The sequence below is a fragment of the Gavia stellata genome, chromosome 8 (assembly GCF_030936135.1).
Source record: "Gavia stellata isolate bGavSte3 chromosome 8, bGavSte3.hap2, whole genome shotgun sequence".
Classification (NCBI taxonomy): domain Eukaryota; kingdom Metazoa; phylum Chordata; class Aves; order Gaviiformes; family Gaviidae; genus Gavia; species Gavia stellata.
The window spans coordinates 43,476,614-43,618,089 of NC_082601.1; the positions used below are offsets into that span (position 1 = coordinate 43,476,614).

Consider the following 141,476-nt stretch of genomic DNA (forward strand, 5'->3'; position numbering starts at 1 on the left):
CTCCGTTTCTCCGCCTTACCGGGAAGGCTCTCCTGTAGGTGCAGCAGCCCGCATGCCCACCGGCGGATGCAGCCTTTATCCCCTGTGCAGCACCACTGTCTGGGATTGTGCCTCCAGGCCATGCGCCGCAAACTGCTGATCCACGAGCAGGTGGAGGAATGAGGTGTGGTGCCTGCCTCTCCCAAAGGGAACCACAGCGGCTGCCATGGATTTCAATGCCTAGCCATCTTTGAAGATGCTCGGTACTCACTAAGCTAATTGAGACGAAGTATTCTCAGGCAGGCAAGAACTAAGTATCATTTGTACCTGGAGTTTTTGCTTGGGAGGGTGGAGAACACCGTCAGGAACCAAGTAGTCAGGAGTGGTCCCATCAGATAGAAGCAGCTAGGCTGGGCTCCAGCACCTGCAGGGGAATTAGACAGCACCAGCAGGCAACATGCTTGTTTTGATCCTGGTGTGAATATGCATTTGGCAAATAAAGACTTAAAACTGGGAACCTGCAAGTTTCATGCCATCCTGCTGCCTGGGATGATCACGCAATGACGCTATCTGAGCAGCAGCTATGTAAAGAATGCTGCCCTCTTATCAGGGTCAAAAGGGTCAGAGCAAATTAAGCGCTTCTTACTGAGTGACTGCAAGGGGATATAATTTCCCTTTCTCAGGAAAGCTCTCTAGCATGAGCTCCTTTCTCTAGCACGACACAATTATCTCCAACCCACGACACGAAAACTGGAGCAAAACACTATCCTGGGTGGCCAAGGCTTTGCTCATCACTGCAGCGAGACTGAGACATGGCACCTCCTCACCAGTGCAGCAGAGACAAACTGGGACCACAGAGCTGTCCCTTTCTGGCAGGGAAACCTAGACCCTAGCTCCCTTCAGCTCCAAGGAAAGCATCAAAGAACACAACTTTGAATGCCTATCCCATCTTTCAACCAGTGTTTTATAAAACACTCGTTTCGCAAATGAGCTAAGCAGAGCCATGGGAAGCAACACTCTCAGATAGGCTCAGTTTTGACCAAACACAGATGGGAGCTCCCAGGGCCACGCACCTCCAAGAAGCTTGCCCAGGATCACATGCAAGTCAAGAGAAGGCCAGGAACATATGGAAGATTCAATCCTTTTCATCGACCTTTGGACCTCCCTTTCCTCCAAGACCTCCTTGAATGCAGATGGCTTTTGAGGTTCTCCATAAATGCTCAGCTTACACTACACCTGAGCAGGCACATTGCTGGAGAGCAGCCTGACAAGTTACGGTGTGCCATCCCACCTCCCCGCTGCTCTGGTTGCTTCCATTAACTTTTGCCCAAATGATTCATTTTGCCCAATCTTTTGTAAACAGCATCCAAAGCCAACTGGAATTTGTTGTGCACCTAAATTACACTTGCTCAGCAAGCTCTTCCACAGAAGGGATTCATTTCAATCTTTGCCTGTGGTGGGGGCACAGCAATGCGTGCCCTCTCTTTCACTGCAGCAGCTCTTTCCTTTCACACAACTGAAGCAGCATGGTTAACATCCAAACCTCACCGCTATTAAAACATGAAAGTTACATGTTGAAGGAGGAAGGGGAAAAAGAAACTCACTGGATCTCTTAATCGTAGCCCTGGGCCAAATGTCACTGCTGAAGAGCACAAGGTGGGTAGGGGCAAGTGAGGAGTCAATACCTCAAGCTGAAGAGCAAAGCGTGAGGAGCCTCAGACACATGCAGGTACCTTCAGCAGAGAGGCTGACCTTGTCACACCCCAGACAGCTTCAGCTGTCCCCCAGCTGACGAGGAAGCTATTAATGGATACACTGGGAAAGCACAAACACTCACCAGTCAACCACAGCAAAGGCCAGGGATGGGGAATGGTTAAGAGACCAAATCTGAAATGTGGTAAGCCAGGTTTTTAGAGTGGGACAGCTGTTGGTATGAAATCACAGGCTCCTGAGGCTGAGAGGCAATCTTCACAACCTCATCTGAGGCTGCAGCATGCTAAGCATTCATTTTGGTGGCAGGACCCATTCCCACCTCATCTTTCTTTTCCCCCCTCTTACACAACCAAAAAGTGAACCCAAGGGGGAGTTAGTTGCTGGACTACTGGACTGACCGACTGCAGACATCAGGAAAGCCGGTGGTCCTGCCCATAAGATGTGGCTGATGGCTGTAAGTGAAACACTGCCATTTCCAGTGAATCTGTAAAGCAGGCAGAATCAAGCCTGGGACACGACAGGCAAAAGGCAAACTTCCCCACGCATTAACATAGGCAATGGGAACTCTGGATAAGAGGAGAGACCGCAGATATCGCATGTGCACCTACGCAGAAGCATGGAGAGGACTTGAGCCATTTTATCTTTTCCAGTCTAATAAAGAACTGGAGACAGATTCATCCAACTGGCACAGCAGAGTCTTCAAAAGCCAAAATCTTTACAGCTGGTTTGCTAAGAGATGTTTTTTGAGGTGTTGGGAGTGGGAAGGAGGGAAGAGAAAAACACAGCTAACGCTCCTTCCTACAGCAAGGGGAGAGAAAGTCATTTCTTTCACAGATTTAGTTTATAAACAGTTTTACTTTTAAAGCAGAGTTAAAACCTGGAGAAAAAGAAAAGTATGCTAAACCTGTATTCTGTCATGCCACACTGCTTGCCTCACAAGCCAACACTGCTTTTCCTGACTGGAATTAAAGTCCTTTACATCCAAAGCTCAGCCCAGCTCTCAGTGTGCTGCTGGAGCAGGCAGGGAAGGCTCTTACAAATGCTCTACACCCCACTGTGCCCTGCTACTGCAAAGTTACACACAACAGCTTCACCAGCGCTACACACAGCACAAAAGGCCTTTCTAGGAGATCCAACATCAGGTTGCATGCACATTGCCAAGTGAGTTACAACACCTGGAGAAAACAGCGATACTGAGATGGAGGACACCTGTAAAAACAGATCTGGACTACTCCAAAGGGAACCTGAAGCCACAGCAGATGTTCTTTTCATCTCCACACTCATTACTCACTGCTGCAAGATGGTACCCCAGACAGGTAAAGAAAAGCTAACGCTAATTGCTCAGGATCTCATTGCACAGGAGAAGACAACAGTGGCTCAGGCTGCAGGTCCTCAGGCACGAGAGCGCTAAGATACACCTTCCTGGGAGAGTCATGGGATAAGGAATCACATGGCTGAGCTGCAACACACGCAGGTCCAATGCCCCGATAACCAGCCTCTGGAAGGTGGAAACGCACAAAGATCTTGCAACAGTTCAAAAAAATGCACAGCCTCCCAGGACTGACTACACCGGTTCTGCTGCGTTTCACATGAGTCCAAGGCACAGAGCCGGCCTCGCGCCTCAGCGCTTGCTTGTCATTGTGAAGCCACCAGCTGCATTAGTGCAGAGCAGCACAGCAGCACCAAAGCAGAGTCAGTCCTTTTGTGACTAGAGATGAAACTCTTAAAACCATAAAACATGGAAACAAAGAGCTAAGAGATCAGTGAGAAGAGCCACATTTCTATCCCGCTGCTCATGTATTTCAGTATCTAACCAGGCCCCGAAGGCTCTTTTTAAAGGAGTCTTTTCATACTAGTTTTGATACGGGAAGGGGCATGGGCAAGACTTGGCTGCTTAACTCAAAGGCACTGCCCTGAATACTGGAATGCCTGGCAGCACTTTTACCCGGTGATTGAAGTAGTTAGCCCCTTGCTGGAAATGCAGAATTACTGCAGACTAAATCTGGACAGCATTGCTTGAACCAATGCCAAGGTGCCTCATTTGTGTGACTAACTAATACCAAATGAATCATTTCTTTAAAAAAGAACTCCAACTTGGACTTTCAGAGACTTGCAAAAATAATAATTACGTTTGTCTTTTATACCCAAACATTTTGATCTATAGTGCCCATTCAAAGGAAGAAGCCATGAGTACAACTGCTGGCAATTATTTTTTTCATACTTCTAAGCACAGATATTTTGCTGTTGAAATTGAGATCAACACTTATTTCCTTCTCTCAATGAACATTTTTATGCTTGCCTGCTTTGATGCTGATGTCCAGTAAGAGGCTTTCAGAACATGATGCAAGCACGGTTTTTTTTAGCATGTGCACTCCTCTAATGAAACTAATAAAACATCATGCATGACAGAGCAAGAAATTAGCTTTATGAGAGCCAGGAGGATACAGGTTTAATTTCTCTTGATTCAGCAAAACAACAATAATCCTGTGTAATAATATGCCACAGTCTTGATGAAGAAAAAGTTCAGCATTGATCTTAAGTCTGCCTCTGTAATACCCAATCACTTTGCTATCACACATTGACTATCAAACAACCAAAGACAAAGCACCCTGAATTCATCAGGGAAGAACAAACCAGAACAAAGTGATTTCCCTTCTAGGAGTCTATTCTCTTATGCTGTAGCTAGATGATGATTTAACCAGCATTTTCTTCATGCCACACAATTGATGGGGAGCAGGCACGCTGAACTCGGCTTCTTCTTCACTCAAGTTCTGCGGTCCATCACCATTAGGGCTCTGAAGGGAGGCAGATCTCATTTCAGCCAGATCCACTTGTCACCAACATCAGCATTGTAGCCTTGCCTAAAATTGCGACCAGGAAGCTAGAGAAAGCAGAAAGTTCAGTCAGAAACATTTCTCTTTTCACTCTTGACAGAAATTCTTTACCAAGTGCCTCGTGGTATCTGCAACATGAAATATTTTTTTTACAACATAATGATTAGCACTCATAGAAAAATCAGTCCCTCTGAAAAATTTGAGCTGTGCAACTGCACGGGGGGGCTGCAAAAAACATTATGCCATAGTATATATAAAAACTAGGCCAATATGTCAACAGCACAACAGCATATTCCACCTGGATTCATCCAAATCTCCTCCCCTACACACGCTTGCTCCCAGTTTTAGTAAGCGATGACCCCTCTAATCACAGCATGTAGTAGAGGAATTGAATCAGTCAGTAGACTCTCATGCCAAAATAGGCACACATTATTAAATACATGAAATATTTCATGCATGAAATACTGAGTTAATTACCACATTAAATTAAACCATTCAAATGAAATTGCATATTTAGCCTTCAAGAGCTGAACTTAACTTCATTAAAGCAAAAGCAGTATCTGCCTGTCTTCATAAGCAGAGCCAGAAACCACTACTTGCTGGAAAAACTGAAGTTTCTCGAACCCCATACCCAAATTTCACCAGTACCCTGGGACCTAAGCAACAGCCTTCACATTCTGCCTCTGAACCTCGCTGACCTTTCAGGCTGCAACTCTTCTGCGCAGACCCTTAATGCTGCTAGGAGCAGCCTCCGTCTAGGCAGCTCGGACACGCAGCTTAGCCTGACTGACCTTTCTGTACCTGTGGTTCCCAAACCAGGGCTTGGGGAACCACGATGCTGCTGCTGCACGAAGTCACTGCTCTGCACAGTTCGTTGCACATCACCATATGCGAGGCAGCAGAGGGCTGGGGTCCGCAGCGGGAAGCCTTTCCTTCTGACAGCATCTCAAGAGTTTGGGCTGGTTGTACAGGTCACAAGAGCATCACGCAAGGAGCGGTTCAAGTCTAGTGAACCAAGAAACGCATTGTAGGGGGAAAGGCTGGATGGACTGGAGCGCTGGAAGGGGGACATCAGGTGTAGAAGGAAAGCTGGAGGTTCTGCACCCTCACCAGGGAGGGAAAGCAAATTGTCACAGCGATGAGAGCAAATGGAGGTGAAGTGCAGTAGCCTATACAGAGTCTTGGCATTTGGGATTTCAAGGAGTTGTGTCTAGACCTAGAGCTAAGAATCTGTTAGCTCCGAGTTCATGAAAGGATGCAGAAGACTGAAGCACACAACCCCCTTCCTGGCAGTCCATCTAGCCAGCCCAGATGTCCCACAAGCAAAACCTCACACAAGGGATCAGGAGGAAGATAACCTGCACAGTCGTGCGTCGGGATGCAAAGCCAAGCCTGGCCCGCTCAGCCTGCTGCCGTGTGCAGCCACATCGCAAAAGCACTCAGGCAGCATGACAGACACAAAAATTCAGTGGCCAAGCTATTCTACTTTCAGCTTTAAAGATTTGGTAAAAGAGGCTGTTTAAGTAGCAGCCATTTTAAGTGATTACAGACAGAGCACAGAGAGCTACAAGAGAAAGCCTGCCAGTATGATTAAAATAGCAAACTCCCCTTGCACAGCGTACGTGCTCTCTCTGCAGGCGAGGAAAGCTCTCCTCCAGGCCAAGCAGGCTGCGTCGGGTCAGCAAAAGCACGCTTATGCGACAGAAGACTCACCACAAGTATGCCAACAACGCTGTCATCAAAATTGTCTTCTACCAACTCACTTTGCAGAAGCAACACAAGTTTTTAGTGCAGTTTCAGCCTGAATAAACATAAATCAGGCTCTGTACCCACTAGATAACTAAGCCATGGGAACAAAACCTCCTGCGACAGGATCAGTGCATAAAGTAGCTACTTTGGCAATTACTCTGAACTGAGTGATCCCTCGGCGGAAACAGATGTAGATACATTTCAACCTTTGAGTCTCAGGTGTTAAAGCAGTCCCCATTGGGAAGTACTGACCATGACCTGAAATGCCAGAGATGGTTAGGTCCTAGCTCCAAAAGCAGAGTCTATCTCCAGAACCTCTCTTCCTATCTCCAGGAATGAAAAAGAGACAGAACACAGCGTTCACCTTCGAGATACAATAGTGGAATCAAGAAGCAAACCACCATGAAAAAAGCAAATGAGTTTTGTGAGAAAGTCTGAAGCAAGCAAAGATGCTATAATAAAATCCTTCCTTTAAAAATAAGCTCTCCACTGGCAGCCTTTACAAAAAATAAAGCACAGATCATCTGCTCATCTCCACACAAATGCTGGTTTCACACAAGACCCCTGACCTGTTCTGATGATTTTTCCTTTCAAGAGAAAACTGTAAGAGTATCCTGTTTGAGAGCGCTGCCCTGGCAGAGAGAAGCGAGACCCAGTCTTGATGAAATCTATACTCAGGCCACAAAAACAGCTATTTAATCCAGGATGAAGCCTGTTGTTTTGAGGAAGGGGGGGGGGTCTCTTTCTTTATTTGAAGGTCAAAAATAAGACACTTTTCCCTAAAACATCAAGATAACAGAAGACTTCACGGTCCTTTGTGAGACATCCCTCACCCTGCCTTGTCACAAGCCATTACAAGCCATTCTTGATCCGTTTTCCTAAGGTTTTTCATTTAAAGTTGTCTTTAATGTCTTGTCTAAATATCAGAAGAAACCATGCAGTCCTGTTAAAGAGTTACTCCTGCTGAGCAAAGAGGAGATGCAAGATGAAAATAAATGATTACTATCTCTGCCCCGCAAATTTACAGTGGTGAGCTAGGGAGGACATCAGACCTGCTGTGACCAGCCTGTATCTATTAATTCTAGCACAAAAACAGCTCTCCCTGGTCCTCTCCAGGCAGCACATAATTGGCCCTTTGATACTTCAAGAGATCCCAGATAACTAGATTATTAAAGCAACAGGAGCTCTCTGGGAAAATATGGGAGTCTACAGTTTCGTTTCTGGGTAAATCTGCCCTCTTTAAAAGATACAATATCAATCCCAACAGAATTCAAATTCATTGTCCAAAACAAATTCCCCATGTGCCTTTGGTTAAAGACATGCAATACATCAAAGCGAATTTTATAATAAGTATTCATCCATACTCCATCGTTCACAGTGGGCCTTGGCAAAAGCAGTTGAGTTTTGGGATATGTTACAGCCAGGCTTTCAAAATAGCCAAAAAAAAAAAATGGGAAGAGAAAGGCACAGTAAACAAATCCCGTATTACATAGCAAGCAGAATGATGTGAATATGTTCTGCGCACTCTCTACATCAGGTAGAAGTAACACAGATGACTTCCCAAGAACGGGCCCTTCAAAGTTTGCTTTTTACAGCCGTGTCCATAGTAAAAGCGCTGCACAACTAGAAACAAGGTAGGTCTGTCCCAGCAGAGCAGAGGAAGCAGGTGGTATTTTAGCACTTATCGAGCATTTGGAAAAATACTGGAACAGGAGCCATTCCTGTTCTTGTGGTCTTCTGCCTCTCCTCCTGCCAGAACAAGTGTCTGCTCAACGTCACGAGGAACCTGGATTAAAACAGCCAAATGAAAATTGTTGCAGCAACGTCGCACCGCGCGGCTGAATGGAGTGAACAGCATGATGCCAACAAGAAGAGGTCCTACAGTACCCACCCTCTCGTCTCTCTGCTGCACAGAGCAAGCCAGCTCTGCAGCTTTGCTGGATCATTCCACAAACTCAATCAAGCCCCTCACCCAGTGAGAAGCTACTCACTCCTTCTGGCTAGTTTTCAGTTAGTTTTCAGTGACTCTGCAAGCTCCGTCAGCTAAACACATACCAGACCACAGCAAAGAAGAGTGGTGGGAACAGCAGGGAAGATCTGGGGATGCGGGGCAGATGGTAGGATGTGCTTTTTTTGGGGACAACAAATGGTTAAGTTGGTGCTCCAGACTGCACCCAGCTGAAGTTCCCAGCCTGTTCTGCCCACGGCTGCTTAGCCAGCACAAGGGCAGGGATGGGAACAAGCGGCCAGCCCCGGGGCTGCTGGTATTGCAGCCAGAAGAGGTAAACCGTCCAGCCTAGAAAAGAGATGATGGAAGAGAGATAGGGCAAAGCTCTGCATAACTTACCAGTAGCTGGGAGAACACAGAGAGGGACTGAATATTCACTGTCTCTTCCAGTCAAGACACAGGTGCTGTCAAATGAAGCCAATGGCTTGAAGGACTTCTTGCTGAAGGATACTGCTGACACTAAATTTAGAGGGTCTCTATGGAAAACCAGGCAAGTACTTGGAAGTGACTTGCATTTCCCATGAGACTTGTGCATTATGAGTAAGTTTCCCAATCAGAACTCTAATGAAAATCAGCAAGTGGCTGGCACATTCACAGGACCACTCCATGCTTGTTACCTTCAAATCACACTTGAGTAAGACCAAAGAAAAAGCGTGACTTAATGGCCACATTAAAAATAGTAGGGCATCCTATTACGCATGATTAATTATTAACAACACATTTCCACATGCAAGTAAGAGGAGCAGCATACAGGGTCAAATAAATCCCTTCAAACTCTCTTAGGTCCTTCACTGACATCACCCCAAAGAGACCGACAGAGCTGCCAACAGGTTTGTCCAGCACCAAGAGGCAGAGAAACCAGTTGACCATCGCACCAAAGCTGAAGCATCTTTCCCACAAAAAGTAAGGAAAGCCGTGTTGTTATCCCAGCAACCATCTAGACACAGGCTTTGCAACACAAGAATTAAGTCTCTGCCCTCAAAAGCCTACAACTGAAGCAGCACTGAACAAGCAAACGGGAACAGAGATCCTACTAGACAAGCCCAACAGCTCACACGCATCCCTGCAGCTTGAGGTAAACATGAGCTCCTGCAAGGTCACTGCCAAGTAACAGATTTTTCCACTCCGTGGAAATGGATGAGACAGAGAATCAAGCCTTGGTCTGCTACATTACACTGTGCAGAAATTAAAAGTTGGCAGCAAGGACTATCTCAAGAAGTATGCGATAAAATCCACCACACAGACCATGAAACTAATGAAATGAGTTGTACCCAAAGGCAGAGCCAGCTCAAAAGAATGAAACTGCTCAACTTTAAAAGAACATCAGTAAAAAGATGAAAACAAGATCATCTCATCAGTTAAATTAAGAACTCTGCCACAGAAGTGTCTGTCAAAACTATAAACATGATGAAAAGCCCTGTAAAGTGGTATAGGCTGCAGACTAGCAACAAACAGCTTCAGCCAGCTGTTTGCTATACACCGCGGCCGCATTTCATAGCTCCTCAAAATAATTTCAAACCAGGTACAGGTAGAGCTCTGGAGAGTTTTAACAATCTGAAAAGGTCTACATCCATCAGTTTAGAGTCTGTCTTGTTTTCCAACATTTCAGGAGCAAAAAGAATTACCATTTTTTCCCTTCTATTCCTGTGCTGTTTTCTACTAATGGCTGGGCTTCACAGCTAAAATAGATCTATAAATAGTGTGTTTTGAGCAGCACGATCAAAGAGCACTTAAAAACAGAGTTATTACTCCGCAAGCATGGGCTCATTCATCAATATCCAAACCTTTTCATTTAGTGGCTGTTTATAACAAGCATAATAATAGCACCTTCCATCACTGCTGTTAGTGAAGACTACTGCTTTTTCCAGTAGAAATCCTGACTGCCTAAAGTTTATTGTCAGCGCGGGTTGTTGGCGCACAGCTAAAATTTGAGAGAACCTAGGAACACGTAGCTTGATCTTTTGGCTGTATTCTGGAAGTGTTTGGTTCCTATGTTCCAGAGCAACAGATAAAAGAAGAGAGGGGGATGTAATGCCCCCCAAACACACATTCAAGGTGTATATGGTTTGGTTTCCAAAGGATTGGCACAGAAGTTTGTTTACAGCTCGACTCCTGCCATTCTTTAATCAAACAAAATTCTTAAGGCTGTTAACATTCATCATAGCCCAAGTAACAAGAATACTCAAAAGCTTTACTGAATTGAGGTTAAAACAATTCCAATTTGCTGGAATTGTTCAATGACTGTTGTCCTACCCTTCATTCACTCATTAAAAAGACAGACAAGACAGTAAAAATATTTTGGAAAGAGAAGTGTCCATAAGGAGGACACAGCATATTTCTTTAAAGCCAAAGTATTTTTTATTTCAGACAACATAACTGAGTTTAAGCAGGAATCTGATTTTGTGAAAATTCATGTGACTTGCAACTTGAATAACTACAAACACTATAAACAATCAATATGTATCTCTAGCCTTACTTTTGCGGGACAGCCAAAAAGAAATAAGCAACAGAGTATGGCTGAATATTTTGTTGCAGCTTTTTCCCCACAGTGGCTACTTGCCCTAGTGACTGTTCTCCATAGTGGCAGAATAATAGCCACTTTGGTTTTTCTCAGTGAATTTGTTAGAAATGCCAGTTATCCACTACAGAATGCAAACCTACCGCAGGAAAAAGCCAACTAACTACATCCAAGTCGCATAAAGTGTAATACTAACCATAGACTTGTTTTTCTAACTGGACAGGTAAAATGCAAAAAGGTTCTTACAATAGCTTTCCTTGTTACATTACTCAAAGTAGCAGCAGGTCTCAGCAATGCCAATTCTACATTAAAAAGCCCAAAGGCACTTACCAGCAGAAAAATGCTGTCAGAAAACAAGTTAAAAACACACTAATGCCATCCCAACCAAAACTGTACCACCACACCTGCACAGTTAAACTCCCCAAACTGACACGATTTCACAGTTTAAGACCCACAGAGATGTTACCCCTGAGAAGCTGGAGCAAAGCAGGGAGCGCGAGAAATAAATCCAAGTATCCTTCTTACAGATTTGCCGAAACCTTTTCCTGATCTAGAGCATGATTTTCAATATAAGATACCACAATGAAACTATCCTCTGAGGGTTGGATTTTTTTTAATTACAGTTTCCTAGGAGATACAGAAGAGTGGAGTGGGAGCAGTTCACCTGCAACTTTTCTCCACTTTGCTTAATCAATAACAAAAGATCTTTCTTCCAAGCTATTTTCCTCGGGGGTTTATTTTTTTTTTTATTTAATAGATGTCTACCCTGGCAATCACATTCCTACATGGGTTAAGAGGTGTTTGGGAGAGGGAGGAGGTGCTCCTACATAAAAAAAGTGTTTTCTTTCATAGGGCTCAGTGGCAGACTGTCAGGTTTGAAATGGATTATTTTAATGCCAGGGGGATTTTACTGTCTTTTTGATTTACGTAGGTACCCAGTGCCTGGGACAGCATGGTCTCTCATCTGAAACAAAACAGATGCAACTACCAAGACCAAGATTTGAGGTCTCACAGGTTCCTTCCCCCTCCATATCTGGGACAGATATCCCTGCCAACTGCCCATGATATTTTTCAAGGGAAGCAGGGTAGAGAAGCTACACGTTTCTAAAGCAGAAGAGGGGCTGCTGTCATGCTCCCTCTGTATGTACAAGACTGGTGAGAGCAGAGGAGGAGTGGGAAGGTGGAAAGAAAAGGAAACCACATGTCCATTCCCACCCCTTTCCAGGTACCCTTCAGGAACAACTTTGTCATTCCTAGGTTTTAGTTGTTCTTCAGGTTCTTCTGGTCTAACCGATATTTAGCCAGGCAACATCTTGTTACTTTAGAAACTAACTTGTTACTTTTTGCAGAGAGAAAACAGGAAAAACCCCCACTTAAATTAAGCCTTTCCTAATTTATTGTGTGTCTGTTTTCATTCCTTCCTGGATTCAAGAGCAGACAGGGCTGGGCATTACAGCTGTCAAACACCTCCATTAAAATAAGAATTAGGAAGGGAGACCTTGATGCTAAAAAAATGAAAACTTCATCAAGCCAAAAAAAAAATGGCAGGAGAGAGAAAACAGAAGATTGTCAAAGGCAGCCACTATGGTAACAATCACAATCATGGAGAACAAGATATCCTAACCCCCTACTTCTGCAAAGGCAAGAGTACCATGAAAGACAATTCATGGCTTAGCTAAGGCTTATTGCAGCAGTTGTACTTTATATGTATAAGTAGAATTGGTCAAACGGTTTGGTGTTTTTTTTTTTTTTAGAAACCTGTAGCTTTTCTTGTAACCCAAAATCTGCAGCCAAAGGCCAAGACATTGAGGACCCCTCCACGCAGCATCACCACATTAAATCTCAATGCGTCATTTTGACACAAACACTCCCTGTTGTTGATCCAGACTCTGGCTGCCTGAAAGCTCAAGTATTTCTTTTGCAGTTTGGGGTATTTTAAATAGGAGATTTGTGTGTAAGCCAGAAGTGCTCTGCACTCTCAGAGGAGATGGGAAAGCGAAAGGACTTCCTCACCCCCTCCGTTTGCCAGCAGCCGTCTTCAGCCCCTTGCAACCACAGGTGCCAAGAGGCATCAGGGCTGCACTTCACATGCAACATGGGCCACATCAAACCTGGAGAAAGTCTTCCCTTAGCGTTCTCCCTTTTAGGCTAGTTATGATCTTCGCATTATAAACGCATGCTCTTACCATACTCTTATTTTTGGGTTGTGAGAATGAGAGCTGACTAATGTTTCAGGCTCACCTTCCCATCGCTCAAAAGCTCACAGCTATTTCCCTGCAACTACCTAAATAACTGGAGGCATGGCAGACATTGCACACTTCAGGATTTCCCCTCCTATGGTTGCATCCTTATGAAAAAGAAGGCAATAAAAAGCCTGGGGAAAAAGTGGGGGACTCTCCTCCCCTCCAACCTGTTGCCTCTTCTCCACTTGCTGCTATGCAAGACTGCAGGGGACTGCCAGCCACACGCTCCCAGGTCCTGGGGCAGAAGGGAGGAGGATGAGGAGCAGGATACAAAGATGCAGCTTGACAAGGCAGCTGAGCTGGTGCAGCTCCTGCAGAAAGGTAGCCATCCTACCCCAGCCACACGCTGCTGCTACTTTCCTTCCACAGTTCTGGTATTCACCTAACCCCAGCAACCCGTTCAGTTTGGCAATCTGGCATAAGACTAGTCCAGGAATAAAGAAATAAATCCCTGCTAGGTTAGGAAGCTGAAGGGACTTGCCAGAAACACAGTTATGGGAGCCACATTGCACCTTGTAGCTAGGTCTTTGACTAGCTCAAGCTTTTGTTGCCTCAAGGTCAGCATCCCTGTATTCCCAAAGCAGTCTTCCACCAACAGAGAAGGGTGGGAAAAAGAAAATGAGAACCTTCTCTTACCTTTCAGTGGCATATTTATTTGCTTTCTTGATGAGTTAAATGTTAGGCAGAAAAATCTGAGCCACTCATTTTGTCCCTGCTTAATATAGAGCTGCACTGACAAGGATGGACAAAGCAGAATCAACGCTACTGCTGAGTAAGCCTCTGCTTTCCTCACATGGTGAATATGGCACACGTGCAAAGTTTCTCACCGCAGAAAAGGACATCACACAAATAGATGGTTTGAAGGAGGACAATGAGAACCATCGAGTAATGGTGCCAAGAGATGGAGGTTGAAGTGTGCCAGGATCAGCAAACAGCCAGTGCATGGTGGGGAAAAGCAGTAAGAGGGTAAAGAAAGGAAGGGAAGGATGTGGCTCACCATTTCAATGCAAGAGCAAAAGGACACTTCAGATTGAAAGATGACAACTAAAACTGATCTAAGAAAGCCGTACACACAAGCACACGCGCTCACTGGAGCTGGCAGTCATATTGGGATAGGAAGCACCTTTGAAGACAGTTCAAGAGCATGGAATAAATTCTTCAAAGAATTCATCACACGCTGTCTGCTTCAAGGGTAGGGTACACATCCCTGACCTCCTTTTTTCTAATTGTGTAAGTTAGGCTAACAAAAGATACAACATTTTGATATGGGATTGCCTTAGTAGAAAAGGAACTTCTAGGTGCCTAGGCCTGTCTTGTCTGAAGAAGAATCTGTGTGCCCAAGCATTTGTTCGTTTTCTTTAATATACATACAGGCACATATATGTAAAAAATTCCAGCAAACTATAAAGAGGATAGGATACTCCTCCCACAGCATATTCTTACCCCCCTGGAGAAAGGATGGGGGAAAAAAACCCCAAACAAATCCTAGAGCACAAGATGCAAGCCACAGTTTTAGCCACATACGAGTGAAAAGAGCCCTTTTCTCCTTCGTGATTTCTTAGACTTGTGTTTAAAGACATCGGGGCAAGGCGTTGGGACAAAAGAGAGGAGCTGGGTTACATGAACCAGGGTCAGGGCGAGTGGGCTAGCACAAATGCTTTCTGCTAGGGCTGATGACACAAGAAAGGAGACTAGGTTTTAACCATTTCGCCTTCACCTGTTCTCATGAAGGAATTCTCCACTCTAACACCTGGAGTGAACACCAGCAAGCACTGGCCTCCAGGCTCTGGTACACCTTGTGATAAGCAAGCCTACTAATTTTTTTTGTATTTTTAAGCACAAAGTTTGTATAAATGAAATACTGATCATTTCCTTATGAACTGCAGTGAAGGGAGAGGTGGCAAAGACTATTTTAAACTTCTCCAGCTTTGTTTTCAGGGGTAAAGACGTAGGTGATGACTTGAATATGAATCTCAGACAGCTGCACTTTTATGTATACAGAAGAGAGCATGCACGTAAAAGAAGCCTTTTTTCACCACCCCTAGGAGATTTAACAGGACTTGCCAACAGCATTCGGGAGTGTGAAGTACATAAGTACATTATTTAAGTACACTGATTCCATTAAACAGAACCATTTGTTTTCGTCTTCTCTGCAAACACATCTGCCTAAGTGCTCCAGCTTCACAGGGCGCACATGGAGTTTGGAGCACTACCCATGGGGATTGTGCGCGGTTGGAAGAAAGCAGAGAGATACAGCAGTTGTTGAAAAAAAAAAAGTAGTCAAGTCTTTACTAGTCTGACAGTTCCTAAAATAATGTTGCTTCACTTAAGAATGAACATGCTTATCTCTGATCTACAGAACCTGACTAAAAGGTTACTTTTCCCTTGCCAGAAAAGCATCTTTAGAAGTTTATGAATGCCTGAACAGAACGTCTGAACCCTGCCAGATGACTTTATGGTAAGAGAAGGAGGCAGAAAGCCACCTCCTCACATGTGAAAAGAATGCTTACAGAAGAAATGTAGAGGATATACATAAAAAAGCGAGTTTCTAGTATTTAGAGCTGTATGTGGCTACCTCATTATTTTGGAAAGGCACACATACTAAAATCTTGGACTCTGAAGAGTGTTTCCTCCTCCTCCTTCTCAGTTGCTTCTGACTAATGAATATTTTGAACAAAAACCAGCTTCTGCCTGGCATTTGCAAATCCCTGAAAACCACTGTTATTAGGCAGCATGAATTGTGTGCATGCAACTCTGAAAAGCACAGCAGTTAGCTGCCTATTGGTACGATCAAGGATTTACAACTAGTTATAGGATTGCCGAGGAAAAAAATCCCCTATGCAAATCATTGTATTTATGTGGTAAACATCATTACACTAACTTTAAAAGCACGTATTTCCCACAAGGAAAAGTTAAAGTTCTGTAATTATACCATAATTAAGTCTTTACTTACAAGCCATGTGAGCCTAAAAACTTTATCGGTCTTCAAATCCAAAAGCGGTAGCACAGCTGTAACCATCTCTGCATAGACACGGGCAAGGCAAGGGTTTACGATTCCCTCTCCTTAGACCCAGCAACCTTGTAGCCAAGATTTGTAGGTCTAGAAGTTCATCTGCTTTTTTTGCCTGTGCTGGTTGGTCTCCTGCTGTACTACCTCTGAATATAAGCCTTGCCTTACGAAGAAATTCACGCCTTCATTTGCTAAACAAAGTTGGAGGGGAAAACGCAGATCTTCAAAGTTTCAACACGAAGAATTGAATTCTTACAACATAAAACAGCAGGTGGGGCTGGCTTTGCGCTTCCTCTTCCAGTAGCTTATGGGAAGTAGGAAAACTCAGCATCTTTTGCATAGTGCACCACCCCTATAGACCTCCCCCACCCCTGAAGGATTACAAGTGTCTAAGCATTCAGAAGAGAGAAAAAAAGTAACTAGTATTGCCTGAATTTAACAGAATGCTTCATGAAATGTACAACTCCTCCTTATTCCAAAGGACGTTATTGCTTTCCACAGTACTTTCCTGAATCAGGGCCCAGAAGCATGCCTGCAGAAGGGAGATTGTATTTTGGCAATGGTTTTTTGCACTGACAGTGCCTAGCTTCTGCTGTCAACTAACTGGCATCGAGCAGAGCAATCCAAGAGCCCAGCTTTCCTTCCCAGGTATTTATATTCCTACTCCTAAGCATCCCTTTGCTACATCTGCAAGGCAAGTCACAATTTTTCCTGGAAGCCAGCTATTTGATGAGCCAGGGCATGCTCAGTTTCTTGCCAGCACAAAAAGGAATGTGCTGTTGTACAGTTAGAGAAAAAAAGGCTTTCAGAAGTATTACCCCCTGGTTCTCAGCACGCAGCACTGAGGTCACATCTAGCTGTGTGTCAGGCAGCCTCAATAATTCCCAGCTCCACTCCAAAGTGACATTTCAGCCAAAAAGCCCTATCATCTTCGGGAAGAAAGGCACCGTCAGTTACAGATGGATGTTGCATGCTGGCGACAAGTCATGCAGCAGATCCTTCTGAAATATGTGCTGCACACGCACAGACGTCTCTTGGAGTGAAGGACTCCAAAAATCCTTAGTCTGAGCTTGAAGTTTTGGACTTAAAAATGTAAGTGATACCAAGAAGCACAAAATTCTGATAGCAATTTCTCAAATGGACCAGGCAGTTTTCAAACCCATTAGAGAATCTCAAGGAGTACCGAGATGCTTTCTTCTGCTTTAACCCTTAGCTTTAGCCCCTTTTACAAGCTGGAAAGACTACATCCCAAATGAGGTAGAACAGCATGAACCCAGGAGCCTCTCCACTACACAGCTGAGGAGGAACAAATTATGTTGAATATTCACAGGGACTTCTGAATTGACTATTCCAGAAGAAAACATTGGTAGACCAGAGTTTCCAAACAAGTCCACAAACCTGTATCTTACATTTTAATTTCAGTAAGAGACTGTATACTAACAGGACCAGAAAAATGATAGTGTTTTGACTATGAAAATCATGGTTTAAAACAATTTACAGAGTCCTTCCTTCGTCTTCAGTGATTGCTTGGAAAAAAACACACAGTGGCAGAGAAGATTTCAACCCAACTTGAAAAATACATCACCTGTAACTTCAGTTTGACTAATCAGTATTATTTGTCATCAGTTCTACAATTTCTCTAATGAGAATTTACAATACCTGGGCCTTAGGAAAACACTGCATGGTGCGAGAGGACCCCATGCCAGCTAAATAACAATAAGCAATAGGGCAAAGTGCTAAATCAATTGGAAGCCGTTGTCTCCAGAACCAGAAAGGCAAGCAGCTAATTAAAACATTGTGTGGGAGCCTGCATGAGGTGTAAGAGAGCGCTGGGCCACAACAGGCTTTGGATGTGTGCCCGTGTACAGAAAGACACTATTTAAAGCAACAACAGTTTTGAGAAGCAATGTAACATTCATACCTCCTCAGCCTATTCCAGAAAAAACACCCCCTTCCCTCAGCATTTTATAAGCGGTCGTCTTTAGAGAAGTCACCATGGGTTTCCAATTTTCTTGTTTTACTCAAAGGATTATTTTAGATTTCAGAGGTCAGAGACTAATCGGGGCAGGAGAAACAAAAACAAATGAAAACCACTTATCCTTTAGTCCACATCTAAAGATCAAAAAAGAAAATCGGCTTACGAAACAAACCATTTGCTTCATTATAACTCTTGTGGGGAAGCTAGACTTCAAAAAAGGTGGGGATCTGGGCAAAATCCAGAACTTACTCTTAGAAATGTGGATCCCTGTGCATGAGATTGACACCCAGGCCAGGCACAGGACACTTATGAACGTGCTTACACCTTGGCAGGGACAGTTGCCTGGCTATCATACAACTGCTCCCCTTCCAGTATTACTTACCGATCGATACTCATAATAGATTTTATCGTATTCATTGCCTCCAATTGTGATTTCTGGAATGAAGCGAGGGATGGCTGCAGGATCCAGCACTCCGTCTTTGTCCTGAACACTGAGGGGAAAGAAAGAAGGAAAAGAAAAAGGAGCAGTTAGTCCATGTCCTGCCCCAAAGACAGCAACATCAATTCTGATTTTGACCAAATATTAAAGAACTACTTTTGTATTAAATAATACTTCCACAGGTTTTGGCTATTTTCTGGTTATGATGAACACATTGCCCTTTCCCTCCCGCAGCTACTGTGTATATTCCCCTCGCCCTTGCCTCCAGTTTGCTCCTGCTCCCACTTCTCCCTGCTTCTCCATTCCCTCCCCAGGTTTCTCCTTCCTGGAGATGCTCTGTCATTCCTAGGAGCCTTCTCCATAAGGGACCTCTAGCTTTTTGCTTTCCTATATAAGCAAGGTAAAACCAGTGGTTTTATTGAATCCCACACGCTATCTTGCTAAACCAACTTCATTTAATTGCCTCCTGTTCAATTAGTTTTCACAAATGAACCCTCACAAGGATTAAAGCAAGGTGGTGCTCTTCCCCAAGTTTCCATCCTAAATGGATCCACACTGAGGCAATCACAGGGTTTGGAAGCAGACAGTGCCTCTAGCATCCCGCCTGGGAGTAATCGGGCAGAGCTTGCTGCAGCAGCTGTAACGACAGATATTAGGATCCACCAAAAATCTAGCTGCATGGTGCCAGCACTTTCAAATACCCCAAATTTAAAATGTCTGAGAAACTGCTAGAAAGCCACCTTCTGCATACTAGTATTATACATAGACCAACAGTGCCACCTATACTTATTTGGGGAAAAATACATCCACTTGCAGTCAACAGTGACCAAATTCTAAATTCAACACCTGAAACTCTGCAAATTGTGTTGTTTTCAGTGAATTGCATTTCTTTACCAATATTTACATACACATACAGCAGATGCCCTGAGCAAAGCAAAGTTAATCTTTAAGCAGTTAATCTTTCTCCCTACATCACAAATTTCGCGACCTTACCTCACAGCACTGAACGGTTTCAACAAGTAAACTAGTCCGCTAACGTATCCTGACATGCACACTGTAAATTATGCTGCTACAGACAAATTAGTAAGGAAATATAATAATCTAGTAAAAGTTGAGATGGAAGAAGGTAAGGATAAATGCCCTTTTACAAGACCAGGATGAACACCTAAGATGCTTCCTATAAACTACTCCATTATCTATCTTCACATATATTAAATGTATATTTCACATGCTGGAAGCCAGGAAAATGAGCCCTCCTTTGCCTCCTTACCAACGCAGCAAGAGCTCTTTTCATGACATGCTAGCACCGGCCCTCCTGTGGGCCACTCCCAGCCTTCCCACTCCAGGACAGCTTGGAATAACCAAGCTGGGATGGAAAAGCTTGCCCAAAACGGTGATCTGATGATGCAACTGGTTTTATTTCTGAATCCCAGCATACTTCAGGAAGAGCACCTCTGCGCCTCCTAAGTCTCCTCTCTTGGGGTTCTGCCAAGAAGGAATCAGCTCTAATACCGACTGCTAATTAACCTTGAACTAAAATAAACAGACCCCAGCAGAAAGCAGCCCTTCAGGTACCAGCTTTTCATTCCTTAAGTACAGTCCATCCTGCAACCACACTTGTCATTAGTACTGACGCTACGAGCTTTAATCTGCATTTTCATTGTGCAGAGAGCAGAGACAGCAAGCTAAGAATTTTGATTTGAACAGGACCACGTGCAGGCAACGTTTAAAGACCTTGCTGAGCTCAGGCTTAGCAGCACAAGCTGTGGAAGAGCCACTCATCTATCAGTGAATAAACACCTCCGTCCCTTCTTCTCACAGAAATTGGAGAGTCCACTCTCTGCCAAGTAGCAGCAGATGTTCTGGACCTTACAAGTCTGTAGGAGAAAGATGATAAAATTTGCCCGGGCATACGTGAAGTATAACTTGACACACATAAACTGAGTCCAGTAGTCAACTGGTCTGCAGTTAATCCATTCCTTCATGAATCTCAGCCAAATGGCTATTGTAGAGGACAATTCCCCGGCACAATTTATTTTAGTTAGTGGCCAAGATGGAAAACCTGCTGCTCTTAAAACTTCTTTGCTCTCACAACCACTTCCTCCAAAGAAACCACCGCGCAACAAAAAAAATGCAAAACTAATGCTACCAAAGATGGCTTCCCCAGCTTCAGCTCTGCAACTTAAGAAATAACTTTTGAATAATAACTAAAAGCACCACCCAAAGACACCTGCCACAACAATGTCTTTAACCACAAAACCACATTCGCTTGCCAGAACTAATTCACTGCTCAGCAGGAAGCATTTAAAGGCACTTTTTATGTTTCCTTAGTTTTCTCTCTCTCTGCCCCAGCACAAAATTATCACTATTTATTATTTTCTGGGACTTAACCATATTTTCTTGAAGCAGCTCTCATCATGCAGTAGCATAGCTTCCCAGAGCGTGCTTTACCTGCCCGTAAGATTACGTGACACTTCAAACTTAACTGAGAGCATGTAAGTGACTGCATGGGCCTGATACTGCAAGAACATTAGATTTTAGCTCACCATCGTTGCAACCGTCCATAACCCTACCAGCTAGAGCTCTTCCCATTACTGCACAGGAATTACACTCGTATGTTACAGCAATGGGTAGCTCAACTCTTCTCCCAAAGCACCTATTACACACCCACTTCACGTAGTATGTCCAGTATGACATGCACAAGCAGGTACTGAGGAATTAGGACTGACACATTCCTGCATTCAGAGGACACATTCAGAGGAGGAAGTCCTGTTTCCCTTACAGGCAGCTTACAACAAGGACACAAAAATTTTTACAAGGAACCTGCAGAAACCTGATGACACACACGTATTTCAAGCTGTCCTGAAGTTAGTGCAGCTCTTACATCAGCTGGATATAGTTTCTAGAATTTCTGTTCCCAGGACCTTAGCTTTTTTTCCCCACCTCTGTATAAAACAAAGTCCCAAGACTGCCTACCACAATGAAGATTAGGAAGTCTTGTGAACATATTTGCTAAAGGTGCAAGGTAGGGTAAAGAAAGTAGACTGGAAAAAAAATAAACCAGTCAACTGAACAAAAACCCCAGTTTGGAGAGCCTGAGCCATGGTTTCTCAACAACTGATGCTGGCACAGTCACAAGAACTGAACTGACAATATACAGTATTAGAAAACTACACTTCCTACCTAAAAACATTCACTGGTCTAAGAGGCTTAAAGCCAGCAACACAACAGCATATCAAGTTAAATTGTGTGCTTATACATGAAAGTAACTTGAGAAATAGCAGGTGGATCCCACTGGAAAACTGAAGGTTTTCTGGCACACCTTGAAACCAGCTTCTCACCAACCAGTTACTGTGTTTCAGGTTTGAATCTGAGCAAGTGGGTGGCATTCATTCCTCTGCTATTCACACCCTTATTACCTCGGCCAGGGCTGCTCAACGCCTGCTGCGGTCGGCTTCCCTGCCTCCTGTGGGTAGGGTACAACACGTGCGAGCGAGCCAGCGAGCGTGTGATACGCTCACGATTTTGCCCATGGTTGCGAGAGCAGGGGAAAGGAGAAATGCTCCTGACTCATGCCACGGGCACATAGAGTTGGGTGTGAGAGATGGTTCCTGCATCCAGCTCTTACCATACTGACCTCTTCTGCTCCTGCGCTCACTCAGCAGGCACACAGGACAGCCGCAGGCTGTGTGTCCCCCATGTGTCTTTCCTTGCCTGTCATTTCTTCCTTGCCCATTCTCTCCAAAACTTGGCAAAGGCAGGGCAATGACATACAGACCTCCTTCTGCCAAAGAGACTCAGACTCCACCGTTGGGTTAGGCAGAACAAGTACGCCACGCCCAAGGTGAACCATGGCCACTCCTTTGGTGAATAGCAAACACTCACAATGAATGCCAAGAAAAAAAAAGCTTTCCAAGAAAAGCAGGTCTGCAAAAGAAGGTGACAAGGTACAACAATAGCTCTTCATATCCGTAAAGAGCCGCTGCAAAGAGGAAATTACAAAGAACTGTTTCAATTGAAGCAAGAGAGAAGTAAGGTGCAAAAGGAAGCAGTTTTTAATAGTGCCAGAAGTTTTACAATGAATGGTTGACAAGATTTTTGGAGTCTCCATGACAAAAAGTTTCAAAACCAAGTCCAATACACCTCTTGCAAGCACTTCTAGTCCTGCTATTTGAAATCAGACAAGACAGACATTCAAACATGGATAGTTCTTCCCTTTGCTAAGCATGCTCGATTACACCGTGAAACAGAGGTGAAGGGTCGCTCTCCCTCATTCACTCCCATGCTTCCTCATTGCAACGGTTCATTTAACCGGAGAAAAAGATACGGAAAGGAAATAGGAGCCAAGCTTTGGGGTTAGCAATGGCTCCAAGAAGCTAAACAAACGTTGAGAGAACTTAGGAATTAGCAGCTACCTCGCATACAAGGTCCTTCAGTAACAACCTCAAAATGTATGTCTGATGTGCTGCAAAATACAATACTGGAGGATTTAATACACAGGGTTTGTGGCACACTAATAGTTATTAATGAACAAAATTGAACAGATGAGACTGGCAAACTGTTTCACAGCTAAATTGTTTCCAAATGGAAAGAGATCCCTTTTCATCACGATAAAACAAATGCCAACACCTAATTTTTTTAAATAAAATTAGTGGTGGCCTAAAAAAGCTGAAAATTTACCCATACAAAATATGTTCTGCTATAGCAAATTCTGAAGGAGCTGCAGGGATGTAACAGATAACTGCGGATTTGTCTGATGAAACAAGTCAAATGCAGTAAGCTCCCCCACCAGCTTGTAAAGTAACACCAGGGATGTTACACAAACTACAGCTCTCCTTTCCAAAACATTGTTTTTATTTTGCAATGCATGTAGACAGTCACACGATTTCACTGGGAAGGGCACAGATAAAAACATGCTTGAGAGAGTGCAGTGGCAACACAAGAACTCCTTGAGACATTTCAAAAAGCCAGCAGAGTGGTTTCTGTTGGACACAGCGCTTGGAAAGGAAGGGAAGATGTGGAGAGCATCCTCTGGGACATCCCTCCAGCTTACATACACACAAATACATGTTTTTAACCTTTTACCAAGACATGCTTCAGTCCCACAACTGCACTACTCTCTATTAGGGCAAGGGAGAGAGTACTCTAGGGCAAGGCGGGGAGATAAAAGGTATCATTATGCAACTGATTTTATATGGGTGCGGCTCACTGGTTTGATTAGCTTACTTATTTACATTACCAAAATAGTCAGAGGCCCTGCTGGGGTTCCTGTGCATTAGACCCTACATGTATGAAATGGAAAAGTTATCTTCACCCCTGCCCATTGATCCCCTTCCCCCAGACGTGCTGGTACAAGCTGAAGGTGGAAGAGGTGAAACTGCCAACAGCCAAGCCAGCAGAAGAGCAGGATTACGACCACAACACCCTGCCTCCCGGTCAGAGCGTGCTGCCCCTCTGACAGCATCGGAACTGAAATAGCCCAAGTCAGAATGAGCGGGCTGTGCAAGATGCTGGGAGGTCAGAGAAGGAAGCAATTGCAGATGGAAAGCCAGCCAAATACCTGCTGCAGCCTTCCAGAAACACCCAGGAGAGGGCAGCATGTGCCAGCATATAGAATAGGCAGTCCACCAGGAACGTGCTAAAAAAACTCTTCCCAAAAGGAAGAATTTACATAGGCATGGGACACCTGCAGCTCTGCGGAAGGCTGGGTGCCACAAGCTCTTTTCTACTTGGGCATCAGAAAAAGTGAGGAAAGCATCAGCTTTAACGTTCACCAAGTAGCACCTGAGTTCGGCATTTGACGCTCCAGGACACAACCAACACTGAAGACGTGCAGCAGACTCCCTGCGGTGTTTGTTCGGTCCTTACAAATCTGGTCCCGTGTCTGGCACTGGGCTGACATGTTTTCATGAGTCTGACAGGAGACTCATGTCTGTCCTGCACTTCTGGAGTTAACATGAGAAAAGATTATGTCCAAACCTACACATTTTCATTAAAAAGGTGCTCTCTTCCCTACCCAAATTGCCCTAACATATTGCCCACTATTTCCTGGTTAGCTGAACGAGGTGTGGGCACAAAATTAGCACAGAATCTGCCATTACGCATTTGATCAATGCCCTAATAACCCAGCACCAAATGAATACTCAAAGCAAACACCGAGCACATTCATCATCTTTCTGAATACAAACGTGATCTTGACAACGCTATTCTGAAAGCAAGGGGAAACAGCAAAGCTCAAACCATAAGAACATTTAAATTAGCAGCTTGTTGCATTGTAAGATCTTAAAACAACCACATGCTGCCAACAGAAGAAATAATTTCTTATTACCTACAATGACAAGAACCTTGTACAGGAGACCCTCTCACCCTCCCCCAGGGTTCAATGAAAAATTGAGTCCTTAACAATGCAATTTATTCCCTTCTTCAGCTGCAAAGTACAATTTTCATACAATATCTTAATACACTGCTCTTTAAGTGTATGCTTTCCTTTAACTTCCTCCTACACTCCGCAGTTAATAATACTTTTTTAATACACATACTAGTGTGAAGCTATGGGAAAACAAGAAAGTTAACTGTATTTTCTCTTTCAAGGAAATCTGACTGGTAGTTTTGTGGGGTCTAAGTCATCAGATGCTATCCTTTAATTACTACATGAAGAAACCTCTTCTTAACTACTTAAAGGCCACCCAAATCTTAACTTGTTTTTTTTAGACACCACGCAACACTGCTCTTCTGTGATCTATCTGCACCCCTTGATAGAAGCGCCATAGAAAAGGAACATTATTTCTGATTTTAGAAGGCAACTAAAAGGCAAAGAATACCAGAAGCCTGCAAAAAACCCAGTTCAACTTACTACTCTGATGCCTGTCACAATAAAGACAAAAATTCAAAGGCAGATACTTGATTTTTAAAAAATCCCTGTGTTTCTATTAACCTGTGAGATAACCTGAAATTAATGATGAGACTATAATTCTTAAATTCTGTTTTAAAAATGCAGTAACTATACTGCACTTACTACCTGCACATTCAGTCTAAAGGTGAAGTTCTAGCAAAATGGGAAGCTTGTCTCACTTCAGTGCAAGGTTATCCCTATTAATAGTCTTGCAAGTGTGGATATATTCTTTCTACGGTGTTATGCAGAGAACATTTTGTTCATCAACATGACTTCAGAGTGGCACTCCTGGTGCTTCACCTGTAACATGTACAAAAGTGTAGGTCTGATCTCACTTTACATACATGTCAACGGTTTGGTTCACATCTTTTGGAGTTTGCAGGGCTACCTCTTCCCAGCATTAAACTGGGAACACATGCAGCCCCACCACTAGCACTCCACAGCTGAACTGAAGGACAGATGATCATGGAGTACTTGCAAAGAAATATTATAATCAAATTTGATTCTATTCCAGCAAGGCACTTTGCACTATGAGTTTGATCTCTTCACATCCAACTAGAGAGACAAGGATCTTTAGCAAAAAAACAACAAAAAACCAGGCTTAAACTGCTGTACTTTACAATCCCTCTTGTTATTATGGAGAATGAACAACAGAACTGCAATATTTCATCTTGTGAATTAGGATTAAAGCCTCTATTTAGGATTTACTGAGAGTCAGGGGAAAGGAGGAAAAAATTACTTATTGAGCAGTCACCCAAATTTGCTTGATTCCTTTTCCCCCCCTATACACTATTCAGCCAGCTTCTTGACTGTTGGAAAAATATTTAAAAGCAGACAGCAGAAATTAGTCTAATTTTAGAAAAAAGAATCTAAACACAGCCAATCTAAACAGCACCACATATAAAACTTGCCACAAGGTTGCTCTGTCAACAAGCTTTGTTGAAGGATGTCATGCTGCCAGGGCAGCAGAGAAACCACCACGCCAACTGCATAAATCCTCTCTTTTAAAATGAAATGTTTTTTATGATCACCCAGGAACAGAAGTGCTCACAAAAAAATACATTTCCAAAGTAAGAGCCACAGGTCACAGCACTTAGGAAACGCCTGGAGAGTTCTTGTGCTTCATTAATAGCATGGAATCCATTCATCTGGAGTCTCTTGCCTGATCAATTATTAGCAGCAGCGAAACACCACACTGTATTACAGTGCCAAGCACCAATATTACAAAAGCCTGCTATCACTGCTGACTTCTGGCAAAAAAAAACAAGTCAGAGTGAAAATATAAACATACCTTTAAAAAGTCAAGGCTTTAACCATTTTCCCTGAGATCTGATGCTAAGTAATGTTCAGTTAGTGGAAGACATCGTACTTACTAAAGTCTCAAATGATGGAAAGAAACATCATCCTGCTCCAGCCACGGCCCCTTGTCAAACTTCAGGTACTCAATGTCTTCAATTACCTGGAATCAAAAGATCAAAATCACACTAAGAGGTGGTCTGATCAGAACATCCAAAAAAAAAAAAATCAATGAACACGCCCACAAAATCAATGAAATAAAATATATTATTAAACAAATCACCCAGGAAAAAGGCTTCACTGCTAAACCTGTATTAACAATGCAAGTGTTTAGAGCTAACATATCATCTCCCAGTCGTATTTCTGGAGGTCGTGGCCCTGCTATAAGCACTGGGCAGACACGTAGGGGCCAGCTCTAAAGTTCCTGGTGCTTTCAGCCTTGGCAAGCAGAGGGTGGCAGGGAATAAATCGGCTGAGAGGTGCCTTGTTTCCAAATTCTTCCCTGATCTAAAACACCCTTCCTCAACTTGCCATTGGGGCTGAAAGGAAGGAAAGAAGGTACAACCCCACCTCTAAGGTAGAATGAAGAGGAAATGGAAATAAGTCTAAATTTAACCCCTTTTTGTTGCAAACAAAAACATTCATGCTACATAGGAAGCCTTTTTTTTTTTTCCAAAAAGGCTCAGTGGCACACTGAGACAGGTTGAGGAGCAGCTGCCTCTCGGTGTTGCTGTGCATGGTTCACTTCACAGAAACCGAGGCGTATTTCAGGCTGGAAAACTCAAACACACTTGAAGTAGCCATACTGACGGAAGTCCAAAGGCTCACGATTTCATCGGTCATCAAGACTTACCCATGCACGCATGCACCCTGAGCAGAAAGGAAAGGTAAAACTCACAGCTCAGCACCCACAACCATTCAAACAAGTAACACCAGCTCAGCAAATCATTCCTTCGACATCCCCAAACTTATCAATCCCATATTTGAGCTTCATTTACAGTGTGGTTCCATCAGAAAACAGATCTTTGCTGGTCCACTGGGTAATTGCTTAACACGAGCCTGAGGTTATCACACACGACTGACTAGATCTGAAGGAAACCTAAACTAGTGTCAGGAGGATACATTTAAGGTGCGTGATGAGTGGAGATAGTACCTTGAAGCAGCTTGGGAAGGAGTGGATTTGTACAGCTCCAAACACCACTTTTCAGAGGCCTTTTTCCAGAAGGAAAGGATAAAGCTATGAGGTCAGGACTGAAACCCTGATGGCACACTGTCGATCCATTGACAACAAGTAAACAGATGCCAGTAATAAAGTGATAGAATAATAAATGAAAAATGCTTTATTTTTTACTGTACAGTAAATCCTCTATAATTATTCCCTGCAATCACAAACACTAAATTCCATCTTTTGCCACTTAAAAGGCAATAAAAAAGTGCTATTACAAAGTAGTTTCAAATATAAAGGTCCACTCTATTACCAATATTATGCTTTTATGCTAAGAAATAATGGCTGAGAGATATGACCGCATGACCGTTTTCCTTGAGGCATTTATATTTTTTAAAGACTAATTTTGCTGATAAAGATTTAAAAAATACAGGCGACATGACATCACCAAAGTGTATTTAAAACTTCAAGCAAGTTTAGATGCTCTTTAACCATTCTTGATCTCTTACAAAGAGACAAAGTCGGCAAGCCAGATACTGTACCTGAGAGCATAGGAAACCTACTTTTCACATACAGAAAAAAGCCAATGACAAATCTACCTGTTGATGGAAAAATGTTCCAGTCCTCAAAAAACACTATGTAAAACCACACCACAGACATTTAGAAGACTTTTCAAAATTGTCTTTAGAAACTGCTTCTTCCTACCAAACTGTTGTAACATAAATCCCCAAGATAAGCATTCAAAGATGTAAAGAAGAAAGATGTACGGTAAGTTAGTTCAAATATCCATTATTTATTTTAATTATGTAATTTAAAAGCTGAACCTTCCATCATACTTCCCATTAGCTATGCAAAAGCAAGTACTTCTCTACTCCACAGCAAAGCTTTGGAAACTCCCTGCTATGGCTGATGACAGGACTAATAATAGAGTTGCTAACAATAGGGCTCAGAATATGTTGCAGGAAAAAAAGAAATCTGTATCCAAATTAGTTTTGCACATTCTTATTATCACATCAGAAGAGATCTCTCCCAGCAGCTCGCTGACAATGGTATCAGCCTCCCAACCAAGCTAGAAGAGCAGCTTCTTAATTTAAGGAATGCCCTGGCACCCCCTGGGAATTAGCAGCAAATGAATGACTTAAACCTGATCACAGCACAACTTGTAATAATGGCCAGGAGAGATCAGGTCTTAATATATTGCAGAGTACGGTAGGATTTAGAAAAAACTGTTTCAATAATGAGACCCCTTTCCATAATCTTTGCAACTAAGCCAATATGAACAGCTTAGAATTTCTAAGTGATCGGGTGAGTGCTGCTGTTGGAAGCGCTGGAGGGTGGCAGGCAGAAGGTGATACTGTTCTTATTCACACCGTTTATGGGGACAAAACCACCAAACCCCGACAGGTTGCTCCATCAGTTGAATTCTCCCCAAACTCCTTCCTCACAAGTTGTTTCTTTAGGCAAGAGATGGACACAAGGAGCAAGGCAGGCTATAGAGTTCAGACCACAGCTTGCAGGAAGGAGCTCAGCCCACATACAGCACCTACAACTGAAAAATCCCTGCAGGCTGGCTCTGGAGCCTTTCAATTCTGCACTGGCAAAGGACACGGCACCAAGCTGGTCTATCAGCAGCCTCCCATCTTCATCTTCTCCTGTCTGCGCAAGCTGGTGACACTGAATAAAACTAATGCATAAATACAAAAAGCTATCCACAAGCGCAGAGGAATTGAAGCAATTTTGGTTAAGTTTTTAAGTTATTTCGTCTCTACCCCACCCCTTTTTTAATATCCAGGGCTTTAAGAACTTTTTTTTAACAAACATATTAGTTAACTTTTTATTCCCAGTTTTATCCTCATCTAAAAGCAGTCTGAAACACCCGAATGAAGCTCATTTCAGCACTTACTACTCCTTTAGCCACTAGAACCAATGTTAATTACAATATGAAACCCTGACTGATCTTTTTAAAACACACACAACTTAGAAATTACTTTTGTTTCTGAAGTATTTCTGCTATGAGCAAATCAAAAGCCATTAAACTCTAAGGTCATAAAAAAAAATAAGCCTCCAAATCACATAGCAAACAATCTGTAGACTGAAGTTAGCTAACAGTTAAATATTGCTATCTACCAACAGGATACACCTGTGTAAACAAACACCCCACAAGCCAAAACCGTATCTCTCCTGCCAACCCTTATTTCCAATTTTCAACTATTTCATTCCAAAGATAAACTGAATCTGAACAGAAGGGAAAAAACCAACTTTATTCTTTGAAGTGGAAAGAGTATGGAGCTCTATAGCTAACATCTCGCAATGAAAATGATACCATCTTGTACTTAGACTTCAAAATAATAATCTTTCCTCTACTCCAGATTTGTCCAACCAAATTAAGAACTACATCAGTGCATACTGATGACCCTGTGTACAGGGATACGAGAAGGTAGCTGAGCTTGGTAGACTCTCTACTTGACCAATAAGAGCTTTAGACTGACTTTAAACCCTGATTAAAATAAAATCTCTAGCAATAGGTTTTACTACAAAAAAATCTAGGGAGGAATCAACCACTTCAAGACATGCTCAGAGAGAAGGAAGGGGAGAAAACAAGCAAATAACCCCTCCATCCCAACTTTCTCTTGTTTCTTCTACCAAGCATCTGTGGGTACCTTCTTGAAACAAAGTTCTCAAATCTTGTTATCCTTTCTTTTATGATATCCTGAAAAACTAACTATAATTGCTCAATATTCTCATCCACACCCTGGCCTCATTTTTTTGTTCATTTCAGCTTCCTCCCATTTCATTATTTTTGTCTCTCAAACAAAATAATCTAAAAACATGACAAAGAACGTATTATTCTTGGGATGCTGATCCTTCTTGCCACAGAGGATGCTTCTCACTGCAAAGCAGAATCCTCGCTGTGGCTGCAGGTGTGTGAACTTTGACCAGGAGTGCCTACTTATCTAGCACACAAGCAAGGGCACCCCTACCCTGCTAGCATTAAAACAGTATTTTCTTCTCACGTGCGTAAAAAAATAATGAGGCTGTGCTCTCGTTTTTCACAGGGGTATGCACAAGACTGAAACCTCAAAGATTCAAGAGCTCTTTGGAAACAGTAATTTCAGGACTAAGACAAGATGTGAAGGTTTACCCTCTTCAGTTATTTTTTCCCTTCCTGAAAACGACACAGAAGGAATTCATGTCAATTGTCAGCTGGTAAAGGTCACGGGTAGCTATCTGCATAAATACAGTTCATCTCAGAACAAAGGGAAAGGCCTTTGGTTGTTTTTTTTTTTTTGATGCTTCTAAAAACACCTAATTTTCAGAGATTTTAGAAATCTTGCACTACTCCAAATGCAAGCAGTTGCCTCGAAGTGTGACTTCACAGCGAACTTCTATTTATCTGGTGTCACACTGAAGCCGCCAGCCCTTTTTGTGGGTATAAATTCAAACTGCCTCACAAATTTACTAATGAAGAATTATAACCTTTATTATAATTCTAATAAATATTACAATAAGAATTATAATCAAGTGCATGAGTGTCCAGAAATCCAGACACGACAGGGCAGGACCCAAGATGTAGCATACAACCACGTTCTCATAAAGGGAACTAAAAGGCCTAGAAACACACTGCAACACAGCTAACGGGGGTTAAATTTTTAGGACCAGGAAAGTCCTTGCCAATATTTTCTGCTTCATAAAGCTTTTGCATGGGAACACGAAGATATTAGGTGCAGACTATTGTCATGCACAACGTCAACTAAAATCTACATTTCGTTCCAAAGTCAGGCTTAAAAGAGGAGAGTTTACTGCAGACTTCAGCTGAAACGGATTCATCACCAACTGCAACAGCAGGAACCAAGCTCAAAGATCCAGGAGATTTTCCAGCTCCAAGCTCTCAGCAACCACTAGTTCGGAAAAAACCTCCCCCAGTTTTATGGCTGATGATGACGTTACATGGTGTGGAATGTCAGTCTGGTCAGGTGTCCCGGCTGTGTCCCCTCCCAAACCTCTGCACATCCCCAGCCTAATCACAGGGGACAGAGTGAGAGACAGACTTGACGCCCTGCAAGCACTGCTCAGCAATAGCTAAAACACTGGTGCGTTATCAGTGCTGTTTTGGTCAGATCTAAAGCACAGGACCCTATGGGCTCTTGCAAAGAAAATTAACTTGATCCCAGTCAAACCCAGTACATCAGCAAGTGAGTGCCTCCTGCAACACTTAGAAATGTTCAAATATGCTTTTCATTGTTGGTGTTTTGTTTTGTTTTTTTAAGAACTTCACAAAGTAAGCAGTCAGAAATCTCCCTTGCTATGAATGCCAAGGTTGGTCTTACAGATCTTTAGTTAAGCACTGACTTGGAGGCTTAGTTAGGAAAGGCTCTAAGACATGTCCATGTCAAGATGAAAGTACCCTCACAAAGCTACACGCAAATCTCTGCAGTAGGATGGCCTGCTACCTGCTGAATGTCATACGTAGTGCAGGTGGGTGGACACTCACTCCAAGAAGGACACTGAGGTGCTGGAGCACGTCCAGAGAAGGGCAACGAAGCTGGTGAGGGGTCTGGAGCACAAGTCTGATGAGGAGTGGCTGAGGGAACTGGGGTTGTTCAGTCTGGAGAAGAGGAGGCTGAGGGGAGACCTCATCGCTCTCTACAATTACCTGAAAGGGGGTTGCAGAGAGGTGGGTGCTGGTCTCTTCTCCCAAGTGACAGGACCAGAGGAAATGGCCTCAAGTTGCACCAGGGGAGGTTCAGGATGGATATTAGGAAAAATTTCTTCACGGAGAGAGCTTTGAAACACTGGAACAGGCTGCCCAGGGAAATGGTGGAGTCACCATCACTGGAGGTGTTCAAGGAATGTGTGGACGAGGCATTGTGGGACATGGTTTAGTGGGCATGGTGGGGTTGGGTTGGTGGTTGGACTTGATGATCTTACAGGTCTTTTCCAACCTTAGTGATTCTGTGACACGTGCTGGTATATTGAAACAAACATTGTTTTCCTTTTGCATGTAAGTTGGGAAAGCTTGTTACACGTTCCTAAACATCTGCCCTTCACCAAACTACTAAGTTTTCCATCTCAGAGTAATCACCCTGCCATTTCTCTCTTCCCAGGTCATTTAGGAATTAATTGCATACTGCTGTGCAAAGGTCTGGACCTGCTTCCTAAAGCAAAAAGCAATATAACCAGCCTCACATTTCTTTTCCCCTCTAACAGAGGAAAGGAGACCATTAAATGGACTCTAGAAGGATAATCAGAGTTTTCAAACAAGAAACACAGAGGATGAGAACATTAAAATCAGCAAGACATATCTGAAAAGGTATGTTTAGTGCAGCTGAGATCCTTACTGCTACCACAGAATTCAAGTGAGCTTTGAGGGATTCACCATGTAACTGTCATCCCTAGACCTGAAATGGGCCCACTACAAATCTGTCCAGGATTACAAAAGGCTGTTGCTCTTTCCGGCAGGGGACAGCAGCTACAGAGAGAAGTTAACAATGGGGAAGCAAAAGGCTTCTGCTATCCCACTAGTAACCCTCCATGAGCAAGAATGTTTGCTGAAATAAGGCAAATATATTACACCTACTCCAAAAAAATAACACAGTGGAGTAGGAGGAAGCAGTGATCTCATGTTAACCCAGTCACATAGTAAGAGATGGTTTATTTCTAGCAATGAGAAGGCAATTTATCTGGCTTGGTCCAGGGCTAATGAGTCTGGCAAAACCAGTTGGAGAAAAAACTGCAGTTTGGATACCATGTGCTAGCTCATACAGATGAATAGCCCAGGGTTACAAAGTCTGTAACAGCTCTAGTTATCCAGCTGTTTGCTATAATCAAATCATGACTAGCTTTTAGAAAACAACAGCTATTTTATCACAGAGGAACCTGTGCACCAACCCAGATCATGAGAAGCTGCACAACAGCAAAAGCCAAGAGAGACAGACCTTACACTGGCAGACAGTCTCAGCTGAATGCTGGGGGTGACTTACCTCTCGGTTTATGCCATTAGTTCCCAAACTAAGCTATGCAGAGCCTTTCCCATTCCCACCAGCCACTTCAAACAGGGATGCTGACTGAACAGCCAAACACTGCACAGCGCAGCAGGGACTCAGGAAATGCTGTTTCCACCTCCCTCACAGGATTTGCTTGGAAAAACAAACCAAATTCAGAAATACCTGCCATAAGTTACATCAGACAAGACACTAAAAAATTATTAGAGATAATCATGTGGTCTATAAGGCTTTGCTTGCTCAGATAGCCCAGTATCTTGGCAAAAGGGATGGGGGGGTGGGATTTCCACTCTCCTGACAAAGTGACCTTCACTCATCCAAATATTCTAGTACAGACCCAGCCCAGATCACTGCCATAGCAACAAACACTAAATGCATTAAAGCAGTTAACTAAGTTTGTTATCTAGGACAATGTGTTCTCTTTACATTTCAGTCTTGGAAGTCAAAAAAAAAAAATCAATATATGCAGCAAACTCTTACCTTCTCCACATCCTCTGCCTCAGTTGCTGTGTACTGCAGAACTTCACTGGTCTCACTGCAAAGAGAAAAAGAGGAAAAGATTGAACTCCCCTGATACAACTGTTCTACCCATCTTCTCCCCCCGCTCCAAAATGAAACAGAAGTGAAGTTCAAAGGCACAAATGCAGAACCAGAACCATTACAATTTTTTAGCATACTTAGGAATTCTTGCAACAAATTTTTTGTCAGACCTGTAAGTTGTTTCTTTCCTGGTGCAAAATTGTTTTTGAAGGGCAAATGGCCTGTGGTATCTACACAGTTTCAGCTAAAAAAAATGAAAAAACTACCTATGAATTTGTTTCCATTTGACTAATGTGGATACTTGCCCTAATTACAATTGCCCGAACTATTTGAAGCCAAGTGAAATTTTCAGCGAGCCTAACCCAAAACTTCCATAGACCTTTCATTTTAGAACAAGCACATTAATACCTGTGGGTAATTTTTAACAGAAGAATATATTCATTCATCATTATTTACTGAGCTAACTGAACCAATACAACACAGGCAGCAGGATCTATAAGTAGAAAATCATTTAAAAAAGGTAATAACTTCCTGGTTACAAGATTGTTTTCCTACAGCAGCCTTCATAGAAAAGCCACTTGCAGAGCAGGGCCATGACAGGAGGTCCTACATAAACCTGTTTCACTGCTACATACGCACAGCCACCCTCTGTAACAGTTGTTCCCAAACTTGTTCCAGCTGCCCTGGAAGACCTTTCCTTCAGCTAACAAAAGCTTAAGAGAAAATAAAATGGATTCCCAACGTGCACGGTATATCAAACAACACACAGCAAAGCTGAAGAGCATGGAGAAGAATTTGCAGGCTTTTTGCTTAGCACAACCACTTCCAAGTTTAATCAGGATTAGGGCTGGCAATCTAAGTTGCTCTAAGTAGTCACATTATCAAAATAACTTATAACTGCAGCAGTCCAAACTAGTTCCTGGTCTGCATTAACACTGGTTGGTCAAAACAGCTCTGGGAAAAAAGTTCATTTATAAAACGCCTTTTATTCCTACGAACCGCCAAGCCAAGAGTTTGTTCTCAACTTGAGAACAAAGCAGGAAGCCTCACATGACTCTTCAGTCACAAAGAGAGAATAAACGGCCTCCTTTCAAAGGGAGCATACTCAGATCTTCAATATCAACTGTCAGTAATGAATGGGCGAGGTCAGACTTAACCAGAGTCTTATATGGCAATTGCATTAACAGTGCAGCTCAAATCACTTGATACTCTGCAGATTATTAGGGTTTTCATCAAGAGAGGACAGCTGCTCAGTATTGGATATGAAAGGGAACATTAGCAATCTTAGGGCTTTGGTCCAGTAAAAGAAAAATCAAACAAAAAACAAAAGCTGTCTGTTCAAAATCACGAGGTAGTACCTGCCACAGCACCAAGCTCACAAATCACTATCAAAAGAAACATTAGAAGACATTCATAAACACGTCAGACTAGAAAGGAAGCACCAATTTTAAGACAGCCAAATATCCACCATAAAACACACCACTTCAAGCAGGATCAAGTTGCTCCAATTAAATGGAACAAGGTAGCAGGAATTTTGCTAAGTAACAAACTAGACTATTTTCCCGCTGCATTTCAAGAAAAGCAAGAGAACAAGCAAACATAAGCTTGAATATGGAAAGCATGCAGGAGTTTGTTCAACAGTCTATAATAACTCTTTCTAGCCTGTTTGAACCAGCTTTTGGTCATCCTCAAGAGTTAGGGAACCAAATATTTCTTAGTCTGCCTAGAGACTAACAGCCAGGAATGAATATAGTTGACTGCACCCTCACTCTGCAAGCCAGCAGACAGTTAAAGACAGTTGAAGCTTCTGTGTGTTTATCCAATATACAAGCCATCAGTGAGGTCCAGAGATGCACAAAGCTGAAGCTTCACACATTCACAATTCCCCCACATCAAGGGGACAGAGACTTCCTTCTTCAGACCCGAGCACAAAGATTGATCTGACAAGCTATTGTGAGCCCATCCGCTGATGAGGATGCCAACCGGAGGGTGTTTGCTTAACAAGTGTACTGACCATGTACAGACAAAGGGGAAAGAGTTGAAATCACAGCAGGACCAGGTCTAGGATTTAGCTTCGCTACACACCACAGTATATTTCTGGGGCTTGATTTGATCCAAAGAACAAGCAGCATTTTTCTCCTCACCAGTAAATTCAAAACAGTTCTGCCCTCAGGGGGATGACAGTCCCAAGGCTTCCCACCCTCCCTCTCCATCCTTAGCCCCCATCATTCCCTTCTGACAGCCGCGAGCTGGCCGCTAACCTGGGGGAGATGCACTGGACCACACATCACACCAACAGCTTCTGCCCTGTATGAATGACAAGCTCAATATGAAGTTATTCAGTTCAGTTGCTGACAACGCAATTACACTGATTTACCCTGGGAGATGGAGCAAGAACGCAAGGAGAAACAGGCAGGCTACAATATACATTTAAGTCAAAGTAGATCTTCAGGTAACTCAATAGTTCGCTTCATGCACACACCAAACCCTGCACGATTAGAGATCGTTTTGATGTAAAGTAGGCCTGGCTCTGTGACCTTTAATAGTTTCCATTCCAGAAAGCTATTTGTTCATGAGGGACCAAGACTGCTTACGGTCACGTGCTTTTAGATTTTTAGGACAATTTGATTTCTGATAGAGGTCTTTTATAGGAATTGGGATAGCTGGCAAACTAATAATAGTCTCATCTCAAGTTTACAGTGCACACATTCTTGCTTCCCAGCTAGAGAAAGCCAGGGGAGCCCAGAGAAGAGCACCTTGAGTCTCTCAGAGCAAGTAGCAGTGCAGTCTTTATTTACCAGCACCAACAAGTCCATCAAATCCTTTTCGAATGTGGAAGGCTATCAGGTGTACGCCTCATGAGGTGGAGAGACAGAACTAGAAAAGGGCACAGTCCCTTACCTGAAAGGTTTTCTCTTCTCTCTCCATACCACTATCAAGAAACTAGCCAAAACTATGACAACTGAAAGGAGTTTCTAGGAGAGAAAAAATCCAAACTCTCCAAAAAGGCCTGAGAAAAACTTACATTGCATCACACTCTCCTCAGGTCATGCAAGCACAAACACGCTGCTATAGCTACGGCATTTTGGACGTCACTCCAAGAAAGCACTCCAACCATTGTTGCAAGCTAACAGAAAAGAGAAGCAAAGGTGTCGATGCCAACCACATACAGAATACTGTCAGAAAGGGAGACAGAATTTGTTTTTGCAGAGCAAACACAGACCAGATTCCTGTCTTTGCTCCTGAAGTGCTCTTTTAACTAAGAACAAGCTTATGCTTCCCTGTATCTGACTCCATGACAGCAAAGTTGCAATGCCCCAAGACAGCAGGATGAAAAAACCTACTGCAAATCAGGGCTTAGCAACATATTAGGTAGGTCAATTAATGAAATTCAATTAATTTGCTATCACACAACACTTCCCCCACTCTGAATCTGTTAAGAGTCAAAAAAACATTGCTTTATAAAGCTCACACCTAGAAAGACTTCATTTTTAATCTTCCAATATTCTAACAACGGCATCAGGCTTCTCAGATGCCAGAGGTAACTACACACAAGTATACATAGCTGTTATGCCACGGATGCAATACCCCATCATTAGGATATAATATTGTACCACGTAGCACAAGGAGGACTTCTCATGTGAGACTTTATTTGCTTAAATTGGCAGAGATTTTAGGATTTGCACACGCTTTTACTCGAAGGCTCAATAGACAAAACAGTTTTATTTGCTAACCTGATCTCTGGTAAGAAGGTTTTCTTGTAAGCGTCCTCAATGTTCTGGAGATACAAAGGAGACACCTTTTTCTCATATGGCTAAAAACAAATAGAAAACAATGTTGTGAAATGAGTTTTCTTTCTTTTCCCACCAGTACAAATTCCAGCCTAAGCAGAAGGTGCTATTACATGATCTGCCAAGAGCTCACTCTTGTATTAGCAGTCAAAGATCCAAGTGAACCAACATGCACATTAATGAAAGTTTTGAGAATTAAGACATTTGGAGTGCTTACAACTTCTTACGTGGCATTAAATATCTAAACTACCCTAAAGAACAAGTCACTCTGCCTTAATCGCTGCTTTGCCCTGTACTATTACATCCATGGTTTTAATGATTAGCCATATGAGTAAGATTCTTCTGATACACTAGTGAACCTAGAAAGAAAGGGAAAGGCAGGTTAAACAGAAGATGTAAAAGCAAAAAACTTTCTTCCAATTTATTTCAGTTTGTTACAGAAATCACCTCATTTTCCCTGAGTTCGTGTAAACTAAGATCCCCATACATCAACAGCCTCAAAAAGATTAGTTTTCCAAGGACTGATCAATCCTAGCTACCTGCACATTCAAGGAAGTTTATATATAATCATTCAGAAAATAGAAGATTGCCTGAGTCTTTCAACGAGAGGGCCAACATGTATCCATTGCCACAGTTTCAGGCAAGCGGATGGTTGACCATCCACTCCAAAATCGTTCTTTGAAATTTCATGCTGTTAAACAGCTCATCTACCACACAGTGTACTTTAATGCCCCATCTGTAAAATGCCAGGAATTTCTCTAATCTACCATGTGTTCCTTCAGTTCAATCCTAAAATTAGATTACATTTCTTGCTTCCAATGCTCAATCAAGATGCCCATTATGTCAGAAAGTTCTATGTCTCTGCTTGGTGGGCCCACTGGAGGGCTTTTCTTTTTCTGGTGCCCTGCAACAATAGCGCGCTGAATACCAATGAAACACTCCATCTGCCAAGACGGTGGAATTCCCAAAGATACCATCCCCAAACAAGCACTAGTGTTCAGCAGTGCCACAGCCCCAAGGAAGTTATAAGTTACACCAGCAATTTCTGCTGGAAGGTCTCAAAAATGCCACCGACCTTTATGCTCACAATGGCAAAAAACTCACAGGTTCCCACAATACATTAAGAAGCTTCTAATTCTGTCACTGAAGTTGCTAAAACAAAAAAAGCTGTGGTTTTCCTATACAAAAGGATCTTGTTCATTAAAGTGCAGAGGCACATTCAGTCATGGCCTAATCTGCTGGAGGGCAGAAGGGGAGAGTCATTCGACCAGCAGACTAAGCAACTCAGGCCACGCAGATCACGAAGCAGTAAGGGCAGCCTTCCATTTACAGCTTTGAAGTCACTTCCCTTTGGCAATCATCAGTCTCCCTCTTAAATGAGCAGAAAAACGCAAAATGAAATGCTACTAGGTCACCCTAGCACACTAACATACACACACATGCTTCAAGAGAAGCAGGCATTGGCAAGCGTTTGAGAGATGTGAGAATTTTTTAGTAATAGACCAAAGTTTTCTTTGAATCTATCAGCCTTTCCACAGTTAAATACTTCACTTGACTACAATTTCCCTTAGTCTTTGAACAAGGTACAACGTAAACATCATTTAATCCTCATAACACATCTGAGAACAGTTACAAGCACATGTCCAAATATCACAGAAGGGGAAAGAAAAAACCCAAACCAAAAGCCTTATTTAGATCAGTCATTATACAAAGTACCCTACAGCTTCTCTGATCCAAGACTATTTCAGAAACCCAGTAATCCAATATGCTGATATAACGAGAGAGGTAATTTGAAGACAATGCTACAGAACTAAGATAATTTTCCTTTTCTTTTTAACTTAGTCTCCATCCAATACCATGACTTAAAAAAAGACACCTTGGAGAGAAACTATGCCACCCTCACAGGGTTTTGAGAGCAAAAGTGAGAATGTCCCACAACTGTCAAAGATCAACAATAGGTAAGAGTTACATATCATCACCTCAGACTAGATTGAAGTTGCACTAGTGACAAGAAGCATCTGTATTTCTTATCGACTTTATACCAGAGTAGCTAGAAAGCACCCTGGATTTTATACCTCATGGAATACCTATACAAAATTTGTTTTAAGTTTAAAGTTGGTGGTTTCACTGTGTTAACACAAAAGCGCCCAGCAGTAATTTTCTTACATTTCAGAAAGTTAACTGAACTTGCTGATCACAAGTGACCCACACATTAACGTCAACACAGGTCTGAAACAGCAGTCAGCTGGGGAAGCTGGAGAAGGGGACAGTCAGTTGGGGTTTCTGGCACTCAGGAAGAACAGATAATCTTAGAGCATGCTGCAAGAAGCATATTACCTGGACATGACTCCTGAAACAGCAGCTACAAAGGCTGGTTTTTAAGGGCAGATGATTTTTACAGAGCTTCTCATTACAGAAATGACAGCATACTGATGCAGTCAAAATTGATTTGTTGCTTTTTTTTTTTAGAGCAAGCATACCAGAACACCCACACAGTCGTCACCAACACAGGGTTCTTACACCTAAGAGGATGAGGAGCTTTTCAGAAGCAGGATTTTGCAGCAAACCCCACAGGACTGACGCGTAAGGGCACGATTACAACAGACATTAACAGACAGTAATAGTGGCAAGAGACAAAATTACTTCGCCTTTCTCTTGAATCCTCTTCTGCACCTCTGGGACGGGTACATCAATATAAATGACCAAGTGAGGCGGCAGGAATTCACAAATGCTGATCTCTTTGATCTCCTTGTAGTGATCAAGGCCTGTATAAAAAAAACAAACACACCAGAGAGCTAAAGGCAGACCCACTGAACACATACACATGTTGCAAACGAGGACAAGTGCAGTAAGAACAGCATTACAATTGTAACCTTCCAGGTAATGAATCCACAACCATTTCTTGAGTGTTTTTTCCTGCATTTGCTAAACTCGTTCTATCTGCAAATAAAACACAACCCCCACCTTTGTATTTGTAGTCTCCTCTTCTTGGCTGATACAGCAAGTTTAGGGTAGGCTTTTCCTCAAATAGGATTCGGGAAGTTTTTAGAATAAACACTCTTCCAGAAACAGAAAGTGAAAACACAATCAAATCAAGAAGCTACAAGCACTGAGATATAGGAATCTAACATCAGTTATATCACTGGGGATTTATTTCTGACTTAAGTTTAAAGAAACCTAGGTTTTTCCTCCATCATTTCAAGACAGCCTCTCAAAATACCAGGGAGGGATTGCAACACTTAGGTCACCTGAGGTGACCACTGGCTGGGGCTGCCTTCTGCCACAGCCTCACACACAAAATAAATGGCCCCATCCTACTCCAAAGATTATAGTGTGGCAAAGGTGGTAATGGAAAAAAGTCACACGCTTCAAGAAGACTTTATTTCCCACCGTGGGAGGAAACCCAAGAATCAGGCAGGCATTTGCCTTGCCCTCCAATGCATACACAAAATCATGCTGGGGTAAAGCAAATATTGAGGAGGTCACCAACCCAGGAGCGTCCCTCTTCACCTGTATTGGAGGCATACTCTACACTACTGTTACTCGATAGCTCTGTGCTCTATGTGAGCAACAGCCGATCTTCTCTCTAAAACCACAACAACCAGACTCCACTTTGGAGGACAGGACTGGAGGACGTAACCTTCGCGTACAGAAAAATATATCTGAGAAGAGTTGGTTGGTTCTGTGCAACTGGGTTCTTCTACCACATCAATAACCTAAAGCATTTCTGGGGTAATAGTTGGTGATTAGGAAGCCACACAGGTTCAGAGGAAGCATCTATTCAACACTTAAGTGGCATGAATAGCACAGGCTCCATTAAACCTAGCTCAAGTGCAAGCTTTCCTCAATAAGGCTCACCAGCTTAGCTAGAAACTTAGTGCCAGGCTTTCAAATTCAAACAGTTGGTGAAAAATTTAAAGCCCACTGTGCTTGGCACCACAGTACGCAGCAGTCAGCAGTACCTCTAATCAAGATGTTTCCTGTTTAGGAATTTCAGTACAATCCATTACTTGCTGGAATTTTATATTAAATATAAATTGCAGGATGCTGGGCTTTGCTTGTCTCACCAATGCAGAGCAGTACAACACAGTTCATTATAACCAGCTCTCAAACTCATTCAGCAAGAAATTGCAACTTACAGTGGGTGTTAAAAAACAAATATACACCTCCTAAATCTAAACCAAATCGAACAAGACAGCAGAAACACGAGGCAGTCAGGGAAAAAATTACCTTCACCTCAGGAGTAGCCAAAATGCCAGATTTGCTAAGAACAGGCAGAAACAAGAATTTCAATAGCAATTTACTAAGGGGTCAGCTGATGGCTGGGATTTACAACTATTTTCTCCAGACTTTCAAACTTCTGTGCAGCTGTAAGTTTGCATGTTTTGGCTGTGGCTGGTCTCCTACACATGACATAACTGCTCCATTCCTAGCCAAGGCTTGGAGACTCCACACATCTGCCCGCAAGGCACCAACACAATAACACTGTGCTGCTCAGGAGCTCAGCGCCCATAATCCCAAACCACAGAATCACTCAGGTTGGAAGGAACATCCACAGATCAGCTGGTTCAACCACTCTGCTCAGAGCAGGATCAGCTAGAGCAGGTGGCTCAGGACTGTGTCCCACAGTGTTCTCAGTATCTCCAGGATAGACATCCCACAACCTTCCCAGGCAATCTGCTCCAGGGTTTGACAGCCTTCACAGTAGAAAATGGTTTGTTTTTTTCTTTTACAAAAGGAACTTCTTGTGTTTCAACTGGTGTGCTTTGCCTTTTGTCCTCACTAGGTACCACTAAGGAAAGACTGGTTCCATCCAGCACTCCTCCCCATCAAGTATTTATACACATAAATACCATCAAGTATTTATACACATCCCCCTGAGCCTTCTCTTCTCCAGGCCAAAAAAACCCAACTCTCTCAGCTTCTCCTCATGCATTGGATGCTCTAGTTTCTTAGCGGCCTTCATGGCCCTGTGCTAGACTCACTGCAGTAAGTTCACATCTCTTTTTCAACTGGTAGCCCAGAACTGGGCACAGTACTCCAGATTTAGTGATCACCTCCCTTGACCTGCTGACAACCATCATCTTCACACAGCATCCTGGTGGCATCCTTTGCTGCAAGGGCACATTGCTGGCTCACATTCAATTTGGTGTTCATCAGGATCCTCAGGTCCTCCTCCGTGTAACTTTCTAGACAGTTGGCTCCCAGCGAATACGAATGCCTGCAGTTATTCCTTTGCAGGTGCAGGACTGTGCATTCCCTTTTGCGGAACTTCATGAGGTTACCATCTAACTATTTCTATGGCCTGTCCAGGTTCCTCTGAATAGCACCAAAAACATACGGTGTGTCAACCACGCCCCTCTCAATTGTGCATCATCTGCAGATCTGCTGAGCCTACACTCTGTCCTGTCATCCATGTTTTAAACCCACTTTAAACCTGGTTCAGCCCCAGTATCCTCCCCTGGGATATACCACTAGTTATTGGCCTCCAGCTGGACTTTCAACTGCTGAGCACAACCCTTTGAGCCCAGCAGTTCAGCCACTTTTCAATCCACTGCCCACATATCTAATCCATCAGTTTGTCAATGAGGAGGTTACGAGAGACAGCACTGAACGCTTTGCTTAAGATAAACAATATAGAATCACAGAATAGCTTGGTTTGGAAGGGACCTTTAAAGGTCATCTGGTCCAAATCTATCCATTGCTTTCCACTCATCCACTGAGCTAGCCTTCTACGAGGCGCTGACTATCAAGTGTTTAAGTGCTATTTCCTTTTCAGAAAACCATGATGACTATTCTCAATCACCTTCACATCTTCATATGTTTGGACATGGCTTCCTGGAGGATTTGCTCCATCACCTTCCTACAGCTCAAGCTAAGGTTGACTGGCCTATAGCTTCCTGGATTCTTGAAGACAAGAGCAACATTTGTGTTCTTTGAGATTCAAAAGAGAGCTGGCCATTTAAGGCAAGTAGGCCAAACCCTGTTGACCCATTATTTACCTCCCACCTAATGCTGCAAGACCAAGGTCTGCCTGAAGAACATCTGGTCACCTTCAGCATGTTCACCCACATTTCCAAGAACTACAGGAGTCTCTGGCTGACAGGACACAAGCAATAAACAATACACATTCTTTAACATATAAGCAGAACCAAAGCCTTGAAAAAAAACTGGGAAGCCTCATGGCTTGAGGTTGGTCCTTGATGCATGCAACAGCAAGGTGCTAAGCATCTCATGAACAACTCTGAATATTTAAAAGAGTCCATCTTCCAAGCAGGCCTCTTTGCTTCTTCTTTAAAAACTAAACTACCACACTTCTGACACACCATGGTAAAATAACTTGCTCCTGCATGCAAGTAACTTACATCGCTTGTGGATGTAGCCTTGTTTAAACATTGCATCCAGAAACACAAAGTCGCTGTAGGGAGAGCGCTCCATCACCACACCTTGTCCTGCAATTGAAAGTAGGTTCCAGTCAGCAAGGCTCAAAGAGACTGCTGGCAGCAACGGCCAAAATTAAAAACAGTACTGCTCTTACAGTCAATTTTCTGATGGCTTTTCTAGAAGTTTTATTTAAAACGAAAGAGAAAGTTTTTGGCTCGCACAAACATACTGTATCGTATGCTGAACATGCCTGTCTCACCCATATGTATATTCTCCTACTGTGCCTATCACTACAGCAGCTAAGTGCTACTACATTTAAGTAGCACATTTACATTTGTGTCTGATACTTTCTGGCATTCACACCTTTTCATCTTCTTTGGAAAACACTTATTAAAGCACAAGCAACAGGGAAATCAGTGTTGGTATAGGAAACCTCTCCAAAAAACACCTGAACTGTAATAATACCACCACAAAACCAGTATTGAATGAAATCAAAAAGACTAAAGAAGAGACACCATCAGGAACTAAGCCTAGGGAGAGCTTTAAAAAGGCTGTACAACTTACAGCTGTCTTGGTATGTTTAAAACATCTTTTTGAAAACAATCGTCGGATATTGCCAAGTTAAAACTAATAAAATTGGTAACTGATACCTATTTCCTTCACTAGAAATAATACAAGATACTGTTCTAACAAAATATGCAGGGTATTTTTCTAAATGGCCTGTTAACTTGTACTCGCTAAGGGGGAAAAATACAAAAAGCTTAACAACATAATAGCCTTTCATTTAAAAATGCAGATACTAGCAAAGCACTTCAGAACTGCTTACTCACAACTTATAAGCATAAGTTAACTTAGAATTGAAATTTATTTACTGTGAAATCTAACCTGTGGTCAGCAGGTGCTCCAACGCATCAGCATACTGTAAAACACGGTTACCGAACAGCCAAGCTTGCAGTCGATAAGAGTGTCCATCGGGGCATTTCGGATCATTGTAAAATCTCTCTAGGTTGCAGAAGCCATTAAATTTCTCATGCAGCAACGTTCCATCTCCTGTGATTCTGTCTAGGTAATGGATGTCTGCTTCTGGGAAATACTTCATTCCTGACAAAAAAAGAAACCCACAACAGAGCACCAATCAAAATAGTAACTTCTGCTCATTTACAATAAACATCTATTCAGCTTATTTAAATATATAGCTTTACTGTAAACAACACTTGAAAACAGCATAAAATCCTTTGGTCAATCACATCAGAGGGCACACAAACCCTAATTTGAAGTATTGCCACCTTTCACCTCCCCAGTGAGAGCTGTGCCATCATTTAAGCAGAATCTTTTTGCCACCAGTCCTCTAATCACCTTGATGCTCTGCATAAATCCCTGCAGAAAATGCTACCTCTCAAGGTGTTCAAGTGACTCTACCAGAGCTAGGAGCTCAGTGAGCAAACCGACTTCATTAGAAGCAAAATTTCATGCACAGCAAATCATACTTACAGAAGCATCCCACAGATCTGACAAGCGTCCCATCATCACTTCAAACCTCACCATCATTTTATTCTCCCCTTATCTATAAGCCCTCCACATTAACTGCGGCATTTCCCAGCTAATAATTTCCTAGTCAAGAATTGCTGGTTTTGTGAACTGACTTTCTTTACCCAGGAATGACAATCACAGTTAAATTTTATTAACTATTACAGAAATAGGGAAAATAAGATGTACCTAGTTTTTCTGCTACTCGTTGTGCAAGCTTGCCCTTCCCAGAAGATAAGTTTCCCTCCACTGTAAAGATTTTGCTGAATTCAGTGAACTTTTTTGTAGCTCTGTCCCCCAACATATAAGCCAGCCACCCATACTGCAAATTCTGCTTGGAGCTGATATGAATTCGTGCCTGAAAGAAAACACAAAAACAAAATGAGTATATTTTAGTTTTCTTAGCTGAACTAGGCATGCTCTAAGCACAGCTTTTTCAGACCTTCTGCACATGCAGGAGGATGCACACTCGTACATCTAATACAAGGAAAGTTAGCACTGCCATTTCAGCTCAGCAACTGAAGCAGTATTTAAGCTGAGAAGCTGTTTATGAAATGCAAGACCAAGAAGCCGGAAACCATGAAACAATTTTGAGTGTGTTTAAAGCTTGAAGCAGGACTGCTCTGTTCTGAAGCCGTACAATGACTGAAACTTCCCAGACTTCCTGAAGGCCACAGACACATGATGTGCTCTGCGTTCCCCAGGGCAGTCCTAGAGTAGGCTTTTGTTTGCATTTTTGTTCGTTTGTTATTGGGTAGATATTAACACTAAACCCTCTGCCAGTCTCTTGGGGCCCTCTCCCAGTCTCTCAGGAGAGCTACAGCTTCATTCCTGCACAACACAGTTCCTGGACAAAGGTGGAAAGAAATACCCACCTGGCCTGTAAAGCTGAAGGCAGTACCTTGCTGAGCCCTTGCTCAGCAAAGCTGCCCAGAGACCCTGGTAAAAACTGAATAAGCCTTATTTTGAGCAACACAGTGACCTTGCTTACACAGGTGAGATTTTATTTTTATTTAATGTTCTTCTGCTCGCATCTCCAGAAGCCACATTCACAAGCTGAAGGTCACTGGGTCATCACACTGCGGTCTCAGGTATTTAGTTGTGCCTCTCCCTTAAATTTCGCCACCTCTCCGAAGCCCCTGCCTTCGCCCACTGGGACTGCCCCCTTCTAAGGAGCAGCCCGGCCCGGCCCAGCCTCCCCCCGCCGTATGCCCGCCTGCCCCGGCGCTCCCCGGAGACACGACGCCTCCGAGCACAGGAATGCTGCTGGGAGCGAGCGGAGGCCGGCTCGGAGACCCAGCCCCGCTCCTATGGGGCGGAGAGAGGGCGCTGCCAGCACAGTCCTCCGCCGCGCAAGCGGCCAGGCCCCCCCGCCGCCGCCAGCCCCGCGGGGAAGCCGGAGCGGCCCGGGCACCCCAAGGTGAGCCCTCCCGGCCGCGCTGAGGGACGGCCACCGCAGCCAGAGGAACGCGGCCGGGCGCAGGGCCCACCCCCCTTCCCCGGCCCCGCTCACCGCCGGCACGACGGCGCTCCCCAGGCGGCCCCGGGCGGCAGCGGCCGCGGCCGGGCCGAGCTTCGCCACCCACAAGGACATGGCGGCGCCGAGGAGACGCGGCCGCCCCCGCCGCGACGGAAGGGGCTGGGCGCGGAGAGATGACGTCAGGGCAGAGGGGGCGAGGCCCCCGCGGGGCGGTGATGAGGGCGCCGGTCGCCACGCCCCGCTACTCGCCGGCCACGCCCCCCGCCGCGTCACGGCGGGGGGGCTCTGCCTGCAGCGGGCGGGGGGGAGCGCGGCGCCGCGGAGGGGAGCGGGCCGCGGGGGGGGGGGGAGCTCCGGGGCCGGGAGCCCGGCTCTTTCTCCGGCGCCAGGTGTGCCCTGGGGGGTCCAGGTACAGGCAGAGGTGGCCGGGGGGCAGGCAGCGCCGGGAGGAGGGAAATCTGGCCTCTGACCGCTGCACCCGTGTCCCCGGTGGCTCCTCAGGCCTTGGCCCCTCCGCCACAAACGGACGGCAGGCCCCGTGCCAGAGCGCCTCGCGCTCCCCCTGCCCCGCTGGGTGGGTGAGCGAGGAGGAGCGGGATGGCCAGGGCTCCAGCTTTGGGGAAGCAAAGCGCGGCGCGCTGCAGATGATCTGCGTATTCCTGGTTCTGCTCCTGCGGTAGGATGTGACCGCACACCGGCCGCGCTGTGTCCGTCCTGTCGCTTTCCGTCAGCCGCCATGTCGTCGGATGTGAAGGATGCAGCCCGTGTGCTGCCCCTGCCTCTGCAAGACCCCCGCTCCCCCTTCCAAGCTGCTGGGTACCTGGCTTCACTTTTACAGCGAAGGCCCCGGTGTCTGGCTGTCCACACCGTTCCAGATTTGCAAAGCCGAAGAGGTGGAAATCCATATCCATGTCCTTCTCCAGCTGTACGGGTGCCTGTGATCTGGGGCAGCTTCCAGTTCCCCATCTAAAACACGTCCTGCCTTATGCTTTCGGCCTTTCATTGGGGTTGTGTTTGTTAGCCGTTGCTAGCTGGGGAGAGCGTGACACCTTCCATACTGGCACCTCTGAGTGATCCTGTTCAGTCTGGAGAAGAGGAGGCTGAGGGGAGACCTCATCGCTCTCTTCAACTACCTGAGAGGGGGTTGCAGAGAGGTGGGTGCTGGTCTCTTCTCCCAAGTGACAAGTGATATGACAAGAGGAAATGGCCTCAAGTTGCACCAGGGGAGGTTTAGGCTGGATATTAGGAAAAACTTCTGCACTGAGAGAGTGGTGAAACACTGGAAGAGGCTGCCCAGGGAAGTGGTGGAGTCACCGTCACTGGAGGTGTTCAAGGAACGTGTGGCCGTGGCACTGCGGGACATGGTTTAATGGGCATGGGGGTGTTAGTTGATGGTTGGACTTGATGATCTTACAGGTCTTTTCCAACCTTAGTGATTCTGTGTGATTCTGTGATTCTGTGAGAAGAGGAAATGGCCTCAAGTTGCATTAGGGGAGGTTTAGATTGGATATTAGGAAAAACTTATTCACTGAAAGGGTTGCCAGACATTGGAACAGGCTGCCCAGGGAGGTGGTTGAGTCACCATCCCTGGAGGTTTTTTAAAAGATGTGTGGATGAGGTGCTTAGGGACATGGTTTAGTGGTTGACTTAGCAGGGTGAGGTTTACGGTTGGACTTGATGATCTTAAAAGTCTTTTCCAACCTAAATGATTCTATGCTTCTATGATTCTATGATCCCATCCTCATCTGCATCCTTACATGTCTCACTGTTCTCCTTGGAGAAGAGGACGGTGAAGATCCACCAACCCCCGTATGCATTTGTCACTCTTTGTGATGCCACCAGCTGCTCCCAGCCTCGGGTTGCTCAGCCGCAGTGGAGAGAGGATCCCTGTCACTCTCTGCAGAGAGAAGGGCATCTGCCTGGTGCTTCTCACCGTTGCTCTCTGCTTGTGGCAGAACTGTCTGGGCCTCTTTCAGCAGGGATGGGGGTGAACTACATTGACGGCCTCCAGAAATGAAAGTTGGACTGGGAATGGAAGCCACAATGAGGTGGCAAAGAGAGGAGATGCGGGATAACTCACCAACGTGTGCTTCTGCAGTCAAGACGTGCCCAGCCTGTTTGCACAAACCCGGCAGCAGGCTCAGGGCTCAGGTGACAGCAGCCAAGGACGTGGGCACGCACCGGAGCTGACTGGCTGAAGCTCGAGCCAACCCTGACGCTCCTGCCTGCGGCTGGGACTGGGTGTGCTGGAGAAGAGGGGATGCCTTAACCACAGGGCAGGAGAAGACACATCCTGGAAAGCACCCTGATAGCAGGCAGATGTGGCGGTGGTGAACCTCCCTGCTGCTCTTGGAGGTTTTGCTGATCTTTGCCACAAGATGGGGCTGGGTAATGCTGAAGGAAAGCTGCTTTCTCCCTGCCCACCACCATGGCTTGTCCCACAGAGCCGTCTTATGAGAGCAGAAAAGTCCCCATCTCGCCCAGGGCTCACTGGAGACTCAGGGAAAGGCTGCTGACATCTCGAGGTATCGCATTCAAGGCATCTTCTCTGTAGAAGCTCCTTCTGTCTTCCTACCGCTACAATGCACAGTTGCTGGAAACCATGTGGGCAGTTTTACTTTCCCTTCTTTTTTGGTTTTGTGCTCCATGTTTGCCAAAAGGAACGCTGGAGAAACCTCTCTGCTTTGGGAAGTGTTGAGACCAAATTCGCTTTGGGTCTGGAAAGATCCATCTGCCCAGCCAGCCTGACCTCCCGTGTTGGTGAAGGAATGGAAAACAGCAGGGAAACCTCTGAATGAACCAAAGACTGACTTTCTAATGCTCAGCTCTTGACCGAGCTTTGAGATCTTGGAAATGCTTCATTGAAACAAATGGGGAGGAAGAAGAAGGATCAAGGAGACATCAGGATGGGAAGGGACAGCTGTGCCTCATACCAGGTGTATCCTCTGTACTTAGGACCACAGTCCCTGGGCTGGGGCTTCTTTTGTTTGCTGGAAAAGAAACTCCTCCAAAAAAGGGAGCAAGTGGAGGCTTAGTGCTGCCTTGTGCTGCCTTGCAGAGCACGTCCACCTCCACTCTGGGCCAGCTTGGAGAGCTGGGTGGGCAGAAAAACATTGCTGTCACCTGCAGGGTTAGTCCCTGCAATGCTCCGCTGACATGGCAGGGCTCGGCGCTGCTCCCTAACCTGTGACCAGTCTCTGCCCAACTTCCTCCATAATCAGATTTCTTTGTCTATTTGTTTCCTGGCTTCAACTGTCACATAATTCTCAGCCTGTTGTCTCGTTGGGGACTTGTATCACCTGTGGGTGAGCAGCTCCTTGGTGCTGCTGGGGAGAAGGCCATGCTTCCAGACCTGTCCTGAGCCATCTGGCAGAGGCTGTGGCGCCCGTGCCAGGGTCCCCCTTAGCTCCCAGCTCATCATCTTGTTGCCTCCACCATGAGCCCTGGCCCTCAGATGCTGCAGGGTCTCGCCCCTGTGGTTCCCCTGGACCTTGCCCCCCTTCACTCCTCCAAACCCTGCCTGCCTGTGACCCTGGGCTCCATAACTACCCCTGGTCCTGGGGCTCCTCAGTGTTGACTCCCACACCCTCCCCACCCAGCCTCCAGGGCCTCTTCCTGACTCCCGGTCTCTGTCCCAGCTCCAAGACCTCATGCTGTGTCCCTGCCCTGGATCTGTGTCACCCTGACATAGCCCCACCTGCGACACACACAGCACTTCATAAGGGACACCTCCCACCATGAGGGATGTTGGTAGACCATCTGACAGGGCTCTGTGAGCACCAGCAGGTCTTAGTGGGCCCTAAGTGGTCCTCTGCTCATGGCTCTGTAGGCTCCATTTAATGTCAGCCCTAAGCATCTAGGCTTGGTCTTAGGCTGTACCTTTACCTGTGTCTATCTCTGTCCCTTTCTAACCTCCCTGCGCGTAGGTGGACCTTGGACCTACGCTGCAGGTAGCCTTGTCCCCAGTCCTGTCTCCCAGATGGACCTTGGACCTATGCTGCAGCCTCGTCTCTTGTTTAGCCTCCATCTCCTGCTGCTCCTGGTCTCCTCCAGGCTGAACCATACTCCTTAGTTCGCCTTGCCTGGGGGTGTCACTGGAGGCTGCCCGTGCTGCCAACGCCTCCTCCCTTCGGTGCTCCTTTAGGGAGGGCACCCATGGCTCATCCTGTCCCTGGCTCTCTTTGGCAAGGAGCTGGGATGGAAGGGGATGCCATCACTCTGCTGAGCACTGAGTCTTGAGCACAGCAACTGCTCAATTACACACTGGACCTGTTTCGATACTAGAGATGAGTTATTTTTTTTCCTTTTCAGCTTGAGTATCTCCATGGCTTCTGAACTGGACAAGGGGGTTTCCTTTCTGCCATCTCTTTGAATCATAGAATAGAATCATAGAATTGTTTAGGTTGGAAAAAGCTTTTAAGATCAAGTCCAACCATACACCTAACCCTGCTAAGTCCACCACTAAACCATGTCCTTAAGCACCTCATCCACACGTCTTTTGAATACCTCCAGTGATGGTGACTCAGCCACCTCCCTGGGCAGCCTTTTCCAATGCCTGACAACCCTTTCAGTGAAGAAATTTTTCCTAATATCCAATCTAAACCTCCCCTGGTGCAACTTGAGGCCATTTCTTCTTGTCCTATCACTTGTCACTTGGGAGAAGAGCCCAGCACCCACCTCTCTACAACCTCCTTTCAGGTAGTTGTAGAGAGTGATAAGGTCTCCCCTCAGCCTCCTTTTCTACAGGCTCAACAACCCCAGTTCCCTCAGCCACTCCTTATAAGACTTGTGCTCCAGACCCCTCACCAGCTTCATCGCCCTTCTCTGGAGACGCTCCAGCACCTCAATGTCCTTCTTGGAGTGAGGGGCCTAAAACTGAACACAGGATTTGAGGTACAGCCTCACCAGTGCCAAGTACAAGGGGGATGATCACTTCCCTAGTTCCTGCTGGCCACACTGTTTCTGATACAGGCCAGGATGCCGTTGGCCTTCTTGGCCACCTGGGCACACTGCTGGCTCATCTTCAGCCGGCTGTCGACCAACACCCCCAGGTCCTTTTCCGCCAGGCAGCTTTCCAGCCACTTGTCCCCAAGCCTGTAGCATTGCATGGGGTTGTTGTGACCCAAGCGTAGGACCCGGCATTTGGCCTTGTTGAACCTCATACAATTGGCCTCAGCCCATCGATCCAGCCTGTCCAGATCCCTCTGCAGAGCCTTCCTACCCTTGAGCAGATCAACACTCCCACCCACCTTGGTGTTGTCTGCAAACTTACTGAGGGAGCACTCAATCCCCTCATCCAGATCATTGATAAATATATTAAAGAAGACCGGCCCCAAACCTGAGCCCTGGGGGACACCGCTTATGACCAACTGGATTTAACTCCATTCACCACAACCCTTTGGGCCCGGCCATCCAGCCAGTTTTTTACTCAGCGAAAAGTGCGCCAGTCCAAGCCATGAGCAGTCAGTTTCTCCAGGAGAATGCTGTGGGAAACGGTGTCAAAGGCTTTACTAAAGTCTAGGTAGACTATATCCACAGCCTTTTGCTCGTCCACTAAGCAGGTCACTGTCACAGAAGGAGATCAGGTTAGTCAGGCAGGACCTGCCTTTCATAAACCCATGATGACTGGGCCTGGTAGCCTGGTTGTCCTGTATGTGCCATGTGCTGGCACTCAAGATGATCTGCTCCATAATCTTCCCCGGCACCGAGGTCAGGCTGACAGGCCTGTAGTTCCCCGGATCCTCCTTCCAGCCCTTCTTGTAGATGGGCGTCACGTTTGCTAACCTCCAGTCAGCTGGGACCTCCCCGGTTAGGACCTCTTGCTGTCCTTAAGGCCATCACAGTCAGACTTACCTCTAGGGATACTCTGGCATTGGATGGCCAAAAATCAGTGCCCTGCTGAACGCCAGTAACAGAGTTTTGACCCTCCTAGCTATCTGCTGGAGATGATGAGTATCACCAAAGAAAAGGCAACTCTACCAGTTTTTGCTGGGTGAATGTTTGCCCCTACACTGCCCTGATTAGGTTTCAGCACTTTTCTCACAGAGCACAACAGCCAGTGTCTCTCCCCTCACACATCACTTATTCCCAGCCCCGTGTTTGCAGGAGAGATGGGTACAGGCCAACGGCTATAAACCCACAGACACTCATTTCTGCCTTTTGCTTTGATAGAGACTCACAGCTGAGTTTCACAGTTGGTGAAACCTGGACCCAGGGATGTCCACAGCAACCTTCCCCATGGCTGCAGAGCAGGCAGCTGATCTACAGGTGAACTGACTTGTCCAAGTGGGCCAGTTTTGCAGCAGGGAGATTATATTCTTCTGCATGGGCTGCCATCTCTTTCAATACCTGTACACTCAGTTGTCCAAGTTCCCGCTGCACCCTGCTTTGACTGCTTGACCAACATCTCAAAGCTTCCCCTCCTGCAGGTAAGCCCACATGAACAGGCAGGGACAGCCCTGGTGACATCCTGCGTTGTTCACCCACTGGATCATGTGCTTCAGATAACCATCCTGCTGAGCCGCTTCGATGCTTCGTGCCTTCCCTGCGCCAGGTGGGAGGCTGGACTGGAGACCTGCAGAGGTCCCTTCCCACCAAGACCTCCGTGCGTCTGTGTAAGAGCAGGTGATGAGCAATCTGGGGCAGGTGAGCGGGGAGAAAACAGGTATAGCTGTATGGTTTTGCTTCTTGTTCAGTACAGCTCCAGGCACCCGATTTTGGGGCTTGGAGATGAGGTAGGACAGTCACAACCCCCTCCCTGCTGCATTCAGTAGTGCCAGAGACACCCCTGGAGGGTTCCTGTTTTTTAGGCTTGAAACACGTGCAGTGCCCTAAGCCTGGCTCTGCCTTGCGCAAGATGCTTTATGAAGCCTCTTTGCTTAAAGCTGCTCCAGGTCTTGCTCCATCTCTGACACAAAGTCCACTTCCAGTGGTGGAAAGAGGTAAATCGGGTGGTTTTTCCCAGAGGAAAGCTGGCAGTAGGTGTAGGGCAGCAATGTAGAGCTGCCTTGCAAAGGCACTGGGGTTTGTAGGAGCTGGGGAGGAGAAGTCCAGGAGGAGAGCATCGTGGGCAAAGAGGGGCTGGAGGGCTTTGGCCAAACAAGAGACTGCCTCTGGGCTTCTCAAATCTGTGGGTGTCCCCCGGGCTCTGGAAACTGCCTTCCCACAGCCCTGCCTGCCACCAAGACACCCAAGAGCTGGGCAGCCCGCGGTGCTGGCGGCTGGGACATCTTCCTCCCGCAGCTTCCCTTCTCCACTCGATGGAGGCACTGGAATGCAATTTCCAGGGCTGAGCTGGATCTTTGCCTGCCTTATTCAAAAGCATGGCTAAATTACCGGGTCTCTACGTATGGTCTAGAAAGGTTATAAACAAATGTATTAGCACACTTCCTATCAAACTGACATCAGTTCTGCTGACCTGAGACATTTTTGATACCATTAGCTGCTTCTGCTTTGCCCCTTGACAAGAAGAGATCACATTTCATTTCAAGAATTTATCCCTGGAATTTGCAAACAGCTTAAAGAAAAACAACATACAATGTGTCTGGGTCTGGCTTTCTATCCTTAACAGCTCTCTCTGCAACGTGCTGGCATGTCAGGCGAGTCTTTCCAGTGAGAGGGTAGGAAAAACTTGGCAGGGCTGTCACGATGCTGAAGGGATGACCAGGGAAGGGGATGGGCTGCCTCTCGAGGACCATTGCTCCATTCTCCTCTGTACCCTCATGGGAATAAGAGAGCTGTTCCCGCAGTGCCAGGAGGTCAAGCTCTGCCCCATCGGTGCTGGAAACTGCTGGTTGACACCAACGACCTAAATGGGGTGAACGGTGAGGTGGCTGCATTTGGTGATGGTGTGAGTTACCATCATCCAGGGGAGGATGGCAGGAAGGGGTCAAAGGGTCTTGCAGGGCAGAGCAAGGAAACAGCAGTTCATGTTCAGTGTAGGTAATTGTAAAAGTGTTGCAGGTGGGAATATGTAGTCCCACGCAGACACATAAAACACGGGGCTCTGAGCTGAGCCTTACGCCTCAGGAGTGGCGTCTTGTCCCTCCCTGAAAATGTCAACTCAGCAAGGATCAAAAAAGGAAAGCAGTGAGGAAAGGTGGAGAGAATATAAAGGACATCATTGGGCACCAGTATGAACCCACAGTTTTCTCATCGTCCTTCTTGTCTCAGAAAGGACGTGATGGAAGAGAAGGGCAAACAAGGACAACCAAAGATCCAAATGACCACCTGAGTGGTGGAAGCCAGACTTTAAAACCAGATCAGAGGAGGTAGGGCTTTGTGCAGTGATGGTTGGGCTGTGGAACTCATCGCTAAACGGTGCTAAATGTTTCCAGGGATTCAAGGGGAGCCTGGAAGAGTATTACTAGATAGGAACCATGTCTGGATGAGGAAACCTCCTGGGCTGGAAGTAGTTGGAAGCCAGGAGGGTCCTCAGGGGGAGTATTAAATTTGTTTGCCCCATCCTTAGTCTTCCTGGGGCTTCTGCTTGTGCTCAATACAGGACAGGCTCGCCTCCCACCATACCACTTCTCTGTGCCATGGCACATAGCTGCCTATACCACCAACGCAGCCGTTTTATGGTTGTTTACCACAGTTTCCTCCCACTGGGACATAAACAGGCTTGATTTTTAAGGCAAATGATTTATGGTAAAAAACAAACCATGGTTAGATGTGATGTCTCCGTGTCTGTTTTAACAGTCTGTCCTTTGTGTTTATGGTTGTCCCCATCTGTCACCCCTGTTTTCACAAAAACAGCTGAAGGTGGCTCTTGGGTGGAAGAGCAAAAGCTTTGGGCACCATTAACATGAGGAAATGCAAAGCGAGAGGCAACAGGCCAGCTGTTCCTGGATAGGGACCAGCAGGAAGATCCGGCTCTGGGAGGTGGGGAGGCTGATCTTGCAAAGCCCTGGAGTCATGGCACGCAGGGGTACCTGCAGGGCTGGGAAAAAGGGGAGCTTTAGTCCATGGAGTGGGACAATGCAGGATTTAATTGCATCTTTCTGCTCAGTTTTTCGTTTTTCACTGATGACTGCATGACAAAACATCTCGATGTTCAAACGACAGTAACTCAGGTGCCTCCAGTGCCGCATTGTCCCTCGGGCAGGACTACATCTCCCAGGCTACACTGGCCTGGCTGCTCTGGAAGGAACTGGGGCTGGCAAGTGTGTCGCAGGAGGGACAACGCGGCCACCAAGCATGATGCATGGAGACCAGCAACATGGTGTTCACCCACAGCCTGTGGGTGAACATTATCCTGCAGGCGTTGTGGCAAAAGGGGAGAGCGGAAACTGCTCTGAAGTGGTCATCTTTTGCAGGAAAAAGAGGTGGCCCGTAGGCATGGTGGCTCCCAGGATTTGGTGGCCCCCTGTGCACGGTGGCTAATGGGCACAGTGGCCCATAGGCACAGTGAGCTGTGAGCACAGTGACTTTTGGGGCACAGTGGCTCCCTGGGCACAGTGACCCTCTGTGCATGGTGGCCCATGGGCACAGTAGCTCCCTGGGCAGGGTGGCCTGTGGGCACGGGGTTTCTCAGGATTTGGGGGCTCCCCGGGCATGGTGGCCCATGGACACAGTAGCTCCCTGGACAGGGTGGCCTGTGGGCATGGGGTTTCCCAGGATTTGGTGGCTCCCTGGGCATGGTGGCCCTCTGTGCATGGTGGCCCATGGGCACAGTAGCTCCCTGGGCAGGGTGACCTGTGGGCATGGGGTTTCCCAGGATTTGGGGGTTCCCCAGGCACAGTGACCCTCTGAGCACAGTGGCCCATGGGCACAGTAGCTCCCTGGGCAGGGTGGCCTGTGGGCATGGTGTTTCCCAGGATTTGGGGGCTCCCCGGGCATGGTGGCCCATGGACACAGTAGCTCCCTGGACAGGGTGGCCTGTGGGCACGGGGTTTCCCAGGATTTGGGGGTTCCCCAGGCACAGTGACCCTCTGAACACAGTGGCCCATGGGCACAGTAGCTCCCTGGGCAGGGTGACCTGTGGGCATGGTGTTTCCCAGGATTTGGTGGCTCCCCGGGCATGGTGGCCCTCTGTGCATCATGGCCCATGGGCACAGTAGCTCCCTGGACAGGGTGGCCTGTGGGCACGGGGTTTCCCAGGATTTGGTGGCTCCCTGGGCATGGTGGCCCTCTGTGCATGGTGGCCCATGGGCACAGTAGCTCCCTGGACAGGGTGACCTGTGGGCATGGGGTTTCCCAGTATTTGGTGGCTCCCTGGGCATGGTGGCCCTCTGTGCATGGTGGCCCATGGGCACAGTAGCTCCCTGGACAGGGTGGCCTGTGGGCATGGGGTTTCCCAGGATTTGGTGGCTCCCTGGGCATGGTGACCCTCTGTGCATGGTGGCCCATGGGCACAGTAGCTCCCTGGACAGGGTGGCCTGTGTGCATGGGGTTTCCCAGGATTTGGTGGCTCCCTGGGCATGGTGACCCTCTGTGCATGGTGGCCCATGGGCACAGTAGCTCCCTGGACAGGGTGGCCTGTGTGCATGGGGTTTCCCAGGATTTGGGGGTTCCCCAGGCACAGTGACCCTCTGAGCACAGTGGCCCATGGGCACAGTAGCTCCCTGGACAGGGTGACCTGTGGGCACGGGGTTTCCCAGGATTTGGGGGCTCCCTGGGCATGGTGGCCCTCTGTGCATGGTGGCCCATGGGCACAGTAGCTCCCTGGACAGGGTGACCTGTGGGCACGGGCTTTCCCAGGATCTGGTGGCTCCCTGGGGAGCGCGGTGGCAGCTGTCCCCTGTGCCCGGTGACCCAGGGACCGGGCGCCCGGGATCCGCCCTCCCCCGGCCGGTGCATGGCGGGGGGCCGGTCCGAGGTCCCCGGGAGGGGCGGGGAAGGGGCCGGGGCGGGGAAGGGGCCGGGGCCGCCCCACCACCACCCTCCTTAAACCCCGCCTCCGGGCGCGGCCCCCCGCTCTCCGCGCCCGCCGCCGGCTGCGCGTCCGCCGGTGCTCGGCGCTGCCGGTGCTCGGCGCTGCCGGCGGGATGTACGCCGGGAGGAAGAGGAAGAAGCCGGTGCCGAAGAGGTGGGTGTGTGTCGGTGTGTCCGTGTGCGTGTTTCCCCCGCGTACACCCGGGGGTGGCAGGGGGATGGGGTGTGGGAGCGGGCAGGGTGACAGAAAACCAGCCTGCGAGAGCCAGCTGGGTTCTGGGGAAGTGCGTTAAGCTGCTCTGATGTGAGCATTGGAGAAGGAAAAAGAGGTAGGGACACGGCATGCTTAGGCTACTCTCTGTTTTAATTAGGCTTAATTGGAGCTAATGCTCTGTAGGCTCTGGTGTGCCGGAGGAAAATAAAAATCCCGATGATGGTTGTCCTTCATCCCCAGTGTTCCTGTGAGAAAGCTCGTTGGGGAGTTTGAGATGCTCAGCTGGTTTGAGTTGCAGGCTGGCTTACATTTCAGTGCCTGCGTAAATTGAAAATACAGCAATTACTATTTACCAAAAGATCCCTATTCCTTAATAATTAATTAGCATGCTGCTCAGTAGCTGTTGCATAATGATGTGTCGCTGGAGTTTCCTGGCTTTGGGATCCCTGTACCTGCTCCAAAGTCACATCAGCCTGTTTACCTCAGGTTACCAGGTGTATAAGAAATAAAGGTATATATTTCTGGGAGGCTGTGGGGGGAGACAGATGAGCTGAACCCAAGTCTGGGATCAAGGAGGGAGCACCAACCTTACAAATATATGGTGAGATGTTAAGCTGAGCCCAAGCCTGGGATGAAGGAGGGAGCATCACTGTTATAAATCTATGGCGAGAAGGTGAGCCACAACCTCTCTTGGGTGTTTATTAGGGAGCCTGAAAGAAGCGTGAAGATGCTGAGGGTAGTTTCTCTGCCTCAAACCTTTCTCCTGCTCACCTCGGAGCAGCAATTCCAGCCCTGTGGTGGGGCTGGCGTGGCCAGACTGAGGGTTTGGGCTGGATTCGCGTGGCTCAGGGTGTGGGAGAAGGTGTCTCTTTGGAGCAGAAGGGACCTCGATCCCTGGTACTGCAGGGCCAACCTCGGGAATCGGAAACAATTATTTTCCTCTCTGACGGGGCAGATCTTGCGGCAGGGTCCTGCTGGGAGAGGCCAGGCAGAGCAGGGCTGGGGCAGCGGGATGTGCAGCCAGCCGGGTGGGGAGGGAAGGATGGGGTTAAGGAGTTCTCTGGTCCCTTTGCAGTTTGCTCAGGGATTTTTACTTATTAAAAAAAAGTAATAAAAATTAGGAGACAATATATCAGCTTAGGCAACCTCAGCTGTTGTTAATAGTTAATATCCCTTGGTACTTGCCAGCTTGCAAGTGATAAACTTCCTGCTGGGTTCCCGGTTCAAAGGGCAACTGGGGAAAAACAACACTGCAGCAGCGGCACAGCCTTTGCCCCGCTGGGAGAAGAGCTTTCCCTGTGGCTCTGCTCCGGCCCATCTACACGGGGGTCAGCAGCTTTTCTCAGCAGCTTCACCGTGAACTCCACGGTGAGCTTTGCACCGTATCTGTTTCATAAGACTGTGCCGCATTAGGGCTCTCGCAAACAGAATGGGGGCTCAGACCTCTTTAAAATGCCTTTTCCTTGCTTTTGCGTAGGCGTCGAGCTGCTTTGTTGAACTCCGGGGTTGTGCTTGGTTAGCAGCGCTCCCTGGGACAGCCTTGCACGGTGCCCGGTGCTGGCAGAGACTGCCAGAGCTTTGCCCTGCAGTGTGGATGGAAACAGTCCTAAGGGAAGGGAATTTAAACAGATTTTAAACAACTAGACCAAGCTTCACTTTTTCCATGAGTGGGGGAAATGTTGTTTTCTGCGGTGCTCACCTGTGCAGATTCTCTGGTGGCTAATAATGTGGTTGTGCTCAAGTCAATACCTTTCCCTTGGTGTGTGTGATGGGGGCTGCTTGTTTTCCTGGCTCTGCCTGCTGACTTGCACAGAGTTCAAAGGAGCTTCATAACTGCCTGTCAGAGAGCGAACAGAATTGTCAGCGATAAGCACCTGGAAGCTGTTTCCCTGCGGCATCCCTAAGGGTGGAGAACTGTGAAGCCTCTGGCTGTGGGAGTTCCTGGGTGCAGCATTTGCCCATGGGAATGGGCTGCCAAAAGAGCTGCTTGGCATCACCAGAGCCCTTTCCCTCTTCGTCATCCCTCTCCTCGAGGGTGACCGTGAAGCACCTTGTTGTGCTGCAGCTGGGGACATGCAGGAACAGAGATGTTGGGGTGTCCTCCTTTAGCTGTCTGGTGCTTCGCTGCTGGCTGTGTCACACCGTGTGTCTCAGCCAGAGCATTTTCAATGCGTGGCCAGACTATCCAAGAGACCGTGTTACACCTGCCTCTTACCCGCTCCCATAAAGAGCAGCACTCCTTGCTCATCTCCAGTTTCATTTTCCCTTCTTTCTGGCTGTTTGTGGGCTAGATTTGGATAGTGAGTGGGCAGAGGACTTTCCTTTAAAGGACATCTAGGAAACCCAATCGTTTTCTTCACACCTCTCTTTTTTTTCTTTTTAAAACAGAAACAGAGTCAAAGGAAAACTATTTCCTTTTTTCCTTCCTGATGAGTGTCTGTGATTTCAAAAGTGTTTAAGCCACTGGTTAATGGAGTACATAAAAGTACTGGTGCCAGCGTGTTTTGCCCAGCTCGTACGGACAAGTTTGGTGATGAGTTGTACCCAACCTCTCTGAGAAGCAGGGTATATCCCTCCTGATGCTTATGTTACAAAACAGCATGATTGAGCTTTTCTGGAGAAATGCTACAATTTTTCCGTCTGTGCTTAGAAGAGTCCTTGGTAGCTCTCTGCGATGAAAATTCAACAGGCACCTCGCTGCATTTCATTTAATACTCATTTCCTCTCTTGTCACACATGCGAGCAGTCCTGCCAGATGAGATTCGAGAGCTGTAGTAAAGGGGAGAGCTTAAATTGCTGCTAAATATGGGCAGATCCTGTTATCCGAAGCTGCTTTATGAAGCAAGGATGCCTGCGGAGAGGGAGTTAGTGGTTAGACAAACTACATCAAAACAATAGGAGTTGCATGTTAGGGGATGCAATCTAACCAAATGCAGAGGGGGAGTCTGAACGGTTTTTCTTCAAGCTAGAAAATTCAAATTGACATTAAAACCAAAGGAGAGAAGGTGACATCTCAGACTTGTTAAAGTCATTAACTAACCTCTTACTGCTGTGGGTGGGACATCAGTTGTAGCTTGTGAAATAAGTGCAGCTGATGGAGACAGGACCCCCTATGAGCTTAAGACAGACAAGAGCTGCTCTCATGGACCCTGCTCCTTCTGCAGACTGAGGGTTGTTCTCAGAGCCTGAGTTTGGCATCAGATGTTGTTTTAGGTTGGAAATGCCCTTCTGAAAGGATCAGAAACGAGAAGATTGGAAGAAACCAAATTTTAAAAATCTACTGTTTTCTAAGTGCTGTTCCCTAAACCACCCGATGTAGTATCTCTTTGTCCAAGTGCTGTCACTGACTTTGACATGTGCTTCTTTTTGTAATTTTAGTAGGTAAAGCAACGGATTCAGGCTCTGAGCAGTCAGAGGAAACTTAGAAGAAGCTAATGGAAATAAATTCAAATAAACAAATCTTTTTGGACCTTCCCACTTTCCTTTCTTGCTATTTGTTAGCGTTCTCATTGTCAAGGGCTACTTGGTCCTGGGCAGGCAGAGCAGCTGATCTGAATCCTCTGAGCAACCCGAGGTAGTGCTTGCCATGGTGAGGACCTAGTGTGAGCATGTGGAGCATGGCCAGGGAGAGACCTGCTGTGTGGGAAGGGTACGGGATGAGGAGGAAGAGGAGAAAGGGCAGACAGAGCAGAGTGTGGGTGGAAAAGTCTAACCAGACCTCTAAGAGATGCTCTGATGCCTTGTAGGTCTCTGCCCGCAGTGTCCCTTTCCCTGCCAGGGCTCAGTGGTGGGAGCAAGGCTGTAGTATCCAGCTGAGCTGTCTCAGCCAGGCTGTACATTAAGGTGCCCATCTGAGGATCACCCCACACTCCAGCTGGAGAACATCATGCTGGGGCTGCACAAGGTGGCCAGCTGGGATGGCCATGTCTCCTCCAGCCATTGCCTTGTGGGCTTGCAGGAGCTTGATCTTCCTGCTGCATGGCCTTACCTTGGCCACCTGATGTTTTACTGTTGTTGCGGCTGCACTAAAGTCAACGCTGGGTTTGGAAAGAGCCTGTTGGACAGGGCCAGTTTGATTAAAGTCTCCTTTGCCTCTTCCAGCCCCAAACCACCACCCCCTGAGGGTGTGAAGTCCAACCCCTCCAAGCGGCATAGAGACAGACTCAACCAGGAGCTGAACAAGCTGACTGGCTTGCTGCCCTTCCCTGAAGATGTGCGCACCAGGCTTGATAAACTCTCCATTCTCCGTCTGGCTGTCGGATACCTGAAGGTGAAGAGCTACTTGATGGGTGAGTGTCCGTGTTGCAAGGGATGAAAAGCTCCTGGGGTCAATCCCCACTGCGTGGCTTACATCCCACCCCAAGCCATGTTTGCCTTGGGATGGAGAGTTGTCTCCTGAAGGTACGATGATGAGTTTTGGTATCAGACCCTGGTTTGTTAATGCATCAGAGATGGATCTTTAGCTAAGGTACTGGCCTGAAAAATCCCTGGAAAACCAGGGAGGAAAGTACCATGTCTCCAGAAACGTGGAGGAGTTGGCAATGGTTGCTGAGAGGTCCTATGCTCGTGGGACATCTACCCCTCAAGCCTTTTGCTGCCATGACACAGATTTTATCCATGTCACTTCTGGAAGGAATCCCCTTCATTTTTGGATGCTGCACACCCAAATCTAATCCTCTTCAGTCAGTTACGGGTTCTTGGTGTCTCAGAAAAGCAACATCCTTAGGAAAGTGAGACCACCTAATTCAGTCTTGGAAACTGAGTCGCGGAGGTGGAGAGCAGGCAGGTGATTCGGGAGAGGCTGGGGAGAGGTCAGGAGCAGTGCAGGGAGCGGAGGACCTTGGCCCCATCACTTTCGGAGGGGGTGTCTGACACAGAAATGGCACTGTGGGTAGAGGGGAGCAGCTTGGGTGCCTGCCCAGCAGCTGAGACCCTCCTGCAAAGCCCCTCCATCTACTTCTCGTTAGCAGCCATGCCACCCCTCCTTTATGTTCAAAAACCCTTCTGTGTCCCGCTCTCGCCAGCCCGTGGGCAAGGGAGCAATAGGTAAAACATTGTGTGTCTTGCTGAACAGGCATGTTTCCCTCATCTAATTGGAACTGCGGTTTATAATTAAATTAAACTGAAAATCCCCAGGATCGGTGGGCTGCTGTGTGTTCTGGGCAGGAGGTGTTGCACAGGGCTTGCTCTGTTTGTTCAGGATGGCAGATTAGACAAGGCTCCTCCTAAGGCCCTTGTTCAGTTTGGCATCTTGTCAGCTCATTTTTCTCCTCTTTCTTCTTTAGGGAGGGGTCTAGATGTTGGTGGTTTACCGCTGTGCTTGCCACCCTGGCCTTGCTGGGCTCAGCTGTGGTGGGTCTATTATGCTTCTCTAATGAGCGTTTCTATGAGATTGAGGGTGATGCCTCATACCCAGAGAACCCAGTTTACTTTTGCAGGATGGAGGGTTGAGCTGATGCGCCTGGAAAACTGATCTCCTTGTGTTTGCCTCTCTGCAGCCCTGCTGCTGTGGAGACCCCGGTACAGGGCACCAACCGCAGTGGGAGAGTGATTGTGGCTGGACGTTGCTGCTTTTTTGCTTCTGCTCTTGGCACCAGGGGCATTTTGGGGTGTTTCTGCCCCCATGTGTGTGTAGCTCCCTTCCTCCTGCTCGCAGGTCACAGCTGCAATTGCCTTCTGGGTTTTCAGCAGCTGTTGATGTACCTGAGGTAGTTACTGCTGGTGAAAATACTTCTGCGGGGGGGTCCCGGGTTGTTCTGCAGACCTTGGGTTTGAGGAACGGGGATCCATTGTACATGCTACACATGACCTGATGTGGTGCTGCCTTTATGAGCAAGAAAAACACTGCAAAGAGGAGGCCAGCCAAGCTACCTTGGCTGCACAGACCTGCTGGCTTCCCTCTCACCCCAGCCATAGCCCAGGGAACTCTTATGCTGATGTGCTCATGCCGTAACCCTGCTGAGGAGCCTCTCCCAGGCCCAGGAGTTGTGGATGGTTCAGCTCCTGAAGCTGTAGCTCACACATGGGGCTGCAATGGTGGGATCTCTCTGGCAGAGCTGGTTTCTCGGGTGGGAACCAGAGCAGCTCCCTTCTGTTCCTCCAACTCCCATCCCTGGGGCAGTGTTGGAGCATCACGACAGTGTGTTGCCTCTGCAAAGGACTTGAGGGTGGCTGGTGAATCACCCTGTGTGGCTGTGAGTGTGATGGACCCTTGTTCTTGCTCTGGAGATGCTGGCTGTTTGGCCCCAGGCACTGGCCTGACCTCTCTTGTGTTAGCTGTTCCCCGAGCGCCTCCAGCACGTCTTCCTAAGTGTTGCCGGCTGCTGAAGGCTTTGCTGAGCCTGTGCCAGTACCAGCTGACTGTGGCTGGGTCAGAAAAGCTGTGACCCAGGAGGTCCTTCCTTGGAGCAGGACCCCAAAGGACATGATGGGGGTGTGGAGAGGCACCTTGCTGCAGAGGGAAAATGTCTTGTGCTGGCTGCCTTTGCACAAGAGGGGTGATTGCTGCATGCACAGCACTGGATGTGCTTTGGATGCTGTTGAGCTCCTCAAAGCCAAGGTTGGACTGAGACCGAGCCTTGCTGAGTGTCTCTTCCTCCGTCATCTGCTTTTTGGGGGACAAACATGGGACATAGGATTCACTCCCTGCCTGTGAGATGCAGGGTGGGTAGCTGGGTAGACAGCCTAATGCCATGATGGCAAGATGTGATTATTTGGGGATGTGACAGATCCTTCTATCCAAGGTGGTGCTGACATAACATTAACCTTCATTGACATTCAAAGAAAGGCAGCAATCAGCCCTCCTTACTGATACAGCTGGACTCTGTGACACCCAGCACATGTCTGGACTAAGAGGGGAAAATGGGGGTGCAGAGCCTGGCTGGAGGGGTAGTCCGCTGGCAGGACATGAACTACAGGCTGCAGTGCAAATAAAGCCTGAAATGTTGCCAGGGATTGCTTTCATAACCTGCTTATAAAAGCGGTTGCTTCAACACCATGGAGCAGTGCTTGAGGGCTGGGGTGACTCCTGCAGCTGAGGAGGCATGGACTGGTGTGTGTGCGTGGCATGGCATGGAGTGGGGTCAGGACGTATGGACAGGGACATGTTTAGTCTCCACTGCCTTGGGCTTGATGGAATGAGTGATGGACCCTGGTGAAAAGGCAGAGCATATGGAGGGTAGGAAGCCATGAGCATCTTTCTATACTTAGAGGCTTCTATCACATCTTCTCCCTCCCCAGACTGAATAAACTTGGCTCCCTTAGCTTTTCCCCCATGCCTAGTCCCCTGGGGCTCTCCCAGGGCCCTCTCCAGCTGGGGATGCTGGTCCCCAGGAGGTGATCCCTGTGCCAAGCTCTCCAGCTGGGACCCCTGTCTCCTAGCAGGAGCGGTTCCCACTGGATGTGCTCAACATGTGCTTCCCAGTGTGAGAACTGCTTTGGAAAAGCAATCATCATTGAATGGGTTCATGTTCACTGGCAGCCTTGCCCCTCCTTGGAGACGTGTTCTGCCAGGCCAATTACTCCCATTTGACCACTGCACCTGTGATTTCCAACTCCCATCCCTTGCTTTGCCTGTGTCTGCCCCGAAACTCATATTCACAGAATCACTAAGGTTGGAAAAGACCTGTAAGATCATCAAGTCCAACCATCAACTAACACCACCATGCCCATTAAACCATGTCCCACAAACCATGTCCACATGTTCCTTGAACACCTCCAGTGAGGGTGACTCCACCACCTCCCTGGGCAGCCTGTTCCAGTGCTTCACCACTCTCAGGAAAGAAATTTTTCCTAATATCCAGCCTGAACCTCCCCTGGCGCAACTTGAGGCCATTTCCTCTTGTCCTATCACTTGTCACTTGGGAGAAGAGACCAACACCCACCTCACCACAACCCCCTCTCAGGTAGTTGTAGAGAGCGATGAGGTCTCCCCTCAGCCTCTTCTTCTCCAGACTCAACAACCCCAGTTCCCTCAGCCACTCCTCATCAGACTTGTGCTCCAGACCCCTCACCAGCTTCACCGCCCTTCTCTGGACACTCTCCAGCACCTCAATGTCCTTCTTGTAGTGAGGGGCCCAACACTGAACACAGGATTCAAGGTGTGGCCTCACCAGTGCCGAGTACAGGGGCACGATCCCCTCCCTGCTCCTGCTGGCCACACCATTTCTGATACAGGCCAGGATGGCGTTGGCCTTCTTGGCCACCTGGGCACACTGCTGGCTCATCTTCAGCCGGCTGTCAATCAACATCCCCAGGTCCTTTTCTGCAGGACAGCTTTCCAGCCACTCATCCCCAAGCCTGCACCGTTGCATGGGGTTGTTGTGGCCAAAGTGCAGGATCCGGCACTTGGCCTTGTTGAACCTCATACAACTGGCCTCAGCCCATCGATCCAGCCTGTCCATTTTGTTTGACTTCAGATCATCCCACCAATTCATCAAGATCGACCTCAGTTCGAGCCCTGCCTGATGAAGACCCATGTCATCTGCAAGTCACGGCAACCTGCTCGTGGTGTAACACATTTGGCGTTTTGCGGGGAGATGGTGAAAGCCCTTGTGCCATGCTTTCCGGTTCAGTTTTGCTATTTCTGCTTTGTGCATCTGCCTTCTGCTTCGTGCTCTTCTGCAGCAGGAGAGCATGGCATCGCCTGGGGGAGCGTCCCTGTCTGCTGCCTCCATCTCTCTCCAACAGCATCCCAAGCCCCTTGCCTTGTCTCCAGACAGCTTTAATTGGTGCCATATTGATAAAAAGTTCCTCTTTTCAAGCATTTCTATGGAGTCTGGGCACTTGCCCTTTCTCCTAGGCAAAGGGTTAATAGAGTTTATGTGGAGCCAAAGTATGTGGTTATAACCAGTCTGGCAGGGAGGTGGATGCCAGCAGATGACCCTAGACGTATGCCTGCCTGGGCTGTGTCACAGATTAAAAGTAAAAATCCCACGTACTACTAGGGATAGTTCTTACAAGAAACGCAGCATGTGGAAAAAGCCCACCCGAGGATCTGCCTCCTCTTGGCTTTGTGTCTTTGGAGCAGACATTCAAGTCTTTGGGGCAGGAGATAGATCGATTGTTTGTGAAAGGCAGGAGGAGTTAGCTGCTGCCCACCCTTTGGTGTCCTTCTGCTAGCTCTCCCTCCCTGCTTTGTCAAGTCTCCCATACAGCCTACCCTGTGGCAGTGCTTCTGGGAGTAGAGATGAACCAAACTGGGTTTGGTGCTGGTGGTGGGTTTCTTGGCTTTTTTTTAATTTCAAATGCTTGGGCAAAGACTGCTGAGAGATGAGATGAGATGGATGCTGCTGCTTCTGAACAATGCTCTGGTCCTCCCTGGTATGTCTGCATTGGCTGCTATTTCCTCCTGCTGCCCCTGATACGACTTTTGCTGGTTTAGAAACTGTCTCAGGAAGACCCTATAGAGGTGACAGGTCTTTGGCTGGTTTCTTCTTGGGGGTGGTGGAAGGATCCACACACCTACCTCTCCAGATGGAGAGGACTACACTGTCCTGAAGAGCGTGCAACACCTGCTTGAGTTATCAGGGAAAGTTCACTGGCATTTGAGCTGGCTAGGCTTTGTGCTGGTGTCCAGAAGCTTGTTTTGGCCATACCGGGTTTGCGTGTAGGCTGAGCTTGTCGGACTGCAGCCTTTCGTCAGAGCTTCTGTGTTAGCCCTTTTTGGCCTCTTAAGCCAGTCAGACCTGCTGCCTGGCCACCTGAAGCAGGAAAACCAGCACCTAGCCTTCCCTGGATAGCTTCAGAGACCCTTGTAGGTTCAGCATGGGGGTTTTGCTGGTAACTTCCCAGGAACTTCAGGTTTTCCTGGAGCTCTCCCCTGTGATGCCAGTGGACAGGGCTGCAGTAACCAGCAGGCTCATAAAAATGCACGTGGTACCTGTGATGCTGGCCCAGGTCAATATAAAACATCTGCCACGCAGATGCCATGAACAAGCAGCGACTGGTGGAGAAGGATCTGTTTTAGAAACTTTTTATAAGACCTCCTCTAAGCAGGACAGAAATGGTATCAACTTCTCTGGATGTACTGAAAGCTCAGCAAGGATGGTTAGTGTTTTCTGACAAGCTCTACAGCTTTTCTGATCTTTTTCTGATCTTGTGCTGGTTTGGGGGTTGACTATTCTTCATTGAAAAAATGACCCTTTCCTGGTGTTTCCACCAGTTTGCATCTCAGACCAAGCATGGTCCTCACTTTGAGGGAACTGAGCCCCGCTCTTATTGTGCATGTTGGATTTAGAGCTGGGTTTGCACAGATTTTTGTGTGTACTGGATAAACGTTTGCACGGTGACTTTTGTAAGGTCGCTCTTTCTGACGGGCAAAGCAAACAGGATTCATGGTAAGTTCATGTTAAAATCTTGATGACCTGGAGGTGAGTTTTACAGCACCATGCAACTGAATTAGTTGTCCTTCAGGAAAACCACGCTGTGGGCTGGCTGTGTTGTCGCCTCTAAATCTGTCCTTCTGCAAGCTTGGGCTGATATCCAGTGTCCAAACTCTCCTTTCAGAAAGGAAATTCCAAGTGGGGTCAGGGTGATGTCCTGAGGCTCCTTGTTTTCTTGTGCTCCATTTCTCGTGCTCCCTCCAGCCGTAGGATTGAGCTTTCCTGTGTTGTCTGCAACTTGCCTGGCTGCTTACACAAGCAGAAATGTGGGCAAGGGGGTTCCAACCTTCTGCATCTTCTCTGATATGTGGGTGCTATGTGCCTGTGGCTTGGGGACAGACCTATTTAATGGGGTTTAGGAAGTCAGGCAGCAGTCATGCTGGGGCAGCATCCTGGGTGGGACAGAGTGGAAGGCAACCCATAGTCCTTCCCTCTCCCACCTGTGGAGGCTCATGGTTATCATGACTTATGCTTGGGGTCTGCAGTTGGATAAGCAGGCAGCAGGATTGCAGCTGGAAGCTCACAAGGATTTAATTTTTGAAAATTCGAAGAAAGTGCTTTTGGGATTTGAACTTGGTTCTGAAGCATGGGGCTGTTTGGAAACCAGGAGTTGCTGTTGTAGGGTAGTGACTCACTGGATCATCTTTTAAATCTGCTTTGCTTTTAAATGTTCTCTCTTCTGTCCCTGCTTTAATGAAAAAACAGAAAAACTTGTAGTTTGCTGGAAATGACAAGCTTCAGGCACTGAGAGGAAAGCTTTCAAAGCTCCATGACTCCATAGGCTTATTTGGGGCATACACACATCTGCTGTAACTTGTCTGTCCCCTGGTGCAAGCGGTGTAGATGTTGCACAGCTCTCTTCTGCCTGGTATCGCAGTCTTCCCTGTGCAAATTAAAAAAAAAAAATATGGAAATTTGGCGTGCGAGTTCGGAGTCGGGTGTTCAGGGAAATCATCTGGATAGGCCGTGCTTGTCAGCTCCTGAACCACTGCTTCCCCTGGGGTCGGGTGGGACTGGACTTTGAAATTGGTTGCTAAAATCTCGGCATATTTTAGCCAAGCTGTTCTACAGTATGAAAGTTGGCAGGATTTGTCTCCCCGCTCTCCTAGGACTAGTGTGGAGGTTGCGCAAACCACTGCTGGTGAAGCTGAAGGCAGCACTGTCTCAGGCTTGGCGTATGGAAGATGCGTGTCTCAAGCCATGGTGGTCCTTGGGTGATGCGTGCTGAGTGCCAGCAGGATGATGGTGGCTATCTCCCCTGGGTCTGACTCTTCCTCATAGTCAGGGGGAGGAATAGACCCAAAAGACCCAGTTTCCCTCTTCCTTTGCTTTGCAGCATGCGCTTGTCACCAGCTTGTGGCTGATGCACACCTACGGGAACAGCTTGCCTTCTGCAGATGGCTATACCTCAGATGGGAACCTGCAGTAGTAGAGCAGTCCCATGTTCGCTCTTCTCCTGAACTAGATGAAGCATCTCCATGCTCCCAGGGTCAGAGCCTGCTTTGAGCATCAGGAAAGTTTCAATCTTGCCCAAGGTTGTATGGGTAAAACATGGCAAGGTGGAGGTTCAGGGCTTGGTCTCTTCCAAGCTTTGCTCATCAGATCCAGCCTTTGAGTGCTGGTGGATAGCAATGACAATGCTGGTGCTATCAAAACCTGCCTTAAAGGCACATAAAGGTTTTGTCACTTGTATGAAAAACGGCTGAACCTCATTGCCAGACCTGCGCTGAGCTTCTGTCTGCAAACGAATTTGCAGTGGTTGCCACTTGGACCTATGTCCGATGGTCTCCCAGATAAATCTGGAGTGACTTTGCTGATCCCTGTCTCTTTGAAAGTAAGTGCCCAAGGAGAAAAGCTTGTCTCTATGTTAGCAGTGCTGCTGGCTGCCGTGATGCTCTGGGCTCTGTATGGTGTGACGGGAGCTCCACTTGCTGCAGACAGTGAGATCTCGTGAAAGCTTGGATGGATTTGTTTAGTGCTGAGTGGCTTGGAACACCTCCAGCTAGCTGGAGATCTGTGCTGGGGTTCATCCCCTAGGGTTCGCGTAACAAAAGAAGCAGATGCTGGGGATTGCAGATGTGGTTCTGCCATGGGTGAGAGCAACAAGAAAATGGGGCTTTAAATGCTCTGCAAGGTGGAGATGCTGTGCTTAGGGTATGTGCTGCCATGCCCTCTTCCTGGATTAAGGTCACCTAGCTGGTGAGGTCTGCAATAGAGAGAACCAGTGGAAAACCCTCTCCCAGTATGAGACCATGCTCTGGACGTTGGCAAAGCTTGAGATGACTAACAACGCATAACAAATGGCAAATAGTGGGGTACCTCCCTGTAACCCACTAGCCCACACCCAAACCACTGTCAGCCTGGGGCAGGAGGTGCCATTTTCCATGTGTGTGTTTTTGAGAACATGTGGCCCACACACGTGTTCTTGTTGTTTCATCTCATAGAATCATAGAATGGTTTAGGTTGGAAGGGACCTTAAAGATCACCTAGTTCCAACCCCCCTGCCATGGGCAGGGACACCTTCTGCTAGACCAGGTTGCTCAAAGCCCCGTCCAACCTGGCCTTGAACACTTTCCCCCCCACAGCTTCTCTGGGCAACCTGTTCCAGTGCCTCACCACCCTCATGGTGAAGAATTTCTTCCTAATATCTACATATACCCTCTTTCAGCTTAAAGCCATTACCCCTTGTCCTATCTCCTGCCAAACCTCCACCGAACACCCAGTCTGGGCTGCTGCCCAAGCATAAGGGAGGGCAGGATAGTGTCCTGCAGGGGCTGTGACCCAACCGGCATGTGGCAAGCCCGTCTCCTTTGCAGGCTTCGCTCTGCACCTTGGAAGCACAGCTGTGGAGACCTAGAGGTATGCCTACAAGGTTATTGGGGATTTTGGCTTGGTGGAGAGAAGCGGTTAAGGCTGCAGGTAGGAGCTGTCCAGGTGGGATGAGCTTCAGGGGCTGTTCTTCATGCTGGTGTGCCAGAGGTGGCAGGTCACAAGCTGTGAAGAGTAGTCAGTGTTGTAGCTGACACTTATATGTGTGGATGTATTTTTAGACTGCGCCCATGTCATCGTTGAAATACATTTAGGATGAACCTGGGGAAGGTCTTGCATGATGCAGCCTTTCCCCTGGGCACCTGTGGCTCTCCAGACAGCCGTGATGGGATATTCTGCTTGGTCTGTGCCGAACAAGAGCTCATCTGTGCCAGGTCCAAGAGGTGCTGGCTGCCACCTTTCAGCCATGATGACAGCCTCTTAGCTCCACAGCAAGGCCTAGACCTGCCGTTTTCAGCACCAGCAGGTACCAGTGCAGAGATGGATCCCACAAGGATGTGCTGGCTGGCATGGTCCTGCCACCATGGGAGCTGGAGTCCCAGGGGGTCTCCATTCACCTGCCCATGGAGGAGGGCAGGACAAACCCTCCCAGGTCTGTGCTTCCCACCAGCAGTCTCAGACATTTGCCATCCCTGCACTGGTGCAGTTAGGAAGGTTAGATCCAAGATCCCCATCTGCCACCTGTGCTAGGGACTGCCCATGGACCTGGGAAACCCAGTCCGGCTGCCCCTGCTTGAGCAGGGGGTCGACCTAGGAGATCTCGCCAGCTCCCTTCCCACCTCTGCTGCTGTGCAGCTCCGCGATGCTCTGCTGCGGGGCAGCTGGCAGCAGGTTTCACTGAGTAATCTCACTGCAGTCAGCATTAAATTAACTTTTATTCACATCCTTGTCGTTTGCTGTTACCATGGGCCAGAGCTGCAGGGGTCTGGACCTGAAGTAACTGATGCAGTGAAAGGAGCCAAGCTTAAATCCCTCCCTGGGCAAGATCCTGCAGGACCGTGTGGGAACGTTTGCAGCAGCAGTAGGTTGGAGAGGCTGGCGTGGCCTTTGGGGCTGCCAGTGCTCCCCTGGGCACTTCTGTGCTCCTCGGAAAAATGCTGGGTGACTTTTTCTAATAGGTTTATAATCTGTGGTTTTTGCATTTGCCTGTTTTACTTGGATGGCATGAGCCTGGTCTGCTTGGCACGATGCCTTGTTAAACAGCTGAGGCAAAGGTTGGTGCTAATTTGATGGGATTTGGGATCAGGTCCAAGAAGGAAACGGTTGTGCATGGCTTGGTGTTGCTGGAAGAGCTGGGAGCTCCTGTTTTCTTGATGCCAGGTGTCTCTGGAGGCTGTTCAAAGAAAAATGCTTGCCATGGGTGAAGTCTGTCATCTTCCACCGGTGTAACTGAGTCCATGAGAGCAGAACTGACTTCAGGATTTTTACCAATAACTTTTTTTCAGTGACAAAACTATGCCAGAGGCAAGGGGCGTGTTAGCCTCCGTGGCTGTATTGCTGTGTTTTCCTTCGTGAATGTGATGAGCAAATAGTGAAGAGATTAGATTGCTTTGCTCCTTTTTCTTTCTTTCTCATGCTTGAGGTCTTTCCTCCACATTGCAGGGCTTAGAAACCTCCTTGCAGAGGCAAGAAAGCCAACCCAAAAGGATGCTCTTGGGGCTGTACAGGACACATCCTGATTCATTAATGCTGAAAATGTTACTGATCCTGGCTGACATCTCCCCTGGTTTCCTTTTGAATGAAAGCCTTCCAGTCTTTGGGCACCACACCAGCAGCAGGAAGCTTCCTCCAGTGCTCTGGCTGGTGTAGGGGTTCGGGACAGAGCTGGATTTCCCCCTCCTGCCTTAAACGTTACACACCGATATCCTCTATCCACCACTTTGAAGATATAAATAATCACCAAATTGCTTCAGCAAATGCCTAAAATTTGTCTAGTAACTGCAGATCACTTTTGTCATGGTCTTTTTAATCTTACGTTAATTCCCATTAATTCTCAAAGATGCACAGCAGGAGACTGAAAAAGCTGGGCACAAACAGCAAATGTGGGTGTACTATAGCTTGCAAATCTTTTACTGTGGGTGTATTATAGCTTGTATTGGACCTCTTTCTTTTAATTGGACTTCTTTCTTTTAATCCCATTAACTTTGTGGTCTCAGCTGCTTCATGTGGAAATGAGTCTCAACGAGTATCTTAAATAGGGGGTGAATTAGCCAGCTTCTAATATGGTCTGTCACCTGCTTTTTCCTGCCTTGCACCAGACAGGGATCTCCTCTTCTTCCTGCCATCAGTTATTTTCAGTGCATCTTAGCCATCAGTCCCTTGGAGGTGTGACTTTGTCAGGCTGAGGGACCCGGGACTGTCGGTGGGATTCTAGGGGGTGGCATCTCCCCATCACATAGTCGGCTCTGCTGGAGTGGAGAACCCTGGCTGTCGGTCCTCCCCTCTCCTGGTAGCACTGGCTCCAGCTTGACCTTGCCACAAGCTCCGCTCCTGAGTTACAGCATGTCCCGGAGATGCTCTCTGCATCGCCTTCACCCAGCTCTGTTGGGGAGCCAGCGGGAGGGGAAGGAGGCTCCAAGCCACCAACCCGTTCATCAGGAGATGGAGCCAGCATTGCCTATCACGGGGTGATCATCCTGCAGTTGTTTCTGGTGAGCGTGGATTTATGTACTGGTGAAGTCCCCCAGAGACTAATGACTTGTCTCAAGCAAATGGGGGGATGTTTTAGGAGTGATCCCTCCCTCCCATGAGGTTACCCATGTTGCAGATGGGGTGGGTTTTTTCTGTACTTTGATTAAAAGGACTTTTTTTCCTTTCCAAGTCAAAAAGTGACTGGGAATAGCCTCTATCCCTGGTGGTTACATGGGCCTGGAGCCCTCTATCTGGATGTCCTCAGGCATCTCTTGGGATTGCTCCCAACCCCTGCAGTTCTTGGCAATTTGAGCGAGGATGAGTTCAGAGACCTGTTTGGAGGGGGAGAGCCACAGGGACACTTTGCTCCCAACTTGTTGGTTGAGGAGTACACCCAGTCATGACATGTTTGAACATGAACAGGGTCACCACCTGAAAATGGGTACAGGAAGTCTCCGGATCATCTAGACCACTGAGGAATGGCTGTGGCTTCTGAGAGCAGCCTCAACCCTGCCAGTCTGCTGGCTGCTCGCTCCACCACTGGCCAACCCCAGCAGGGTGGCCGTCTCTTGAAGCAGCGAAGCCCTCTGCAAGAACAAGACCAGACCACAGGTGTTGAAGTGATGACGAAAGTACAGGGAGCTCATGTCACACATTCCTGGATTATTTTGGTGGGAGAGTGCCATGCATTTTGCCTCATGCACTGGCCTCAGAATCTCCTTGGCCTCTGGCTGTGGATGGTAAGGACTGGGCTGGGTGTGAACACCAGCTGCTCTACACCACCAGTACTTAGAAGCACCAGTTACAATCCATGCCCTGCAGTTAGGACCGTGCATCCCCGGTGCAGTGATGCTTGGTGGCAAAGCAGTTGGTGGACGCCATCTCTTTAGGTGTCCTACCCTCTCTCTGTACTCCAGGCCTTCTCCCCAAGCCAGGTCATCATAGTGTGTCCCATGGAGATAGATTCTGCAGGATTTTCTAGCTCAGCTGTGCAGAAATGGACCACTCTGTGTTTGAGAGTGGGGGAAGTGAGCATCTCTGGGAGATTAAAAACCCCTTGCTAAGATCAATGGGAGAGTTGGAAGAAATAATTTTGCTGGAAAGCATAAAATGAGCAAATAGGTGTTTTGTGTTGGATTCTCTAAGCCCACAGCAGCTCTCCCCAGCTCGTTGCAGCTCTCCCATGCTGCTGGTGGACACCAGGAGAGAGCTTGGAGACCATGTGCTCTCGGGACATGCATCCTCTCAAAACTCCCTTTTGGAGCTTTGTTTTGGAAGAACTTGGTTTCTTTTTGAATTTCCCTGCCAGCTTGCCTCATTTCAGTGCTTTAGAGAGGAGTCAGCCCTTCAAAAGAATTCAAATTTAAAAAAAGAACCAATGTTTCATTTTGAAACTATTCCGCTCCGTCATGTGCAAATTGAAGCCATACCCGTGGTCCAGATGGGCTTTGGATGTTTTTCCTTGGGGATCACTTGGCAATCATGCGAGGAGGCTTTTTGCTTGGTGACTGCCGCAAACCTGCCTTTTGAGACTGCTGGGGATGTGCCTTTCCTTGACCGATGAGCAAACTGAGCACAGTGACTACTTTCCTGGCGTTGAACCTCATCTTTCCCAACCTTTCCCAGAGGTCTCGCATCCCCTGGCCTGGCTGATCCATCTCTTGCTGATTTGGGAAGCGTCTACGCGGAGGGTCGTCCCTTGCAGAAACGGAAACGTGAGCTTACATGGGGGCCAATGCAGATTTGTGGCATGGGCTAAACCGACCCGCAGGGGAGCTGTCAGGGAGGGGGAGGCATGTCCCGTGGGAGTTGCGCACAAGCTGGGCTTTCCTCAAGCAAATGAGGGCACAGGATGGAAAGGGCAGAAGACGCGATTGCTGCCTGAGCATCTCCAAGGAGTACTCAAGGTTTGGGGGAGGCTGAAGTAGCCCAGTTCTATCAGTGATAGAGATTGAGGCTAATTCTGCTTAATGGGCTCAGAGCATCCTCTCCGCTTTTATTTAAACCTGTGTGGCTCCTCTGCGTCACCTTATGCAAGACCTTCAGCTAATTCTCTTTAACACGCTCCTGGTTGCTGAAAGCCTGCATGGGCAGGAGCTTGCTGTCACTCAGGTTCCACATGTAAATAGATCTGAGCCACGTTTTGACCTCAAAGTGGTTTTTAATACAAAAATGCAGATCTGTCAGGGGAAATGCTTTTGCATATTGATGGTTTGATGAAAAGCAAAATGTCTCATATCAGCAATTTCAGATGAATCTTTTCTTAGGTTTGGAATTATTTTGGCTTTGAACTCAGTGCTACTGGGGAAAAAAAATAACAAACCTTTATAACCTTTCAATGACAAGGTGAGAGCTTCTACCATGGAGAAAATTAAATGTGTGCTCAGCCTTGGGATGGTTTGGGGTTTTTCTTCATTTCCTACTATTCCCTCAAATTAGGAAGACCTTTTCCCTGTGGATCCAGCCCAGGTCATGCGGTGCCATCAAAAACCCAGGGCCCAGACGTGGCAGGCAGTGATGCCCAGCCGGGGTGTGGCTGTGCACAGGGTGTGCAAGCCCTGCCTGACCTCAGAACGCTGCAGGAGCTCCTGGCAGTGGCAGAGGTGGGGTGATTCCTACACAGGGGCTGCTTTGAGGATTTCCTATGGGTTTTTGGTCAAGTTGGTAAAAAAACCTACTTTGAAAATTGTCCTTTGGTTGGAAGCTGAGTTTGAACTGAGTTTTTCAAGGATAATTGCCCAGCAGATGACGTACCACTCTGGGGATGTCCCCGGGAGCCGCTGTCCTTGTTCCTGCTCCCTGAACAACCGGTTCCCTGTGTGTCCTCTGATGCTCGAGGTCCTGTGACCAGGGCAGGACATTTCACGTTGGCTGCACCCACGGGCGTTGCCTTGAAGGCGTCTAGTAAGGAAGCATGAGGCAGCACGTGAATCAGCCCAGGGAGGTCAACGCAGGGAGTCCTGGGAGCAGAGAGCTGCTCAGGTGTCTCACTGGGAGTGCCGTGGTCACCAACCTGCTGATCTGCTTCTGAGCAGCCAAAGGCAGAAAAGAGAAAAAATGTGTGTGCTTTGATGGCATCTCAGACGGTTTGGGAAGGTTTACCCCTGTCTTTTGTCAGCCCTGAAGGTCAGGAAGGCTTTTCCCCATTGCAGACCTTGTGGCACTAGGGCAGCTTGAAGCCAGCTCCAGCTCTACCAGGCCCTAACCTGAAGACTTCTCACTGTGTTGGGTGGTGTTTCCTAGCCTGGGCAGCCCAGAAGCACTCCCCTCCCCTCTATCCTTTGCATCTCTGCCTTGGACCTTGGCAGAAGCAAGGTTTCCCAGAAATGGAACCAAGCAGGGGAAATAATCTCTTGGAGGAGGCACTGGGCAAGTTGGGGATGGCTCTGTAAAAGGTCTCTGCTCCAGCTACCACTGGTCTCATCTTCATCTGAGCCAGGTCCCGGTGCATTGAGTAGTGTGGTGCAGCCATGCATGAGTAGCACTGGGGTGGGGAGGAGGAGGGAGAGGCGCCTGGCTTGCCCCTTCCATGCTGATTTCTTGCCCTCTTGCTTGCAGCAGCAGCTACAGATGTTGGCAACTGTGTGCTGGATCAGCCCAGAGTCCCAGGAGGGAATGGACAGAGAGACCTACAGGTCGACGGGGAGCTGTTTCCTGAGGGGGAATTGCTGCTCCAGGTATTGTGCCGTAGCTCGGTCGTTTGGGGTCGTCCCTTGACTTCTTGCTATTGCCAGGCACAACAGCTGGTCCCCATCTGCTGAACCGTTCAGCAGCTACGGGGCATGCGGTCCTGCCTGTGGAGCAAGAGGAGACCCTGCCTTGCCAGGAGCTGCTTCGCTGTGATATCTGCATGCACTGAGCCCCTCGGGACAGGGAGCAGTGACACTGCCTGGCTGGGAAGGGTCCCTGTCCCCACTGTTCCCTCCCACTCCCCACCACAGTTTGCTGCCACTTTGGGTACGCTGCAGCAGCTCTGTATGGGCTGTGCCATAAACTACATCTGTGAAGAGAGCAGGGCTCAGGGTGGTGGGTTGTGTTCTTCTCACAAAGGTGTTGGGTGCTGTCTGTGCCTGTAGCTTGCAGGTGTTAGCTGTCACTGAGCCCAAACCTGGCATTTTGCCTTAGGACCCGCTACAGCTCATGGACCCAACGTGCACAAGTTTGTAAATCCTGACCGGGAGGGTGCAGGGGTATCTTACAGCAGTGTAGGGAATGATCACTGGTCATAGTTTCTGAGACGGTGGGTTCCTTGTCTTCTAGTAAATGCTAAGAGGAGAATGGTGATAGCTGCAGGATAAAACATCTGCTAGGAACTGTTTTCCCTACCTGAGGCATTCCGTGAGGTCCCTAGCATGAGTTCACAGCCTCCCTGGGGTGGAAAAAGCCCGGGTTCAGTTTGAAGGTTGAGGGGGAGAAAAGAAGGGAAGATGAATCTGGGAGACAGTGGTGGACAAATTCAGTGCACGGTGGGAGCTTGCTTTGTAGAAAGGCCAGCGTGTGTCTAATGAAATAGCTCTCAAAGAGCTTCAGAGAACAAGGAGCTGGTGAATCAGCTGTCGAGGATGCTGTTTGCTTGGGCTGCAATTTATAAATGTAAGCTGGAAGGAAATGGGATAGAAAGGGCCCACGGAAAGGCTGGTTGCTGAATAAACATCTGAGCATCTCATCTTCAAACATGCTGCTCCTTGGGGCTGCAGGGCAAGTCTGTGCAAGACCTTTAATCTTTCCACGGCTGTGTTCCTTACATCGCATGTGTCTGCTTTCTGAGCCTTCAGTCCTCTTCTCCCTTCTTCCACTGCTCCAAACGCTAGCAGACGGATACTTGGCTCTCCTTAAAGTCTGACCTTGGTGCCTTCAACCCTGCTCCTGCACAGCCTTACACGAATGCCCACCGTTACAGAGAGGCAGGCCGTTGCGAGCACCCCTGCGAGCAGAGCCCCAGTGGGAACCCCCGCGGGGGATTTTGCTGAGGTGGTGACTCCTGGGAGCCCAACATGACTTTTGGCAACGAAGCTTGGGCCACATGGTCTCCCATGTGGGCTTCGCTCCCAGGAGTGGTCTCAGCTGTCTGCAAGTGTAATAGTCATGGAGGAACAGCTGGAATAATGTGATTGCCAAGAGGGAGCCCGTGGTTGTCCCAGTCCCATGATGGAGTTGCTCCTGAGCACTCTCTGGGGGTTTGAGCTGGGCCATATGATGACAATTTGTTCAGTCACCAGAGCATTGGCAGCCTTGGGTGATTGAAGGCATCTGGAGAGCTTATGAGGTGTTAATGTGACAGAAATCCCCCAGCTGAGCTGCCTGATGTTTTTTCCCCTTCAAAGAGCATTTTAATCAGATCCTGTAATTTGCAGAAAACTCTGACTCGGGGCCCCTCGGGGGGCTGCAGCAGACAAAGGAAAGGGACTAGTCCCGCTGCAAGCTGCATCTGTACAGTATCAAGCAACATGCTTAACCCAGCAGCCTCTCAAATAATCCAAGTGACTAAAAAAAGCCATCCCAGGCGAGCCTGAGTGTCACTGTAAATGGGCAAATGCATGAGCTGTGTCACAGATTGCTCCTGCCTCCTTTTTGCATGGGGGAAGAGGAGGAGCGGAGCCGAAGGAGCAGCATGGGTGGCTGGACCCTTCTCTCCAGCCTGGTCTCAAGCAAACAGCACGTCCCCATGGTCCCCTCCAGGGGCAGCTCAGCGTGGCCGAGCTGGGCAGTGAGGACAGAGTCCATAATTGTCGTGGCAGGTCCTGGCCTGATGCTTATGAGATCTGCTGAGACTTCTACCCACATGCTGATTAAACACAGACTTCCACTTTAGGGTTTTCTTTTCCTAATTTGTCTCCTTTTCACTAGTAAATTAAATATATTACAGACAAGAGCAGGGGACAAGAATTATTGTCTAGTACAATACTTTCCTTTTGGAGGAAATCAGCCTGAAATGGTCACAAGATATCTCTGCATCTTCATCTTGCCTCTTTTTCTGGGTATTCACTTGATGCATAAGCTCCCCTCCCTCCACCCCAGCCACGATCTCCCATAGTTTTGGAATAGTTTCTCTAATTTGGTGTGTGTTTGGTCTTTTTCTAGCACGGAGCTACCAGTTGGGTATGTATTTAGCTGCAGGCCGTGCGTCTGTAATTGCAGAGTGCAAGGCGAGAAGTGAAGTTGGCAGATGGTATGAGCACAAAGATGTTTTTTTATAGAGATTAGGGGGTTTTGTGTTTAAAGCCTTATCTTCTATCCTCTAGAACATAGGCAAGAGGAGAGTAACTTTCCCAGTATGGTGTCTCGTAGTGGCAGTTCAATGCCAGGACCTGTTTGAGGGCCTTCAAGAACAATGGGGCCTCTTGAGACGTTTGTCAGGAACAAGATCAAAATCAGATGGGAAGGGATTGTGGTCTTGTGTAATGGGAGACAGATGAGGACAGGATGCTGTCACCTCCTCGAGGATGTGTCAAACAGTCTGCATGCTTATAAGGACCAGGGGCTGCCACTTCAGGCATCACAGATGCGATGTCAGGGCCTTCACAAATCTGGGATCTGAGTTTCCACATTTTTCCCCCTCTTTTGCTTTCAGGGTAAGTGCTGGTTTTAGCTGCATTACCATCTTTGAATGATAGTGGTGACTGGATTTGTTCTTACTTCGTGTACTTTGTGATGAGTTGTTCATGTACCCTTGGAGCTGAGAGCAGGAGTCTGAGGGTCAGTGGTGTCCTCAGGTGCTAAGGATTAAAAGGCAGGTTTTGGGGGGTGATTGGAGAAAGTGTAGGGAGAAGACATACAGAAATGCGAAATAAGCTTGTGTAACTCCCTAACTGTAAAATTCAGGGTGAGGAGCAGGGCCCAAAGTATCTTTGGAGGTCATCCTTAAAATGAAAGAGTGGATAAATGTCTGGTCAGTGACTGCAGTTTGGTTGCCATCTCTGAAGACTTCATTATGCTTGAACTGAAGTCCTGGAGTCACCAGGTTCCTGCATGGCTCAGGGCAGTCCTTCCTCCCAGCTGCCTCTTGGTGCTTGTTGTTGAAGTTGTAGGCAAGTTCCTTAGAGAAAATCAGGTCTGCCAGTAGAAGACCCCCAGAGAGTATAGCTATACCCAACTGGTACAACTAGAGAGGAGGTAACTAACTCTAGGTCCTCCATGAAACCTCTTCTTAGCTGGTCCTTCCTGATGCAGGAGCTGCCCTGTGGTGAGATGATCTTGACGATGGGTCTGGAAAAAATGGTCAATCCACCTTTGATCATTGCTTATGCTAACACTGAAGGAAAAGCAACCACACAAAGCTTTTAATTCTGCTTAGGTTTGGTTTTAAGGTGCTTCCTCTTTTTGTGTGTTCCTTGTTGACAAAGAAGATCCTTTTCTGTCCCTGAATGCTGAAGAAACACCTGGAGAAGTTCATCTTTCAGCAGCTGGATTGAACCTAGGGAGAGTAACTCTGGGCTCAACTTATGCTTTCAGGCACTCAATGGATTTGTCATCGCTGTGACTGGAGATGGTTACATCTTCTACATCTCCCCTACTGTACAGGACTACCTGGGCTTTCATCAGGTGGGTACTGCTTTTTCCTGGCTGTGAACAGATGGATACAGTCCTAGGTCTGGGAAGGAGGTGCTGATAGCCATGCCAGGGCTTTCTTTTCTCCCTTCCTAACTCTGCTGGGTAATTTTTGATGTACATTTTCAAATGAGTCATGTTCTTTGAGGGCTGTGAAAGCCAGCAAGCATGCTTGTGACTTTAGTAGGAACAGATACAAGCTGTCTTTGTCTTTGTGTGTAAGAGGGGTGTGAGATTTTTCTTGCATCATGCTGCTGGGCACATATGCTCTCACTTAGAGACCTGAGGGTATCACACTGGTGAGCAGTGTCAGTGCCCTGAACTACTGCGCGTTACACGGGATGCCAAGGAAAAGCAGGGCTCTCCCCACGTTCATCGTGTTACCTCCTATTCCCCTGATGTCCAGCTCCTTTGGCCAAAGGACTGAGTCAAGAGGAGGGCCATGAGGCTGCCAAACCCATTTTGTTTCATGGGTTCCTGGCACGCCTGCGGAGACTGGTGTGTTTTCTTCTTTGTCCTCTCTTTGCACCCTTTCCCGGCTCACTGTAGAAGGATCCTCATGGGCTGATGCACCAAATCAAAACAGCTGTCAGAGGCAGGGAGTGGTCTTCTCAAAGTACCTGTATGTCTGGTTAAGCAGGAGGCTCTGCTCTGGCATGTTTCCGAGGGCAGGGACATGGCAGTCAATGGCTTGGGCTGCCTGTGGGTTTGGCAGGGCCACGCTGACCACCACAGCTTGCAGGACCAGGATGGGAAAGGCTGGTCCAAGACATGACCCTAGAAGGAGAAGGGGCTGTGTTGGGAGGCAGGTGGTGTGAGGACTTGCTGGTGTTTCTGCGGCATGGCCAACCTTACAGTCCATCTTCCCTGGTGGCCCACAGAAGGAAGATGGTTTGCACTGGGATGGCAATTTCCACAGGTTTGGAGTTCAAAAAAACCTATAAAAGCCTTTTTTAAAACAGCAAAAACCCCCACATAAGTCTGAAAACAAAATTAAACAGCTTGGTTTGGTCAGGATGTTTTGGTCGACCTGAAATGTTTTTTGACACTGTGTGGAAGAAGCAAAGCTGCTAATCTGCAGAGGACTAGGGGTGGCAGTGCAAGAGAGGTCTTGCATGCTGTTGCAGACAGGCAATTTAGGCCCCAAAGACAAATTCCCCGCTGACAACCCACAGCCTTTCTGGCTCTTTGTCTGAATTTGGTCCCGAGAAGATACTAGAAGTTAAGACATGCCAGGCAAATGCCGCTGCTGCAGTGTTCAACCCGCAGGAGGAGAGCAAAGCTTCGCAAAGAGCAGGGGCTCCCGTGGCAGGGGAGGGAGCTGGAGTTGCAGCATTTCCTGTGGACCCTGGTTGAGGGTCAGGAGCCAGTGTGAAACATCTTTGAAGGGTTTGGTGACGCCAGGAGAACCTCAGCCTTGCTGGTGTGGGGAACAGGGTAGAAAGCTCTGCTTAGCTATTGCCGGGGGTCACTGGGGAAGTGGGTGGTATTGACACTCCTGAGCAGCCAGGGTTACTCAGACATGGACATTTCTTTTGTTTCTAGAAACCTCTGAGCCATTCCCATGATTTCCCCAGGTCCTTGCTCTCCATGCAGTACGCAAAGCTGGTTGTATTTTCCTGTTTCTTTACACTCAATCACAGCACTTTTGGTACCCACAAAGGAAAACCTCCTGCCTTGTCCTCTTCCAGACACCTCTGCCAGGCTGGGCAGGAGTCGACGCTCTTTTCCCCTTGTGTCATTCCAGTCGGATCTCATCTACCAGAGCGTGTATGAGCTGATCCACACGGATGACAGAGCCGCCTTCCGCCGCCAGCTGCACGGGGCCCCGGCGTCCGGCAGCACCCAGCACGCTGCCAATGGTGAGTGCCGGGGCAGTCCCCAGCGGCAATCCCTGGGGACCGGCCAGCCGCCTTTACATGGCCACCCCGTGCTGGAAAACCCTCCTGGTGGCATTTATAGCTACCAAGCACAGCCCTGTGCTGAGGAGCGTCCTATAGCCTCCCCCTGGGACTCGCAGCCATCCCAGGGGTTGGCATGGCCACCTGTCACCCAAAGCAGCCAACAGCAATGACATGCTGTCTTTCACTGTGCTGGAGGGATGGGGACATTTCTTCACAAGCCTTTTTGCTTTTCAGTGTTTGAAATCCTGTTTATTTCAGTGGGGGCAGCTTGTTGCCTTGCTCCCATCTGGGAGGCAAGTGGGGACCGGAAACTATCGTGAACTGGTAATTTCCCACGGCAAGGTCCTACCCATCTTGTGAAGACCATGGGTTCACCTGAGCAGCAAAGTCTCCACCAGGAGTAGGTCTGTAAGGCCATGAGTTCAAGGTGTGCAGCTTGGAAAGCTTCATTTTCCCTTTGGTTTCCCAGCCCTTCTTGCTGACCAACCGCTGCCAGCTGGATGCAGCGCTGCATCCAGCCCCCAGCACCTCCGCCCCGAGAAGCCCTTCTTCATGCAGAGGAGCTTCACCTGCCGCTTCCGTTGCTTGCTGGATAATCCCTCGGGATTTCTGGTAATGCAACCCTGCACCGGGACACCCTTCTGCCCCCAGTGTGTTCCCTAGGGGCCACTCGTGTCCCATGGGGTGGGAGCACAGCCAGTTCCCATCACCCTGTTTGCTTCACACCCGCATTTTCTAATCCCCTCTAAGGCCTTGAATTTCAATGGGCGCTTGAAATCCCTTCTTGGGCAGCAGAAGAAGGCATCGGACAGGTCCCTGCTTGCCCTCTTTGCCATCGCAACTCCCCTCCAGCCACTCTCCATCCTGGAGCTTCGGACCAAGACACTGATCTTCCAGACAAAGCACAAGCTGGACTTCACTCCCATGGCCTGTGATTCCCGGTAGGACATCTCATACCTTCCCCCCATGGCAAAATCCACAGCTGTGGGTGCTGGACAGAAAGCCAGAGCCCATGGGAGCAGGACACTTCTGACCCAGCTCCTGTGGCAAGTTGTCTGATGCTTTTGACCATCCACTGCTGGGCATTTCTGCAGCCCCCCAGTAACATGGGGAGCAGATTAACTGGGTGCCAGTACTTCTTGGCTGCTGTGTTTTAGCCCAGCAAACCCAGCGTGGGGTTTTGTGGAAGAGGGGATTGCAGCTCAGCCCAGGATGGAGAGTTGCACCACCCAAAGTGGGGAGGCTCTGGCTAGCTGCCTGGGTGTTGGGATCATGTCTGGCTGGTGAGGTGCAATTGGGGGATCCCTCCCTCCGTCCCCCGGTGTCACTGGATTTCTGCACTGTTTCCAGGGGGAAGGTTGTCCTGGGGTACACGGAAACGGAGCTGTGCAGGAGGGGGTCCGGGTACCAGTTTGTGCACGCGGCTGACATGATGTACTGCGCCGAGAACCACGTGAGAAGTGAGCGCTGGGGGGAGCAGCAGTGCTGGCTGGGGGGCCATTGGGGCGGGTGCGTTCGTGGGGGTCCTTGCAGCTCCCCAGCACCAGTGCAGCTCTGGCTGTACCAGTACTGTAGCTCCTTGGTGGGCCAAATGTCCTGGGTCTGGAGTGACTGTGATAAAGGCTCTCCCCTCCTGGGTGATACCTGCTCGGGGAGCTGGCAGGGGGACAGCACCACATGTGGCATCACATGCTGGCTGCGTCCTGCCTATTCTGCCCCCATAGCATGGGCGCGAGGTGATGCTTAACATCATGGCGTCTTGCCCATGCCATTTGTCTGCCCCCGTGGAGTAACAGTGTCCGTGCTGCCTCTCTTCTCTCCCTGCCTCAGTGATGAAGACGGGGGAGAGTGGACTGACGGTTTTCCGGCTGCTGACCAAGAAGGGCGGTTGGGTGTGGGTGCAGGCCAATGCCCGGCTGGTGTATAAAAGGGGCAAGCCTGACTGCATCATTGCCCGGCAGCGAGCCCTGTCGTGAGTATCGCTGGGTCTCTGGCTGCATTCACCTGCTCTCGGAATGGGTGGCCATGGGGCCGCTCGGGGCATGCGGAGGAAAGGGTGGTTGGGTTGCATGGTCAGCACTTGGCAGCACGTGCCCTCCTGTAGCAGGGGCTCGTGAGCAAAACGGCTCTGAGAAGGTGGTTGCAGACATGCTCGCTCCTGCCTGGGGTGAGCCCTAGCCACGCAGCCCTTCACTGAGCCATGCAGACCCCCCCACGGGCTCCCCAGAGCCCCAGTCGTCCACCAGTAGCATTGTAGCCAGCCTAATCCAGCACCCTTTTCTTTAGAAAAGCCAGGGTGGGGCTGTGAGCTCCCATCTCACTGTTGGGAGGATGTTTTTGCCTGGCTCAGGGGAGGTGCTCGTGCTGTTTCCATCTCTCTTTCCCTCTGCCCTGAAGGAATGAAGAAGGGGAGGAACATCTGCGGAAGAGAAACCTGCAGCTGCCTTTTAGCTTTGCCACAGGGGAAGCAGTCCTATACGGGAATGACCTTCCCGAGTTCCTGGACTCCTTCCAGGCTAAGGAGGAGTTGCAGACACAAGCAAACTCTCACTCGAAGCAGTGCTCGGTAGACCCCAACTCTCTTCTTGGGGCTATGATGAAGCAGGATGCATCCGTGTACATCTCCCATGCTGATAACACGCCTCAGTTCTCCTTGCCAGATCTCATTGCTGAGCCCGACGGATTGAGCCAGAGTGAGGAAGTCGGTGATGCCAAGGAGGACAGCGATTCCCTCCTGGTCATTATTGAAACCCTCTTTGAGAAGAGTGAGGTGGACGGAAACATCTGCCAGACCCTCCAGAGCCTCAACGTGGACAATGCAGAGCTGCAGCGATGGGAGGAGGCTCTGCTCAGCTTGGGTGCAGAGGAGGAGCCGCCAGCTCAGGAAGCTGGCAAGAGTCTAGGCACAGAGGTGACATCCTATGAGGAGCAGATGCTCCTCAGGGAGGATGCTGGGAAGAGCGTGGACTTAGTGCACAACAGTGCATCACCCTGCAATGAGGAAAACAGTGCTGTGGCTCATTTCCAGCACTGCTGGGCAGCTAATTCAGCATTTCAAGCCCCACCACAGCCCCAGGCACCTGGTGCACAAGGACAAGATGCCGTGGTCTCTCTAGTCTCCGTTACATCCGAAGTCAGCTCTGCTCAACCAGAACAGCAGGTCCCATTTAACTCAGCCGGGCTGGTGGGAGGGACTGTTCCGGATGTCCTGGTCTCCAGCAGCAAGCCCTCTGTAGCAGTTCAGCTGGCAAACCCAGGAAAAGCGCTTCAAGCAGAAGTTACAGCCTCTGCTCCTGTAGGTAACACTATTCCTGATGATCAGAGCCAGGCTGGGTGTGAGCTGGTGGGCGCAAGCTGCCCACCTCTGTTGTACTCAAATGCACTAGTGACTCAGTGGTACAATGTCCCGGTCCAGGCAAACCCAGCCAATGCTTTGGCTCAGAGTGCTTCTCCTGGAGGTTGCCCATCGGAGGCTTGGATGGCCACAGCTCCGAAACAGCTGGAAGCAGCAGGAACACACCTGGACTCACAAACTCTGCTGGCCGGCAGCCACGAGAGCCCCCGGGGGGCTGGGCTGTGGTTGCTGCCCTCCCAGCCCGCTCCTTGCCCTGCACGGGGCTTGCATGAGTCCTTGTTCTCCATGATGGGGGACCTCCATGATGAGGTGGCTGCTCTCCCTGCACAAGCATCGGCACCCTTAGGAGTCAGCCAGGTGCCAGGGGATGCTGGCTTCCCCAAACAGCCCCCGATATTTCCCCCAGAACCCAGCTTTTCCTGGAAAGGGGAGCAGGACAAGTGGTTCATGCAGTGCCAGCCGTGGCTCCTGCAGGCTGGGGCAGCTCCTTGGAGATGCGGTGGGGCAGGTCCAGTGCAACACAGCAGACTCCTGCAGGGGTCCAGCACGGGTCCCAGCACACACCAGGTGGACCACATGTTGCTGCCTGAGTGCCAGTACAGAAATAACCACTTTGGACACAAGAGTGCCTTTCTTAAGGATGCCTCTGAAACATCCGTGCCCCAGCAGCTGGGCACTTTGTCTAGCCCCAGTGAGAGCCACCCTGGAGCATCACATTCCTCAGCGGGCTCGGTTTTGAGGTGCTCAGCAGCTCTCCCTGCGAAGGTGGGTGCAGGAGTGCTGCCCTCTTCCGAGCGGGGCCCTGGCTTCCCATCAGCATCCTTTGTGGGCGGGCAACATCTCTGTGCCTGTGAGGTCCAGCTGAAGGTGAGGTGCGAGGGCTGTGGGACCTGAGGGGTGCACTGGCTCAAATGGATTGAGCGAGGGGTGGTGCCAGGGGGATGCAGGCACAGCATCGGTTGTGGGCAGCTTGTTTTGAAGCCTCACTGTGAGCTATGAGCCACGTTTTGAAAAGCCGCCGGCAATTACGAGTTCTTCTGGCTGTGCACACCTGCGAGTGGTGCCCCATGCTTCCTGGTTGCTCAGGATTTTGTCTTCTAGTGCCTGAAACAAGGTGCCCTAGCAGAGCTTTCAGGCAGCCTAGGATGAAGTGTTTTGTGTTTTTTGCATGAGAAGTCTTTCAGGGAGATGCAGCCCCAGCAGGGAGGTTTGTCAGACTCTTGGGATCATGGAAAGGACCCCCTGCTTGCCAGACCACACTTTTCCTGGCAACCACTTGCAGACAGACTTGCTGGCCTTACAGACACCACAGCACTGAATTGCTGGTTTTTGATGCAGTGTGCTCTGCAATCCTCATCGCCTTTGTGTGTGGACCACGCTTGTCATGTTGCTGTCCGGTCCCCTGCATCATCTCAGCCTGCCTGAGCCTCTCTGCTCAGCTCCTTGCTCCCTCCCTCCTGTGCTCTCCATCTCCTCTCCTCTTCCCGAGCCCCTGGTGACCCAGTTCCTTTAGAAGAGGGGATCTTACCGAGCACTTGGAGAAGCTCAGCAGCATTTGGAGGGTCTCTGTGGGAGGTGGAGTTGGTGAGAGCAGAGGCAGCTTGGGATTTTGGGCTCCTCAGCAGCCTTCCTGGGGAGTTTGGGAGAAGCAGGTACCAGGCTGTGACCTTCCTTTACAGCAGGGTGGGGAAGGTCTAGCCATGCTCCCCTTGGGTTTGTCACTGGCTTGTCCTTGCCTTCCTCTCCTGTGCTCAGCAGTGCCATCAGATGGAGGAATGATGGGGTTTACTCCTACAGTTGCTCAGGACGGTGTGCTTTTGCCAAAGCAGTGAGAAAAAAAGGCAGGAAGGGACGCAGTGACTGGCGGTCTGCCTCTCCACTTGCAAACACCTTTATGCCCTTCAAACTGTTGTCCTTGAAACCAGCACAACCACTTTGTTGAATTCCCTTTCTTTTGTATTTTTTAACCTAAGATGTTGTTAAATTTTTTTTCACACCATGGGGCAAATTATCCCGGATCTGTCAGGGAAAACCCATGGAAAAAGCAATGATGGGGGGTGGGGTTTGATTCAAGACCAGATGTGGCAAGCCAGCTTGATCAGCATGGTTGGGGACCTCCACATCTTCCTCGCTTGCACCCATCGCCCTGAGCATCATGTCTGCCTCTCACACCAGTATTAAGCATGGTGAGTAAAAACAGTAATTAGTGCAGAGCTAGCCCAAGCAGCAAGACTGCACGTGTCCTGGTGTGGAGTGGCCTCATCTCCTTCAGTCTCTTCCTTCATGCCCTGCTTGTCCTCGCTGTGCCGGGGCTGCTCGCAGGGCAGGATGGGGCTCAGGAAGGGTTGAGCTCCTGGCTGCAGGCTGGGAGCAGAGCGGTGCTGGAAATGTGCCGGACCCTTCCGAAGTGGCCTGGAGGAGCACCTAGGATGGGGCAAGGAGCTGACTGGCTGTGATAGGGGAGCCTTACAAGTCAGTGGACCTGAAAAGCAGCGGGGCGGACACTGCTCACCAGCCTTTAGTGTCCTGTCACCTGTAAGGTGATGTGAAACAGTGCACGGCCCCAGCTGGGGGTGTGCTGAGGGCTCCCCATCCTGCAGGAGATACCGGTGCTGGTGCCCTTGGGGTGGGGGCACCCCACCAGGCTCTGCTGGTTCGGGCTGAGACAGACCCCTGGTGCTCTGTTACTTGTGTCTTACCTCTTTATACGTTTGTGTATGTGCATATAACATCTATTTTCGTGGCAGTGTCACATTTTACGCTTTGTGATTTCTTTGTATTGCTGTTGGCAGATGGATGATGCTGAGGAGAAAAAGATGTCCTGAAACTCACCCCCTGCTTTTAGTTACGTATTAAAAGGCAATTTGCTTTGTATAGTGGTGATGGTTTGTTTTGACCTGAAACGGTGTGTCTCCATTTCCCTCTTGACTGAGCAAATATTTGAAAAAGCCTTCTTTCGGCTTAGCCCCGAGTCTGATTTCTCTGGGCTTTGGCTGCAGGAGGATGACAGTCCTGACTCACCGCCCCCCTCCTCCTGCACCCCGGGAGATGTGGGGCTGGGACTGCGCACAGGGAAGGGCTGTGCTTTGCCCTGTTCAGGGTAATTTGGGGGAGGAACACAGCTGTGTGGACACCCTCTGAGATTACAGGCAACGAAAACACAGGTTGCTGCTCCGTATGTTTGTGCTCTGACCTTGCTCGGTGCCCGGCCCTGTTGCTGCATGTGACAAGGTGGAGCATTTTGGAAAGACTGGGGGAGCCATGGCTGGGGCATGCACGTACCCCCTCCCTCCGGGTGAGTGCGCAGCCCTGTGTGCCCAGCCCAGGGTGGGTGTGTGACACACTTGTTCTCACTCTCCCCAGCTACTGTGGGCATGCACAGCAGCAGGGGTGCGATGGCGTCCCCTCCGTTGCAGCGGTGGGGACTGCAGACGCAGTCACGCTCTTGACACAGACGTGCGGGCTGGGTGTCACCGCGTGCACGCTTGTGCGCAGACACACAGACTCGCTCCCACGCGCACGGACACACACCCTGACGCACGTGCCGTCGCAGTGGCACGCGCGCTGACACGCACAGAGTCACACCAACAGTCATTCTGGCATGCCAAGATGACTGCGGTGACACCAGGGCTCACGCCCCTCATCCATGTGGGTGGTGGGGCTCACTGCCCCATTTCCTCCCCACCCCACTCCCCCTCATCCCCCATCCACCTCTCATCACCCCCACATCCCCCCTCACCTCCCACTCCCTCTACAGCCCCCCATGTCCCTGCTCACCCCACCCACCCGTCCTTGCCCCCACAACCCCACCTCCCTCCCATCCACCCATCATTGTCCCCATATCCCCCATTTCCTCTTCACTCCCATTCAGCTGTCCTGCCCCCACATGCCCCCTCACCTCCCAATTCCCCTTCAGCCCCACTCACCCCCATCCACCAGTCACCGCCCCCACTTCCCCCCCTCATCCCTCACCCCCACACCTCCCACCTCCCCTCCCACTCCCCCTTTGTTACAGAACATCTCCAAACGCAAGGTCAAAACCAATTTTTGGTAACATCTTCAGCCCCTCCTTGCCCCCACATCTCCCCCTCACCTCCCAATCCCCCCTTCAGCCCCCTTCACCCTCTTCATCCCACACCCCCACATCTCCCCCTCACCTCCCAATCCCCCTTCAGGCCCCTGCACCCCCCCTCATCCCTCACCCCCACATCTCCCCCTCACCTCCCAATCCCCCCTTCAGCCCCTTCACCCTCTTCATCCCACACCCCCACAATCTCCCCCTCACCTCCCAATCCCCCTTCAGGCCCCTGCACCCCCCTCATCCCTCACCCCCACATCTCCCCCCCACCCCCCTCATCCCTCACCCCCCATCTCCCCATCACCTCCCAAACCATCAGCCCCCCTCACCCTCTTCATCCCACACCCCCACTTCCCCCCCTCACCTCCCAACCCCCCCTCATCCCCCCTCACCCCCCATCTCCCCCTCACCTCCCAACTCCCCTTCAGCCCCCCTCATCCCTCACCCCCCATCTCCCCCTCATCCCTCACCCATCTCCCCCTCACCTCCCAAACCCCCTTCAGCCCCCCTCATCCCTCACCCCCCATCTCCCCCTCATCCCTCACCCCCCATCTCCCCCTCACTTCCCAAACCCCCTTCAGCCCCCCTCATCCCTCACCCATCTCCCCCTCACTTCCCAAACCCCCTTCAGCCCCCCTCATCCCTCACCCCCCATCTCCCCCTCATCCCTCACCCCCCATCTCCCCCTCACTTCCCAAACCCCCTTCAGCCCCCCTCATCCCTCACCCCCCATCTCCCCCTCACCTCCCAAACCCCCTTCAGCCCCCCTCATCCCTCACCCCCCATCTCCCCCTCATCCCTCACCCCCATCTCCCCCTCACCTCCCAAACTCCCTTCAGCCTCCCTCATCCCTCACCCCCCATCTCCCCCTCACCTCCCAATCCCCCTCAGCCCCCGTTCCCCCCCCGCCTCACCCTTCATGCCTCCCCTCTGCCCCCCCAGCCCCTCCTCTCCCGGGGCGGAGGTGGAGGCGGGGCCGCTCCCTCTCCCGCTCCCGCTCCCTGCGGGGTGGCTGCGGCCGCGGCCCGCTGGGGCTCGGCGGCGGCTGTTGCCGGGGGGTGCGCTGAGCTCTGGGCCCGGCCCGGCCCGGCCATGTACGCGGGTCGCAAGCGGAGGAAGCCGGTGCCCCGGGCGTGAGTGGGGTGGAGGGGGGGGGGGGCGAGGGGAAGGCTCCCGGGGAGGGGGGACGTGACACGAGCGGCCCCCGGTAACGCGGCTCTGCCCGGCAGGGTGCGGCCGGGGCCGGCCGAAGGCGGCACCTCCAACCCCTCCAAGCGGCACCGGGAGCGGCTGAACCGGGAGCTGGAGCGGCTGGCGGGGCTGCTGCCCTTCCCCGAGGAGGTGGTGGCCGGCCTGGACAAGCTGTCGGTCCTGCGCCTCAGCGCCGGCTACCTCCGCGCCAAGAGCTTCTTCAGCGGTAAGGGGCACCGCCGGCGGGAGCGTCCCCCCTTTTTCATCCCTTCAAAGGGCTTCGTCTTCCCTTTCCAACAGCGCCTTCTCCCGCTTTGCGGTCTCAAGCCGCAGGGCTTCGGGATGCGTCGCGCCTCGGCAGGAGGAGAGCTCGCGCTCGTTTGGAATTGGAGGGATGCGGACGGACGAAGTTGGTTTCGTGTGTGCGGGTTCCGCTGAAGTAGAAAATGGAGGTTTAGGCTGGAGGGATTTAGCGTGATCCCGGGCTGAGGCTTTGGCAGGCTGAGCTGCGAGCGTAGCGGCCTGGTGTGCAGCCCCGTTGGAAAGTTTCACCATGCGAGTGACTTCCCCCCCCCCCCCCCCTTAATAGACCGGTGAAATACTCTGTGTGCTGATAACGAATAAAAATTACCTGTGGTGTGGTTACAGTTTATTTGGGAACCTTTTAAAATAGACCCTGTTAAAGGCATGCCTGCGTTCCCCTGGGCTGTAATTGTTGTCATTAATAGGAGCCCACAGGAGGGTATTTAGGCAGCCCTGGGTTTTCCTGGTGAAATAGCAGTGGCTTGAAAATGCTGCATATGACCTCAGAAACACCATAATTTCTCTTTTTAACTCCAAATCATTGGATGTATTGAAGACCCTTTTTTTTTTATTCCCCTTTTCCATTCTCTTTTAAACCCTGCTTGTAGAATTAGCAATGAGGTGAAATGAAAAATGAATGGCCTCGGAGAGGAGTTGTCTGCCATGCAGTGCCAGCTCAATTTGTTTGTTTGACTGTATCATCGGCTGTGTTTTCCACACTGTTTTTGCCCTGGTAAGGTGCTCTGCTGTGTCAGCCTTTGCGACGCTGAATGTGTTGCCCGAAAACCATCGTCTGTGATGATGCTCTGAAGCCGAGGAGGACCAGCGTGGTGCTGGCGTTTCCGAAGCACGCTTGTTCTTGCAGGGGGTGGAAGTCCGTGGCGCAGCATGGGCCTCGCTCTTCCCCTGAAACATCAATAATTTAAAGTTTGCCGCTTAAAGGATTTATAAAACGGAGGGGTGGTAGCGATTCCTTAAAACGTCGGGTTTGAAATGGCTGGTCTTGTTGCAAAGCGTCACACCAGGAGTTGCTCGGGGGCTTGTCGTCCTTTCCAGGGTGATTGTGCCGGGATGCCACGCAAGCTTGGCTGGGGAACAGCGAGCACAGGATGACTCTGGGGGGACGGTCCCCCTGCCCTGCAAGCACCCTGCTAGGGCTGTGCATCCAGGGTTTGACATTCCTGCATCCCCGGCACGGTTGCTTACTTTGGTGTTGCGTTGCGAGAAACTGGGAAATCCTGTTCTGAGATTCTCTCTCATTTTTTCTTTTTTTCTCTCGTTCTGTCTGGTTTGATTTCGTGGTGCCAACTTCCACATCAGTGTGCCTGAAGCCATGGGATGGTACCTGCCCTCTGTCTGGTTTAAGGCAGGTCACAGTAATTCAGGTGTGGGCAGGAAGGAGGAAAGCCTCATCCTTTTAGATGCAAATAGTGATTGCATTCCTCCTTGAGTCTGTTCTGCAGCTTTAAAAAAAAAAATGCAAAACCGAAATCTTTAAAAGGAGCTCTGTGCAAGCTCATCTACAAAATCAAATTATTTTAAGTGACTTTAGTCCCTTTCAGTCTGAATGCCGGAGTGATGTTGCTTACTGACAAGCTGTGCTGGAGCTGAGATAAAGTTCAACTTTGGAAGGCTGCTGTTCAAAATACTTTTTGCTTATTCCTTCCTCGCCTTTTCTTTTTTTTTGTTTCTTTCTGGTCATCTGCATGTTTAGGTCTCTTTTTTTTTCCCTTGGTCTGTCAGGGAACAGGGTCAGGAGGGGCAGCCGGGGTCTGCTTGCCTGCCTGCTTGCTGCTGAGCCAGGTGAGCTCGCGTGCTCCGACTCCTGCTCAGCATCCTTGGATATGTGAAATGGGATCCCGAGGAAGCTGGTTTAGCTGCTGAATGCTGACGAGTCCTGTGTGAGATCGGACCAGAGAATGCAAGTGGTTTGGGGGTCTTTTTGTGTTTATTGAGAGCAGCCAGCCCATCCCAGAGCTGTCAGAAGGCAGCTCAGAAACAGGCAGTGCAAACCCTCTTATTGACCAGGGAGGCAGGCAGAGCTGCCCTCGCTCAAGTGAGTCCCTGAAAGAAGACCAAGGAAAAGCCAGGGCAGAAACTGGGGTGTGCTGCCATGCCTTGTGAGGAGAAACATCTCTGCAGCACGTCCTCCTGGAGCAGGTCTCAGGTGGTGAGAATGATCCCTGACATCAATTCACCCAGCAGGTTTATGCCAGCTGCTCTTTCTCCAGCCCCCGTCTTAAATAATTCACTGTATGTCTCCTTCTCCTAGCTATTTGAAAATTAGTTATTTTTTAATTTTGTTCCAGCATTTTGATTTGTGCGTAGCTTGTGTATGGGGAAATTTGTACGGGCATAAGTGAGTAAAACCCAGGTGGGTTCTAGATCTTGCTCACTGGTAAAATCTTTGGGAGCTTCTCTCGTACTGTTTTGGGCTCCCAATCATCTTCTGGCCACGTGACAAACTCTTCAAAACGCAGAGGGGGCTTCACAGCTCTCCTTAAACACGTACCTGCGTTTACATTGCAGCGGCCGATCTGCACAGGCCGGGGTGGATTGACTGAGTTGTGTGGTAGAAGCAAACCTGCTGTTCAGCTGTTGGAGATGGCCGAGACACCGTGTGCAAGAAGCATCTGCATGTGCTTTTATCTGAACAGTGGAGTTTTGAACATTGGTTTGGAGAGAGATTGCCAGGACGTCTTTGATTGTTTTGAAAAGACGTGTTTTTCCCTCATGCGTGAGGATTTTTATATTTTATATGGCCTAAAGTGAAACTGTCCCTGCTCCTTTCCTGCTTGTTTGGGAGCGTGGTTTTAGGCCTGCAGTTAGGTGATAGAAATCAGAGGATTTAAGGCCATTCAGTGTTTTGTTCTTTAATCTTTGGAGTGGTTTAGAGACCATCAACCATTGTCTTTGTTAAGCAGGTTATTTTTCTAAACAAATGTTTCCCCAGGGTGATGTGCCAAGTACTGGGTTGGGTGTCTCTGCTGTGAAGCCCCTGATGCCAGATTGTCTTTTTCCAAAGGACAAGAGCAACCGTGTGTGTGTTTGTCTACTAATTCTGTTCCTTTTTTGTGATCTGGCAAACCTTTCCAGTTTAACAAAGTGGGAAGCAGTTTAGTACTAGGAGTTTGCGACGTGCGTTCAGCATCTCTGGGGAAGGAGGGTTGTTGGCCATGATAGCTCTTGGCCATGGTCTCCTCCTAGAAGGAGGCACTGCTTTTTGCCTTGTACAGCATTAATGATATAACACTGTTTAGACGAGCATTGCGCTGCAAGTTGGGCGGACAGGCGTCCTGATGTCAGACAGGAGGTTCTGTCTGATTTTGACCATCTGAAGGAGCCTCTGGCCCTCAGAACATAAAACAGCAAAGTGCCTTGGGATTGCAGAGTGCCTGCCTCAGGACAGCAGATTTTCCTGTGGCACAGTGCAGGGCCAACGAGGATGGTGGGGAGCCAGCGATGCCACCGGCAAGCACACCCCAGGGTGCGAGGTTTGATCCGTGGTGCGGTGGAAGAGGCTTCTCTTGTGATGGAGCAGCACTGCTGTCCTCTGCGAGATGCCCAGGTGCGTTTCTTTTACCCTGCTGCCTGGCTTTGCAGCTCAAAGCGTGTACAAATGCTTTCTGTCCGCTGGAACGCTACTTACCATGACAGAGGTGAACTTGGGTGGAGGAGCAGGGTCACTGGAGGGCTGGAGACATTGGGAGAGATGTCTCGCCAGTGAGGTGGACTCATAAAGCCAGCGAGCCAGCCCTGCCCATCCCACATCCCATCCTGCTGGATAAAGCGGCACTGACCTGAACCCAGCACCATTAGCCTGTACCAGGAGGACCGAAAGGAGTTGAAGTTGGCTTCCAAATCGAGGGTCCTATCCAAACGTCAGTGCAAGTTGACTTAAGGGCTTCTACCTTCTCCTTTCCTATCCAGGTCTCTTTTCTTCTACAACAGTCCCCCCAAATGTCTTATTTCTTTATTCCCCCTTGGTGAGACAAATATTTTTAATTCTCATTTGCTGTTTTAGCCTTCCTCCCTGCTCTGCAGGAGGCTCTTTCAGCGCGTATGGCTCGGTAGAGGTAGGAGCATGCTGCAGGGCTGCCGCTGCCAGAGCTGAGGAGCCAGGCACAGTGGTCTGTATCTCCCCCGAGGCCTGGGAGCCCCCTCCTCTCTTCCCTCCTGATGCTGAGGACCATTCTTAGAGTGGTGCAGCGAAGCCAAGCTGCCGAGCAGCCTTGCTCCTGCTATCCTCCTCTCCCTCTGTTGTACCCTGTGGCTGGTGCCGCCGTGCCGAGGTCTGCGCGGCACATCATACCAGATGAGTGCCGGCAGCTTAGCCTGGCGGTGCCTGGCAGGCTGCTTCCCTCTAATCCCTCCCCATTCATCCCCTTCATGCTCAGGCCCAGCAAATGGTGCTGGCTTATGGGAGGGTCCCTGTCCTCTGGAAGCCAGGAGAGAAGAAGGGAAGATGCTCGAGGGGATGGTTTGTTGCTGAGTCTTGCCCTGCGTGGTGATTTGTTAGCAAAAAGGAAGATGCCTCAAAGGCGCTTTGTCCTGTGGCTGTCAGATAACATCTATGTTGCTTGGTCCACTTAAACACCTGGTGGGAGGTCAACTGGCAGACCTCAAAATAGGCAAGGGCTCAGTTCAGAGAAGTATCTCTCGCAGTTTGCTCCTGCAGTGTGCTGGGAAGGTCGTCCAAGCTGTGCTTCTCACCCTACAGTGAGCCCGGCCCTTCTGGGGTGTGAGAGCTAGCCCCCCCCCCTCCCCCCCCCCAGCACTCACTTGCCCTTGGGGGCCAGCTCGGTGTCCCCAGGGGGTCCTGTGCCTGTCACAGACCTGTGTCTGCATGGCTCTGTTCCCAGGTGCCTGCACACCGGGGCTTTGCCAGGACTCAAGGGTCACCTGAACTGATCTTAGTTGGGCTTTCATGGGCTCGTGCTGTTTTGGAGGGCTATGACGCAGTATGGCTTTTCCAGCTGTTCCTCAAACTGAAGCCAGGGAGGATGCAGAATGCTACTGGGAACGCAGATGTTTGCTCGCTCAGCTTAAATCAAAACACTCTTGAGGTGGCTGTGGTTGCTGTGGCACCAACATCCAGTGATGGACCTGCATCTGTCATTTCACGTGAGGGTCTGAATCGAGTCTGGGGTAGAAAAAGCTTGCTCCATGGTACCAAGAGGCGCGTGCTGGAACCCCACTGCTGAGCCTTGCTGTAAGTCAGTAATGGGCTAACTCTGCTTCAAAATGGGGCTCCTCGGGGATGCAGATGCACCTCTGCCCGTGTGCAGCATCCTACCCGGAGAGCTGGGCTTGCCAGCAGCCAAGGCATGGCCTCTGAGCGGCTCAGGTGCATCGCTGGCTGGGAGGAGCAGAGGAAAACACCCTGGCATGTGTTGTGGTGTTAGAAATTTTTGGCTTAAGATGGATTATCGGCTGCACAGTCTGTCGTCATGGATCAGAGGGTAGATGTAGCCTTCATTTGGGGCTGTATGTGCTTTTGAACTATGCATAGTGTGTTTGATATAGAAGGGTAGTGTTGTGCATCCAAAACCCAAGTAGTTTGCCTCTCCCAAGTGCTTTAAAAAAATAATGCTCCTGCGGGTGTTGAGGGTTTGGGGGTTTTCCCGGAGTCCTCTTAAAATCTCAGGTGGCACCTGCAGGATTGATGTGCAGCCTCAGGCCTGAGCCTAACCCTTGAAACTATGGTGCGAATCCAGAGTTATTACTAGAGCTAAGATGGTCCAAAAAGTGCCTCAGCTGCTCCCTGGCCATTGGGTCAGTCTGGAAAAGTGCTTTAAATTATATAGTTATTATAGACAGTGTAACTCTGCTCCTGAAACCTCTGCTTAGGGGTGAGGACGTGAGATTGGGACGTGCGTTTATTGATGTGCAGTTGTTTAGAGGTGACTAACGTTGCTCGTTTGCTTTGTCTGCTCTCCCACCTTCTGAGCTGTTCAGCCGCATACCGCAGATAGCTGTAGCAATAAAGCCCAAGGGACTGTTTAAGAGAATAAAGCCTAGTCCTGTGATCACCCTGCTCTCTTAATTGCCTAGGTAATGATTGCGCCTTGGAGGAGCAATGTAAGCTGGGAAAGTCTTGTGACTTTCCTTAGGTAGGCAATTTTCCTGCTGCATGCTTTCCTTGCCAAATGTTTCTCCCTGGCTCTCATGAGAGTAGCTGGTAGGAAGGTGCCGGAGGTCCCTGGGGTTTACACTGGGCTCTTGGTGGCTGCTTGCTCTGCTGCCTACAAGCAACCGGGGTCTCTCAAGGCTCCTTCAAATGCAAGCACGGGAGCAGAGCTGGCAAGAAAATCCAGGTTAAGGTTTTGGGCTGGGGTGACACACACCTAAAGCTCCTGGGGGATGAGCAGTGGGAGCGGGAGGGTTCAAACAGCTATCGGTGCTGCAAGAAGGAGGGAAAGCCTGCAGGTCCTTGTCCTCTTTGTCCTTGTTGAAACCTCTGCACGTGCTTCGCCCTTTGAGACCTAGGTGCCTTCGGAGGTGCAACAGAAAGCTATGCGTAGTCAAAGCCTCCTTGCTTTTGAAAGTACAATTAGATCTTTTAACAGGACATCCATTATTCACCACGGGTGCTCACGGAAGGTGGTGTATCCATACCTTCAGGCAAGGGATAAATAATTCATCTATTTAATGAAATTTGTGTCAACGGGGAGCTGTGGCAGGTATTATGAAATGGTAAGTAAAACCATAGTATCCATTATGAATAAGCAAAGGGAAACTCAAGAAGTATTTGCCGGTTGCTAGAAAATGGGCTCCGTACAGCCCAGTGATGAGAAATGAACTGATCGTTCGGCAAGCTGGGGGGAGATGGCTCCGCTGCCCGGTTTCAGCAAATCTCTGCCTGCTTCTCTCGACGTTTCCATGATGCTCTTTCCTTCTAATGCATTTCAAACACCCCACATCAGAGGAGCTGCTGGCTACATCCCCTAAGTCTTCTCGTATGTGGAAGTGGAATAATTTTGTATTGTCTAGGAAGAGCTCAGTTCATACTCAACAAGAAAAAAAAATCCCAGAACAGGGTATATTTTACTAAGTGCATGTTGCTGTTCTTTGCTTCTCAAAATAGTTGGAGACATGTAAGCTTGCAGTAAAACATGTGGATTAAATGACAGAGCAATGATCACATTTGACGTGCTGACAGTGTAGGTGCCATCGGAGAAGCCAGAGAGGAGGTCGCAGTGTTTCGCCTGCCTTCCCAGCAGCAATTTAGCTTTCCACCAGTTTGAACGTGTCAGTGAGGAAGGCATTTGGGCCAAATTTTGCTCCCTTAGCATCATGCGGTTGTTCTCTGCATTGCCCACTCCTGCTGAGCCGTGGCTGTGTCACCTGTGGGGTTCCCACAGGTGGAAACGAAAGCTCTTGTGCTGGTTTCACTGGAGTGTTGCAGAATTTGTGCGTCATGCTGGAGGAAGAGAGCTGGGCTCTTCCTTGGCTTTTTTGGGTGGATATACTTGCTCTCGTGGGTGGATGGGGCAGGTCCTGGAAGATCTCCCCAGCAATGGCCTTGGGGAGGATGGCAGGCAATGCAAGCCCTTGTTAGCAGAGGGACCTTGCCAAGCCAAGGGAGGAGGGAGATGGGTGATGTCTGATACGGGCAACCTGAGGCTGCTGCAGTAGGGAAGGGAACTGGCCTACTGCCATGCTGCCAGTGGGTTGTGGCAGGCATCGCCTGCTCCCTACCTGGGACCTGTGTGAGCTCATCAGCAAGACTTTTCTTATGTTAGAGGGACCCCTTTTTTTTTAAAAATATCTTTTTGTAGTGAAAACAACATTCTTATGGGGTGGAAAACACTTTTCTGTGTAAGTGACTTCTAGATTAGAAATGAAACAACCTCACTTTATTAAAAAGAAACCTGAGGAGTCTTTTCCCCTAAGTTTCCAATATTCTGCTGCTTCTTTGCAATAAAGTGCAGGAAAAAAATTTTGAGGGGCTATTTAATGAGAGGGTGTGTGTAGTGAGCAGCAGAGCTGCAGGTCCCTCTGCCCGTGAGTGTCTCGGAGCTGGAGGGGTGGGTAGGAAAAGAAGATCTGGAGATATCTCACGATAAGGTTTTTACTCCCATGTGAGTGGAAGACCTGCTTTTCAGGGAATTGGCACACATGGCAGAGAGAGAGGTGGATAGAAGGCAATTTCATTAATAAATAAATCAACTGATCTCTCCTTCGCCCAGAGAGTGACTGATATGCACTGGGGCATTAAGCCCAACAGCAGAATGCTTGCAGGGAGCACCATTACCAAAACCCCTCTTCTCTCTCTCGGCCCAAGACCTTCTCAGACTAATAACTGCCATGCAGATGTCCCTGCCATCACTTGCAGCTGGGTTCGGTGTTTACTTGTCTTGTTTAAAGGGTGCCAGCAGTGGTGGGGAGACACAACCCCTCGCTGCTCTTGAAGAGCCATGAAGCGGTTGGGTTTCCTTCTGCTGCTTCTCCTGCATCAATGCCTGGAGTGGATTTGGGACCAAGTCGCCTCATTTTCCTCCTTTGCGATCAGCAGCTGATGTGAAACCCTGTTCCCACTTGGAGGTTTTGCTGTGTGGAGGAAAGGAGGCTGGGAGATATCCTCTCAAAAATGTTAATACCCGCTTGTTGGTGCAGAGATTTCTCAGGTCTGCAAAGCCCTGGCAGGTTCAGGAGTTCACTAGCAAACCTGGTAGGTGGTGAGGTGTCCCTGCAGCACCACGTGAAACAGCTTCCCAGGCTGGACGTGGGGGGAAGCGCCGTCCTGGAGATGGAGGGAGGAAACCCACCTCCGTTGGCCCCCCGGACCTCCTGCTCCCGGGGGGTGACAGCATAGGGCCAGGCAGCAGAGACCTGGTGAGCAATGCAGGTGCCTGTGCGTGAGGACCCCCACGGTGCAGAAAGCATCCTCCTCCTGTGGGGAGGGAGATGCGGGCAGGGAGCTCGTTCCTCAGAGGTGGGGCCAGGTGGGGAGAGATTTTCTTCCTCTCTGCTAAGAGCCTTTTTGTGGCAAAATAGCCAGCGGGTCCTGGCAGAAGATCTTTTTTTCTTTCTTTGAAGAAATTGCAGGAAAAATGTGCAAGCCTTGCGGCTTTCAGGTGACCGACTTCTCTCTCCTCACCTTCCTCCTTCCACAGCTGCCAGTGGCAAAGTGGATGCTGCTGGCTGGAGTAAGGGAGCCCAGGAAAAGCCACTTCTCTCCCCTTTTTTTTTTTTTTTTTTTTTTAATTTCTGCAAATGCCTGTCCCCAGTTACACAGTGAGGGCAAAGGCTGCGCCTTGTCTCCCTGCCCAAGGCGAAGGCAAACGCTGTGTTGGAAAGGCCACCTTTTCCCTGGTGCTGAGCTCACCCCATTCCTGCCTTGTCCTTCCCCGGGGTAGCTGGGTGAGAGGGGAGGATGCTGTGGCGGTGAGGATGCTGCACGGCGGGGAGGATGCCGTGGCGGCTCTCTGGCTCGTCTCCGCTCCATCAGGCTGATGCGCTGTGACAGTTCTGCTGAATTGCTGACCCGAGGGGCTGCGCAGGGCTATTTATGGAGAGACAAAGCCAGGGGACACTGGGCGAGAGGCCAGCCTGAGATGTCTGCAGCCAAGACTGGGTCATTTTTTGGGGTTCCTTGAGTGGCTTGAATGGAAAACACACTGTTTGGTGAAGGTTATGGGAAAACCCCAGTGGGTTACAAGACCAGTCCCTTGGCCCTGGTGGTTCGATCCTGTTTGCAGGAGCAGGCTGGGATCGGTGGCAGGCATCTGCATGGAGGACAGTGGGCCATCTTCTGGTTTTAACTTGTGTGTCCTCTGGCCCCACAGCTTAGGAGGAGTCCAGATGCTGATAGCAAAGTCTATTTTTAGGCAGCGGTTGTGATCAAGTTTTCCTTTTTGAAGGGAAATATCAAACCATTAAACCAGACTTCTGAGTAGAGGGCAGCACCCTTTAGCTGCTCTTCTATCATCCAGGTTTCTTTTTATCTTGCACCTCCAGTGCAGCAGTCTGGGAGCCAGCAGAGGAGGACTGAAGACCTTTAATAATTAATAGCTCCTACGTTTTGCTCCCAGGGATCGGAAGAACAAGTTGCTGGAAGGGCACTGCCAGAAACCTGCTCCAGCCACACCACGGGACCCTGCCTGGGCGATGCAGCCGCCGTGCTTGCATGCTGCTCTGCCCAGTGGCCTGCCCGTGCCTGAGACTTTGTGCAGGCTTGTCAGGCTCTGACCCAGGCAGGGGACCCTGGGGTGCCCCTGGGCAGCAGTGCTTGCAGTGGGACGGTGTTCAGGGTGGGGGAACAGTCAGGACACAGCAGCGTGTGTGTGTCTACCCCAGCACGCTCAGGACTGACCCACTGTTGTACAAACACGTGCTGTAAACTTAATCCCGGGCTGTCGGCCCCTCAGTGTTCAAATAGCTCCTGAAATAATCCGTGCAGGCTGAGCCCAAGGTCAGTTTCCCAGAAGCAGGGGTTTTGCTGCCATATCAGTTTTTTTCTTTTCATTAAAAACAATATTAGAACCAGGACATGCTTTGCATTTAGTTATGGAGCAGAGTCAATCATTAGGATGGTCCTGTGTCTGGTGGAAGAACATTTTTGTCCCCAAAGCCTCACGTGCGTACCGGTGAGGCTCTGCAGACCACAGCATCCTTCCTTGTTCCCACCCAACTGCGAGCCAGTGCTTGGCAAATGCCCGCTGAGGACTTTGGGATGGAAGGTGAGCCCTGGCAGTGGAAGAGGGGGCAGTGTGCCTTTGCTATATGCTTGCCTTCCCAGGAGAGAAATGCTGACAGATGGGGGGAGTCCACTTTGGAGATGGAACCAGTCCCTCTGCTTGTGGCTGCCCTGTGAACACAGGCGCTGCTGGGTTCAGCTTCAGACCTCGTGGTCCTGGAAACCTCGGAGATGCGTCTGGAGCATCCACCTTTCGCAGAGGCTGGGAAGCTGCTCACCCACGAGCTTCTGCACACTGGCACTGAGGTCCTTCAGGATCTGCTCCATGCAGATGGAGAGACTGAGTTTCAGCAGCTGCTTTGGCAAAGCACAAGGCAAGCCGAGGCGTTACAGAGCCTGGTTTTGTTTACACGCTGGTAGCTGGTGCCTTTTGTCTTCTGACTTGTTGCTCTGTCTCGGCTCACAGCTTTGACAGCACTGACAGCTTTATGGGGTGTTAAATTACTTCCAGGGTCCACTTGATGCTCCTGTTGCATCTGAACGTGGCAGCTCCTTGGCATCTGTAGCACAGGAGCTGGGAAAGGCAAATTCAAAAGAGCTTTTGCTCTCTTTGAGCAGGAGCATGGGAGCTCACTAGGCAGGCTGCAGTGGTAGCTGCTGCTGGTGCCTCACACCTTTCCTCCCAGGTACCGGTGGGAGCAGCTGGTCTACTAGTGGCCAAATGCTGTCCTCTGTCTTCACGGTGCTTCTAAGAAGCTTCCCAGCTTTGCTGCAACCTCCACTGCCTCCTGGACAGGCCTGCCATGCACAGGCTTGTTGTCATCTTACTCTTTAAATATTATCAACCCTAAAATATCCCCAGGATTTGTTCTCTGGGGGAGTACAGTACAAAATTTACAGACAAATCTTTTAGTTAAATTGAGTGACAGATTTCCTCATCCGTATTTATTGTGCATCGATCACTATTAGGTTGTCTATGATCTCGGGTGTCTATGTTTGTATCCATGTGTGTGTTTTTCTGTGTTGTTTTTCTCCCACTGTGAGCTGTAGCTTGCCCTAATTTGATTGAATAAACCCGCTATGTTGCTGAACTCTAACGAGACATCATTGACTGGGCTATCTGGATTGTACCCTTCAAAATGGCATGGTCCTTATCCTGGCAGAGTGGGGTTTGCTGCAATGCCTTTTGTGTAGGGCAAGCTTTTGCTGCTGTTGGTCCGCTGTCCTTTGCAGAGTCAGGGCATGCATGTGCCAATTTGTTCTAGTTCAGCATCGCAAAGAAACGCTGGGTGCAGTGACTCCCCCGGGAAGAGCAGAACTGCTGCCATGCCCTGAGAGCCAGTGGGGTGTGCATGGTGTGGTACCCAAGGGCTGGCTCTTGCTGTTTGCAAGGAGTGGTGTGAGGCATTGACTCTGTGTCTGGATGGGGTCTGGGGACCTCCATGGTTGTTATTGCTAAATTATAAGAGAGATTTCCAGCTGGTGAGCTCACTAAACATGTCCTTTTGTGCTATTGGTTGCAGGTAACTGCTGGTAAACACAGGATTTCACAGGTATTCTGCTGATGCCTATCTGCTTTAATGATCCCTGGCTTTAATTGCAATTTACTTGTAGGTGGTTAAAGGTCTGACTGGCGGGAGGGGGAAAGAGGGGGGGCGGGGAAAAAAGGATGAGGAAAATGTCCTGTTAAAATCAACTCTCTTGAGGGGTGAAGCAAAGGGCTGACTACATCACAGCTTCCCCTGGCACAGCATTGTCCAGCTTTGCAGCCAGGTTCACATTTTGGATGTTCATGGTGGTGGCTTGCATGTGTTACTGCAGCACTGAGGTCCGTTCCCTTTGCTTCCTCCAGTTGCTCTAAAGAATCACTGTGCCAAAGAAGCGGAGAGGGATGGAGACTGCGGCAACGGGCCAGCTACAGGCTCGGCAGCGGTTCCGGAGGGCGAGCTGCTCCTGCAGGTTAGTGCTCCTCGCTGACCACCTCTCCCTGGCAGACGCCTTCCATGGATTTTCCTCTTGTCCCCTTTGCAGCTCCTTTGAATTTTACCCAAAGTACAGGCTGTTCTGTTACTGGTTGCAGGATGTTTTGGTGAAGTAGTGATTTTATGTGGTGTAGCTTATAGTGCTTCTGACTGAGCAGAGGTTTAAGACCTCTTCAGGTCCCTGGGACAGAAACTGTGTTGCTTCTCCCCTCCCTTTCCCATCCTTCCTGGAGAAAATTGCCATCTGTAAATTGTTTGTGTGTAAGAAACCCTCCATCTTGGTGGAAGCAGCGCTGAATTTCTGAGTGCAGAGGTTCAGCTCTTCTGCTTCTCTGCCCTCGTGTGTAAATGGGTCATAGGTGTAACACGGGAGCCAAGCAAAGCAAGACGTTTTGAGTGTGGTTTTCAACATGGGCACACTGGTCCCAACTCAGGGGTGTTGTCCAAACACTGGTGAAAACAGGGAAGAAAATGTCATGGAAGTCTTACCTGATTGTCAGGCAGTCATGCATGGCACTGAGTACATAGATAGGTGCTGATGGGCCATGTGCTCAGCCCGTATAAACAGGGTACGTGGATATATTCTGCGAGAGGCATATAGTTGGCTCCTTTGGTGATGTGGAGGCAACGCAGGTGGTGTTGCAGCATGGTTGGGCTGAGCCTGCTGCTTCCATGGTTTATTCAAAGATGCCAGGAGATGACCTTCTGTCTACACACTGTGCACGGTGAATGGGAAGAGGTCAGGCTCCAGCAGCGCGAGGTCCTGCGAGGACGCAGGTTTCCCCTCCACCCAGGCACAGGCTTCAGCACTGTCCCCTGCCTGGCTGTCATCCAGAGCGGGGCGAGCGTGCTGGTCAGCCCCAGCTCCTGTCCGAAAGCTCACTCAGCAGTAAGTGTAATTACTGTCCTGCTTGAGAGCTGGGGAGCCAGGATCTCAGTGTCTAGTGAGAGAAATGCTAAAGCCAGGTTTGTTAATAACACAAAACCTGAGGGTTTTCTGCTGTGGATATAACAAAACTGTGCTCAGCAGGGCTTGCTGGGGATTGATGTCCTGCTCATCAACTCCCCCCAGAGTTTAATGCTGTCCTTCTAGAGGTACCAAGCTGGGTATTAAAAGCTCTGGGTTTAGGTTTGGCCCTCCCCGGGGCCCGTCTGCGTGATGCTGGACGTGGCAGGGGCTCAGGACCTGCCTCCGTGCCCCAAGGAAACGCTCCTCCTACATGTTTATAAAACTACTTCCACCCAGTCTGTCACCTTTGATATCCAAACTTCCTTTGGTTCATGTCTTGGTCCACCCTGATTCTTCCCTTTCCCTCTTCTAACTTTCCAGACTTAGTTTTTTTGATTATCCTTTTCCACTAAGGCTCTCTCTAGCAGCAATCTAGGCAGAGGAAAGTATCTTAAACTGAGGTTAAGCATGTAAATCCCTCTAAAGGGACCAAGGCTGAGAACTGGGTGGACCACCTCTGCCCCGGTGCACAGCAATGCAGGTACACATTGCTGGCTGCAGGATATTAAATCTGCCTGCTGGCCAGTGCAGTTAGGGAAGGACAGAGTGCTGCAAGATGTTGCTTGCTCCCACCGTGGCAGAGCAAAGCCTCCGAAGCCTCTCAAAGGGTTAAAGTGTGTTTGGCAGCACTAATTAACCTCTGCAGCAGATTCCCACACACTGAGATCAACCCCAGTAAATAGAGAGAGCGTTTGTGCCCAGAATAAAGGGAAGGAGAGGGGGGAGAAAGACGGACCCTGACAATGAAACAGGAGTTGGCAGCAACAATAGCTGGACTTGGCTGAGACTACACGCTAGACCCTAATTACTCCTGATGTCTATACACTATGAAGTGGGGGAAGCAGGCCAGGGCTGGCTACTGTGCCTTCACTGCCTGCAGCCAGGCTAGTGGTACAGGACTGTTTTGGCTCTGGACAGCCGTAGGGCTTTTGGGGTCCATGCTACAGACGGACCCCTGCCTTCTAGAGGACTCCTGCTTTGAGCTGGCAAGAGTGTCACCATGGGGACCTGTTGCCCTTACAGAGGGATGGACAGGTGGTGCTGTCACGACAGTGAAAGCTGTTCAGTTTCTGGGGAGCTAAACCAGTTATTTTCTTGGGTTTTTATGGCCTTTGCTCTTAGGCAGCACCATGGGCTTGAAGGTGTTTTCTGGAAGTCTATCATGGGGATCATTTCAGAGCTGGGGAAACTGAGTCGCAGAGTGATGCCTACCACTTGGGGTCAGGGCGAGACTCCTGCGGGCCTGCTCCCAGCCCTGGCAAGGTGATGACAAGGTCTTCAAAGCACTGGGCTCTTAGGGGTGCTCCCTGATTCCTGCCAGTGCCTGTGTTAGCAATGTTCTTCTGTGTATCAGCTCCTGCCTGGTGCCAGAGAGCAGGGATGAAAGGCCAGGGCTCCTGGGACAGCAGCTGTACTCCCAAACTGGTAGGGAAGCTCCTCTGCACCTTCTAATCTTCACGGATCTCCAGGTGCAAAGGACACTGTCAGCCAGCAACCTGGTCCCTTCTCCTGTGTCCTGTCCTGTCAGCCCTGGGGCTGCTGGCTCAGAGAAAACCCAAATTACTTCCCAGATTTGTTAAGCTGGTAGGAATGAGCCCCTCTTGAAGAAGATGGAGGCTCTGAGCAGATCAGCCCATTCCTTCCAGGAAACACAACGCTCCCTTGAATGTTGACTTTGCAGTCCTGGAGCTTGAGAAGAGGATAGAAGGGCCAGTGAACTGTAAAATATGTAAGTTGTGTAACATTAAAAATGCATCGGAAACTTCAGATTGATGGCTGCATTTGCTATTTTCTGTGGAGAGGGCTTAGTGCTTCAAACCTGCATGGGCAAAGCAGCTTGAGTATTTATTTTGTGAAAACAGAGCACAGCATTCAGCCTGTTTGGGCAGAGGGTGTGCATGAATGAGCACATGTTCCAGGACGGGCTGTTAGCGTTGTGTAAATCTGTACACCATGCAGGCAGAGAGCTCCAGAGGAAGAGGAGCGTGGCTGGGACTGTCTTGTGGTGAACATGCATCCTAGGCGCAGGTGGCCACAGACATCCCTTTGCCCCATGAGCACCAATACTTGGTTCTTTCATTGCCATGTGGTGCTTTGGAAGGACGGTGCTGTGCAGGTTGGATGAGTGCCTTGCAGCAGGTTGTCGCCAGGTGTGAGTTTGGGGTGAATCATTTATTTGCTGAAAGGAGAAGGTACTCTGAGGTCAAGAACCAATTCTGTGGTTTTCCCCCAAGTCCAGGGACCAGACTCAGCCCATCCTCCCTCCTGCTTTGGAATAAAATGGCTTTTCAGAAATCAGGTGTTTTTGCTGCGGTTTCAAAAACCAAACCCTTATGCTTTAGCTTTCACCTTTTCCGTTTTCATTGGTTAAGGCTCTTTGCAGTGTTGGGTTGGCCACCTCGACCAAAGGGTAAGCGATGCGGGAGGAGGGAGCGGGCAGTGGAGACAACACCTTGCTAGGCCTTTTTCCTTGTCCACGGACAGCCCAGGCAGGCTCACCACGGTCCTTCACCAGGCTTCTCCTCTGGCACCTGGGGAGGACAGAAGGGATGCAAACAAGGCCAGGAGCTGGGCAGGTTTCTCCCAAACCATCAGAAGAATCCCCCATCCGCATGGGCCAAGCAGCAGCACGGAATGCCCTGCCAATGCTGGCAGCTCGCAGTGATCTGCAGTGGGTTTGCTCTCCACTGCACATGTCCCGGCTTTTCCAGCCTCACGCTGTCCTAAGCCACACGTGGCTGCCAAGACCCTCCCGGGCTATGGGGAGGATGGGAGCTACATGAGCAGAGCCACCCAGGTAGATGCGGGTCAACATTAAATGCAGCCGACATGAAACACTGTTTTGATTCAAAGTTGTCAGAAAGGCTTGTTTCTGCCAGAATACCGGAATGGACCCGTTCCTGATGGTGTCTGGTTTCATTCTGCAAGCAGTTCTGAGATTTTTATTTGCTCTTCGCATAGGGTGAGTATAAATGTCCAAATCTGAGTCTGAGCAAACGCTCTCGGGATGGAAGCAAAGTTTTCCATCAGTTTGGATTAGGATACGGTTGGGCAGCTGTACGGAAGAGCTACATGACCTCAGAGAAACCCAGCAGAAGATACCATCTGTTTTCTTGCTGAGCACAGCTCTGCCGGTGTTGATCCCCATTTTTCTCCAGCCAGCCTTCAGTTTGTGGAGTTTACGCAAGCAAGGCAGAGTGGAGGAAAATCTGAGAATGAGCTGCAGGCCTTGACCTCTGCTAGGTAAAGCAGACTCATCAGGTCTGCGAAAACCTGTCTTTTAGGTGCGTGTGCTCTGGCACCGCGGCAAGGTACGTGCATAGAGGCAGTTGCAAGAATGGAGGTCCGTGGTGCTGTTCCCATCCTGCAGGAAGGGTATGAAACCAAGAAGCTGCTTGAACAGTGCATCAGAGGATTTGGTGAGAGCCAGGGCAGTACCCAGCGTTACAACAGCGAGATGCCATCGGGAAGGGCTTCCTTTCCTTCCAGGAAGCCCTGGAAGGAAAGACTTCCTGTGCTTTGTCTCCTGTCCTACAACTTTCTCTTGGTGGGGCAGTGCCTCAGCTGCCTGCTAGCTGGGAGCAGCCAGGTCTTGAGTGACCAGTGTCCGAGCAGAATGGAACTCACCGTCCTGCTAGAAAAGGGTGGTGTGAGCATGGCATGTACCTGCTGATCTCCTCTCTCCCCTAGGCACTCAATGGCTTCGTGCTGGTGGTGACGTCGGAAGGACTGATATTTTACTCTTCACATACGATTCAGGACTATCTGGGATTTCATCAGGTTGGTGGGACACCTCTGACTCTCTGTGGTGGGTTTGCAGAGTCGATTTTTCCTTGGTGGTAGAGAATAGCCCCAAGTTCCCTGCAGGGAGGAAGCTCTAGAGGGATCACAGGGTCTTGGGCGGTTGCATGGGGCTTTTCCTTGGTCTGGTGAATTTGGACCCTGTGTTGCCAGATGTGGTCACTGGGAGGTGTCAAAGCAACTTCACTAGCCCACAGATGCTTTCCATGAGCCATGTTGACAGGCTATGAGGTTCATGGCCCTGTTGTGTAATGCCATGGTGAGATGTCTGTGGTTCTCTGCCCAGTTTGCCTTTGGGCACCCATGCCTCTGGGTGACTCCTGGTAAATCCCATAAGGCTTCAATGCTTTATGGTTATCTGGGCACCTAGATAACCTGGAAGGCACTAGGTCATATTTACAGGGAAGTGGGACTTACCTGCAGTCCTTTAGTTACTGTGGTTTGGTGTTGCTCCCACACAGCTGGCTTTCTCCAACATCTGTGGGAGATGAGGACTGTCCACCTGGGCAGAGGGAGCAAGTCCCAGAGCAGGTGCCTTGTTCTCTCAGGAGCAGTGTAGGGATGGGGTGGCATGAGGTGGCTTTGCTGCTGTTTTGTTCCCAAACTGACGTTTTCATCTCGTCCCGTAAGTCAGCACTAGGATTTTGAAGGACACCATCTTACGGGGATGAAAGTGTCAGAGGGGAGCTGTATTGCTGATGCTAGTGGCTTTTTAGAATGGGGGTGGAGAGGTCTGGCCCAACATGAGCAAGGGGTCCTTAGAGCCAGATGTGCTGTCTGTTCCCACCAGCTTCAGTTCTGGTGGAAGGTGTCAAACCTCATTCAGCCAGGGACCTAGTTGAGCACCAGGGAAATTGGGTGAGAGATGGCCAACTGGGGCTGTGACAGGCTGTTTCCAGGTGGGATGTGAAAACTGGTCCCTGGGGACAGGCTACAGAGCTCGTGCGTTGCTTTTTTCCTCTAGACAGATGTCATGCACCAGAGCGTCTTTGAGCTGATCCACACCGAGGACCAGCAGGAATTCAGACGCAACCTCCACTGGGCCCTCAACCCACCCCACGCTCCTGAGGGTGAGCCTTCTCCAGAAGGTAAATGCAGGCTGGGAGCCAGGCATCCCAGTTGGCACGAGGTGTGTATCTCCCCATGTATGCTGGGGAGCCCAGCTCCCTGCCGTCGCTTGTGTGGGGTTTACGTCCTTGTGGCTCAAGCCACGGGTTCATCCAAAACACTGTGGCTTTCCACGGGTTTCTGTTGCTGTGCTCTGCAAACTGCTGCAGTCCCTGATGCTGGAGACCTCTATCCCTTTCTGGAGACCTCCGACCCTTGCTGGTGACCCCTGCTTGCTCCTTTCCTGGTCCCTCTCTCCCACAGAGGGGAAGAGTCTCAGCTCTTCTGCTGTTGCCTACAAGCTGGATCAGCTGCCCCCAGAAAACTCCTCCTTTCTGGAAAGGAGCTTCGTGTGCCGCTTTCGCTGCCTCCTGGATAATTGCTCCGGCTTCCTGGTGAGTACACACCTGCACTGCAACCCCCACAGCAGGAGGGCTTCAGGCTCACCCCAAGGGGTCTGTGCCACTGCTGGAGCATAAAAGTTGGCCTTGAAAGACCCAGTGCTCCTTTCTGCCATGTGCAGCACCTGCCTGTCACAGCAAGGAGATATTTCTGCTGTTTTTCATAGGTTTGGTCTGTACCTACAACCTCTCCGTGTGGGTTTTGTTCCTCTCCTCTCAGAGGTGCTGAATCTTGAACAAAAGTGCTTTTCCTTCACATGTTTTGCCAGGTTTTTGTGTTAAAGGCCTGTCTTAAGACCAAGTAGGTGGTGTTCATCCCTCCTCTCTGCTGCAAGTTAGTGGGGTTCTTACCTTCATAACCACAGGTGTAATGACACTGTTTCTCCCTGTCATCCTGCTTCAGTCTGGAAACTCAACATGAAGAAAAAGTCTTGGTTGTCCGTTGTTTAGAAGCAACGCTATGATCCCTGATGGGGCTGTGATATAGCTCAGTTAAAATGCAAAGCAGCCTGTGCATTGTGCAATGCCATGATGCAACTGCAGCATGTGCTCTCAGTCCTGCAGCCGCTGTGTGGCTGAGCCCCGGGCTGGCAGTGAGCAGCTGCAGGGGGAGAAAGCAGTGGGCTGCTGCTGCGGCAAGCTCAGCACAGCGTCACTTTGATCCTCTGTCTTATTTTAGTGGGTAGCACTGGAGTTGCAAGGGACAAATCGCAAGGGATTGTTTGCATCAACTCTGCAGCGAGATGGCTTGGTTTCCATGCAGTGCTTCTCTCTCTCTTCTCTCTCCATCCAAGTTTCTGTGTGACACTGACCTTTTCTTCTCTTCCCAGGCTTTAAACCTTCAAGGCAGGCTGAAATTCCTTCATGGACAGAACAAAAGGTCTGAAGATGGGTCTGCACTACCACCTCAGCTTGCTCTCTTCGCTATCTCCACCCCCTTGCAGCCCCCGTCCATCCTGCAGATCCGAACCAAGAACATGATCTTCAGGACGAAGCACAAGCTGGACTTCACGCCCTTGGCATGTGATGCGAAGTAAGCAATAGAGCTTATTTGAGGGGTGATGCTGTGGGCTTCCAGCATGCCATTCCATACCTTGCCTGGGTGATACCCCACCCTGGCTCTGCCTCTGAGCTGGGTGCATTCTCCGTCTCCTGCAGGGGGAAGATAGTTTTGGGCTACACCGAGGCGGAGCTGCGGATGTGTGGCACTGGCTACCAGTTCGTCCACGCTGCTGACATGCTGTACTGTGCTGAGAACCACGTCAGGAGTAAGAGTCCCTTCTGTGGTCCCTTGTGCCCACCTCTGAGGCTGCTGAGTGGGCTGGGCTATGGGCAGCTCCATTGGCTGCTCTGTCAACCCTGGCAGCTCTTTCCCCATAGGATGATTTGCTTTATGCCTTGCTGTGATGCTCTTGTCACTGCAGGGAGGTTGGGTTGGAGCGTAGTGAGGGGTATTTAGCTGGGATGGTGTCCCCTGTGTGTGCCAGCCGTGCTACTGCTGTGACCCCACCTGCTTATCCTGTCTGGAAACGGCAGTGTCGCTGGAGGCAGCCCTGCCTCTGGTGATGAGCTGACAGCCCTCAGCACACGTGTTTCCTCCTGGCAGTGATGAAGACAGGCGAGAGCGGCCTGACGGTCTTCCGCCTGCTGACGAAGGAGAATCGCTGGAAGTGGGTGCAGGCCAACGCGCGGCTTGTCTACAAGAACAGCAAGCCTGAGTACATCATTGTCACGCAGAGACCCCTTGTGTGAGTGCCGGCTGGGTCAGCTCAGGCTGGGATGGGGACAGGCTGGCTTTTTCCATCGGTGTAGGCTCTGGGACGCCCCAAGCAGGGCCAGATGTTCGCTTCTTCATTGCTTCTTGTGCCTTTTAAAGGAGCAGCCATAAGATACCATGCTCTGATGCTGTTCAGCCACATCCCGCTCTGCAAGGCCACCCCGCAAGTACGGGAGAATGCTGAGCAGTGCCCTGCACCTCACATCCCTGCCCCTGTGTCCTGGGCACTTGTCCAGACTTACCCTGGGGAGACTGGTGGCTGCTCCCCAGCAGCTGTAGGGACATGTGGGTGCAGGAACAGTAAAGTCCTCAAATGTGGCTGCTGTATGGCAGCAGCCTGACACCCCTGTCCTAAGGGGTGGCTGCAACATAGACAAGCGGGCAAAGGTGTGACTTTTGTCTGGCAGAGCTCTGTTACCTTTTGCATTTTAAGTGTCCTCTTGATTATGCTACAGATGTGTGTTTTTATGTGTGTGTGTGTTCATAAAAAAAATATGTATGTGTGCGTATTTGTTTGTAAATGTGTATGTGTGTGGTTATGCTTGGTACATGCATGCTCGTCATAGCAAAGGGACTTTGGCTTGCAGGAATCACAATTATCCATTGCAGAAGCAGTTTGGGGTGTGTTTGTGCACACGCAAGCCACAGTCTCCTCTTCCTGCCCTGCAGAGATGAAGAAGGAGGAGAGCACCTTCGGAAACGGTCAATGCATCTTCCCTTTACCTTTGCTACAGGAGAGGCGCTCTTATACCAAAGCGCTTACCCTCTCCCGGGCTTCCCTGACCCTTTCCAGAGCAAAGGGAAAACCAGCAAATCCAAGAAGACCTCCCACAGCCATGGAGGGTGCTTCCAGAAGGATGGCATTGACCCCAGTTCTCTGCTGGGCGCCGTGATGCGACAGAACAAGGCGGTGTACGTCTCCCATCCAGCTCCTGCACCTAATCACTCCTTCAGCAGCAGTTTCGTGGACCATCTTGAGGACGTGTCCTTGCCAGGTACAGGAGGAGATGCCTGGAGTACAGGCTCTGCTCCAGGTTTTTCAAGGGGAGACAGCTGCAAAGAGGAGCTGGTGGATTTGCAGCAGGAGGACCCTCTCTTGACCACCCTGGACTCACTCTCAATTAAGAGTGATGAGAGCTGTTCCAACAACGAACTGTTCAGTGCGCTGGAGGGCCTGAGGTTGAATGCCGAAGACCTGGAGCTCCTGCTGCTGGATGAGAAAATGGTGATGGTCAACATAGACCCTGACCACACCCCGTCCCTGAACGACTGCCTCGCCAGCAATGAGATTCTCTCCTACATCCACACCACTCTGGTGAACAAGCATGAGGGAGGACAACAGGTCTGTCCCCTGTCAGGCACATCCCCAAGCCCACGTGGAGGCACCGCTACGTACCAGGCCCACATGGAGGACAAGGACTCGCAGTACCTGCCCCAGCACATGGTGCAGCCCAGCAGTGCCCTGGGCCAGCCCCCTGCTCAACTGTGGGAACAGCCCCTCCATGTCGTGCCAGGGCAGCTGCCCCCACTGCTGCCAGAGCCGGCTGAGGAGGAAGAGCCATCTGATGGCTCACAGTGGAGGCCAGCTGGGGAGGAGGGTCTGCTCTGCTTCCTCCAGCCGGCACAGGGCACCCTGTGGGACAAGACACCCAGCTCGCCTCCAGGAGCCCCCTGCCCGCAGGAGGCACCCAGGACTCAGAAACCGGAGGGTGACTTCCCGGCCATGCATCCCCCCCAAGAAGATGCTCGCCAGTCCTTCTCCCTGCCCAGCCAGTGCCAGGGCCGTGTGGGACCACCCAGCCAGCTGAAACACTGTCACTTGCTGACAAATGGGTTGTGCGGCCACAGCCGTGACTCCACTCCACACGTCCTTCCCAGCAGCAGCCCCAGCCCGTGGCAGGACTATGTTTCCCCACTCCTGGGATCCCCAGCTCAGCCTGGATTTTATGGCATCAGCCAAGACTTGATCTCCCAGCACCAGGACTGCTTGGGTCCAGGGTCCAGTGCGCCGGCAGTACACTTTAACCTGAACGGATTGTGCAGCATGGAAACTGCGGGCAGCAGGGGGTCCCAGGAAGAGATGGCTCCATACTCCAGTTTTTTCCCCCCTTCCTTATACCAGCTTATTCCCAAGAAGCAGCTAAGCCCTATTCCATCCATGCCCCAGCACCCTTTTCTGAGCTCAGCTGCAGGGCGCTTCGGGAGCGTCGGCAGCCAATTGGAGACTCCTGTGAACTCCTACGGGATGTACGCCTCCACGCTGAGCCAGGAGAGCAGGCACAGGGTAAGGGCCTCTCTCCTCTCTCGCTCTCAGTTTTTTCTGCACTGGTATTTCCTGGGGGTCTCAGCACAGGGAGGCACGCGCTGCCTGGACAGTAGACAGGAATCGCCTTGCTCTAGCTGGAGCATGGCTGGAAAGGAGGACTTTAGGGGCCTTTCTTTGCACCAAGAGTTGAACAGCAAAAGACCACAGTGTGGGTTCTTCCCTTTAGAAGGTGGCTGTCTCTGGGTCTGATTTCCATATGGTTTGTTAAATTGCCATTCCTGTACAGAGAGTAATTCCAGCCATGCACTGGTAAGCTTTGATGGGTGGTATAAAGCACGTGTGAGATGAAGATCTCTACCATAAGGTGTTTCCCCTGTGGAATTATCCCCTGGCCTGTGCTTAACCCCTGTCGAGAGCCCATCCATCTGCTGCTAGCCATCCAGTGTTGCAGGGCGAGGTCTGCAGCACTGGATCTGAGTGTCACAGTGCCCTTCAGGGCTGTCCTTGGAAGTGACTCCCCTGGGACTGGGGCCAACAGCCCAAACCAGGGCTGCTTAGGGAGGACAGAGGGAGTGAAAGCTGCCTGGCCCTTTCCCCTCTCCCTGATGCAGATGCCATGCATATCTGTAAGGGCCATGAGCTTTCTGGGCTGGGGCTGATAGCATGGAGAGTTGGTCCAGGTCCTGGAGGACCCCATCTCTGCAGTGATGCTTCCCCAGCCTGTGGCACCACCAGGCAGGGTGAGACATCTAAGGGGTCTGTCCTGCCTCCCTGCTTACCCAGCTCTGCCTTCGTGAGTACTGTCCCCTGGGTAGCTTGTTCCTTGCTGCTGGACATCTGCTACTGGAAGGCTGCCCTGCTGTCTCACAGGGGTCTCTGTGTTAACTTGTGGGGCCAACAGATGTTGTCAAAGCATCTTCCTGCTTCTTCTTGAAGGCCATGCTCTGCACCTCAGGTCCTCCCATTCTCCATCTCCTCCAACTCAATACACCAGGCACCTTCTAGCTCTGTTGAAGAGGTTGACTCTGGTCCCGTCTAGGGGTTTGGGAGCTTGTAGGACCAGTGTAGAACAGCCTCGACACATCTCTAGAGCTTGCTGGCCACCTCATGTGGCTGGTGTGTTTTTGCCTTGCTAGGAAGAGTGCAGCAAGGGTGCAAGACCCAGGTGCTTGCTTCAGATGCAGTCCAGGTGCCTGTGATTTACAGATAGGTTTCATGAGTTGAGCTGCAGTGCTGTGATACCTGGTCAGGTTCTGCAAAGGTCAATTAGCAGGTCAGTAGGTGAAAATTAATGCCAGCTGAGGAGGTTGGATGCACTTGCCCTCTATGTGCTTTCAGCCTCTGATCAATGAAGTGATGGGTGGGCATTTGCGAGTGAGGACCCGGGGGAATGGGGTGGGGATGTGTGTGGGATGGCTGCTAAGCCCCTGTACTGCGGGTGGTAGGGCAGGAGCAGACCTGTTCCCCCTCCTGCCAGCCTCCTCTGGGCACCAGCTCCATCAGTACTAGTGAAACACAGTACTAGTAAAACACTGCAAAACTCCTCAATGCTCTATTTTCTCTCTCTTCTCCTAGCCCAAAGGCAGCTGTGTTTTGCCCAGCACTCCCATGGGACTCCCTGGAGACCATCTGGTGCCGGGAGGAAGCGTGGTTCCCCCCTGCCAGCTGCACCCCCAGGCAGAAGTGTTGCCAGATCACCCTCACACCTCCAGCAGCAACTTCTGTCTCTAGGAAAGACGGGAATGGACAAAGCAGGACTATTCCCTGGGGAAGGAGCTGCCTTCAAGTTGCAGATAACAAACCTTTCCCTGCCACGGGTGTCCTGCCATTGCTTTTGATGTCGGTTGCTTTGGCTCAGTGAGGGTTTTTTGCTTTTTTTAAATCTTATTTTTTTTGTCAACTTCCTGCCATCCTACCCCTGCCAAGGCTCCATGTGCTGGTCCCGTGGAGGTGTCCCTGGCCTGGGGAGGGCTGTAGCAGGCAGGAGGGCAGGTTTTCCCAGGACTTGGGAGCAAGCTGGATTGCGATGTGGGTCAGCCAGCACGTGCAGCCTCGTCTTTATCTTGTGGTGTCCAAGAGTTGTGTGGGTCTCGGTCAGTTGGAGGATCTCAGATCTTGGAGCACATTTGCCACTTACCATCTTTTATCCCAGCCCCCAACCTCCTTGCTCTTGTTTCCCTGGCAGGGTGAGTGTCTGCCCATCCTACCTGCATATCTTACTGAGAGTCAACGTTGAAATGTTTGGGCCTTTTATGGTTGTTGTTATCTTCTAAATGATATTTGGAGACTAACTGTGGCTCTGGAATGAAAAAAAGGATTGCTCTCTATCGCCAGCCAGGCTGCTGTGTTGATGGTGGGATGTTCGTGTGGCAGATCCCGCACTTTGCCAAGAAGTCAGGGAGCGAGCTCTCCATCTCACCAGTCTTTGCAGTTTTGCTGTTAACAGAGTACATTTTATGGTGCGTTTTGCCAGGCTTTTGGAAACCCAGGCTGCTTCCATGGCTGTCGTTTCGCTTCCGCGGTTCGGTAGTCCCCAACAGTGTCTGTGCAAAGCAGCCCTTGCCCTAAAGGATGGGCAGGTTTCTGATGGCTAACACCCTCCAGCTTCACCAAAGCTTTGCAATTACATGCATGATCCAACACAGATGCAAGACTTGTGTGTCCAAAAAAAAAAAGAGACAGGAAAGGTTTTCACCTGCAGTATCAAATTTCCTGCCATCCCAGCCAGGCACCTGCGGCTGCGGCCGCATTGTACAGATATTGCCTGTTTTATAAAGAAAGTGAACCCTGATTTGTGTTCTCGTGTTGCACTGGTCCTTCCCAACCGCCTCGTTTCCCTGTGTCCCAGGTGTTCCCATGTGTTAGAATCCAGATTAGACCTCCTGTAGTGAAGACCCTGGGTTTTGCTGTACTGTATATGACGTGCCCAGGTTGGTTGATAAGCCGTTTCTCCCCTGGATGATGGGGTCTGAAGTACCTGAACAGGCAGTGGGGGTCATTCTCTAACAGGAGGAGCAGGCTGGCGTATAAGCCATACCTTGCATCTGTGGCTAAAAAAATTGCAGGTTAGTAATGGTGCTGCCTAGCTGAACGAGAAGATTTCAGATTTACTGTACAAAAAAAAAAAAGGAAGAAAATAAGTATAATGAAACTTAAAATTAAGTACTGATAGAGTGTTTTATTTTCCCACAGAAAATAAATACAGCCCATACATATGTATATAATAGGAGTTGACAGATTTATTTTTATGCCACTCCAGTGGAGGAAAAAAACCCTCTTACCTTCCCAAGGTACCATCATATGGAGTGGGACAAAGAGGCTGTTCAAAAGATCAGGAATACAGTGACCCTTTAAGAAACCTGACAAAGCATCATCCCTCCTCCTGCGTGTCTGGCTTTGGTCCCATGTGAACTTTCTATTCTTTTCATTTCAATAAATGGTTTTGGATCTCAGCCCCTCACGTCTCCCTTGCCGGTGTTGTGTCTCTTCCCTGTCTGTCTGGCTGCAGCGTTCGAGCCCGGGTCTTGCCGCTGGTGACGTGGGACAGCAGCCGCATGCGAGGGAGTCAGGCAGGGCTCACCCCGCACGATGGAGGCAGTTGCAAGCAGTGCAGTCAAGGTGGTTAAAAAACCTTCTGCGTGTTTCCCCCACCAGAGGAAGGCAGAGCCCCTCAAAGGCTCCTACAAAGGAGCTTTCTCACCTTGTACCTGCTTTTCCTTGTTCCTGGGAGTACGCCCAGGTCACGCTGTGGAGAGAGCCCAGCCTGGGGACCTTTTGTCCGCTGCCTTTGGTGAACAGCTGAGGTCTACAGGGCTGGAGAAGGGGGCAGCTGAGCTTCGATGTGAGTTTGGGATGCAGGCTGGTTTGGGCACTAAGCTCTGGCTCCTGCTAGCCCTGCCTGTGAGCAGCCCCCTGCTCAGGGAGATCCAAGTGGCTGCTGGGTGATGTTCAGCCCGCAGAGAAGAAAATCTCCTCTGTGTATGATTGCTCTTTGTTCAGTACTGTTGTCCCATCTGATGCTGCGGACTGCCACGTGCAGGATGCGTAGCCTGGAAGAGCTGAAGGGAGTGCAGCCACCCCACCCCAGCAGCACTCGCAGCCTTTGGGATGCCAGGTGCACACCACCCATCTTCCAGCTCCTGCCGTGGATGTGCCTGCAGCCCCGCAAGTAACCTGGGGGGGACTTTCTAAAGTGCTGGAGAGGTGGGTGGGCTGGGCAGGGCTGGGCCATGTGGCGGGCACAGCCGCTGCCTGTCCAGTTCATGAGCATCATCCCTTTATTGCAGGAGCATCTTTGGTCAGATGATGCCACCTGGTCTTCAGGATAGGTTGTGGATTTGTACACTCTGGTGATGTGGCATGTCAGGGGGCTCGTGGGACAGCCTGGAGGTTGCTTGTGACTGTTCTCTAGAGAAAGCAGACTTCCTGTGCCCATTCTGTCCTTTGGGAATCAACAGGCACGTGGAGAGATGTGATAGGATGCGATGGCAAACCCTGGTCTGTAAAAGAAGCAGGCCAGGAGGTTAAATCTCAGTAGGTTTGGAGAGCTGGTACCCAGGGGTATTAAAAGAATCAGCTGAGCCTCTGATCTGGTGATCTGAGTATCTGATGATTTGAAAGGATTGGGGAAAAAGCAAATATTCTGCCAATATTTAGAAAGAATCAGGTGGGATAACTGGAGACCAGCAGGACAGGTGGGTTTATATGGACTGGGGCAAATTCTCCAGAAGGGCAGTCACTTGCTGCAAAGTGAAAAGGTTGATCTTATTGTGCAGTGTGATCTTTATGCAAAATAAAATTTGGGCGGTTTTGTTGTTTTTTTATTTTTTCATTTAAAAAAAATTATCAGAAACAATTTTGAAATGAACTGAGAAATTTGATGGAGAAGGGTGAGCATGTGGTTACGACAGACTTCTGTAAAAGCTTTTTGCTCATCCTGCATGACCTTCTGATTTAAGAAGGTATCTGCAATATGAATAGGCAGAACCAGAAGCTTCCTCTTGGCCGGGCCAGGAAAGCTGTCCCACACAAGAGTTTACGTGTGAGCTTAGCTCAGGTTTGGGGTAAAAATGCAAAGTTTTCTATGAAATCAGTTGTACAGCCCTATATATGTATATAAAATATATAGTTACATAGTGATATATATATAAATATAAAATGTATATACCTATTGAAAGTTTATATAATGTAAAATGTCTTTTAAGACAAACTAGCTGATACTTTTCCCCTGCGTTGTTTTCTCAATCTGGAAATTAGAAAAAACCACGGGTTTATTTTTCTAAATATTAAATTTTAAAACATTCCCACCCCCACCTGGCACCTGCTTTTCCCTAACAAAATAAGGCAGTATTGTAACATTTCTCAAGTTCGATGGAGACGTGCTGGCAGAATTAGGTCTTTTGCAGTTTCTGTGCTCTGTTCTGCTTTTTCTCCCTTTCTCTTCCTAAGGAACAGGCTACAGAATGGTATCACGTGCACTGATGGGGATGGAGGGACAGCCACTCAGCACTGTGGCAGAGGCACCGCAGCATCCTTGTGGCTGCAGGTCACTGACTTCCAATGGTCTGTTGAATCCCAGGCACTGAGAGCAGCCTGACCACTAGCAAACTCTCTCCTTGAGCCAGGTCCTGGATGTGCGGGCAAGCATACCATCGCCAAACGCCCTGACTGGTTTCTCGTCTTCCTTACCCCTTGTCTCCACAGCCCCAAGAGCTTCCCAGCAGCCAAAGGGACCTACGGAGGACTGCACCCCTCCTGGCTTTGTCACCAGGGTGCTGTGCTTTACTTGACCACGGCGTCAAGTTGTCCAGTACTGTGTTTCTGTGAGGTCTATGGAGCAAAACCCATCATCTCTGAGCAGGAGGTGCCCTGCAGCAGGTGCCCTCTGCTCTTCAAGGAGGCCAGCACATCCATAATTCATGCCCATCCTCACACCAGCTGCTGCTTGTCCTCCCCTGGGCCTTATGGCAATGACTTGCAACGCACTGTGCCAGCCCAGGGAGCCTGGCTGCGGCAAAACCTCTTGCGTGAGCTGCAGCGAAGGAGAGGCCATCAGTTGGCATCCGGCATCCGCAGCCTCCTGAGCCGCAGCAGTGGAAAAGAGGGGTCAGGGGAGATGTGCTGTTGCGCTCTTGTTCAACAGCCCTGGGGTGAGCACAGTCTCGTGGGATGCATTCACCCCTGAAGAGCTGGATGATCCTGAGGAAGGTGTGAGAAAAGAGTATGGAGAGATTTGGGGTAGCTTGCGTAGCTCTGGGCTCGGCTCTGTCCAGGAAGGGGCAGGAAGAGCTGTGGTGCCTCCTGGCTTGAGCCTCCTCGTAGCAGGGTAAGACGTGTTTGGGTGGCCTCGTTCTGGCTGTACTGGGGAGGTGAAAGTCCTACACCTGACATTCTGCTCTGCCTCCATGTCCCAGGCCTGCTGTTGACTCTGCCACGTGGTTGTGGGCAGCCAAAAATACAGGACTTGTGTGTGGATCCAAGAGAACTTATTGTAAGTCAAGCCAATATTTGAACAGCCCAAGCAAAGGCTTATTTCAGCCCAGTTACGGTCCAGTCGGGTGCCTCGCAGCACTGGTGGGATGCAGCCTCCTTGCATGGGGAGATGGAGGTTGGCGGCAAGAAGGGGCTGAGGCTGGATGAGCGCCATGCCCTCCTCAAGGAACAGCCCCTGATGTCCCCTCACCCATAGCAGGGGATGTGGCTGACCTGGGAGTGATGGTGGGAGCGTCACGGCTCTGATGGGGTATAACTGGGGAAGGAGCAAATTCAGTACTTCTAACAGCATGCATGCAGGCAAGGAGGAGAGCAAAGGGGATTTAGTTTTTTCCTCTGCATCTTTCTCCTTTACCTTCCTGCCCACCATTTTCCCAAGCTGCAGCAAATGCCAGCCAGGGCAGTGGTCTGTGAGTCACAGGCCTGCGGCAAAAGGAGGCCCCAGGCTCGAGCCAGCTGGAAGAGGTAACGTCTGATGCCGCCTGCAACCACGAGGTTGAAAGCACTGGTCCCAGGTGGCATTGCGGAGGCCGGGAGCAGATGTCTCCCAGGGCCCCAAGGCAGTGGAGAGTAAGGTAAATATTTCTATAAAAGCTCAGCCTGGTGTTTGCCCACACCACCTATGTGCACCATCCATTATACATGGGGGCTGGAGCCGTGGGCAGTAGAGCAGAATGCTTTCTGATGGTTTGTGCATTAAATAGAGATGAAGGAAGATGTGGAGAGGTGGTGTTCGTTCACAGCCTGGCCCGTGTCCTCTTCGCTGGCTGTGGCTTGGTGCCAGAGCAGCGCTGAGCTCCCGTGGCGGCGAGAGGAGAACCATGGACCGGTGCTGCATCCTGACTTGGGATGCCTGGGACAGTGGGTGTAAAGTTAACTAGTGTGTTCCTGGGGAACGGCTAAGACACCTTTCACTTTGGTTTAAATAATTAAAAAAACAACTGAGGTGAAGTATAAAGTCTCTTCTAATATGCAGGCACTTCAGCACATCCGGAATGCACAATCCTTTGTACCCAGTACTGAGTTGAGTGGCCAGCCACGTACAAACCTTCTGTGCCCATGATTTTCACATACGATGGGCTTTAGATGCCAGTCATCTGGCCAAAGAAATACATTTGTGTATCCTTCTGATACATGCAAAGGCTTTCCAGCCTGGCTGGTGATATAAAGAGTGATGAAGCACATCAGCCATTCTCCTGAAGGAATGACCAGCTCACGGCTAGGTGGTACTTTTAGATAATGAGCTTGTAAATCTTATCATTATTTATATATTATTTTTATTATTGTCATCCTTATTATTATTTTCTGGACCTAGGAATGTTAGATTTGGATGGGCTGAAACTTTTCATGTTGTTTGATAAAAGTGTGTCACAAAAAATAATCTCAAATCTAATGTGAAGTCTTTTGAAAAGAAATGTTTTCAGCTCCCCTGTCTAATTATTTCATACTGAAACTTACTTCAGTTTACTTGACGGGTTCTAGAAAGCTAGAGTCAAAACTCATCACTCTGTTTAACCTCCAGTGAAACATTTCTTTTCATCCCAGAGCATGTTAGCTTTCATTTTATATTTCTTACCTTCTACAAAGTTTGAGGAGACCTTAGTTTTAGGTAGGCAGGAGGAACATCTACATGGGAGTGATCTAAATCACCAGAGGTGCCTGGTGACCAGCAACACTGTGTCTGAGACAGGCAAGGTCCCAGGCTGCTGACGTATCTGTAACCAAAGATGGCAAGAGGGTGAAGTCAGACTCTCCTCCACCAGTCTTGCTGGGCACCAGCACAGCGCTAGTAGACTGGGGAGGCCAAGAAGGAGCATCCATCCTTCTCTGGCATTAAATCATGGATGAGCACTGTCAAACAGTCTTGCTGGGCTTATGTGCAGCTGTGATGGGGTGGTTCCTCAGGAATGTAAGGCTTGGATTCTGCAGAGTCAACCCGTTTTCTTAGGGAGATGAGGGGGGCTGCATTACTTTGCTGATTGGTACCCGCACAGCATCACTGAGGTCGTGTCTGTCGGATCCCTTCTCCTGAGACTTTGCTGTTTCAGGACAGAACAGAATTAGCTTTATGCTAAACTCCAACTAGCATTTGCCGGTGTTGGAGTCACCCACCCCTGGTTACTTTAATGCTGTTTGTTGGCTATAACCACGTATTGCTGTCCTCGCCCCTTCTCCTGACATGTGGGCAGCCTGTAGTTGTTCTGCAGCTGTGAGAAGCTCCTGCCTTTGCTAACAGATGTACTGTTGTTGTTATGTTGCTGATGTCTCCCAGATGTCTTTCCACTGAGCAGAGAGGTGTTCCAGGGCTGTTTGGTGTTGTGGTGTTCCATTTCTGCTTTGAATTTCCCCCTCCCCCTGCCCCCCCAAATCATTAATTCCCCTCTTCCTGGCCAGCTGTCAGCAGTGGTTGCTAAACCCTCAAACACATCTGAGAGGATTTCCAAACTGAACAGGTGGACCAAGTCTCACATCTACCTTGCACAGTCTTCTGCAGAGGTGCTGGGCTCCAGCCCCAGCTGTTCCATCCATCTCTAGTGGTTTTGGCTCTCCGAGGGAGGCAATGGCTCTTGCAAGCTTGTCCGAGAACAGTTTGCATCTCTGCACTTGCTGCCTTTTCACAGGATAGTTCAAGCCAGAAAAACCCTTGGCTTGAGTGTGAAATAGCCATAGTGTTAAAAATTCCAGCCCAAGCTGACGGTGGCCTGGCCGCACAAGGGAAAGGGAACTGCAGCTCTCGAGGGAGAAGAAAATCCATTTGCACATTGGCCCTCTGCAAAATCAATAGCTGGAATTACTTTGCAGAAAGCAGAACCCAGCAGTCAAGCATGTGGCAAACAAGCAATGCAACGTCTGCACAAAAAGTGGACTAGCTCAGAGGTGGGTTGAGCTCTACATCAACCTCAGGGACAAAAGTGACACTGAACCTGTCATCTCTGCTGCGGTGAGGCCAGCACAGGGCATAGTGTCTTCGGAAGATCCTTGCTTTTTCTCAGATCTTGTTGCCTTCCTGTGGAGTCAGTGGGTAGAGGCTTTAGAAGGCCCTACAGAGGGATCTGGACAGGCCGAGGCCAATTGTATGAGATCAATAAGGCCAAGTGCCGGGTCCTCCACTTGGGTTACAGCAACCCCATGCAATGCTACAGGCTTGGGGACAAGTGGCTGGAAAGTTGCCCGGCAAAAAAGGACCTGGGGGTGCTGGTTGACAACCGGCTACATATGAGCCAGCGGTGTGCCCAGGTAGCCAAGAAGGCCAACACCATCCTGGCCTGTATCAGAAACAGTGTGGCCAGCAGGAGTAGGGAAGGGATCGTGCCCCTGCACTCGGCGCTGGTGAGGCTGCACCTCAAATCCTGTGTTCAGTTTTGGGCCCCTCACTACAAGAAGGACATTGAGGTGCTGGAGCGTGTCCAGCGAAGGGCAACGAAGCTGGTGAGGGGTCTGGAGCACAAGTCTGATGAGAAGCGGCTGAGAGAACTGGGGTTGTTTAGCCTGGAGAAAAGGAGGCTCTCTACAACTACTTGAAAGGAGGTTGTAGCAAGGTGGGTGCTGGTCTCTTCTCCCAAGTGACAAGTGATAGGACAAGAAGAAATGGCCTCATGTTGCGCTAGGGGAGCTTTAGATTGGACATTAGGAAAAAAATCCTTCACTGAAAGGATTATCAAGCACTGGAAGAGGCTGCCCAGGGAGGTGGTTGAGTCACCATCCCTGGAGGTATTTAAAAGACGTGTAGATGTGGCGCTTAGGGACATGGTTTAGTGTTGGACTTGGCAGTGTTAAGTGAACGTTTGGACTTGATCTTAAAGGACTTTTCCAACCTAAACAATTCTATGATTCTATGATTCTATTTGAGCTAATTTGTGGAGCATAACAGATGCGTTGGGCTGGACTCTTCTGAGGTGCTCTCTGAGTTACAGTGATCCCATGTGGTTTAGTCCCACCCCAAAAGGGAGATCAGCTGCATTTTGCCAGGTCAGCTTTACCTCTGAATTGGAGCCACTGCAGAAACAGGCTTCTCCTCTCCCTCCCCTGGAGAAGGAGTGTTTATGGGTTTGATGCTGGGGTTCATAGATTTGATCTTGCCCTTCAAGTATTTGCCTGAAGTTTGTTTTGGAGGTGTTTTCCCGAGGTGTCCGTATGCCTGCCAGCAGCTAACTCAGGGATCTTTTTCCCAGTGCAGGCAGGAAAGGAGCACTCCTGGGAGCGTGGTGGGGTACGGATGGTGCAGAGGGACTGGGCAGCCTCTGGCAGCCAGGCAGCCAGGCATGGAGAGGGGCCCTCCGGAGGCTGCCTGCAAAGCACCCTCCAGGGGACACGGCACCTGAAGGAGAGCAGGAGAGGGGTGGCAGGGGAGAATCTCAGCCCTCTCTTTCCCCTCGGCAGGAATAAAGTTCTTGCAGCAAAGAAGGCTTTGAAGAAAGGTGGAAGGGAAGCCAGGCAAGACTGTGGCAAGTTGGAAGAGGAACAGGCCAAGCATTGTACATGCTGGCTGTGCCCCTGTGGAGGTAATCTCATCGTTATTTTAGACTCCAGCTGGGAAGCAGCTCTGATCCCAGCTTTTGCAATATCCTGCCAAGCCCATGCTCCAAATCTGCTCCAACTGGCTCTGAGCAAGGCAGATCATGTGGCAAGAAGATGCCAGGATCAATCAAGCTGAAAGACCTTTGCACTGCTCTGTGTTGCTGGGTGTGTGTTTTGTGCCTTGCTGCCCGTCTCCTGGGAAGAGGCTGTGGGACCTTGGTCTCGGTCTTTTTTTTTTTTTTCCATGAGATGCGGATTCAAAGACAAAAATGGAGCAGTTGGGTCCATGCCTCCTGATGCTGAGGAGTTCCTCGCTCCCGAAAACCATTCTGCACAAACATGGGAGCTGCCTCTCATGGGAGATGCTTCTTACCGGGTTTGACAGCAAAAATAGACAGCATTTTAGGGCTTTTCTGTGCGAACATGAGCAAAATCCAATCCCCTTGTCTCTGTGTGTTTCAGTGAGTTCCTTCGCACAGAAGCTGTTCAGAGAGGTCTAGCATCACTAAAGAAATGCAGACTGTGGCATTTGGGCACCTTCTGCTTGCTCTTGCTCTGTGTCCTGGAAATACATGGGAAAGGTACAAAGAAGCTCAAATCTGAGCTCCTCCCCATTCATCAAAGGTGATGGCTACTCCTTCAGCGGTATTTCTGTACCATTGTCAGGTCTGGAGTAAATTACAAGCTTGCAGTGGGATTTCACAGTTGTGGATGGTATCTCCTGGGCACGCTGGCTGCTTGCTCAAAGCATGCTTTGGGGGGGTTCAACCTCACTGATTTCCTCAGTGATGCTCTTCAAGCAGCAAGACCAGGTTGAATCAACTGCAATGGCTGCTGGTCCTCAGATCCCACAAGAACTTGTATCCTTGCCCAGTTTCAACTGGATCGTGCTTTGATTTGGTGGGTTCTCAGAGCTGGATCAAGAAGCACTTTCTCAAGTTTGGTTTTCTTTGCTTTCAGGATGAAAAAGCAAAACTCATCTGGTTTTGGGGGAAAAGGGAGGATGGAAAGAACTTGGTTTAAAGCAAGCTTTGCCTTCCTAGCCAAGGTGTTTAAGCAAGATAAGTCTCTCCATCCCTTGAAATACATTAAGTGTGGCTCCAGGGGCCATTGTGGAGACCCAGCACTGTAAAAATGCAGATTTCAGGGAAAGCCTTATGCACAGTGACTATTTAAAGTATCCCCAAAGGGCGTCCGCTCAGGCAGAAGCACACTTTATTTGAAGCATATTATGAATGAGACAGAAGAACAATTTGTTTGCTGGAGATGGGCAGTGGATCAATTAAGCAGAGCAGAGGGCACAGAGCAAGTCAATTTGCAAAAAGGGCAAAACACAGAGAAGGTGGCTACATGCTATCTGGCTTCCAGGGTGCCCTTCTGCTCTCTGCTGAGATGGGGTTGAGGTGCTGGGCTTCAGGATCCTCAGTGTCTGTGGCTTGTGACATCCCTGGATGCATGTGGAGGCTTGCCTGCCCTGAGATAGGGGCTCACTGTTTTGTGGTGAGGCCACCAAGCAGTGGGCACCCTTCCAAGGGCGTTGGGGCACCCCCTCGTCTCTGTTCTTCCTCCTGGTTATCCTGACAATTGGGGCTGGGGGGCATTTCTCAGTGTGTTTTGACAGTTGCTGTGCTGTGAGTCAGCTGCTATGCTCCAGGACCTGCCCTCCAGGTGGCAACAGCTCACTTTTACAGCATACGGTTATCTGCATGTAAATATTGAGAAACCAAGCCCTATTGATCTATGGAGAAGGAAAAAGGAATGGTGCAAGTCCATTTGTGTGTTTTGGGATGAGGGGGGAGGCTGACTGCATGGGATTTTAATTTATCTTCTTTTTGAGGGGAAGGGACTTTCCCTTGCTAAGGTAGAAGGCAAAGTGCTCAGAACTACAAAATCTTATTGCATGCCAAAAACCGGGTTTTTTTTAATAGGAAAAGGAAATATCTGAAATCCTCCATCTGAAAAATAAAGGATTTTTTTTTTCCACAGCCTATCTGAAAGCAGCTAGAAAAAAAAGCAAGATGACAGTCTTTCAGTCCAGCTTCTTAAAACTCATTGGGTGTGCATGTTTTTCTGCTGACTCTCTGTGTGGAAGAAATGGGATCTGTGTGAGTTAACAACATCATGACCTCAAGTATGAACTCAAGGACCAAATCTTCTGAATTTTAAGAAACAACGAATCCAGCTGAGTGCTCATAAGTTACTTGGAATATGAGAACAGATGGAAAACCATTTCACTGTCCAGTGGATGGCGTGCAACGTAGAAAGTCCTAGGAGCTCTTCGTGTTCGCAACATGAACACCACTGCTCAGTCAGGGACAGCTGACCCAAACTGACCAAATGGAATATTCCATACGATATGATGTTGTGCTCAGCAATAAACGCTCAGGGAAAGGAGGAGGAAAGGAGGACATTTGTTGTTACGGTGTTTGTCTTCCCAAGCAACTCTTACGCTACGGCCCTGCTTCCCAAGCAGTGGCTGGGTATCTGCCTGCCAGTGGGAAGTAGGGATTGAATTCTTCTTTCTGCTTTGCTTGCACGTGCAAGCTTTTGTTTTCCCTGTGAAGCTGTCATTACTTCAATCCACAAGTCTTCTCACCTTCCTTCTGTTTTCTCCCCATCCTGCGAAAGAGGGGAGTGAACAAAAGGCTGGGCAGGTGTTTGGCTGCTGGCAGGGTTAAACCCACCACACCCAGGATCTCCACTTGGTCTGTTGTCTTCTTGTCTCCCGTGGAGGGAGCGTGTGACTTAGTTTCCTTAGAAATGTAGTATCTGCTGCTAAGCCTATTGTTTTGCACGAGTGAAATTCACGATGGCTTGAGAGATGCTTTGTGTGTGCTGAGGAACCATAGCATTATGGTTCCATAGCATTACCAGTGTGAGGACAAATGAGGGCTTTCAAACAGTCCTACTCTCTGTTACTGAGTCCATGAGCCAGAGAAGCTGCCTTGGCTCTTATGAGCCACTCGCTTCAAGGATCTGCTTCGTGGGATTTGAGCTGACAATCTGCCTGTTGGAAACCAGCCTACAAGGGATCTGCTTGGGCAACGCAGGGTCTGCTCTTCATTTTATACAGATGTTATTCCCCCTCTCCGTAAGGGCAGGACTTCGGTGCAAAGTGGACTAGAACGGGCCCAGAGCAATATGCATGACATGGGCTGATGAAGGTATCTTCTCCCGTACTTAACAATTTCAGCTCAGGTCTTCTGCTATCTGGTTAAATGCGACATGTTGCAAGGTCTGGTACTGTTGCTTGCAGAGTGCCTTGTACAGTTGCTAGGACTGGCTCCTTATTAGCTTATTGGTCCTAGCCTCTGTGTTTATTGCAGACATGCAAGGTCAGCCCAGAGAGGTGAGCTTGTGAGCTCTGAGCTCCTGAGCTGAAAAACTTGTCCTTTGCCATGTCCACCAATACTCTCCCAGCCATGAACCACCTTTTGTTTCCTGCCCGTGTGCTGCTGGCTGGATTATTGAGGGCTCCAAGGTGCCTTTTTAGCTGGCACCTGTGGAGCTCCTTCAGTGCTGTGCCGCTGCAGGGCAGCTTTGCCGGCCTGGGGGAGGCCCCAGGGCATGGGCACGTGGCAGCGTGTCACAGGGCCCTTTGTGACCCGCCGTGATGTGGGCACTGCTGAACGGATGGCACGTGGCCGTGTGTCACAAGACCCTTTGTGACCCACCGTGATATGGGCGCTGGTGGTGTCAGAGCCACCCCACAGTGCCCGGAGGACACGACGGGACAGAGTGGGGCTGCGAGGAGCCCCTGCGCAACCACCTCGTTCCCTGCTGACTCACATCCACGGCACTCTTCCGAGGCGTCTCCCACCTCTGCAGCAGAATTCCCCAAGACCAGGCCTCAGTGGGATGGCGGAGAGACGCCCTAGCGTGCCCAGGCTGGCCTGGATGCCAGAGGAGAAGGAGGAGAACGAGGATGAGAAAGGTGCTGGGGCTGCCGCAGCACGGCAGCCTGATGAGGTGGAGGAGGTCCAGCCGCTGCAGGCGGGTGAGTGGCTGAGCTGGGCCACAGGGCTAGTGGCTGCAGCCGGCTTGGCCCCATCCCATCCCCCGTGGACAGCCCCAGGGAAAGAGGGAACGAGGGGATGGGGCTGTTCCCAACGGCTGGCCGGGCTCTGGCCATGCTCCATCCACTGGGCACCCCCAGCCCCAACATGCAGCCAGAGAGACGGGGGTCAATGTCCCCACCAGCCCCTGTGCCGAGGCTGGCCCTGCCTGGGCAGCGCGGGGCTCGGCTGTGTTCTCCAGCCTCTCCTGCAGCCCTTTAGCTTTCCTGCGCTTGGTCTTTGCCAGATCCAGACTGGGACCTGCCAGAAGAGGAGCAGGAGCAGGAGCTGGAATACACCCGTGCCCGCTTGCACAGCAGAGCACAGGTACTCGCAGCCATCTCCCCTGGGCTGGGCCTGCCCTCGCTGCTCAGCCCAGCACTGCCGTTGCAGCACTCAGTGTCACATCCCCCTCTTGCCTGCCCTTCCTTCTCCTGCAGATATTTTGGGAATCCCTCGAGCCCGCTGAGCGTGAAGACACCACCATCACGGCCATCGAGGCCATGGCAGACTCTGACTCCTACAATGCAGAGGCTTGTGCTGCTCTGCTGGATGTGCTTGTGGAAAGTGACGCCTACAATTTAGAGCAGGTAAGCAGCCTGTGGCCAGGGCTCGAGCCCCCCCGGGGATCGTGTGCCCCCTGAAGCTGTGCCCACTGGCCACCCAACAGCCTTTTAGGCCAGCACGGTGTGCTGGGAAGGGAAGCACTTCTCGGGGGAAGCTGGGGAAATGGCTCGCTCTGACAGCACTCCAACTCCCAGCCATGTCTCCTCCAGGTGCCCAGGATTGTGAGGTGCATCTACCGCTGGCTCACGTCCAACACGGATGGGTCTGCCCAGCACAGGCTGGACAACACCCTTCTGGAGCTGACCCACGCGCACCCCCATGATGTGGTGGTGACCCTCCTGCACTGGGCCCCACGGTGCGACAGGTACGGGGCGCGCCTGCCTGGAGGGCTCAGGGCTCACCAGCCTTTAGAGCCCATCAGCCTGGAGAGCCTGTCCCATGTGGGCTGCCAGACAGACGGAGACTTTCAGGACCTTCCGTGCCCTCCGTTTCCCAGCCCTGGCATGTCAGCCCCACAGACCACTGCCATGCTCCCTCCCGGCCCCTCAAGGCACTGTCGCTCGGCCACCTGCTGCCAAGGGGGCAGGCCCTGAGTGCTGCCAGCGAGGCGCAGTGGACAGAGATAGGGCTGGCGGCAGCCCAGGCCCCCGCGGTTGCCCAGGCCACGGCGCTGTGGCTGACACCCCGCTGACACAGAGTGCTTGGCCTGCAGATCTGCCGCGACCATGTGGAGGGCGATGGTCTCCAAGAGCAGTACTGCAGAGACGGTGCTGCTGGAGCTGCTCTGCGTGCTGGAGGAGTGGCCGCTGCACAGCACGTCCACCTCCGACGGGGACAAAAAGGACATCTTTGCCCTGGCTGTGAGTTTCTGGACCAGGCCTTTGCACACCCCTACAGTCACCTCTCTGGGTGGCTCTCCAGCTACCCATGGCACTGTTTCTCCCCACCTCAAGTGGTGGGCTGGAAATCTGGGCTAGACACAGGTTGAAGACCAGCAAGGCCGGGTGTTCCCCCTGCATCTCCCGTGGCCCAGGGCAGTGCCTGAGCCTCACCCACCCATGCTTGGTCCCTACCTCCGGGACATCTCGGCACTGAGAGCTGTCTTTGGGTGTTTCGCTTCCTGCAGGCAACCAGGGTGCTACGGGAGATCCTCCAGCTGCCCACGTGCCCAGAGGGGTTGATGGTGCATTTCCCTCGCCTCTTCCTGGCTCTGCTCTGCCAAGTGCTCTTGAGTACAAAGCAGATGCCAGAGGAGGTCGATACCTTCTGGAGGGAATGCCAGGAGGAAGACTGCCTTCCCAGCCAGCCCAACAGGTGCTCCATCCCAGTCCTTCCATCCCTCCCATGGCCCCAGAGCTGGGGCCAGGGCTCCCGGCGTGACCTGGGCTTTGCTCTGCACACAGGTTTGCAGTGCTGACCGTGAAAGCCCTGCTCTGCCGTCTTGGCTGGAGGCGTGTGGTGTTTGCAGTCGATCGTAAGCGTGGCTGGGACACACTCCTCAACGCGGAGACCCACCACTATGCAATGGGTCTGCTGGCCAGGTGAGAGCCCCCTTCTCCCCGCTCCCCCCGCCGTTTCTCCCCTGCAGATGGGGTGCCCCACACAGTCCCCTTGGTTGTGGGTGAGAGGGACTTGTCACTAAGGGATTGCCCAGTAGACTGGAAAAGCCTGCGAGAGGTGGGTGCACGGGAGCAGCCAGCTCCCAAAGTGCCAGCGTCCCCTCCCGTGGGGCCTGGGCTGACGGCACCGAGCCGGGGGTTTGTCTGCAGGCAGCCCCAGCAAAGGCAGCCCACCGGGGCAGGGCAGGATGTCCTGAGGGCCAGGGGCAGAGCCTGGGGGACATGAGTCTCCCGTGGGCCGGAAAGGGGTCTCCTCAGAAGGGAAGGCTTCAGGGCAAGAAGGTCATTTCTCCAGTCTCTTCCCCAAAAGGAGCCTGCTGGTGTTGGGCACTGCCTTTCTCCTGCCGAGGGGTGCTGGGAAAGACCAGGCCTCCAGCAGCAAATGCTGCCGGCGGCTGGAGCGGAGCACAGAGGGGGCCTTGGCCTGCCTGGCCCAGCCTGTGGGGTAACAGCTGGATGAGGGGAGCAGTCAGTCTGGGAGAGGTTTGCCCACCCTGCTCAGGGCTGACGGTGCCTTCTTTCCCCTGCCAGAGAGATGCGCAGTATCTCGAGACGCTTGCGTCGCTACATGGCGGACTACCTGGTCAAGGTGCTCCGCAGGAGGGAGCCACACTGGGAGCTGCCCGCCATGAGTTTCCTTGTTGAGGTAAGCCTGACGGTGAGCACTTCCTCGCTGCCTCCCACCACTCCGCCCTGTTGTAGCCACAGCTGCGGGGGGAGCCCAGTCAGTGGAGCTGGGGCAGAGGGTGTGCTCCGCTTCGTGCCTTTGGGCCCTAGCTGCTGGGCTGACACTTGTCCCCACCTGTGTTTCACGCCCCCCTTGTGCCAGCTCTCGCTCTTCCATCACGGCTTCTCGAAGGCCAAGGAATCAGAGGCTGCCGAGGGCTGAGAGGCATAGCGGAACGAGCGAGAGACCTGCACCGTGTGCTCCGCGGCGCAGGGCAGGGAGCCCAGGGGCTCTCCGCAGGCGCTGCTGCCTTTGGCCTTGGCTGCCCGGGACGGTGCCCGCGCCCTGTGGGTGCTGGCTGTACCCAGCCCTGCGCGGTGCTGGGGTCCTGCTGGCCGGGCACCCCTGTCACTGCTCTGTGTGTTTCAGCTCCTGCCCTGCCCTGACATAAGCGAATGGGGTGACTGCATCCTGCAGCTCGTCCCAAGTTACCTGCGGAGTGAGTGCAGAGTGATGCATCGCCTGGTGCTCAGAGGCCTCATCGCACTCTGCAAGAGACCCGTGATGGTGAGCAGGGGGCAGGCGGTGTGGGGCTGGGCAGGGCATGCTGGGGAACACAGTAGCTTGGACTTGCCTGGGCTTGGGGAGCTGTGGTAGCTGCTCCCACCTCTCCTGCCTCCCCGTTCACCTGGCCGAGTCCTTCGGGGCAGGCCTTTGGCTTCAGGGTCCTGAGGCAGCCGCGTGGCCTCGAACCGCCACAGCGGTTTTGGCAGTGCAGCCTTTTATGGCTTCTCAACACGGCGTTGTGTTCCACACAGGCCAAAAGAATGCGATTCCTGCTGCGAAGGCTCATAGAGCTCCTGCAGGATGCAGACGCGGAGATGATCGGGATGACCCTCTCGGTGCTCAGCAAGCTGGTCCGTGGCGTGAACATGCCAGTTGTCAGCACAATTGCTCTGGAGCTGGCTGAAAGGCTCTGTCCACTCTTTGACAACGTAAGGATTTGTGCCCCCCACCACGGGCGCTGGCTGCTGCCAGGAAACTTTGTGCCTTGTGCATTTCCCGACCCGTGCCCAGGTGGGCCTGGAGCACATGGTGCTGAGGTCTTGCCCTCTTCCTTTCCACTAGGATGCCTACTATGTGCGACTGCACTCCATTCACCTCTTTCGAGATGTGATGGAGTGCATAGCGAAAGTGGGAAAAAAGCCACTGGAGGCGCATGTGCACCAGAGCCTGCTCCCACTGCTCTGCCACGTGCATGATGAGAACCAGCGTGTGGCAGAGGTGAGGATTTCTGACCTGCTGGTGTTCCCATGGGAGGTGGCTCGGCTGCCTCCTGGCCTGGCGCCTGGTGGACTGCAGCGCTCCAGCCTCCTCCTGGCCTTGGCTACAGAGCAGCAGCTCTGTGGGACCTCTGTCCTGCTGCCCCGGCAGCACCAGGTGCCCGAGATGGAGGTTGCCCCACTCCTCTGCCCAGGCACCGAATCCGCCAACGACGCGTTCCCCAGCCGCGGCATCTTCCCACCAGGGGCCAGGAAAGGCCCTGAGCCTTGCCCAGGTGCAGGGGACGCAGGTCCTGTGCCCTGGCCAGCGGTGCCATCTCCCAGTCTCTGCTGCTCTGCAGGCCTCTCGGGAAACCCTGCTTCAAGCTACCAAGTTCCTGAAGAACAGAAAGCTCAGGCAGCTGCTGAAGAGGGAGCAGACATGGGCGGTCGGCAAGTGCCTGGTAAGGATGGCCCCGAAGCCCCAGACCCAGCCAGGACAAGCCCCCTGCCCGCAATGCTCACTGGCTGGGGCTGGCAGCTCTGCCCTTCCCTGTGCACTGATGCAACCCATCGCCACCAGCCTGCACCCCACACACGCTCCCTTCCCTTGGGCGTGCTGCCCTGCAACCTCTTCTCCAGGCTCCTCTCCCTCCCCGAGCGCGGTGGTTCCGACGGAGCCCCAGCCCAGCTGGGCGTTGGCAGCACGGTGGCACCGCAGCTCCCTGGGGAGCACCCAGGCCTCTGCTCCCTCCAAACCTCGGCACCAGGGGGCTGCTGACTGGGCGTCGTGGGTGTCCTGGCAGGGGAGGCCAGTCCTGGGCGCAGGGAGTGCCCGGCCAAGGCAGAGAGTCTGTGCCAACCCCACCCTCTATCCCTTTGTGCTCTCTCCAGCTGAAAGAATACAGCTGCAGAGGAGACGAGTACCTGCACCAGTCCCTGCTGTACCTGCAGAGCCCACAGGAGACCGTGCGAGAGGCGGCCGTCAGGTTCATTGGTGAGCCACAATCCCCTGGGGTCTCTCCCTGCCCCACTGCAGCTTGGCCATAGCCCCGGCTGTTGCACCTGCAGCAGGAATCAGCCAGTGGCTGTGGAGCCCCGACTACCCAACGCGGGGCCCACGGGGCTCCCTGCCGCCCTCTCCCACCCCTGCCCTTGGGCGTCACGCTTGGGGAAGACCCTGGGCTCAGGGCTGCCAAGGCGAGGAGGGCGTGTGGCTGGGCTGGCAGGGCCGCTGTGGGGAAGCTGTGCCGCTGGGTCCAGTGACGGGCTGCGTGTTCCTAGGGCTCGCTGGGCAGCACATGAGAGGGCAGCAGGAAGAACTCCAGATCATCTGCGAGGGTGAGTGAGGGCAGCGGGGTGTCAGCAGGGACTGGCAGGGAGGAGGAAAGACCCTGGGCACGGAAGTACAATCTGCCTTAGCTGGGGAGAGCTCTGCTCCCTGCACGGACAAGGGGCGGCATGGGCAGAGCAGAGAGAGTTTTCAGGGGCACGTGGGGTATTTGTGGCCAGCACCTTCCGGCTGATCCCATTGGCCCCTGCTCCCTCCTGGCCATGGGAAGAGCTGGGTGGGGTGGCCCCGGCAGGAGGGCTTCCTGGGGTCCCCGCACATCCGGGCTCTGACCTTGGCTCTGTTCTGCTCTGTTGCAGCCCTTGAAGGCATGACAAACGACATCAGCCCCTCCGTCTCAAACCTGGCAGCTCAAACCCTGTTGCTGCTACGAGCTGCAGAGAGGACTCGTTCCTCTCGATTCGGGCTGCACGTGCTGCGAGAGCAGCTCCGCAGCGTGTGGAGAAGGCGGCCTTCTCTCCGGGGCAGTGGCTGGCTGTGCTGCTGGAGCTCTGTGCAGAGCTGATGCCAGGAGCTCCGTGTGCAGGGGCCACCTGAGCCTGCGGGGGAGGCTGGGTGCCTCTTGGCCTCTCCCTGCCCGCGGCACAGCTCTTCTCTAAGAGCACTTTCTGTCACCCCAACACGGCAAGACAAAATCCATGTTTAATAAAGACAGAGACCCAGGAGCATGAAAAGGAGAGAACAGTTAATGGCTTTTTAGGCCTGTGTAACTTCATACTTTCTAAGGTCAGCTGAACCTAACACTGTGTACAGATGCAGAAACAAACCTCTGCAGGCAAAAAGGACAAGACAAGAAAAAAACCAAGCAAGGAAGTGATCCGCTTTCTAGGCTGTTCGAGAGCCTTGCTTTCTGTAGCTTGTCCCACATACTAGATGCTTTCCCAGAGCAGGACTTGGCCATCCTCTGGTGAATGGCTGTCCCTGCAAATCTGGAGCTACTTCTCTTCTGCCCATCTTTCTCCCACCAGCGGGTTTTGCTTTGGTCTCTAGCGTTCCAAGGGCATTGGGGAGGAGGAGAGAAGGGGTACTTGTGCTCAGCAACAGGTGCCCAGGCATGCCCCCCTTAATGCTTCCAACAAAGCTCACGGGCAGAGCCCAGAGCTGTGGGGATCCCTGAAAAACTTGTCCCTGGCCATGTCCACCAATACTCTCCCAGCCATGAACCACCTTTTGTTTCCTGCCCGTGTGCTGCTGGCTGGATTATTGAGGGGTCCAAGGTGCCTTTTTGGCTGGCACCTGTGGAGCTCCTTCAGTGCTGTGCCGCTGCGGGGCAGCTTTGCCGGCCTGGGGGAAGACCCTGAGGGGATGGGGCGGTGGGAGGCCCTGAGGGGATGAACTGGTGAAAGACGCTGAGGGGCCAGGGCGTTGGTGTGCCTTCAGGTGCGTCAGGGCAGCTGGAGACCCTGCGAGGATGGGGTGCTGGGGAGGCCCTGAGGCAACAGGGTGGCAGGAGGCCCTGAGGAGACACGGTGGCGGGAAGCCCTGAGGGGATGGGTGGCAGGAGGAGATGAGGGGCAGGGTGGTGGTGGGAGGCCCTGAGGGGATGGGGGTGGTGGTACGTCTTCAGGTGCGTCAGGGCAGCAAAAGGCCCTGAGGAGCTGTGGTGGCGGGAGGCCATGAGGGGAAGAGGTGGCAGGAGGCCATCGGAAGACCCCACGCAGCCACCTCCTTCCTTGGCACCCTGCGTCTGTGGTGCTTCCCCGAGGTGGCTCCCATCCCTGTGGCAGAAGCCCTCGAGGCCAGGCCTCAGCAGGCTGGTGAGGATGCCCCCCAACATGCCCAGGCTGGCCTGGCTGGGGGAGAAGGAGGAGAAGGGGGCCTCACGGGGGCACATCCTCTGGGTGCTGCCGACGAGGGACAGTGGGCAGAGGCAGGGCTGGCGACCAGCCTGGGGCCCCGGGCTTGCCCAGGCCACAGCGCTGTGGCCGAGACCCTGATGACACAGCGCTCTGGGCCCACAGAGCTGCCATGACCGTGTGGAGGCTGATGCTCTCCTAGCACGGGACTGCAGAGAAGGTGCTGCCTTCTGCATGTCTTTCCTTTGTGGAAAGAAAACAGTGGAAAACCCGGGCCCTGAAGCATCTGGGACTTTCAGGCGAGACTGACCAGCCGTGCCCGCTTTCCAGCAGCTCACGGCAGTACTGGATATACCCACAGCCTGTGGCTCTGGCCTGTGAGAGCAAGAGGAAAGGAGAGGAAAAGCTTTTGCCTCCCGGGCACCCGCTCTGCAGCGCTCACGTCTCATGTGGCAAGGGGTGGATGTGGTATGGCACGCTGTGCTAGCCCATTTCTGTCCCTACGGCCTCTGCTGCACAGGCACTGGAGCTGCAGGAGCAGCAGAGAATATAGCCAGAAAATAGGCAGGGTGTCAAAATGAAATTGCTCTTGGAGGTGCCAGAGATCCTACTCTCGCCTTTAAACCTGCATCCTTTGGGGGACAGGGAACAAGCCCACGTGGGGTAAGAGTCAGGCAGTGATCCAGCCCTCACCTGCTTTGCAGGAGCTCACTCCCAGCTATGCTAGGACCTTCCAAGAGGAAACTGCGTTTCAAATGCCATAAACGTTCAAGGAAGAGTTTCTTGTTTCCAGGGAAAATGCTGACATTTTGGTCAAAATCAACATTTAAAACATGTTTGGTTTTTCAAAGGAAGCTGGTTTGGCTTTCTATCCAGAATTTGCAATTTATTTATGATCTCTTCTAGAGCCAATGTCCTACACAGTATATTTTGGCAAGCCACAGGGAAGCTCTTCAAGAGTTTTTATCCTTTGTTTCTGCAGAAGTGTTTCTCCCACCACTGGGGTTGGGGTTGGCTGTCAGAGGGGTTGGTCACTGTGGGAAGCCCGTTTCCCCTGAGTTGTTCCTATCTTCCAGCGGAGGCACGAGGCATGGTGCGTACCCATGGCGTACCCATGCCCATGGCTTAATGAAATCTCTCATAGTCTGTGAAATTTGGGCAAGGGTCTAGGAGAGCGGCACAAGAGTTTGAGACTGGTTGGTTGCTTTTTCTCCCCATGAGTTTTTGCCCTGAGGCAAAGCTCGTTCAGGCCCCAAAGCCACCATCTCCCTTGGTCTGTAGTCGAATCTCCAGGGTTAGAGGCCAGGCATATGGCTTGGCCTGCAAACCTCACCAAAGGCGCCACCTTTACTGTGAGGGGTTGTTAATTGGTTCGGTAGGACCCACGCCTCTCGGGCCATCTGTTTGGAAGTAGCCGCGTTCTCCCTGATACTGCTCTGGAAGAGCCTTGAACCTTTCAGCAGACTCATGAATGTGCTCCATGGTGCTCCATGAAGCATAGGACCAGTTCTTCAAAGACCTCGCATGGCAAAGTCGGGTGCATATGTCTTTGCTGGATCTTGACGATCACAGCCAGAAGGGGCACCTCTAAGCATCGCCAGTGTGAACACTGTAGCCCGGTGCTGGTTATGGGGACACTGGCTATGGGACTTGGGAGAAATAAACTAGATGGATCAACACGTGTGGGCCAGCGCATGGCATTGTAGGTCCAACATAGCAGTTGTGAATTGCTCCGGTGCCATCCAGTGTAACAAGGACCTGCCCATGCAGGCAGAGGCCGTAGCCAAAATACAGGCAGAGCTGAACTCCGGATGCGGTGGAGGAGAGAAAGGCAGGGACAAAGCGAGGACAAAGGCTCTTCCTATGCTTCCCAGAGCAACATCAGGGAGAGGAAAAACAGTGAGGGTGAGGGAAAGCCTAGCTAGCCAGATAACTCGCTCCAGCCACGTTCCCTTGGCTGAGCTGGACATCGGCACTCCTGCCACAGAGCTCGGGCCCTGACAGTGATGATGAGAGACTCCTCACCAGCAGTCTTGGGGTTAGCTGCCCCCTGACTCAGGTAGCTTTAGGTGAGGAGGGAGCATTGTGAGCATGAGAGGAGATGTGGACTGATTTTGTTCCCAGGCAACAGGGAGGAGCTCGTGCGTTTTAGATGTTCAACCCAAGTCGCTTCACTGGACAAGTTGTTTCTGCTTGTCCAAAACTGGGCCCTTTAACAACTTTCCGAGTTGGGCAGCCAAGAGTAGAGCCAAGCAGAGCCATCAGTTGCTTTGGGAAGCTGGCACCGTAGTGCCTTGGAAAATGCTGCACTCACCTGGCTGTGTGCAGGTCATAGCAAGAACAGGGCTGTGAGTCACACTGGACAGTAAATGCAGTAGAAAATGTTCCCTTGGACTGCTCTTAATGCATGGTCCTATATGCTCACGTGGGTTGCCTCAGTTACTCTTGCATTGCCCTTATTACTGTTGCTATTAGTTATTGGGAAAAAGGAAGAGCCTGATTAGAGCAGGACAAAGAGGTGAAGGAGAGCTCCAAGATGCACACAGCCCTTCTTCCCTTTTGTTTAAGGCTGACTTTAGAGAGGACGTGGCCTTTCTCCAGCTCCAGTGTCCTCCTTACAGCCACGGCTGAGGAGCACCTTAAGAAGTGAACGTGAGAGAAGACAGCACGTCACCCTCTTGGGAAGAGGGGAATGACGCGGGCCATTCATGGCATCTTCCTCTGATTTGATGGGAGGCAGAGTGCTCTAAAGACTGGCTCAGGAAGCCAAGTATAGGCAAAATGTCAGCTTCCATCTCCCCCAACCCACCCCCTCCAGCTACAGCTGACGTACGGCTGCAATTCACCGGCTGCATTGTGCCTGGGAGAAGGATCCGTTCTCAAAACTGTCCAGGACAGCTGGAAATCTGACACCTTTTGCCTTGGGTGTGCTGAAATCAGTAGGTCTGGTGGAGAACGTGTCCCCGCAGAAGGAGACCTGCCACCCCACCGATTCTTGAGAACCGTGGCACCCATCTCCTGCCCCAAAGACCTGTGTCCCTGGGTGACTTGTCTGTAAGTGGGCAGCCAGTGTCAAAGTGCACTGATATCTGGGCGCTTGCAGGCAGCTCTTGTGAGGAGGAACTGGAGGAACCAGGGGCACTAGTTGGTATCTCTCAGAATACAGAAGCTGTCGTTCCTTCCTGCAAAGAGATTTTTCATGGAAGTGATTATCTGCAGCACAGGAATATCATGAGCTGCTGGCTTTCACAAGTCAATTAGACTTGTACAGAGATACTTCCAAGTTTTCTTGTGTACTTTTGCCTT

The 141,476-nt window shown here is 50.2% G+C and overlaps 3 protein-coding genes across 3 annotated transcripts; 2 read left to right on the forward strand and 1 right to left on the reverse strand.

Annotated features, from left to right (window-relative positions):
* Window positions 1–4,124: 4,124 nt before the first annotated feature.
* Window positions 4,125–47,662, reverse strand: NDUFA10 (NADH:ubiquinone oxidoreductase subunit A10). Its single transcript, XM_059820327.1, has 10 exons — window positions 47,582–47,662; window positions 46,258–46,426; window positions 45,427–45,642; window positions 44,523–44,609; window positions 40,801–40,922; window positions 38,101–38,180; window positions 34,307–34,361; window positions 26,737–26,822; window positions 18,415–18,523; window positions 4,125–4,573 (listed from the first exon to the last, which is right to left on the reverse strand). Exons 1-10 carry the CDS (start codon window positions 47,660–47,662, stop codon window positions 4,505–4,507), a joined length of 1,074 nt encoding a protein of 357 aa, XP_059676310.1. The 3' UTR covers window positions 4,125–4,504.
* A 10,874-nt stretch (window positions 47,663–58,536) lies between these two features.
* Window positions 58,537–88,180, forward strand: LOC104254150 (aryl hydrocarbon receptor). Its single transcript, XM_059820045.1, has 10 exons — window positions 58,537–58,577; window positions 62,739–62,926; window positions 78,038–78,156; window positions 81,932–82,021; window positions 83,775–83,889; window positions 84,401–84,543; window positions 84,682–84,872; window positions 85,282–85,391; window positions 85,762–85,903; window positions 86,329–88,180. Exons 1-10 carry the CDS (start codon window positions 58,537–58,539, stop codon window positions 88,178–88,180), a joined length of 2,991 nt encoding a protein of 996 aa, XP_059676028.1.
* Window positions 88,181–92,456: 4,276 nt separating this feature from the next.
* Window positions 92,457–117,574, forward strand: LOC104259380 (aryl hydrocarbon receptor). Its single transcript, XM_059820046.1, has 11 exons — window positions 92,457–92,497; window positions 92,594–92,781; window positions 105,353–105,459; window positions 110,182–110,271; window positions 111,257–111,380; window positions 111,664–111,794; window positions 112,631–112,833; window positions 112,959–113,068; window positions 113,407–113,548; window positions 114,247–115,861; window positions 117,419–117,574. Exons 1-11 carry the CDS (start codon window positions 92,457–92,459, stop codon window positions 117,572–117,574), a joined length of 2,907 nt encoding a protein of 968 aa, XP_059676029.1.
* The last annotated feature ends 23,902 nt before the right edge of the window (window positions 117,575–141,476 follow it).

Coding starts and splice junctions, on each gene's coding strand:
- NDUFA10 (XM_059820327.1), bottom strand. CDS start 47,662: ATGTCCTTGTGGGTGGCGAAGCTCGGCCCGGCCGCGGCCGCTGCCGCC. Junction 40,923..44,522: donor AGGCTACATCCACAAGCGAT/GTAAGTTACTTG, acceptor TTTTTTATACAG/GCCTTGATCACTACAAGGAG. Junction 18,524..26,736: donor TTCCATCATTTGAGACTTTA/GTAAGTACGATG, acceptor CTTTCCCCTCAG/TGTTCAGGACAAAGACGGAG.
- LOC104254150 (XM_059820045.1), top strand. CDS start 58,537: ATGTACGCCGGGAGGAAGAGGAAGAAGCCGGTGCCGAAGAG. Junction 83,890..84,400: donor CACCCAGCACGCTGCCAATG/GTGAGTGCCGGG, acceptor TTGGTTTCCCAG/CCCTTCTTGCTGACCAACCG. Junction 84,544..84,681: donor ATAATCCCTCGGGATTTCTG/GTAATGCAACCC, acceptor ATCCCCTCTAAG/GCCTTGAATTTCAATGGGCG.
- LOC104259380 (XM_059820046.1), top strand. CDS start 92,457: ATGTACGCGGGTCGCAAGCGGAGGAAGCCGGTGCCCCGGGC. Junction 92,498..92,593: donor AGGAAGCCGGTGCCCCGGGC/GTGAGTGGGGTG, acceptor TCTGCCCGGCAG/GGTGCGGCCGGGGCCGGCCG. Junction 113,549..114,246: donor GTCACGCAGAGACCCCTTGT/GTGAGTGCCGGC, acceptor CCTGCCCTGCAG/AGATGAAGAAGGAGGAGAGC.